At 37.3% G+C, this 144179-nt stretch overlaps 1 long non-coding RNA gene across 3 annotated transcripts; it reads left to right on the forward strand.

Annotated features, from left to right (window-relative positions):
* The first annotated feature begins 4548 nt into the window (after positions 1-4548).
* LOC112133718 (uncharacterized) lies at positions 4549-118881 on the forward strand. Of its 3 annotated transcripts, XR_010140348.1 has the most exons (7): positions 4549-5567; positions 84861-84978; positions 85196-85300; positions 95021-95137; positions 101151-101431; positions 108002-110002; positions 115793-118881. It is a non-coding gene; the product is annotated as an uncharacterized LOC112133718 (long non-coding RNA). The 3 variants fall into 3 exon arrangements; XR_010140347.1 differs by lacking the exons at positions 4549-5567; positions 115793-118881 and adding an exon at positions 65521-69179 and having other exon boundaries at positions 108002-113756; XR_010140349.1 differs by lacking the exons at positions 4549-5567; positions 84861-84978; positions 115793-118881 and adding an exon at positions 25602-28612 and having other exon boundaries at positions 108002-113757.
* The last annotated feature ends 25298 nt before the right edge of the window (positions 118882-144179 follow it).

The raw sequence follows: 144179 nt of genomic DNA on the forward strand, positions 1-144179 counted from the left end.
CCATCACCTCCTTAAGAATTAGAAAAATATGCCTGGGCACGGTGGCTCACACCTGTAATCCCAGCACTTTCGGAGGCTGAGACTGGCGGATCACCTGAGGTCAGGATTTGGAGACCAGCCTGGCCAACATGGTGAAACCCCGTCTCTACCAAAAATACAAAAATTAGCTGGGTGTGGTGGTGGGTGCCTGTAATGCCAGCTACTCGGGAGGCTGAGGCAGGAGAATAGCTTGAACCTGGGGAGTGGAGGTTGCAGTGAGCTAGATTGTGCCACTGCACTCTAGCCTAGGTGACAAGAGCAAAACTCCATTTCAAAAAAAAAAAAAAAAAAAGAATTAGAAAAATACTCATATCTTTTTATTCTTACTTATCTATCTATCCCTTGTTTTCTCTAGATGTAACTTCTATGCTGAATTTTCATTGATCATTACCTTTAGAAAATAGTTTTACCACATAGCCATATGAATGTAAATAATACAGTATTTAGTTTTTTTATTCTGATATTGTTTTTAAGATAATACATATAATGTCTGTAATTGTAAGTCATTCATCTTCATTGCTGTATAGTATTAACTTTTGTGAAAATGTCAAATTTTTTTCCATTATTTTATAAATGGATATTTTGTTTTCCAGATTTTTGTTATCTTAAAATCTGCTTCCCTGAAAATTCTAGGACATTTCTCCTGACGCACAAATAAGGAGGTTTTCTAGGTTGCATATATTCTGTGATATAATTGCTGGGTCATAGTGTATGCAAATGATCAACTTCGTAAGATAACATTGTTATTTTTCTATGTACAGTTTTATATTACCACAAGCAGTGCATAAGAATTCCAATTGATTTAAATATTGATTTTGTTTGTTGTCTTAATTTTGTCAAAATGGGTATGAATTATTGTTATAATAATTAAAGTTACTTGGCTATTACCAAGTTGATCATCTTTTTATATATTTATTGGCCATTTCTCTTTTCCCCCATGAAATATTTGTTCATTCTTTTGTGCATTTTTCTATTGGATTTTTTCTTAATATATTTTATTTTCATTTCAGGACCTTATTATTTATAAGTTGTTTTCTAATTACTTTCTAAACAGCAAATATATATAATCAATATGGGTTCTCCCTCTAGTAGTAGAAGAATAACCCCTATCAGCCCAACCATCCCAGTGATAACAATTATACACACACACAAACAATATATACATTATTATACACATAGTGTGTATGTATCTCAGTGTGTGTATGTAATTTTATATATGTATATAAAACAACTCTCTGAAGCTACTGAAAGAAAACAAAAGCAAGCATTAACTGGACAAGCATTGATATTTGGAAGAAGAAAACACTACTAGGTGAGTTTCATCTATTTAGTGCTTCTTACCTGAGGGCAAGCTCTAGCCAGCACTGTACTCAGGGCTACCATAGTGACTGGATAATGAAAGTAAATATCTCAGAAAGGAGAAGAACGCAGAGGAAGAGCCAAAAATTCTGCATGTTAACTCTGTCCAGATAACTGGTTGACCTCTGAAATATGCAATGTGTGGTAGATAGTAGCCACCTAAGGTTAAGGGAATTGAACAGAGATTTCAGCTGCTGGCCACCAAAGAGAAACAGTTTGGAGTTCGCCGTTTCCAAGTTTTCTTCCTGCTAAAACAAGCAAGCAAAACATCAATATTCTTCAGTGAAATAGAACATATTCTCTACAGGATTCAGGGTGCAAAACAAAATTACTAAATATATGAAGAAAACAGGCAAGTGATAGCCATGTTTAAGAGAAAAGTTAATCAATAGAGACTCCAAGAAATTGGAATTAACAGGTAAGATTCTAAAGCAGCTGTTGTAACTATATAAAAATATAAAGAGCAATATGATCACAATAAATTGGTAGAGGGACTCTCAACATAGAAACAGAAGCTCTAACCAAATGGAAATTATAGAATGGAAAAATATAATATCTGAAAGGAAGAAAATCACTGACTGGGCTTAAGAGCAGATTGAGGATGGCAGAGAACAGCTCTCGTGAACTTGAAGGCAGATAATAGCAATTCCTTATTCTAAATAATAAAGAGAAAAGGGAATTAAAACAAAAATGAACAGAAACTCTATTACTTGTTGGACAATATCAGAAGATCTAACATGGATATAAATGGAGTGTGAAGAGGAAATGAGAAAGAAAATGAGGCAGAAAAAGGTAATAATGACCTAAAAGTCCCCAAATTTGGTGACAGACATATTTGGTCTGTTACCAAATAAGGTTACCAGATTCTGTCAGTTCCATTGCAGAAATATCTCTGAATCCAGCCTCTCTTTTCCACCCTCCTACCGACATTCATTTGGACTATTGTAACAATGTCCTATCTGGCAAAGTGGAGGCCTACTTCTTCCTGTTTTAGTCTCTCTTCCACATCATCACCAGAAGAGTTATCTTTCTAAAATCAATCTTTTTGAAAACCAAAGCTGATCATGACTTTATAAATAAAGTTATAAATAAAATCTTAAACTCCTTGGCATGGCTTCCAGAATATCACCCAATCTATACCTGCTGCCTCAGTTCCTAATCTACTTCCTATTGTACTAGGGATATAGAAGCAAATCAAACAGAGACCCAGTCTTCCTGGAGTTTAGAAATTAGTAAGACAAACAATCTTGAAGTAAATAATTTTTATAACTTACTAAACAAATAATTCATTGTAATTTATTTACCAAAGGATAAACAAAAAAGTTACAATTTTGATAAATTCCATCGGCTTTCACTAGTTCTTATCCTGGGTCGATGTGAACATAAACATGTCCTGAGAATAGAGTTCAACTTGGTACCTGTAATACTCTCACTCATATATCTAACATGTTGAGATTCTAAGTGATTCTGAGCTGACAACCCAGTAAGTCAAAGTAACACCTGCTTCTCACCCTGCACCTCTCACCATTCCCTGGCAGAAAGAGTCCTTTCTTTTTTTATTTTTTTGAGACGGAGTCTCACTCTGACTCCCAGGCTGAAGTGCAGTGACACACTCTCAGCTTAATGCAACCTCTGCCTCCCGGGTTTAAGAGATTCTCCTGCCTCAGCCTCCCAAGTAGCTGGGATTATAGGTGTGCGCCACCATGCCTGGCTATGTTGTTTGTATTTTTAGTAGAGATGAGATTTCACCATGTTGGCCAGGGTAGTTTTGAACTCCTGACCTCAAGTGGTCTGCCTACCTGGTCTGCCTACCTTGGCCTTCCAAAGTGCTAGGATTACAGGCATGAGCCACTGTGCCGGGCCGAGTCCTTTCATACCTCCTTGCCATGCATGGGGATGCCTTAGGGCCCCAGGAGCCTTTCCCTTGTTTCCTGGTAGATTCCTATCAAGCTCTCCTTAGTCACTCAGTCCGAATGAATGGTCCATCTTCTGTGTTTTCTTGGCACGTTATAAACATTGCTGTTAGACTGTACACCTTGGGAGAGAGAGATTACATTATATGCTGTCCAGTGCAGAGCCTGTTCCTCTTTATGTCTCTAAAAATGGAGATGGTACCTGGCAAAAAGTGGATGCCAAGTCAGTGTCAAATAAAGATAGTCTGAGTTGTATAACAGAATCTCAACATGTTAGACACATGAGTGAGTGTTACAGATACCAGGTTGAACTCTATTCTCAGGACATGTTTATGTTCGCATTGACCCAGGATAAGAACTAGTGACAGCTAATGGAATTTATGAAAATTGTAATATATTTTTTGTTTATCACCTTAGGTAAATAAATTATAATGAATTCTTTGTTGAGTAAGTTGTAAAAATTATTTACTTCAAGTCTGTTTACCTTACTAATTTCTAAACTCCATGAAGATTGGGCCTCTGTACATGTTAGGTGGGACCATAGGAAACTGCTGATATATAGTTTGTGGCCTACAAAAGTAGCAAATTCTCATGGTTCAACATACACACACACACACGCACAGGTACACACACATATATGTATACATGGGTGAGTGATTTAAGGCATTTAGAGTTTTGTACTCCAGATGTGTCTATTAGTACTAATCAGGAAATGATACGGAGAAATCATCTGTTTCAACCCAGTGCCTTCTGGTGCATGACATTCTTTTGTTACAGAGAAATTATTTGCTCCAAAGTTGTGAAAGTACATACGTATGTATATCTCAATATAGTAATTTTAAGTACTTGCTGTCTATTCAGATAATGGTAATTAATAACCTATGTCCTACTGTTTCTAATTTAAATAGTTTTTCTCAAAATGTTATTATGGAAATTTTTAAACATATAGAAAAAATGTACAGTGAACACCAACATACCTACTAATTTTAAAGAATAAAACTAAGAAAAATTAGTATGTCCATTTTTTCCATAGACCCCTGAATTAGAAGATGCAGTAATCTTTTCCCAGGAGAGGCCCAGGAAGTACTGGAAAGCTACAAAACTGAAAAATAAAATCATACGAATGCTTTGCAACTGTATACAAATGCTGCTGGGCTGTAGTGCAGTGAATTCATTTGTAATTTGTTTAGGTTTTTTTTTTAACAATTAAGGATTTTCTGTAAACCCATATGAGTACAGATTTTACTACTTTTTTAAAAAAAAAAAAACTTTGGATTTGAATTCAAGATATGAGCAATATTTTAGACGCTTATGTTCTAAATTAGTGCTGGACATTGGATTTGGGGACTTAATTTTGTATGGGGTATGGATCAAGTCAATTCCATGCCTGCCAAGCTTCAAAGCTAACAATTTCCCAGCTCAATAATCCTGGAGGCTGATTGTGATTCATATTCATTTCATGACATGATCCATGACTGCGGAATGACTCACTGGATCTTCCTTTCCATTTCCCTGTAAGTGTAGTCCTTAAACCTTGTAAGGCTTTTCTTCTGCAATGCTTTTGGCCTATAATCATTTCCAAAACATTTATTGAACCTCTATTATATAATGGGCATTGTTCTAGGGACGTAGAAGCAAATCAAATAGAGGCCCAATCTTCCTGGAGTTTAGAAATTAGTAAGATAAGCAGACTTGAAGTAAATTATATTTATAAGTCACTAAAGAAAGAATTCATTGTAATTTATTTACCTAAGGTAACAAACAAAAAATACTACAATTCTGACAAATTCCATCAGCTGTCACTAGTTCTTATCCTGGGTCAATGTGAACATAAACATGTCCTGAGAATGAACTCGGTACCTGTAATAGTCTTACTCACATGTCTAACATGTTGAGATTCTAAGTGACTCTGAGCTGGCAACTCAAAAACTCTAGAAAACCTGACTTTATTTTTCCTTTTTAGTTTAGAGAAAAATTTATAATTTCGGTTGCTGTTTTATAGATTTTGTATTAAATAAAAGAAAAAAGTAGAAATTTGTCAGCATTTCTATTTCTGCCCAGGTCAGTAATGATCCTAACACTCTTTTCTGCTGCATTTCTTTTGGCTACCTCAAGACAAATAGCGTAACCACATCGTCCCTTGCAGGAGAACATCCTCCTCTTATCAGAGCCCTCACCTATGCACACCTACATAAGCTGAGAACTGTTCGGCTGAGTCTGAAAAATGCCTGGGAGAGAACTTCCTGAGGGACTGAGGTAAACAGAGCTTTAAAGCAGGACAGAATTGTCCTAAAGGTCCCGCCGTTTCAAATAGATCATCACTTCTGACTATGGCTTCCTTCCTTCTTGAGACTGAACTCTTGGACAGTTTGTAATGGGGGGAACTCAGGACCATTGGGAGATTGGAGATCCATTTTTTCAGGCACATGTGGATCCTTGTACCCCTATGTCCTGGAATCCTGCTCTCTTGTGGCTCTGTATCCTTAGTATCTCCCAGGCACTATTAGGTAAGGATACACAGAGCCACGAGGGGGCAGGTCCAGAGATATTGAACCAGAGACAGCCTTTGAATGCTGAGAGACACAGCATTTTGTCTTCAGTGATCAACAAGTCAATTATTAGGGTTGAATTGTGTCCTCTAAAAAGATATGTTAAAGTTTTAAGCCCCAGAACCTGTGACTGTGATCTTACTTGCAAATAAGGTCTTAGCAGATATAATTAAGTTAAGATGAGGTCATACTGGATTAATCTAATGATGGATACTTGCATACGAGGGGGAAATTCGGGTACAGACACACGCGGAGAAGCGACGTGAAGAGGGAGGCAGAGATTGGAGTGGTGTAGCTACAAGCCAAGGAATGCCAAGAATTTTCAACAATCACCAGAAGCTAGAAGAGGCAGGAAGGATCCTCACTGCTAGAGCCTTCAGACAGAGCATGGCCCCACCAGCATGTTGATTTTGAACCTTGACCTTTAGGACTGTGAGAGAATAAATTTCTGTTGTTTTAACCCACCCAGTTTATTACAGCAGTCCTAGGAAACTAATAAACCAACAAGTAGAGAAGGAATCATGCAACTCTTAAGGTGCAGAGAAGATGCCTTTCTGCTTCCAAACCACCTCCAGGTCTAACCAGGAGCTGCCTCTCAGCCTCTAGGATGGGTAGCATTTCAGTCTTGTTGTATCACCCTTCCTAGGCAAGTACTTGAGAATAAATTAGTCCTCCCTTTTAGGACATAAGCAAGCAGCTTCCAACATACCTGGAGGGTATGAACAGGTGTCATGAGTCAGTCTTCCTCAGGTCCTTCAGGGTCCAGGTCATAGTCCAGCTGCCCTGCCGCAGGCCTGTGCTCCCACCTACCACAGACTGGGACACAGAACCCAACATCAGTGGAGCCTCGTGTACGCCCCTAGTTTTTCTAGCTTGCCTGCTGCAGCCAGACCATTATCTCCCCAGATGCTCTTCATGACTGCTTAATGACCAGAAAGACTTGAGTTTTATATCCAATGTCAAGAGTAAATTATTAACCACCTAGGAAAACAGAATTTTGAAGTAGTCTTGCACTTTGAGATACATAAATATATACATACCTACCAACATACATACACTCAAAAATGCCTGGAAATATGTATGTATATGTATATTTTATTCCCTTCTTCAAATATCTTTAGTGCTTCCTTAGTCCTTGGTGAATAAAATCTAAAATAAGTTCTTAGCTTAGCATTCAAAACTGGCCACTATCTGGCCTGACAATGAACTCCCTTGATGTATTCTGTTAATACGTAGCTGAACTCTTTGTTGAGCTGTTTCCCATCTTTCAAATCCCAGTTCTGGTATCAACTCCCAAGAAGACAGTCTTTCCTCATTTCGACACTCTATTTTGAGCAACCATAATACTTTGTGTATATCTCCCTAATCACATTACATATTGTGTTGTAGGTTTTTGGATATTTGTCTAATCCTCTTTTCCTGGCCCTGCATTATAAACAGTAAGTAGAAAGCTTGTTATTAAAAACAGAATTAATAGCACAATGTGCTTTTGAAAACGGAAAGCACAGAGTTTTGGGGATGCTTTGCATTTAGAGTCGTCTTCACTGGCATTGACGTCATAGCCGCGGCTAACAGGGCTTATCCTTTGTCAGGCAATGAGCCAAGCATGACATGTGAACTATTTTAAGTCTTTTCACTAATACATGCTGATGTTCTTATTCATCTTAGTGTCCAACGTGGCACATGGCACAGGCCTAGATGCTTACTGAGCTCAATGATCTATTGATCTACCGATTTCAATGATCTACCTGAAATGATGGAATAAGCATCTACATCTGTGCCATGTACTCAGTAAGCATCCACACCTAATCATCTAATTGCTAAAGGTGAATCTAGAAGGTAAACACATGTAGAACAAGCATTTGACTCCCATCTCTTGATCTCGATAGATGTATCATCTTTAAGAAAATTGTGACTGAAGTAATTCATTGGGAAAACTACTCCAAAGTAAGTCTATTGTCTTGGAGTATATTCCAAACTATAGAGGGCATTTATGAAAGAGGAAGTGATAATGAAGAAAAGTCCTGAATTACAATCTTAACTTGTTTTTTATTTTATCATTCTGTGTGGATACAGATGTACACAAATACAAACTTTTAATTTTTTTAAACCATGGTCATTATAGACATGAAGAAAAACATACGGAAAACAGTATTGGAAATACAGAGTATGAACTGTTACATTTTTATTTCACCATTTTCTGTGTGAACTTATGGAGAACTAACATAGAAAACTCTAAAATGCAGCTATGACATTTTTCTATAACAATTGAAATTGTATGTTTAAATAATAGCATAAAGAATGAAGCATGTATGCTTTTTAATAACTTTTTCTTCTGTCACATCCCAATGTCATGTGCTCAATCTCTGGTGGCTGTACAGAGCCCAGTGCAGCTCACAAGAGGCCACTAAAAGCCAGGGCACCACGTGGACTTGGCATTAAATTCAGATGACTTTGAAAAGCAGTTCAGATCTTCTGTTTTTTTTTTTTTTTTTCTTTCTTACTTTGTATTTCTTTCCATAAGAAAGCTGAGTCTGACCTATTTTTAGGATATGGCCCACGGAATTGAACTTGGTGGTTTTAGTTTCACTGTTGTTGTTTTTCTTCTTTTGGGTTTTAAAAAAAAAGCACAGGAGTCCACCATGACTAGAAAAGCATTAAAGCTTTCTTCTTTTAATTATACACTTAAAGATATATTAGGGTAGACACATGCTTTGTATTTCCTGGAAATTGTAGGGTTTTAGTTCCCCTAAGCCCTTCTAACCTTATCCTTTAAATAACTCACTGACTTCTAATGGCCTTTAAAAGAATGATGTCATCAAAACACCCTAAAATTAATATGCCTGTTAGTTTCCATTTTGTTTGTGGCAATTTTTCACCATAAAAATATTATTTTTTCCTAGTGTTATTCCCTGTTCTACTCTTTGTCTTATTTTATAAAGCCCTGTATCTTTCTTTAGCTGAAAAAAGCTGACCTAAACTCCATAACCACTCCCAAGAGCTTGAGGGAAACCAGAGGGAAATCATTTGACTTTGAGATTATCCCATCAAAACATGATGACTTTTATTTCCTTTCCATACTTTCCTGAGTATTCTTACTAGAATAAGTGTTAAAGGATATAAATAAAACAAGTTATTATCAAGTTACTGAATATTATATATGTAGCCGTGAACTTGTTTTCAAGTGTGACAGGGTTTGAATGCTGCTACATGTTCTGTTGCCTTAGACAGATAGAGGATTTTAGTTCTGGATATTAGGATTACAGATATAATATATGGAAAGCATGATGAGCAACTGAAATGCTTAATCATCAAAACTCTAGAAATTAGAGCAGGTTTATCATATTAGTCGTTGATGGAAGAACTGCAAACTAAGTACCAAAAAATAACTTCCATCACTTTTGTTCCAAAGTTGGTTTTAAAGGTTCAGTAGCATCTACTGAACTTTTCCCCTGACTATCTTAACACATCTTTTTTTGTGTTTGAGGATCTGGCCAGGATTGGAAACAGAGGTGTGAAGGAATTACAAGAGTGGGTGTTTTTGCAGTACTTTTGGCTAGCAGTAAAATAAGCAGGAAATTCTAAAATGTCTTGAGAAAGTTTGTCCTGAAGAAAATTCTAGCTTGAATTTTTCTTTTAAATAAGATATTTAGACAATTGGGTTAATATTAAAATGAGAATGGAAACTTATATGAACGCAACAGTAATTGCAACTATTCTAACATCTTTATGCCTATGTGGTACTCTTCAGGGTTTTCAATATTCTTTCACGCTTATTCTTCTCTGGAGGCTACACAGTTTGGTGGTGTTACTTCTGTTTTGCAAATGAGAAAACTGAAGCACAATATTCACAGCAAAGTTTATTTTGTCGCTTTGCCTAGGGCAGCACCTTTTACCTGTGAGGCACTCATGCATACTTCTAAACTTCTTGATATGGTTTTAGATCAAGCTTATTTAAAAACACAGTAGTGTTAAGGTCTATTCCCAGTATCATTTATGAGTACAAATGAAACTCTTCACTTTATGAATAGTCTACAAAAATGTGATGCTTAATTCTGCATATGGCTGTGCTCAGTCTGTGCACATTCCTAGAACCAAGATATTCAGTAAGTTGGTCTGCTGTTTCAGATTTTTTAAGAGACTATAAGTTAATGTTGATTTGAAAGTATAGAAGCAATCAGATAAATCCCCATGCTTAGAAAAGTGATTAGTTTATGATTACAATGAAGAAGTATTTGGGTTCCAACATTTGTAGAGTATCTTGGATGCCTATAGCTATGGCAAATAAAAGCAAACAAAAATGAATATGTTATTATTCAAAGAGTTTAACTAAATCTAACTTGTTAGCTTAAAACCTTTGAGAGCTCTCCCACACATTTTTAATGTGATAAAATTTCAAAGATATTATTAAGCCCTACTAGCAATGCTGTCAGAGGCGTTTGAACCACAGCAACTCCATCTTGAGTGAGGGCAGGGAAAATGAGGCTGGAACATGCTGGGCTGCATTCCCAGAAAGTTAGGTGTTCCTAATCTGTATATGCCTACAATTAAGGGAACAGATTGATAACATTTACTAAACAGATCCAGACTTAGGAGTGTCCTGATATCTCGATATCTTGAGAACAGAAGCATTCCTAATTTCGCTTTAAAGATAATAATATTGATTCTTGCAAAATATAGCAATTAAGAAAATTAATCCTTTATCACAAACCCTTGTAGCAGTAGCACATCTCCCATGATCTTTTTTTAATCTTATAAATAAACGAGTATTCTACCTAGGGTGGAAGCATTTCTCCTCTTACTTTTGGGAACACCCTACTCTGTCGATGGAGTAGCTGTTGTTTCACCACTTTATTTTCTTGATAAACTTGCTTTTGTTTTGCGCTGTGGATTCACTCTGAATTTTTTCTTGCATGAGATCCAAGAACCCTCTTTTGGGGTCTGGATCGGGATCTCTGTCCGGTAACAATGCTGTGTCTGAATAAATCTGATGATCTAAGTATTAGAATATCACCTTTTACAAATATATGCATATATCAGATAACTTTAATTATTCTTAAAGCATGTCTACAAAAACCACATGAAAATGCACACATTTGCATGGAGGTAATAAATATGAGTATGTTTCAGAACATCTGGACAGTTGTTCTCATGCTTGTTGGAATGAAGCTCAGTGTAGAAAGTAGAATGTAGATGTGTACAGGATGTAGTTCAGACTGCAACATTTCAAGAAATGAAGTTCTTGCCCTTCAGCTATACCGATATAAAAAATTTAAATTACATTATACACTTTATTTTAATCCTTGATAAGGAGATTGTTATATTCAATATTGTAGTCCTGATATAGAGAGGTGTAATTACATTTGTCAACCGAAAGTATGCGAGACAGGTCTCAATCAATTTAGAAAGTTTATTCGATCAAGGTTAAGGATACACCTCTGACACAGCTTCAGGAGGTCCTGACCACATGTGTCCAAGGTGGTCGGGGTACAGCTTGGTTTTATACATTTTAGGAAGACAGGAGACATCAATCAATACATATAAGAGGTATATTTATTCAGTCCAGAAAGGTGGGGCAACTTGAAGCAGGGGCTTCCAGGCCATAGGTGATTTAAAGATTTTCTGATTAGCAATTGATTGAAAGAGTTATTATCTAAAGAAAGGAATGTCTGAGTTAGAATACGGGGTTGTAAAGACAAAGAGTTTATCATGCAGATGAGGCCTCCAGGTAGCAGGCTTCAGAAAGTCCAGACGTAAATGTTTCTTATCAGACTTAAAGAGTCTGTTCTACCAGTAATTCCAAAAGGGAAGAGTATATAATGAGGCATGTCTGGCTCCCTCTTCCCATCATGGCCTAAACTAGTTTTTTCAGGTTAACTTTGGAATGCCCTTGCTGAGAGGAGGGTCCATTCAGATGGCTGAGGGGCTTTTAGTTTTATTTTTGGTTTACACATAGAATATTCAGTTTTCACAATCTATATGCAAAAATTTCAGACATAGTTAAATTTTTTGTATCAGATTGACTATGCCACATGGTGCCCAGATTAAACATTATTTCTGGGTGTGTCTATGAGGCTCTTTCTATATAAAATTGGCATCTGAATGGGTAGACTCAGTAAAGTAGTTGGGGAGGGGATCATGCAATCTGTTGAGGGCCTGAGTATAATAAGAAGGAATAAAAAGGTAGAAAAGGGGGAAATTTGTCTCTTTTTCTTCTTGACCATTTGCTCCAGCTGGGACATCACATCTTATCTTTTCCTGCCCTGGGACTAGGATTTACACCATTGGCTCCACTGGTTTTCTAGTTCTTTGGACTCATGTCAGAGGCTTGTGAACCAGAGCAACTCCATCTTGAATAGGAGCTGGGTAAAATGAGTCTGAGACCTACTGGGCTGCATTCCTAGACAGTTAAGCCATTCTAAGTCACAGGATGAGATAGGAGGTTGGTGATAGAGATGATAAATTCCTCTTCAAAAGGTTTTAATTCCCTGTTCTTCTTGTTCTTTGTTTCTCTAGTTTCTATAGTTACCAGTGCTGTAAACAACCCTTCCCACCCTTGCTGTGCCCTGATATGCCCTGACAAGCCTAGACATGCCTTGTGCTCCGTTACAGATAGCCTTTCCCTTCCTGCCTAGATAGCTGTGTTCAATTTCAAACATTAGCCAGTCGGGTCAGTTTAGATTGTGCGGTCCAACCCTAGCCAATAGGGGAAAGACACAGCAGTAGGGACTAGCTGCATTAGGAATAAGAACCCCTTCCCTTCCCTTGTCCGGTGTGCTCTCGCCATTGCCCCACCAGTGAGCCACACCCTTCTATAGAAGTAAATTGCCTTGCTGAGAAAACTTTTGCCTGAGTGCTATTTTCATTTTGCGGCACCAAGCATTTACTTCCAACTTCGGCACAAGATACAGGTCATAAAGACCTTGTTGATAAAAACAGGTTGCAGTAAAGAAGCCAGCCAAAACCCACTAAAACCAAGATGGCCACAGGAGTGATCTCTGGTTGTTCTTACTGCTACACTCCCACCAGTGCCATGACAGTTTACAAATGCCATGACAACAAAAGGAAGTTACCTTATCTGGTCTAAAAAGGGGAAGCATGAATAATCCATTCCTTGTTTAGCATATCATCAAGAAATAACCATAAAAATGGACAACCAGCAGCTGTCAGGGCTGCTCTGTCTATGGAGTAGCCATTCTTTTATTCCTTTACTTTCCTAATAAACTTGCTTTCACTTTACACTTGCTTTACTGAATTCTTTCTTGTGCGAGATCCAACAACCCTCTCTTGAGGTCTGGATCGGGACCCGTTTCCTGTAACACTCAGACTAGAATTACACCATTGGCTTTCCTGAGTTTTCAGTTTGCAGACTGCAGACTGAGATTTCTGAGCCTCCATAATCACATGAGCCGGTTTTTCATAGTATATATATTATTGATTTTATTTCTCTGGAGAACCCTGCCTCATACAGGTGGATTTTAGCTTAGTCTAAGGAAGAACCTACTATTGAAAATAGCTGCTGGAAGTTTGATTGGACTATCTTAGGAGGTAGTAAATTTCTTGTCAATGGAGATGGTCAATCAGATGTTGTAGTGGGGCTTCCAGCATTGGATAAGGTTTGGCTAGACTATCTTGGAAGTCTCTACGAGCCACTGCTAATGGGAGATATCAGTTTCAAGAGAGAATGTCAGAATATTGCATATGGAAAGAACTTCAGAAACTGCTTAGTTGCACTTCCTTACTGTTCAGAGGAGGAAAATGAGACCAGAGAATGCAAATATCTCATCCAAGGTCAAATAGCCAATGTGTTTTAGGGGATTTGTGTGACAGAAGGCTATCGTTTTGGTTTCATTTAGAATCCAGTGAAATGCAACTGTATTTTGAATGATCTCAATCTGCCTTTGTGGTGTAGGAGAAACTGGGTGCCTACTGAATGTAGAAAGTCTTTTATTTTATTTCTGATATTTATTTTATCTATCTGATGTGTTTAACTCAGAAAGACCCTATTTTGTACATGAATAACTGAGAACTAACTGTACTTTAAGCTTCTATTTATTTATTTTTTTAAGTCATGTACATTTATAGCAATGAGAATGTGCCTCATAGGCTTTATAATGTAAGTATTCTCTAGTAAAAGCAAAAGGGAAGGTCAGCATTAGGTTGCAAATGAGAAGTAAGTACTAAGAGTTCTAAGTTCACTTCCTTTTGTTATCAGCCATTCCTTTTTGGATGTGTGGCAAGATAAGCAGGGCTGATATTCAGAGTCAGTGTGTTAGTTTGTTCTTGCATTGCTCTAAAGGAATACCTGAAACTGGATAATTTATAAAGAAAAGTGATTTATTTTGGCTCATGGTTCTGCAGGCTATAGAGGAAGCGTGGTACTGGTATCTGCTTCTGGAAAGGGCCTCAAGAAGGTGGAGGAGCAGGAAGGTCACATGATGAGAACAGGAGCAGGAAAGAGATGGGGAAGGTGCCACACTTAAAAATAAACAAACAAACAAACAAAAAACAGCTCTCACGTGAACTACCAGAGAAAGAACTCACTCTTCACCAAGATGGCGCTAAGCCATTCATGAGGGATCTGCCCCCATAATACAGCATCTCTTACTGGGCTTCACCTCCAACACAGGGGATCATATTTCAACATAAGATTTGGAAGGGACAAACATTCAAACCATATCAGTCAGGTTATTTTGTAGTGACCATAAAGAGGTAGGAAAACAATTTTTTCTTGAGTCTGCCATACAGTTTGGGGAAATCTTCATGAAGATCTTTTGTTAAATCTTTAAAGCCTGTATTATTGTATTCAAAAATATTTTCAGGCTGGGTGGGCTCATGCCTATAATCCCAGCACTTTGGGAGGCCGAGGCAGGTGGATCACTTGAGGTCAGGAGTTCAAGGCCAGCCTGGCCAACATGGTGAAACCCTGTCACTACCAAAAATACTAAAATTAGCCGGGTGTGGTGGTGCTCACCTGTAGCCCCAGCTACTTGGGAGGCCAAGGTGAGAGAATCACTTGAACCCAGGAAGCGGAGGTTGCAGTGAGCCGAGATCGTGCCACTGCACTCCAGCCTGGGCGACAGAGTGACACTCTGTCTCAAAAAAAATTATATATATATTTTCAGAGCACTCTTCATATGTGTCCGTTCTTACTGGTTGGTTGAAAGGATGGATGAAATTAAAAGATCTTCTCTTAGAACCTTGGATATTGTGCATATGAGGCATTTAAATAATAACCATTTGGGGAGTGCTTACTATGGGCCAAACACTATGCTGAGTCCTTTACATATGTCATCTCAATTCCTGTAATAACCCTATGAAATATGTCCTGTGAGCATTCCCATCTTACAGGTGAGGAAACTGGAGGTTCAGAGAAGCAAAGTGATGTACAAATAACATCACCAGCTCACAAGCGGCAGAACAAGAATGCAAACCTCTATCTGTTTAGTGCCATTGGCAATCACAAAAGATTCAGAAGCTGGGCTCCATGCCTGTCTTCTAAGAACACTTGGGCCTGAATTACTTTACAGGCCATTTTCTAACCCAGGCCACCTCTAGGCCCTGGTCCAGGGCTGCTCTTGTCCCTTAGACCTGTTCCTAGAATCCTCATCCTCGTAAACTCAGCCTTAGTCTAAGAAGCGCCTAGGTTGCAGTATAGTTCAACAGCCACAACCATAGGTAATATCTGTCTAGAAACGTCAAGACTGGAGTGTTCAGGAGCCATGGCACTAGGCAACACCTGTATAATTGTGGGAAAACCTCTACCTCTCAAAACCAGAAAACAAAATCTGGTTAATAGCTGGTCCTACCTCCCTGTCCTCATTAGTCCACTCCGTCTGTTCTCACTTCTCCATTGTTGATTTCTGTTTCATCTATAGTGTCCTACTTCCAAGTATAATCCCAACTATTCTTTCTTGATCATCATAGACACATATGTTCATATTTTATAAAGCACTGTTTGAATTATGGAGGGATTGAAATAGGAAAGTTAAGCTTAGGAATAGGAGTAAGCATCATATATTGTACTTTTCTTTCTCCACAGGATTATCTCAGTGCTTTGGGTCTAGTAGACATTCAAAAAATATATATGAATAGATTTATTTTATAGTTTTAAGGGGAAATAGGTCACGGTATGTTAGGGATGTTTAGAGAACTCTTTGGAAGATTTTTCTGACTGGGGAAAATAGGTTCAAAAATTCTTATTAAATTCATGACTATTGAGAGCAAAGGGCGGGGGGCAGAAATTAAGCTTAACTTTGATTTAAAGAGTAAAGAAAGGTTCTTATTCACTGAACTGCATTCCAATCATATCAACTTATATTTAAGAACATTTCTTGGTTCTGGGAAGCCTTAATTTACTTCTGCCATGCTGTGGTAGTCATTGCATAAAACAGATGAAAGGCAGCTTTGCTTGATGCTATGTGGTATGTTTATTTTACATGTGCTCCTGCCAGACATCTGGAGGATATACCTATGATAGGACTATGAACCAGTTACCTCTGGGGTCCCAATTTCTAGTAGTATTTTACTTAAAATAAGTAACAATGATTGCCACAATAAACTCCCAAATCCTAACGGCTTAACACAATAAAAGTATATTTATTGCTGATGTACCAGATCCAAAGTAAATGTTCCTGATCAGTGATCAGTCTATCTTGTGGTCCTTCAAGGACTCAAGCTTCCTTCACATTCAGCTAAAAAATGAGTGAACAGAGAGAATCACATAAGAGGTTTCTTAATGCTTCATCCTGAATCATAGGACAAAATCACACATGATGATCCAGTCATACGGCCACACCCAAGTGCAAAGGGAATGCCAGTGTCATCTATCGTTGACATAGACATAGAAGAAGTAGAAGAAAATAGCTTGATGAACACATTGCTGAGTCAGCCACAAGGTGGTCTGGAAGTCACCAGCCAAATCCTGTTGTTTCAACAACAGATAGTTTTAACAGTGCTTTATTTAAAGAGTTGAGACTAGAATGAGAAAAACTAAAAAGTAGCTTGTTAAATAATTCTTTGCTGTTGGTTCTCTTAAATTTCTTCTGCTTTCGTTATAAATGATTTTTTCTTCAAATTTTGAAACTTAATCAGACAAGTCTAGTGCATGTAATGAATTCTCTCTAAAAAACATGACGTCATTTTTGCCAAGAAGCTCACAGAATACAGGAATCCTGGTGCCAAAAATCAGAAAACAATCCAAGTTATACACAGTGAAAAATTAATAAAGTGGCATTATTATTGAGTTTGCTTATAGAGTACCTCTTTGACTTAATGTTATTTTATTTTATTTTTTTGAGATGGAATCTCACTCTGTCACCCAGGCTGGAGTGCAGTGGCAGGATCTCGGCTCACTGCAAGCTCTGCCTCCCAGGTTCACGCCATTCTCCTGCCTCAGCCTCCGGAGTAGCTAGGAATACAAGCGCCTGCCACCACGCCTGGCTAATTTTTTTGTATTTTTAGTAGAGACCGGGTTTCACCATGTTAGCCAGGATGGTCTCGATCTCCTGACCTCGTGATCTGCCTGCCTCGGCCTCCCAAAGTGCTGGGATTACAGGCGTGAGCCACTGCGTCTGGCATGACTTAATTTTAAAGTAGGCAGAGAACTTGTTTTCTTCTATTGAGTTTTATTAGGAAATACACTTTTAAGAAAAGATGCTCAGGTTTATACTGTCAGGCAGATTTATGAAGATATCAGCAAAAGGAGTTAACCTGGCATGTTTCTGGGACATAAATGTGGTAATAATAAATGTTTTACTTGGTATGTTTTCTGAAATAAATTTTTTTTTTCAGAGATATCTGAGTGGGAATTTTTGACTTCAGAGAAATGATGATGTGTGCAATGGTTTGAATGTCCCCTTCAAAAGTCATATTGAAATGGAATTGCCAATGTAACAGTATTGGGCAGTGGGGCCTTTAAAAGGGGTTAATCTCATGCAGGATCTGCCCTCATGAATGGATTAATGCCATTATCTCAGGAGAGAGTTATCACAGCAGTGGATTTCTGATAAAAGGGTGAGGTTCTGCCCCATCTCCTCTCTCTCCTGTACTCCTGCCTTTCACCCATGCTCTATGGGATGACCTTTGCCAGATGCTATTGCCATGCTCTTGGACTTTCCTGCATCCAGAACAGTGAGACATAAACTTCTTTCTTTGTAAATTACCCAGTCTGTGGTTTTCTGTTATAGCAGCAGAAAAAGGACTAAGAAAATGTGGTTACAGGAGTAAAACAGTACTGTATCTAGCAACTAGCACATTTCCTGGCCACAAGGTGACTGTATTTACTGTGTCTCAGGCACTATTTCAAGTGCTGGGAATGCAGCAGTGAAGAAAATGAACAAATATTCCTGTCTTCATGGAACTTAACATTGTACATAAACTATAAAACATATGTGATGATAAATGTTGTAAAGAAAACCTGAGAAGGGCAGGTAGGAGAGTTTGGAGGGCTGAGTTACTTCAGTAACAAGTGGTCTCACTGAGTGAAGATTTGATTTGTGTGTGTGTGTGTGTGTGTGTGTGTGTGTGTGTGTGGAGATAGAGTCTTGCTCTGTTACCCAGGCTGGAGTGCAGGGGTGCAATCTTGACTCACTGCAACCTCCATCTCCCAGGTTCAAGCGAGTATCCTGCCTCAGCCTCCTGAGTAGCTGGGACTACAGGTGTGTGCCACCATGCCTGGCCACGTTTTGTATTTTTAGTAGAGACGAGGTTTCACCATGTTAGCCGTCCTGGTCTCAAACTCCTGACCTCAGGCAATCTGCCCGCCTCAGCCTCACAAAGTGCTGGGATTACAGACATAAGCCACTGCGCCTGGCCATGGGCCATGTTTCTATCTTAGATAAAGAGTAGTGCTCAATAACCACCCAAGAACAGTGGCTACTGTATGGGGTGGCAGACAGCATTTCCACCAAGGCAGAAGCCTCCATTGAAACAAGCCAATAGAGAAGAATGGACACCAAATGGGCTTATGGGGGCTTCTCATTTTCTTCTCTTTATGTTTATTTTCCCCTTTTTCTATAATAAACATAAATGTTTAGAATAAAAAAAAAAAAAAAAAAAGAGTACTCCTGGCAGAGGTAATAGCCTGAAGTGGGAATAAGCCTGGCTTATTCCAGAAACAGCAAGTAGCCCAATGTGGCTGGAGCAGAGTCAGGGAAGGGTGAAATAGTAGAAGAGGAGGTAAGAGAGGAAACTTGGATGTTGAAAGGGGCAGGACAAAGAAGAAGCTCTTCTGATCATTGTAAGGACTTTGCCATTTATTTTGAGTGACAAAAGTAGCCAATTTGAGCAGAGGAGTAACATGACATGGTATGTTTTAAAAGAATCAGTCTGTCAGCTGTGTTGAGAGTAAAATGAGTGAAGAAACAATAGTGGAAATAGGAAGACCAAGTAAGTGTTTGTTGCAATCCAAATGAAAGTGATAGTGGTGTGGACCCAGGGTAGTAGCAGTGGAGGTGGTAAACACTGGTCAGATTCTGCATGTGTATTTTGAAACTACAGTCAGTAAGGCTTTCTGATGAATTCAAAATAGGGTGGAGGGAAGGTGATGGAAGGAGGAGCAAAGGGAGTCTCTAGGATTTATTGGCCTGAGCCAGTGGACAGATGGAGTTGTCATGTATTGTAGTGAAAAAGATGACGGGAAGAGCAGTTCTTGGCAAGGTGGGGAGGAGCTTAGTTTATACCAGTTAAATTTGTGATGCCTATTAGATATCCCACTGGAGGTGTTGAATGCATGGCTGGATATTTAAGTCCAGAGATCAAAGAAGAGGTCAGTTGAAAATATAAATCTGGGAGAACTCAGCAAATAGATGATATTTAAAGCCATGAGTCTGGGTGACATTAACCAGAGGGTGAGTAAACTCAGAGAAGAACACCAAGGACTATGTTGTGGGGAACTACTAGTTAGGAGAGGTGATAGAACCTGAAAAGGACACTGAGAAGTGGAAAATCAGGTAGGAGGAAAATCAGAAAAGTAGCTCTGTCTTATGGCTACTGAAATTGAGAAAAAATGTTTCCAGGAGGAGGCAGGGATTGTGTCAAACATTGACAACTGACCAACTAAATGAGGATTGAGGAATGACCATTGGATTTGGCAATGTGGAGGTTCTTAGGGCTCTTTACCAAGGCAACTTCTGTGAAGAGGTGAGGTGAAGTCTCTTTGAAGTGAGATGGAGAGAATGAGATATTTGCTTTTAAATAATAGCAGGTAGAATGAGAAAAAATGAACAATATAGAAGAGAGAAGACAGACTTGAGCAAGAGAGGATGGAAGCTGGGGCAAAAGTAAAAGAGCTGACATCAGACAGGCTCATAGAGTCACCCATTTCAATGGGACTGACAGCAGAGATTATAGGATGAATAGAAGTTTAAGAGGAAAAATGGAGAATGTATGGAACAATCCTTTAGGAGAAAAAATAGGAGAATCTATATATGAAGGAAATGTGGGATTGAATCCAGCGTGGTCAAAGAATTCTTGGTGTCAGACATCTTGAAAGAGTAAGCTGAAAATAAAGGGTAGTGAATAACTTATAAATGAATAACAATCTGTTTCCAACAGAGTTGTGAAGAAAAAGGGTATTAAACCCTTTTTAAAGGTTTTACTTTTTCCTGAGATTTAAAAGTATCATGAGACATTTTTGGAAACTGTAGGTTTGTGCATTTGCTAAGGGCATGTATCCTTATCCGGGAAGGCCAGATTAACATTGACATAGACTTCCTCACAGTATGTGGCAAGACTAAATGAATGGTCTTGGCCAGCAGACTTTGTACTTAAAATATGAGCCAGTGAAGGGGGTGGGACTAATTGGATAAAATGCAGTCCCTAGGGAGAGCTGGAGCAAGAGATCTGTGCATTATGCCTTCCAGACCTGAAAGGGAAGTTGGATTTTAATAGCTTTGACTTACAAAATTAATACCCTCCAAAGAAAATTCACCTGTTGCCAAATCTAATGCCAAGCTTTGAACGCTCACAGTTCCTTCAGGTCCCTTGTTTATTTTTGTTTCTTTCTTTCTTTTTTTTTTTTTCCTCCTTCTTGCCAGTGTCTTCTCAACTTTTAGGCATGAATACTAGAAGGCTTGCAATTTATCTTCTTAAAGAATTGTTTAATCAGAAGTCCATAATGAAAGAGAAAGAGAAAAAGAGATTTTAAACACTTTGGTTTAAAATGCATTTCTCCTGGCTATGAATTTTCCTAAGTTGTTTGTGTGCATATAAATACACTGTTTATGCCTTGCAATTTGGCTGACATATTTTAAACTCCAACTCTTGAAAACATTCTTTTTTAGTTAGGTAAGGCTGAAAAACAGTTCTATTACAAGTTATTCTATTGACCTGGGTGCCAAGGGCTTCTTATTTTTCTTCCATATACCTTCATTTTTCTAATTAGATAGCCCAAGCAGCTAAACTTGATCTATCACGCAGTCAGATGTCAGTATTTAGCAAATGTTGTTGCCACTAATGGTTTTTACACTTGTGTCATTTTACAAAGTTTACTTTCAAATCTTGTGAATTAAAGTTTCCATTCAGTATCACCAAAACAAAGAGGCAGGAAATATAGACATAGTTTTCTCATAAAGAGAATACAGAGATACTCATTACCATACCTTTTTTTGATGTTGGCTGGTGTTAAGATAAAATGGATTTAAAGATCACTCTTAAGAGTTGGACAAAAAAAAAAAAAAAAATGCAAAGGGATTTAGATGCAGCCATTTTGAGATATATTCCATTTAATCTCATTTTAATATATAAAATGTTTCTGGATATATTTTAAAATAAGCTAGTTTCTTGAATTTATTCCATATTTTTGGTGTTTTAGCTGAAGAATGGACAAATTAAGGTGCATCATTATTATCATTACTTTTTTTAAAAAATGGGAAATAGCTTTACATTTTATTCCTAATTATGAATATAATGCATTGCTTACAGTAAAACATTCCATCAATAGAGAAATGTATAAACTACAAAGAATACATCCTCCTCACAATCCCACCTCCCAGGGATAACCAGATTTAGCAGTTTAGCTTGTAGCTTTGCAGGTTTATTTCTGTGTGTATGTTCATCTTTAGTTTTTAAAATAAAACGAGCCCTAAAATGATCATTTTAGCCCTGAATTTTAAATTTTATTAATAAATTATCAACCTATTTTAATATATGTTTACTTTATTCATTTTACTGTATGAATGAGATAATTAATTTATTTCATTATTGAGGATTATTAAGATTTCGGGTTCTTATTATTGCAAGTAATACTGCTATTTACATCTCTGTACACATCATCACCTGTCTCATAGGTTTATTGGAATTAATAAGTACACTAGTACATATAAAATTCTGAAAAAATATATGACAACAAGTGCTTCAAAATGTTATAAATGTATTATTCTCTTTATTTTCTTTGTTGCTAGTGAATATGTCCATATGACAAACTTCTAGAAATGAAATTACTCGGTTGTTAAATATCAAATTGCCCTCCAAAGAGGTCCTCTCAAGTTATACTCCCATCATCAAGGAATAAAGAATATTTGTTTTCCGACACCATTTAAATTAAACTTTTCAATAGAAGCATCACAGACATATAGAAAAGTACATGCACATTATAGGTACTGGCTCAACAAAGTGAAACCAGTTGTGTAACCAACACTCAGATCAAGGCAGAGTACATATCATATCCATCACTCTGGGGGCCTCCTTTGGGTTCCTACGTTGTCCTAATTTGCTTCTTCCTCTCCAAAGTTAAGTGCTATCCTACTTATGGTACCATAGTTCAGTCTTGTATTCATTTATAATCTGGCTTCTTTCACTCAACATTTTCCATGTATTGGATGATTATAACCATCCCTGTTGTTGCAGGTATCAATAGTTCATTCATCTTCCTGTATTCTACTGCAGGAATATATTGTAAATTATTCATTGTGAATGGGCATTTTGTATGTTTGTTTTATATGTTACAAATAACACTATTATGATTCTTCCATACGTCTTTCGGTATATACATGTACACATTTCTGTTGGACATTTAACTCAGAGTAGAATTGCTGGTTCATAGAATAGGTGTCCATTCAACTGTAAAAGATACTGCCAGTTTTCCAAAGGAATTGTGCCAGTTTATCACTATGTCAGCAATGGGGGGTAGTACCAGTTGTATATTCTTGCCAATTCTTGGTATTATTTATTTTAAAAAATTTGGTCATTCTGATGGTTGTGTAGAGGTATATCATTGTAGTCTGCAATGTATTTTCCTGATTATTAGGGAAGTTTAGCACCTTTTCATATGATTATTAATAATTTGGATGTTCTCTTTTGTGAAAACCTTTTCAAGTCTTTTGCCTGTTTTAAAAATTGGGTTGTCTTTTCCTTATTTATTTGTACGAGTTCTTTCTTTTTCTGGGTATGTGCTCCTTCATATATGTGATGTCTCATATTTACAGTTAGAAATATTTTTTCTCTTAATCATGTCTTTCAATAAATAAGTTCATCTGTTTTTTTCAAACTTTTCCTTTATAATTATTACCTTTTGTGACTTACTTAAGAAATGTTGGACTACCTAAGGTTGTGTTTTTTACTAGAAGCTTTATTGTTTCACTTTTTTTTGTTAGATTGACAATCCATCTTAATTTTATGTGGTCTGCTCGGATTTCCTCTATGCAGATATCCAATTGACTCTGCACCCTTTATTGAAACATGCTATAGTGGCACCTTTGTTGTAAACCAGGTGACCACGTAGTATAAAACTCAGAGGCTATTTGACATCTGTACTTTCTATTAAATGGGAAAATGCAGTGTCTAGTAAAAGTAAATAAAACAAGTTTAAAGAGAAATGCAATGGAAAGAAACCTGGTTGTGTGGGCCATCTTGATTCCAGTTATTTAGTAATCCCAGAAGAACCGTTTCATCCTCCCAAACCAAAACTTCATTCCCATTGAACAATAATTTCATATTTCTCTCCTCCTGTAGTCTCTGGAAGCCGCCATTCTACTTTCTGTCTCTATTAATTTGACTACTAGGTACCTCATATCACTGGATTCATACAATATTTGTCCTTTTGTGACTGACTTGTTTTGCTTGGCACAATGTCTTCAAAGTTTATCCACGTTGTAGCATGTGTCAGAAGTTCTCTCCTTTCTGAAGTTGAATAACATTTCATTGTACATATACATCACTTTTTGTTTATCCATTCATCTGTCAGGGGACAATTGGGTTGCTTTCAGCTTTTGGTTATTATGAATAATGTCACGATGAACATGGGTGTATATGGATTGTTTTTTATGTTTTTTATTTGTTTCTTTGATGTACCTTTTTGTCTTGCTTAGGCAAATTAGACTTAGTAACCAGAGGTTCTCAACTAATATGCATGTACCTGTTTACAGACTTCCTATTGTATTCCTTTGCTCTACCAGCCTTTTTCTATACTAATACCATACTGTGTTAATTATTTTTCCCTCATTACTCTATTACAAAAAGGCATTGGCTACATTTCAGCTTTTTTTCCTTAGATAATCAATTGTTAGGTTCTAAAAAGAAATGGAATTTTGTTTGGTATTGCATTGGACTTTTAGTTAATTTGCAGACAATCAATATTAAACCTTTCTTAACACTATATACATAGGATATATCCTTTTGTAAAAGAGCCAAATAATACTAAGATTGGCCCCTTTTTTAAAAAAGTTCTAGTTCTTTTATCAGATCTGAGATGTATATACACACATAACATATACATAGATATGTATATATATACTCATACACATCTTTCTTTACACTTTACTACTGATCTGATATATTCTTATTTTTAACTTCCTTTTGTAAAAACTTGAATGATGAATGGTATGTATTTTCCTTTAATGTCCCTATTTTGAGATCTATCCATGTTCATAGAAGTAGACCCTCTTCATTCTTTTTGTTACAAGGGATTTCATTGCATAGATATATTTTATTTATCTAATGATTTCCCTTTTGATGGATCCTTAGAGAATTACTATTTTGCAGCATTACAACATCATCATGAAACTCTTGATACATACTTGTTTTGGTTCACATTTCTCTAAAACCTACCGAAAGCAAATTGCTTGGTTTAAAGATATACACATTTAAAATTTAAAGCTATTGTCAAATTATCCTCCAGAAAATCAGTATCAATTTATATTCCTAAGAGGCAATCACAGACATTTTCCTATCTCCCTACAAACTCATAAAGTTTATCATTAAAATTTATTCCCATTTGGAGCAAAAAAAAAAAAAATCTCCTGATTGTTTTATTTGTATTTTAATAGTTCCAGGATGGTTGAACAGCTTTACTTATTCATTTGACCATTTGTATTTCCATGTCTGTGAAAAGCCAGTTTATAAGCTTTGCTCATTTTTCTATTTTTGTCATTGTTTTAGTTTTTTCTTACTGATTTGATCCAGATGATCTGTTCACAATGCAGTTTAAATGTTAATATTTTGTCTGTAATACATACAATTAAAATATTTTTCTGCATGCTGTCAATTGTCTTTTAACTTGGTATGTGCCCTTGTTTGTATGGCTATATTTTGAAGTTTTAGGGTTGATACAGTTAAATTGACCACTCTTTTCTTTTTTAATATTTATCTTATTTTTATTGCTTTTTAATATATCTTAGGCAAGAAGGCTTCCCTACATTATAGTTATAAATATATTTACTTCATTCTCTTTTAGTAGTTTTATATTCTTTAATTTTACATAAAGTTCTATGACATTTAAAATTTTTTTGTGTACACGTTAAGGCTACTATATAACTTTATTTTTCAACATTTGTCTTACAGCGTGTGTGAATTATTTGATCATATTTTTCACTCATTTTTCTTTTCGCAAATGAAGGCTATATTCCCCCCAAATGTTGTTGGAATAGCTAGTTCCATCCTTTTTCTCATTGAACTAAAATATCCTCTTTATCATATATCAAACTATCTTTTTGTCATGGCTACATTTGTATATATCCTGTTCTGAATTTATTTGGCTACTTCTGTGTTGATATCATACTACTTTCATTACCATGGATTTAAAAAAATTTTTTTTAAATCTCTACTTTTCTTACATATTTCATTTTTACATGAAGTTGAGAATCAACCTGTCAAGTATCATCTATAATCTTATTGGGGATGCATTCAATTTATACATTAATTTTGAGGTAATTTACATCATTATAATAGTGAGGAGTTTTACCATGATATACACATGCAGAACATGATTATCTCCATTTATTCATGTCTTTTTGTGTATAAGTCATTAATGTCTTATAGTTCTTGTTTTTTCATATTAGTTTTACCCCATTCACGCTACACTTATTTCTAGACCATTTAAATTGTTTTTAATAACGTGAATGGGAATTTTCCAGATAGTGGCTCAAATAACCAATTATTGCTGATATAAAAAGACAAATGATGATAGTTACACATATTTATTTTAAACATTAATAACTTTCTAAAATAAACTTTTTATTTGATTCTTATGAATTTCCTTGATGTATAATCATGTCTAGATATGAATGTACAACTTTTCTTTCCAGTATGTATGTACATGTGTTCTTCTTTTATTACTTTTTGTTTTATCCACAATCTCCTGAATAATGTTGAATAGCAGTTTTGATAATATACGTCCCTGTCTTTTTCCTGTTAATGAGATTGACTTTAATATTTCATTTTTAATGTGGTGTTTTTCTGTTGATGGCCAATTAAGAATTCTTATTATACTATACAAAGGTACAAATTATGTATGTTTTAGTACAAACATGACATGTGGATATATCAAAGTCTGGAATAAAGAACTGAACACAATGTATTGGAAAGACATCAGATCTTGGAATAACCAGGTTGGAATCCTGGCTCTATCACCTAACTAGCAGTTTGACATTGAGAATGATACATAACTTCTTTGAATCTCTTTCTGCATCTGAAATAGGAAGATAATAACACATGCAAGAGATGATATGTGTCATGGGCTCTAAAATGTCTGCTGCGGTATAGACTCAATAAATCTAGATTGCCCTCTGAGATCCCAGAGGACTTAAGCAACAGAAAGTCAAGTAAAAATAGCAAGAAACCGTTGTACTCTTCCTATCTTCTTGCTCTTAGTTGAGAGCACAGGATCTGTTAGCAAAATGTAGTTCAGATGGTGCATTTAATTTTGCTAAAATGACACTTAGGGAATTTTTAAAGCTGGATCCACAATATAACTAAATCAATGATATAGCAAATGAGTGATTCCATTAAGCTTGAAATTTTCTCAACTTACAGGTAAATCAAAAAGAAAAAAAAAATCTTTCTTCCATAGTTTTATAAAGTTAATTAGCTCCATATATCCATGAATAGGGAAACAATCTCATTACACTAAGTGTTTTTATTTTAAGGGCCAAATAGCTTCATCTAGATTTGAGAAGTCATTCAGAAGTGTTCAAAACCAATATAAAGGTCACTTTATTTTGAAGTGTGGCTTCTTAGTGATGTAAGAGTCAAGTTTCTACTAAATTAATAAAAAGAATTAAAATAGAAACATGAACCCATTATGAAGTGTTTTATACATCTTTGGATTTTGATAACTTAGAAAAGCAGAAGTCAATCACCACCACTTGGACACATTTCTTCAACTTAGCTCCAGTCAGAGCTTATGACTAAAATGATTTTGAATTGTTCTGCATAGTTTTTCAAATTTGGAGAGATCTCACTCTATCATTAAGAATTTGGCTGGCAAATATCTATATGCCTACCCTGTCAATTGTTATTAGGTATAACAGTCTATGATATTGTGAGTCTGTGGCTTTTAGAGAGATGTTCATTTCATATATGTCTTAGTTTTAATGTATAAAGCATGAAACAAGTGAAATATGCTTTAATCAAGTAGATTGTGAGTCCTTTTGTAGCAGGGAGCATGCTTTCTGTGACTTGTACCTCCATAAAATTAAGGGAAGAGTTCAGAATGCAGTATGTGCTTCCATAAATATTTTAGTGGTGATTAGTGAATATAATATTCAAGTGATTTAGGGGTTTTGTATGGCAAACTTTATAATGTATAATTTCAAAGACTGTTTTTCCAATTAGGGGCTGTGTTTATTGATGATAGGGATGTAAATTACTTATATCTGTAAGAGCAACGTAGTGCATTTAGTGGGCACTCAATAAATGCTAGTTGAGTAAATGAATTAAAAATAATTTGAAAGTTATTTTAAAAAGTTTATTAAGTGAACTTCAACTAAATACAAAATAGGGTAAAAGTATAAAGAAATATAAGCTTAAAAATAAATATTCTCTTTATAAGAAGCTATATTAGTCAACAAACTCTCTTGGGGAAGGGAATGTACTTCCTTCTTGTTAGAAAACGGTTTGTATGAAAATGAATAGCACCTGTAATGGTTAATTGTCTTGCTTTAAAATCTCAGACGGCGGAGGGAATGCCCCCGGGTAAGTCCAGTCAATTTATATCCTATAAGCTTGATGGCCTGCTCCCTCAGTGGTGGGGACATTCTCTTTTGTTCTCTAAATGTACAATGAGACACATTGATCTAGAAGCACTGAGATTTAGTGCCAGTGTCAGCATTGAAAGCTGAGGCCAGCAATAAATATCAATATATGGAAAGCCAAGCATGCTTAAAACAGTGTGGTAGGCCCGGAGGAAAGGGCAAACACTGAGAATATGAGAAGAAAAGGAGCAAAGTCCCCAAAGGAGAAAGAAGTGTCTTTATTTTCTACATTTCCTATGAAAGGCTAATTTTGCTGCTTTCAAGCAATTCAAAATGATTATAGGTGAGTTACTGCTGCAAAGATGCTTCTCTGTGTGTGTGTGTGTGTGTCTGTGTATACACACTAGCAAGATCTCTTGCTTTTCAAGAGGAAAGATATTTTTATATTCATTTAATCATTTAATCTGAGACTTCTGATTCTCTTAATTTGTCATCCAAAGGGGGTGTGTCCAATTTTTCTCCGTGTGTCCCCAGACACAGAAGGCTGAGGGAGAGTAATGCAGGCAAGGGCTGCTGACTGATTTCCCCCACCCGCCTTCCTCTGAGCCTGGCCTGGTGTGTGTCTGCTGTTTATACCTGCTGAAGTGCTTTCTGTGTTTGAGTTGGCGCTGCCAGCTTACACGTTAAAGCCCCAAGCTGTTCATGAGGTCTGTCCCAGAGCTTTGAAACCTATGAGCTGGCGGCTGGGGCGAGAAATGTCTCTCTCAGTTTTTGGGTGAACTCCATGTTTTTTCCAGGAGGTTAGATCACTGTCCACAATCCAGGCTTGCTAGACAGAATGTAACAGTTACTGTTTGAGACATCCTGAACTTTTAAAGGCAAAAGGCAGAGAGGGGGAGGGAGAGGAAAAAGCCCAGGGTCAATTTAACAGCTGGAAAGGAACATTTTTATATCTGGTCAACAAAGATTTTTACTGAAATGGAAAGCTTTATCATCAAGCAAGGAAAAAATACCACTTCTTATTATGACAAGGGGGTATATTGTTACAAACTTCCCAATTCCATTCTAAGTCATGTTTGAGACCAGACCAGATTCATCAGTGGTTGTGGCAGAAGTATTAGGTGTGATATAATTTTTGTAAAAATTTACCTGGCCATCTCCCTGCTCCTTTCATCAGTCCGTAAAGATTTGTAGAAGACTCGTCTTTTTCACAAATGGCAAAATTCTGAAAACTGACACCTACTTGTTCCCTGCCCACAGCTCTTGGATCTTTCATGTTGCCCTTTTTGTTGTATTAGGAATATTAGTATCTGTTTTTTTGGTTGTTGTTGTTGTGGTTGTTGTTTTTGAGACGGATTCTCACTTTGTCGCCAGGCTAGAGTGCAGTGACGCAATCTCAGCTCACTGCAACCTCCGCCTCCCAGGTTCAAGTGATTCTCCTGCCTCAGCCTCCCAAGTAGCTGGGACTACAGGTGTGCACCACCACACCCAGCTAATTTTTGTGTTTTTAGTAGAGATGGGGTTTCATCATATTGGCCAGCATGGTCTTGATCTCTTGACCTAGTGATCTGCCCGCGTCTGCCTTCCGAAGTGCTGGGTTTACAGGCATGAGCCACCGTGCCTGGCTTATTATCTGTTTTTGTTGTTGTTGTTTGTTTGTTTGTTTGCCTAAGATTTCTCTCCTTCATCTCTTTCAATGAAAAGTCTTAGTTCATGGGGAGAATTCTGTTGTTATATGAGCTGAGTATGGCAGGAATTCTATATTTTGCTTCTGTCCCTGTGTGTGTATGAATGAACTAGAGACATGTAAAATATCTCATACCTGAAAAAAATTGACAGAGATGTCAACTACTTATATCTGTAAGAGTAGAAAAATTACTAAAAAAATTTTAGTAAATTATTTAAAAGTTTTATGCCAAAGGGCAGTAATACGTCCAAGCAAAACAGTAGACACATTGAAGAATGAAGTTTAAAGCTGGATATGATCGAATTCCAAGTTCATGGCAACTTTGTTTACAGGAAAACATAATAGAGCCCTTGTCACATTCTCCCCTCTGCCACCTCCAAACAAGTACAAAGTCTATATTCTTATAAATATGTTAAGAATTTCATCTGTAATGTTTGTTTATGAAGACCATAAAAATGCTTTTGAATGAAGTAAGTCCCAGTCTTATTTTGCCAAGCCAAGGGAAAGTATCCTTTCTTTTGGTCTTCCACCTAGAGAATTGCTAGTGAGGCATGAACAGTCTCTTCTTGACTCTTTAAGGTAGTATATTTATACTGGGGCAAAACTCAGCGGTCTTCCATATCATAGTGACAGCCTCTTTCTACCTCCCTCTCCATGCGTCTTTCTAATTCACATTGCTTGCCTGACAAAGCTGAAGAATGTCTAAATTGAACATTTAATTTAACCTTGTCTAGAAGCAATGGCATTAGAGACAGACCTATGTTCTATCAACTCTGATGTGATTATAGCTGTCCCAATGTATGAGATGGCTTTGTTTGCCATTCAGGAGGCTTACTGATGCAATGTGTATTCCCTGGACCTCTTCATGAAAAAAAAAATGTTTATACCTGTGGGCATGTCCAGATGGCAGTGAAAGACTCCCATTCATGAGAACAGCTCTCAGCAATTCATGGTTGCCAAAGTATGCAGCGAAGGCATGCCCTCTGCCACTCCATGGCCTTATAAGGAAACAGTTTCTAAGGTGACAGACTAGCACCCTTGAGGCCAGAGACCCTAGTGTTTTAGATTGGGGGGATGTGGGGAGGGCAGGGGGACAACATGAAATAATACCGAGAAAAGCAGTTTTTGTCATTTTTCTGGCAATTTAAAAAGGGGAAAGAGTGGGAGTGGGGAAAGGAGAAGGGGTTCAGAGTTTTCCGCTTTAGGTCTCAAAGAAATTTAATTCAGATCTGCTCTGTGCATTGTGAGCATAATGCCCTTTTCATGGGTTAATTTCAAGGACATAGGAGATTAAATTAGGTCCAAGGCATGACCAAAGGGACAGGCTCTGGGCTCCCAGGCTGTGATTGTCAGGTGGTAAATAGGCAGGCACTCCGATTCTCTTGGAATCTGTGGCATTCTTGGGATTGCTTTTTCTGTATTATATCCCCTTAACGCTATCGCTGGAATGGTAAAATGTCACTTGAACAAGTGTTCTCTAGGAGGTATTGCCGACCCTAACAATCTTGATGGGAAGGATTTTCTCATTGGACCACCTCCAAATGTAGAAAAATCTCAGGTGACAGCTTCTAGCGTCCAGCTGTAGTGTAGATTATAAACTCAGTAGGCAATGCTGAAAGATACTATGTCTTTCACAGAATTTGGCACATTGTTACTGCTTCATACCCAATACGTTAAGGGTAGGGAGAAAGCTTTTTGTGTGGATGCAGAAAATAGCTTTAAAAATTAGAGAGGTCCTCAAGTTAAAAAGGGAGAATTGTTTCTGATAACCAAGTTTGCATTTGCTTAATCTTGGTGTTATTGGAGAAAAAGAAGGGTTTCTACACGTCACACTAGGATTCTGAAAGATGAAAGCATAATAGCTTGCTTTTGCTAGCTTTCATCATGTTAATGTTGTTTGGGTATTATTGAAATGGCAAGGGGCCTGGCATACATGTTATTTTCCAAACCTAAATAGACTTTCATGAAGCTATCTGGTTGTATTGGCATAACGTGAAACCGATTCTTAACACCAAATGGTAAGCAAAGTAGGGTAGACTAACAAAGAGTCAGTTTGGGTTAGAAGAACTTCCCCTTGTTCAAGTTTATTCTCTTTAGTTCAGCACTTTTTTGGATATTTAACAGACAAGGATAGAAGTGAATAGACTGGCTCTTTGATGCTCCCTGATATGGCACAGCAGAGGGCCAGTGGTGGGGGGTAGTCAATCCAGCCACCACAGAAACTCACTAAGTCACAGGGGCCATGAAACTGCATGGAGTTAATGCAGTCTCCTACCATTTGTAACTAACAGGCTGGGACAAAGGCCCCTTAGCACACACAGAAACTACGCTGTGTAAGGGATTATTTGCTGTATCCCAATTAACATACTACAGTGGTCTCCTCGCTGCCATCTAGCTGCAGTAGGCCTGGCCCTGTCCCGCTGTAGCGACATTATAGTAACCACAAGAGGCCCTGGAAACTATCAGTCATTTCTTTTGTTGAAATGCTATTAATTCCCTGGAAACTTATATTAGGTAGAGGGAGGGGTGAGCCAAATGGAAGCCTTCATGAGGCCTCAAACAAAAAGGGCCATAGAGATATCTTCTAAGAGCCTGATCACGAATACCTGTATCAAAATGGAGGAAGAGGACTCAAGGGAACCTCATAAGATTCACTTAATAGTTTACCTTTAAGCTGGTGAATTTTAAGGCACCCAGAAAAAAGAATTAACTGTTCCTTTCTTAATATTTCCAGAAGAAAATACTACATGTAATCTCCCAAGTGCCAATTCCATGTTTCAGCCCCTAAAGATGTCTTGTGTCAAATTTACATCCTAGCTTTTTCAATCAGACTACTTCCTTTTACTATTTATTAGTTGTGCATAAAGAGAACAGTCTATCATTCCACTCAACACAAATTTGAACAACATCCTAAAATTTCCTCTCAAAGGAATTAACAAGAGTCCCTAAATTCTGCACAGATTGTAGTTCATAAGGATATTTGGAAATTTGCAACCTAGTTAGAAATAATATGTTACTTTTGGTGGGAATGTAAATTAGTTCAACCATTGTGCAAGACAGTGTGGAGATTCCTCAAAGATCCGGAACCAGAACCACCATTTGACCCAGCAATCTTTTCAATGGATATATAACAAGGGAATATAAATCATTCTATTACAAAGATACATGCAAGCGTATGTTCATTGCAGCATTATTTACAATAGCAAAGACATGGAATCAACCTAAATGCCCATCAATGATAGACCGGTTAAAGAAAATGAGGTACATATACACCATGGAATACTATGCAGCCATAAAAAAGAAAGAGATCATGTCCATTGCAGGGACATGGATGGAGCTGGAAGCCATTATTATCAGCAAACTAACACAGGAACAGAAAACCAAACACTGCGTGTTCTCACTTATAAGCGAGAACTGAACAATGAGAACACATGGATACAGGGAGGGGAAAAACACACACTGGGGCCTGTCATGGGGTGGGGTGAAAGGAGGGAGAGCATTGGGAAAAATAGCTAATGCATGTTGGGCTTAATACCTAGGTGATGGGTTGATAAGGGGAGCAAACCACCATGGCACATGTTTACCTATGTAACAAACCTGCACATCCTGCACATCTACCCCAGAACTTAAAATTAAAATTAAAAATAGGAAATAATGTTATATAATAATAATAGTAATAACATTTGCTGCATGCCTACTGTGCCAAGTATTGTTCTAAGTGCTTAATGTGTATTAATTTACTTGTTCCTCTTTAATAACCATATTAGGTAGGTATCATCATTCTCAGATTATTAAACACTGAGTCATAAGAAGATTAAATAAATTTTCCAAGGTCACACTGATAGCAAATAGGAGAGTCAAGAATTAAGCTGAACCTGGCTTCAGAGTGTATCCAGGTGTTCCGCCAAGTGAAAAATGAAGTTTTAAAATAAGATCCTCAATCTCATGCAGAAGGGCCTTTCAAGTACATCATTCTCCTGAAATGGAATATTCTACTAATAGAATCACAAAACTTATCATGATGTTTAGGACAATTTGTGTGTGTGTGAAAATGTTCTCATAAGATTTCCTCAGTCTTATTCTGAGTTTTTTGTTCATTTTGCTTTTGTTTTCATTTTTGCTTTAGAACTGTGTGAGACAAAACAGACATAAAAAAGTTTCTTCGATAGTCCCCCTCATCTCTGTTTTGGTTGTTTTTGCTTTTGTTATGTAGGTCCTTAAGGGGAGACAGGGTTGCATCTTGCTGAGGTAGTGGGTGCATGCGGAACTGGGATGGAGAAGTAGACTGATGTGTAGATGTTGCTTTTCATGAGCAAGGCAGGCGGGGAGAGAAAGGACTGGCCTGAGCACAGCAGGGAAGGTCCGATGGCAACGCTGGAGAAGAGGCAGCATGGGGAGCAGGGAAGGGTCAAGAAATAATTCACTGAGCTCACACTTCTTCCCTCTTTGCATGTCTTCATTTTATGCCACCATTAGACATGTCACATGGACTCAACCCAGAGAGAGAGAGAGAGATGAGGGTATGACGGAAGCTACAGGTGCAGGGCACTCCCTGTAGGCCTGGAGAGAATTGTGGAAGGAACGGGTTGGGATGCAGAGAAAAGCATTGAGGACTATTTTAGTGGGGGAAGGGGACTGACTGTATCCAGCTGAATGGGTGGTTTTACTTCAGCTTTTAGGGAGATGGCATTTGGCAATGAGAATCCAAACCCCGCTTACCAAGAAACAGCTTTGGTAGAACCCACAAACTTTAATGTTTCACAAATACTATTTTACATAGAGTGCCCCCCCAAAGAGGTAGAGAACTTAAGATTAATCCAGGGTATTATTAACAAGGGCTTGACAACGGGGTCTGTGTAGAAAGGTTAAAGCAAGTATAGCTAGAGAAATACGGCTGGATGGCCTCAGAGTCCTGTTTACATTCAGGGAAATACCTTACTAAACAGGTAAGACTTATGGCATCATTCTATTCCAGAGAAAAGACAGTTTGCATAACTGTGATGGTGATTGCTTGAGAATTCTCTTCTGCCTGAGGAAAATGAGTGTTTTCTGCTTTCTCAGCCTTGGGGAATTTATGGAGTTCCTTTCTGGCTTCAACATTGAACATTGCCAGGAATAAAAAATCATAATTACTCTTGCACCAACCTAATATTTCATAGTTTCTGAGTATGTCTAGGGGCCAGGCTAGCTTTGAACTCCAAAAGGGGATGAAGCCAGAGTGTGCTGAGGAGAGAAATCAGTAGCCTCTCTCCACTAGGACTCTGAGGGACATTTTCCCTAACTCTGTAAATCAACATTAGAATTATAACAGAAAAAAGAAAAGAAACTTGTGGTGAAAAACATGGGAGACATATATTCTGCATTGACCACCTCAGCTTTCTTCAATGACTGGAAAGAACAATGCCAAAGAGGGTATTGATTAATAAAAAGAAAAATGAGAGATTTAAACTCTGTGCCAACAGTTATAGGATAAAACAAGAATCTCAATTACATAGACTTTCCTAGGATCTCAGATAGGAGGCTTCATTCATTTTATAGTTAGATTCAAAATGAAATGGCTTAGCAGATTATTGTGTTTACATTGGCTGTAAGATCTATCATTGATTTAAATATATTTTTGAGTGTGACAGTGAACACATTGATTTTAAGATAAATTCTGATTTCAAGACATTAAAATATAACAGTATTAAGGATGTGTGATTTTATGTAAAAGCCCATGTAATATTCTTCACCATTTCGGCTCAGTACTTTTCACCACTGAAGTTTTGGTTGGATCTGTCAAGAAAATAATTTAAAATGTTACTTAATTTTTATATTTCTCACATAATATTTTAAATAAAATTAGGATGCCAATGTAAAAGAATCGTGGAAAAGTCTCAATCTTTGTCTTCTAGGAAATATTTTCACCCACTGAATTCTAACAAAAATTATGAGTTTGTAATTTATGTAATTTGGTTTGGTCACGAGGGAATATTTTTATGGGATGCATGTTATGGAATAGAAAAAGAGCTGAGCTGGAAAGTAAATAGCCTGGATTTTAGCATGCTCTCTGCTATGCCTGTGATATTGGGAAAGTCAGATTGAAGTGCCCTGGGTATTTTCAAAGCTACAGGAGCCTCAAAATTTATCATGAGCCATACTACATTTATTCTACTTGTTTTCACATAATAAGTAAAAACTGAACAGAGAGTGCCTTTTCAGATTACTTACAGTTATTATGGGATTATTCAATATAAAAAGAATTATCCAACATAAACTCATTTGCTTTATCTAAACAAAAGCTCCCTTTTAGGTAGTGGTTAAAGGCAAGGACATGTAGATAGGAACATGCAAAAGTCCATTAGTTGCCTTGCTGTGTAGATGTGGGTGTTCTTGGTCTCTCTCCTGCCTACACCATCATGGGGGCTGAATCCTGTGAAAAGGCTTCCTTCAAAGTGAGATGCAGAACCTTGTGCCAGGAACTTGATCTTCCAGCTACAGGAGGATGGCGGCACATTATGTTCCTTGCAGCGGGGAGCAGCGTAGTCACTAACGATGAAAGCTCAGAGTTTTCATACCCTGTAGCAAGCTTGTCCAAACCACTTTATTTTGTTGTTATTGCTGTTCTGTTTTGTATTATTTTAGACTTTTAGCAGCCCGAAGCCATGGATTTTAGTTTCTGTCTTCAGTGATAAGCGGAAGAGAGAGATGAGGAAGGGGCTTTACTGGCCCAACCAGAGACAGAAACTAAGAACCCATGACTGTATTCTCTCTCTTGGACAACCCTGCTAGGAAAACTCCTTTTTTGTGATTGCTTCCCTTAGGGGTTTTCGGTTCACATCCTTGCTGTGATTGACTACAGGCAAATTATCATACTATGTTGATTCCAGAGATGATTCATGTGAATTCTGCTTCAACCACTCTCATTCATATAGTGAAAAACTTAACAGATAAAACAAGTTAGTTGGTCCTAATATGTTGATGCTAAGAGGTCATTGGACTTAGGCAGCCCTTTTATATTCGTGCTGTGTTTAGAACTGGGACTTAAGTCATGATTCATACATTCAAAAGGAAAATGAAGGTCTGTACTGGGGTTGCTCTATGATCTAAATAAATAAATTAGTATCTCTGATTTTTCTCTCTGGTCCAAATACATATCATGAAAAATATTCCTAATATCTGCAATCCAGAAATCTGAATAGATAACAATATGTTCCTTAGCTGACTGAAGGGTACCGGAAGATTCCCTTTCATTCAGAATATAATTGCCTGGAAGTTAAGTTTTAGAAATTCATTTTGACTAAGTCAGAAAACAACAGATGCTGGCGAGGCTGTGGAGAAAAGGGAACGCTGATACACTGTTGATGGGAATGTAAATTAGTTCAGCCACTGTGGAAAGCAAGAGATTTCTCAAAGAACTTAGAACTACCAATCAACCCAGCAATCCCATTACTGGGTATATATCCAAAAGAAAATAAATAATTCTACCAAAAAGACACATGCACTTGTATGTTCATTTCAGCATTATCACAATAGCAAAGACAGGGAATCAACCTAGGTGCCCATCAATGGTGGATTAGATAAAGAAAATGTGGTATATATACACAATGGAATACTGTGCATCCATAAAGAGGATGAAATCATGTCCTTTGCAGCAACATGACTGCAGCTGGAGGTTGTTATCCTAAGTGAATTAATGCAGGAACAGAAGACCAAATACCACCTGTTCTCATTTATAAGTGGGAGCTAAACATTGGGCATTCGTGGACATAAAGATGGCAACAATAGACATTGGAGACTAATAGCAGGGGAGAGAGGGAGGCAAAGGTTGACTAACTATTGGGTTATTGGGTATTATGCTCACTACCTAGGTGATGGAACCATTTGCATTGCAAACCTCAGCTTCACACAATACATCTATGTAACAAACCTGTACCTGTACCCTTGAATCTAAAATAAAAGTAGGAATTATTTTTAAAAAGAAATTAATTTCGACTAAGGCTTAAGGGAAAGGGGACTACAGGGACATAATTACGAGGCATTAAAATCAAACTATGTCCTCCCCATTTCTGTCTATAACTGTGCTATGTGCTAATCATGAGTATCAGCATAAAATACAGTCTTTTAAAAAAACATATCTTTTGAATGTGAGTTTATTTAGAAAAAATCTCATAGGATTTTCCCCAAAGTTGTATCAAAATCTAAGACTGCATAAACGCATGGGGAATGCTTGAAATCAAAGCTCATTTTTATCTTAATTACTGAAAATGGGTCATTTCCAATCTGAGACGGCTGGCGACCTGGGTATAGAGTAGCGATGTAGTCCTGTTTCAATACCATTGATAATAAAAACTGTTAGTACATTTCTGTAATTTTGCTCAGTTAGTTTATATTGTATTCATTGGCCCAAATAAAAAAGAACATAAAAATCTGGGAAAATAAGTCCTAGGTCCCATTCTATACATAGGAAAAATTTCTCTTTGGCTTTAGAGAAGTTATCATTAATGAAGTCATATCATATTGTGTGGAATGTGATAAAACAAATTTTAATACTTTTCCTTTGATCTCTGCATTACTAAGGATCAGGCACTAGAATAAGTACACTGACATTAAGCAATGTAGGTATTTGTAAGAAATGGATTGTGTTTGAGATTTCACATGCTAATAATATATTTTCCCATTGAATTCTCAGGTGTCCCATTCTCAGTGTGGACTGCCAAATGAAGATGTATATATTTTTTTGACAATGATTCTATGGACTTCTCTCTCTACTTTGACAGTCACATAGACAGACATTCCTTTTTTTTCCTCATTTTCATTCTGAAGGCATTGGTGTATAATGCTTTTTGGCTTCAGTGCTTTTCTGTTACACTTAAAAGTAAGGTGCAAGAGCTATCAAATTTTGACCAAGAGATTCTTTATTTATTCCCACAGGTTTAAGACCTCCTTGAGAGGTCTATGTGACTTGAAAAACATAAAAGTGAAATGCAGCCAGGCGCGGTGGCTCAGGCCTGTAATCCCAGCACTTTGGGAGGCTGGGGTGAGCAGATCACTTGAGGTCAGGAGTTCAAGACCAGCCTGGCCAGCATGGTGAAAACTCCATCTCTACTAAAAATACAATAATTAGTAGGGCTCACGTTTGTAATTCCAGCTAGTCAGGAGACTGAGGCAAGAGAATCACTTGAACTCGGGAGATGGAGGTTGCAGTGAGCTGAGAGCGCAACACTGCACTCCAGCCTGGGTAGCAGAGTGCGACTCTGTCTCAAAAAAAAAAACGTGAAATGCTTTATACAGTCCTACTCCACTTATGGTCTTCTCTAAAAGTAGAGACAGTATTCCTTTTCCATTATTATTTTTTAGGTTTTTAAATGAGACTCACGCCCACTGTATTATGAATAACAATCAATTACTAGTACCAAGGTGGCATTTTTTTGCCATTATTTTGAATTATTACTTTAAATAGATATAAGTAGACACTTTCATAATAAAAATAGGTTAATTTGTGTTGATTAGCAAAACTGTTTTGCAAATTCCTTAAGAAATTGACCTCTTTCTTTAGTTTTTGGGAAATCCAAAACTATTTCCCTTCCATCCGATTTGAGAGCTTATCCAAATGGAAAATATTTTCTCCTCAGTAAGGTCATATCTACTATGAAGCCAGTACTTTAACATGTAGGAAAAAAACACATTGTATTTAATGTTGAGTCGATTTCACAAGTCTACAGTTTTGCTGGTATTTCATCCCAGGAGGAAGAACTTAAGATAAACAGATACAGTTTATTGCATACAAGATGAATTTATGAAAAAGACTACAGTAAAATCTGGCTGTCCAAAAGGAGTGAGACTTCCAAATGCAAAAAAAGATTTGAGCAATTAAGTTTCTGAAGTCCTACTTCTGTTCTGTAAAGTAGGTTCTAATGTCCAAGGACCCATGTAATCTTTGGTTAAACATAAAAAACTCTCCAATTTCTTGACAATTAAAATAATGTATTGTAGAAAAGCCTTTACAAAAACTTATTAGGGAGTCTGTTATGCTCATCAATAACATACACGCAGAGGCTGTGTCTAATGCCTGATAATGAACAATGGAATGAAAATAGGTTGCTTCCAAATAGCTAACATATTTGTTTTTGTCCCCTTGTTCTTCATCAATTTTGCTATCATTTAAAATTTTTAATTGTAGTAAATATACATAACGTCATAAAATATACCATTTTAACCATTTTAAGTGTACAGTTCAGTGGCATTAAGTACACTCACATTGATGTACAAGGCCCCAGTTTCTCCACATCCATACTAACACTTGTTTTCTGTTTTTAGCCATCCTAATGGATGTAAAATCATATTTAATTGTGGTTTTGATTTGCATTTCCAAAATTTCATTAGCATTAAGTACATTCACATTGATATGTAACCGTCACCACTACCTATGTCTAGAACTTTTTCATCATCTCAAACTGAAATTCTGTACCCACTGAACAATGACTCCCCAGTTCCCCCTCCCCTCAGTTCCTAATAACCACTGTTCTACTTTCTGTCTCTGTGTATTTGACTATTCTGGGTATCTCAAAAAGCTGAAAACATAACAATATTTATCCTTTTGTGTCTGGCTTATTTCACTTATTTAAATAAGACACAAGTCTCATTTAAAAATCCAAAAAAAAATACAATAATAAAGGAATACTCTCTCTACTATTACAGAAGCCCGTACGTGAAGTAGGGTTATATAAAACATTTCACTTTCATGTATTTCAGGGCACATGTCTTTAAGGTTCATCCATATTGTAACATGTATTAGAATTTCATTCTCCTCAAGGGCCGAATAATATTTCATTGTAGGTATAGATCACATTTTGTTTATTCACTTATCCACTGATGGGCATTTGGGTTGTTTCCACCTTTTAGCTACTGTGAATAATGCTGCTATGAACATTGGTGCACAAATATCTGCTTGAGTTGCTGCTTACTGTTCTTTTGTGTATATACCCAGAAATTGAATTGCTGTATCAAATGGTAATTCTATTTTTTTTGAAAAGGAGCCTTTCTTGCTCTGTCACTAGGCTGGAGTGCAGTGGCACAATCTCAGCTCACTGCAACCTCCACCTCTGGGGTTCAAGCGATCCTCCTGCCTCAGCCTCCCGGGTAGCTGGGACTACAGGTGTGTGCCACCATGCCCAGCTAATTTTTTGTATTTTTAGTAGAGGTAGGGTTTCACCATGTTGGCCAGGATGGTCTCAATCTCTCAACCTCGTGATCCACCTGCCTCAGCCTCCCACAGTGCTGGGATTATAGGCATGAGCCACTGTGTCTGGCCTCAAATGGTAATTCTATGTTGAATTTTTTCAGACCCACCATACTGTTTTCCACAGAGGCTGCACCATTTTACATTCCCACCTGCAATATACCTGGGCTCTAATTTCTCCACATCCACACCAACGCTTGTTTTCTGTTTCTTTTTTATAATAGCCATCCTAATGGCTATAAAGTGGCATCTCATTCTGGTTTTGATTTGCATTTTCCTAATATTTATTAATGTTGAGCATCCTTTCATATGCTTAATGGCTATATGTGTATCTTCAGAGAAATGCCTTTTTGAGTCCTTTGCTCATTTTTGAGTTGTGTCATTTCTTTTGTTGTTGACTGCTATCATTTTTTCATATTAGATCATGAGTCAATTATCAAAATAGATAATTAATTTTTTATGTAATAATAAGGCTTATTTCCCAAAGCCAACTTCAGAGTAAAGACAAATGTGTCAAGTCTAGTCCCTTTGGTCAGAAAGTGAATCATGCATCTAATTTGAAAAAAGTTCAGTGCAATTATAGGCTTTATTCTAAGTATTGTGGAATCGTCATTAATACTAGTTTTCATAAAACCTTACTTTTTGGCATTGAAAGGCCATAATAAAGTTCTCTAAACTCTGAAAGTCAAGGGTCTTAATACTAAGAAAAGTCCTTGGAATAGGTGAACATTTGATTTGATAATGGATATGGTTTGAAAGTATGTTTCAGGAATGATGTCATAGTATTCCTCTTCATTGCAGTCAAAAAAATAAGAAAATTCACAACTGAAGTTTTTTGAATAGTGAAACATAATGAAATCTGTGCTTGAGGTAAAAAGTCAAGCAGGAGAGAGAAGGATAGATTGATAATAATTATTATTAACATAGCATCCCAACATCAAAACCTACACGTTATGTCCATATCTTTAGGTAGTAATGTAAATACCTGCTACAAAAAAAGAGATTATATATATATATATATGGATGTGTATGCAGTTTTATGAGATGGATCATGAAAATGGATGACCACATCTAATAGTGGTATATGTATTAAAGTTATATATGCTGTTTATTTTGTGACATTTATCTGGTGATTAATAGGATAAACAAAAGAGTGGTGGATTAATATTAATACACATATCATTTCTATTCTATTATAATTAAGTGCTGTTATACTCCACTAAAATAGCTGATATTTTCCTTGTTGACACCTATTATAGTTTGAATATGAATATTCATGTGGGCTCAAACTCTCCCTATAATATGTAAACTCTGTGAGGTCAGGGACCCTGTCTGTCCTGTTCACTTCTGAATCCGTAATTCCTGGCATGCAGCTGGTTTTCCAATATATACTTGTTGAATTAATGAGAGAAAATAAGTTAAGGAAAGGTTGCAAAGGCAAATTCACGTCACGAGGAGAACCAGGCAATTGAATCTAAATTCATATTCTTAAAAATAAAAATCTAACTTTTTGACACATAGTAAATAACACAGCAGTCAAACAAAAGGGGTTGCTAGGTAAGATTGTGGTTTGGTTATTTGTTCTCAGTGTACTCCTTTAATTGGTTCATGCAACATTTCCTGTAGGAAAAAATATTTTTTGATGTTTCTAGATAATAACCTGTGATGTTCAAGTTTATTGGTGAAAATAGCCACATTTGAAATGGGTCAAGTTCAGCACACTTGTATTATCAAGATTTCCCTTCCCTACTTCCTAGAGTTCCATTTCATCACTCTTTAGGGTCAGACTGAGAAGAACCAACTCATATTAGTGGGCTCTTCTCATGGGGATTCTGGCCAGCCCAGAAGAAAATACTTCTGGACCCTTCCAGACCAATTTAGACAACTCGGGAGGCCCAGATAAACATCTTCATTTGAATTTTTGTCTCCACTGCTTCTCAAGTATGGCTTGCCTGATCTTTACTCATCTAATCCAAAATAATAATTTTGCCCTTTTAAGGACATTGCAGGGCATAATATAATATTATCTCTGTAGTAATTTTTAGTTATTATTTAACTATAGTTCATATAACTATGTAGTTATATTGAAATATTATTATTGTTTGTGACAAGGTCATTAGGCCATTATCATGAAGTCTGAATTATAATATTTTTAAATGAGATGGCATTGAAATAAACTCATATGATAACTGCAACAAATAGCAGAACTACTTGAATGATGTGAAATGGAAATCTTGTAATTAACATGTCAATTATTTATGAGAAAATGAACATTTAAAAATGATTTATAATAATTCAAGGTAATTTGCCCTTAGACAAAACACTTTTAATAAACATTCGTTCATCACCTATTCAGTTCAGAACTAGGTACCATATGGTTCAGTACCATACTAGGTTCAGAACTAAATACCATATGGGGACACAAAAAAGAATAATGATGGTTCTGTTTTCTGTATTAGTAAGAGAAGCAAGAACATACACATTCCTTTGATTGAAGGATCATGATGTGTAATAATCTGTGAAGCACCTATTTGAATGGCAGATTGATGTGTGTGGGAGCCACTTTGTTGAAGAGTTGTATACACTATACATCTTATTAAAAACTTTGGGTGAAAAATGTTTCTTTAGGTTACTTTAGGGAAAGACAATCTATGACTGTCAATGAAAATGACATTTTGGAGGAAAATATTTGTGAAACTTGGGATTTGTGAGCTTTTGTTTACATGAGTTATGCATATCTACATTTACCATATTAAAGACTGAACCTGAACAAAAGTTTAATGTTTATGTTAATCTATATAAGAATAAACTTGGCCAGGCGTGGAGGCTCAGGCCTGTAATCCCAACACTTTGGGAGGCCGAAGTGGGCGGATCACCTGAGGTTGGGAGTTCGAGACCAGCCTGACCAACATGGAGAAACACTGTCTCTACTAAATACACAAAATTAGCTGGGCACGGTGGCACATGCCTATAATCCCTGCTACTTGGGAGGCTGAGGCAGGAGAATCGCTTGAACCCGGGAGGTGAAGGTTGCGGTGAGCTGAGATCACACCATTGCACTCCAGCCTGGGCAACAAGAGCGAAACTCCATCTAAAAAAAAAAAAATTAAACTCATTACAATGTAAATATAATATATAACCCTTTATAGAAATAACTATATTTTCAAAAACAAAAAATAAGTGAGAAAGTGGGATTGTTTTATATTCTGAAAATATTTTAATGCCTAGTTTAAGGGGAGGCAGTAGTATTCTATCTGCTTCTGCAATAAGTTTTTTGTAGTATTGCACATCGTAGAGGCAAATAAACCCTTAGTAGAATTATGAAAATAGTTTTGACCTCACAGAGCCCCTGAAAGAGACTTAGGGACCCCAAAGATCCCTGGATGTCAGTTTAAGAGACATCCCTCTCTACACCCAAGTGTCTACTGAGCAAGTAACTATCATACAAAGCAGGTTGTGATGATAGCCCGAAACAACTACAAACAATAAGTAAAAGAAGAAAATAACAATTTAATGAGTATAATCTAAAATGAAACAAAACAAAAAACAACCAAAGCTGTAGTAGACTGGAGGATGAAGAAATGTAAAATTTTCTACTTCTGTGTACTTTTTATTTGTAATAGGAATGATAATAAGAGGAACAATACAGGATTGTTGTGAGACTCGGATGAGGTAACAGATGTTAAGTATTTAGTACGCTGCCTGGCATACAGTAGGAGCCAAATTAATGTTCAGAATTACTGTTGTTATGTTCCTCCAAAAGAAGTGGAGGGGGTGCACCTAGGGTAGGGAGATCAATTTGGGAAAGAAGTGAAAGGCAAGTGTGGAGGGTCTTTCAGGACAGATCAGGTGGTTTGAACTTTATTGCTCATGGAATAGAAAAACCATTGAAATTTGTGGGGAGAAAGTGGCTGAATTAGATTTGAGTTCACAGTAAGACTGGAATCATCTACCTGTGCCATTGCTTCCTCATTCATGCGCCCAGCTAGTTCTTTCTTTCCAGGTGGGAAGGAGAGAAACTTGAAGCCACTTTCCCTATTCCCAATCAGATGAAGTTAAAATTAGCACTGTTATTTCTGTTTGGCTTCTGGGCAGACTGCAGGCCATCACTGGATAACTTTGTTATTGACACTTGTAGCCTCACTTGGTGGTACCGTCATGTCTGGGTCCCCACAGACCAACTCCTGTGATTAGCTGGTTGACAGATTTAAAAACTCTTGTCCAGTGATCCAGGGGCTGGAGGGTAATTTTTAAGTGAAGTGGGGTTTGACAAGGACAAGGACAAAAAGAGCTTCTGAAAAAAATAAATAATTTGCATTCAGGATGTATAAAAAAATCCCCCCCCCGGTAGGATGAGAAGTTTGTTATAGCAAAGCTTTATTGCAGATCTTTTAGCCAGACCCCAAATAGCAATCTGCCTTGACTGTAATTCCTGAATTTGTTTACTTGTGCATTGCTTTTTATTCCTTGTGGTCAGCTTTTAGCCTTTGAAACTCAGTGGTATGTGAATAGCTTTAATACTTAGGGGCTTTTGATATATATATATATATATGATATATATGATACATATATATGATATATATATGATACATATCATATATAATGATATATATGATATAATCATATATATAACATATGATATGTATCATATATATCATAATTTAACTTTATTTTGAAAGCCTCCCAATTGCCTAAGGATTTGCATCCTTAGTACCTCAAAGGGCTATTGTGAAGATAAAGTTAGATAATATATGTAGAAGTGTGTTCAATTTTTATATAGGAAGAGGTAGTTTATATGTATATTTGTGTGTGTATTTCATCTGTGTCTAACAGTTGTGGACCTCAAAGAAAAGCTAATTCTACACAACAAGATTTTCAATTGGTTTAGAGGCTCAAGCTGAATCTGAATTCTGTGGAAAAAACTGAGAAGCCAACTTGGCTCTTTTCACATGGTGACAGGTTATAGTTGAAAGAAGTGTAGCAATGGCTATGGACAGGAATGTTTTAATGTCTTTGCCAAGAAGGGAGGAAAGAAAAAGAAAGAAAGAAAGAGAAAAGAAGAAAGAAAGAGAAAGAAAAGAAAGAAAGAAAGAAAGAGAAAGAAAGAAAAGAAAGAAAGGAAGGAAGGAAGGAAGGAAGAAAGGAAGAAAAAAAGAAAGAAAAAGGAGAGGGAGAGAGAGAGAGAAGGGGAGGGAGTGAGGGAGGGAGGAAGGAAGGAAGGAAATTTTCTTCATAAATAATTTTTCTTTCTCTCAATAAATGAAGGTTCTGAAACTCTGGAGGTTTTTGTTTCAGCAATGGCAGTACAGTGCTCTTGAAAGAAGTCTTCAGCAGTACTGCGAAGAATGTGCTAAAAGCCATGTTTCAGATACATAAATGGGGAAGGAATTCTATAACTGAGGCAGCTTTTAAGACATAGCTGCAGCTCTCATATTGCTGTATGTATAGTTAAGGCTTATTAGTACTAGCTTGAGAATGCAATGAGAAAGGCAATTAAGGCAAGAGGATATAAATTATTCTAGTTACATGTAGAATTTTGTACCCAGTTATATTAGTTTGATGCAAATGTAATTGCAGTTTTTGCCATTACTTTCAACTTACTTTAACCTACTTAGTTACATCTACTTACAAAAAATATTACTTTCATCTTTCTACTTTTCATCTACTTTCATCTTACTTTTAACCTACTTAGCTACATCCACTTACAAAAAATATTCTATCGATACTTTTTGATTCTCTTTTTAAATTGACTCCTATTATTCTTCACTGGTTATAATAGTGACATGTCTTCATTATAACTTTGTAAAGTACATAAAATATAAAGAAAAAAATGAAAATTAAAAATTTCTTACCAAGCAGGGAAAATCACTTTGACCTCTATATGTATTTCCTTCTAATTTTTTTCTACTTGTATGTATTTTGCTTCTTAGCAAAATCGGGATAATGCCATACATATATTTTTATATCATGATTCCTCTCCCTCCCCAACTATAATGTAAGCATATTCTCACATTATTAGTGTTTGGAAGCAGTTTAATGACTATATCATGTGCCATGATATGGACAGATGCATGAGGTGGTATGTGTAGGGGTTAAGACTGGAATATGGAGTGACACAGCCTGGGTTTGCATACCAGCTCTGCTGCTCGCCAGCTGGGTGCCTTTGGGCAAGTTACTTAACCTTTCCTTACTGTCGTTTCCTCAGCTCTAAAATGAGATTGAAAATAAGGTTTATAAGGTTGTAAGGATTAAGTGGGTTAATATGTGTGGTCATTTTTAAAAACATTTAGCACAGTGCCTGGCACAAAGTAAGCAACGGCCGTTATTACCATGATTAATATGATGTTAAATAGACTATTTCTGATTTTTCTTATTAAAAAATAAACCATGATGAAAATTTTTATATTTGTCTTTTTTCCATCTGAATATTTCCTTAGGATAGTTTTCTTAGAAGCAGAATTAGAGAAAGATTGCAAGATTTGACCTTCCTGCTCCCAACTTATAAGTTTGTCTATTTCACCACACTGTTGACAGTACTAAGAATTTTTATTTAAAACATTTTATACTAGGCTATATGTTTGAATTTAAATTTGTATTTCTTTGACTATGATTTTAGAATTTTTTAAAAAATATATTTTGTTATACATTTTTCCCCTGTAAGTTGTCCATTCACTTTCTTTCTCTTGTTTGTAGAAATTATTGATATATTAATATTTCAACTTGAAATCTGTCATATTTTTGGCAACTGTTTTCCCCAAATTTTTGATTTTAAATTTTGGAGGAGGAGGATGCTTTTTGTGATCCATGTATTGTTTTTTAAGGACAAATTTACCATCTTTTTATCTTTGTATTTTTTCTATAGCTTTTATGCTTAGTAAGTCTGAAACCACGGTATCTCCTTATCCACATTTTCCTCTAGGCTTTTTTGAACATTAAACTTTTTAGCCAATCTGGAATGTATATCGTATATTGACTATAATTTGAAGTAAGGACTAATGTTGTGTATCCTTCAAATAGCTAACCATTTTCACAGAACTATCTATTTAGTAACCCTTCCTTTCCGTATAAATGTAGTCTTCTCTGTGATATATTAAATATATTAAAATGTTCTAGTTGTTATTTCTGAACTATGTATTATGTTCTGTTTCTGGCATGTTTATTTTTCTTTGGTACCATACTGTTTTAATATTGTAATTTCTGTAGTGCACTTTAATATCTGTGAGTACAAGTCAAGGTACTTCCCTTTATGTCAGAAACCACAGCTGTGAAGTCCCCAGACCTGTTCTCAACCTTCTTTCCCTATACCTTCCTCAACTGTATTTGCTGGGAAATAGAATTCCCTGTGTATGGTCATGTGCCCAAGTTCAGACTAATGAGCTCTGAGCAGAAGTCTGAGGAATTTCTGGAAAAGCTTTCTGGTACATCCTAGCTTGTTTTGTCGTGGATTGTAGTCTTCCGTAGGTGGAAGACTAAGAATCCTATTGTTATTGTTTTTTTCCTGATAGAGGGACAAGTATGAGGCTTTTAGGCACCATTTTAGGCATGTATTTCCCATATAATGTTTCTCAAGTGTTAGTAGGTATTTTGTGAAGAAATGAGTCCATGGCCATCTGGAAGTGGCATCCATTACCCTTGGAGGTACAGTTTGCACATGAGCTATGAAAGCATCTTATTACCAACATTTTAACATTATTTCATATGGTGTTTCCAAAACCCGTATGAGCATACGAAACCACTCTTTCCTTTTCTTTATTTGAGGAACACCTTATAAGGAAGTCTGCTGTAAGGATTGTAAACTATTTTATCTCACTGAATAAATGACTAGAAAGGTAGAATGTTTCCAATTGATTCAAGTTATCCTCTCAATAATTAGTCTTTAAGAATGAAATAACTAGTTAAGATTCAAACACATGAATGGAATGGCTTATATTGAGTTCTGTAAATATTTATCACACCATATTAGTTATTTCACATATATAGCAATTACAAACAATATATGAATAAAGCTACAGTTGGTTTCACATTTTGGCAACACTACTTAGACACTGCGCAAGCATCCATGCTCTCATTTTGTCTGGACCTCTTCTCTCTTTTACTCTGGTTTCCATCATGTTTCTCTATTCCTTGCCAGTCCGTACTGGATTAGTCATTATTGCCAAAGTGTCAGTCACGATTGTCACTATTTGGCAGTCACTGTGGTTAAATTCTTGGTCTGTATGTCTGCAACAGTCAAACTTCAGTTGAATAATTAATATTTATTTATGAACTGATATTATTAGTTGTTAAAATTTCTTTTCTCAGGTCGGGTATGGTGGCTCACGCCTGTAATCCCAGCACTTTGGGAGGCCGAGGCGGGTGGATCATGAGATCAGGGGATTGAGACCATCATGGACAACATGGTGAAACCACGTCTTTATTAAAAATACAAAAATTAGCTGGGCATGGTGGCATATGCCTGTAATCCCAGCTACTCAGGAGGCTGAGGCAGGAGAATAGCTTGAACCACGGAGTCAGAGGTTGCAGTGAGCTGAGATGGCGCCACTGTGCTCCAGCCTGGTGACAGAACGAGACGCCATCTCCAAAAAAAAAAAAAAAAAAAAATTATTTTCCCCGCTAATGGCAGTTGACTCTTGAAAAATGTGGGAGTTAGGGTCATTGACCCCCACACAGTCAAAAATCCATGTATAACTTTTGATGCCTCAAAACCATAAGTACATTAGTTGTTGACCAGAAGTCTTATTGGTAAATAGTTGATTAACATACGTTTTGTATATTATATGTATTTTATACTGTATTCTAACAATAAAGTAGGGTAGAGAATAGAAAATGTTATTAAGAAAATCATGAGGAGGAAATACATATACAGCTAATATAGTTTGGATATTTGTCCCTGCCCAAACCTCTTGTTGAATTATAATCCCCAATGCGGGAGGTGAGGCCTGGTGGGAGGTGTTTGGATCATGGGAATGGATCCCTCATGAATGGCTTGGGCCATCCCCTTGGTGATAAGAGAGCTCTTGCTCTGAGTTCACATGATCTCCAGCCCCTGTGCTCTCTCCTACTCCTGTTCTCACCATGTGAGATGTTTGCTCCCCCTTTGCCTTGCACCATGAGTAAAAGCTCCCTGAGGCCTCCCAAGAAGCTGAGCAGATGCCATGCCATGATTCCTGAACAGCCTGGAGAACTGTGAGCCAATTAAACCTCGTTTCTTTATAAATAACACAGCCTTAGATGTTTCTTTATAGCAATGCAAGAATTGCACTGTACTGTGTTTATTGATTCCTTAAGGTTACATTATCTGTTTACAAGATGAATCCTCTGTCTGAAATGGCAGCAACCGCAGCTGCAGACCTCAATCTCAATTCATATCAAGCAATTTAACCTTTTCTTGTGATGTCATGACTTTTCTCTGCTTCTGGGCAGCACTTCCAGCATCACTTCATGTGGGTCCCGTGTTGTTAGTCAAGGATTATGGTATTGAACTAAGCATGATGACCAATATGTAAAGACTGTGAGCGATCTGTCTGTACTGCAATTCACCATTTACTAGAGAGACAAATTGCTTGCATGGAGATGATTAACGTCACATGGTGCTTTAAGAGTATAATGTGACATTTGAGCTCATTGCAGTAGCGATGCAAGGTGGCTATGAAATTATTACAGTAGTACAGTATAGACCACAGTTAATTTTATGCAGTAATGATTTAATATTGCATTTGTTTACATTTCCCACAATTGCAAATGGCACCTTATACGGTCTGTTTTTGTGCATACGTTTTGATAAGCTTTAACGTTTTATAAAGATTTTTGTGTATTTTATGATAGCAAATGATAAAATAGTAGCTACATATTTTTTATGTGTTCACGGTATATTTAACTTTTTCTTAATTTTTCTGATATTTCTAGGCTACGTAGTTCATCTGTAAGCTTTTACAAATTGTCACAAATCTCCCAAAATTTTTCTAATGTATTTATTGAAGAAAATCCATGTATAAGTGGGCCCATGCAGTTCAAATCTGTGTTGTTCAAGGGTCAACTGTATACGGACATAATGCTGGAGAGGAACTTGCTTCCTTTGTGAAAGTAGTTTCAGCAAAAATACTTGCCATAAAATGACTAGGCTTTTTATATGGTTTGCCCAAGAACTTCCATGACTTCAGCCTCCATGCTACTAGGTTGAGTGTCCCTTAGAAGACTCTCCACGGTGACTTAGAAGGCTTTGTTTATATAAAGCAGCTTTCAGTCTCCATTGTAACCTGTTCCTTTTACTGCAGTAACTGGAAATGAATCCATCTATTTTTTTGTGATACAAGTACTTAAAATGCTAAAATTCCAGGTTTCAGAGAACCAGGTTTAATAGTGTATAACTTCTCTTTTATATATCGAGGCACTTATCCGGTGATTCCTGGTTATTTCAAGATTGGGGTCTAGGTAAAGGTAGATCAAACGGCTGTTCACTATGGGAAATAGTAATTCATCAGACTTGCCATAGGAACTAACCGGCAAATCGTGGAACATAGATATTATTATCATTGCCTTCAGTTTCAAATAGTTGAGTAAGGATTGTGATTTGTTAGATTTCAGAAAATGTATCATTTAATATAGTGGGTCAAGGATGATGCAAGCTCAAGAATTTATTGCAAAGAATCTGCCACAATAAATGCATATCATTTTTTTTTTGTGGCTGAATAAAGTAGATGTTTTACAAATCCAGTGCTACAAGAATACAATGGTAAATAAGATAGGATCTCTGCTTATGTTTTGGTTGGGAAGGTATTCGATAAATAAATAAATAAGCAAATAGCAGATAAGGATAAAATCACTGTGCAGAGGATTAAAATAAAGTAATAGAAAGCAAGTGGATGGCTGTTTAAATCGTGTGGTCAGGGAAGGCCTCTCTGAAGTGATATCATTTCAACCGATATTTGATGACTAAAGAGGAGACTTCCATGAGCAGATCTGGGGGGAGAGGATGCCAGGTGGAAGAGACTAAGGGCATTGGTCCTATGGAAGTTGGATGCTTGATCTGAGGATCAGAAAGAAAGCTAGAAAAGTAAGGGCCAGACTTTGCAGACCTTTGTAAGCTTAGGCAAAGTGCTGGTATTTTATTATTATTTAAAGGAAAACATTGGAAGGCTTAAACAAACTTGTGTTTTATGATTTGATCCAATTCGGGTTTTAGAGTGATTACTCCTGCTGCTGCGTGGGTTATGGAGTGATAAGAGTAGAGACAAGATCATTTAGTGGTCTGGATATGAGGTCCTATGTTTGGAATAAGAACAACGTCAGCAATAATAACCAGAAGTGACATATTCTGTACTCTTATGCACCGGTACCATGCTAGGCAACAGATGCATTGTTTAATTTAGTTATAAATGGACTACTTTTCAAATGTACGAGGGGGCTGTTATGAACCAAAAATATAAATTAGTTATAAAATTCTTCTAATCATGGTAATTTTTGTTACCCAATAAAAATCATATTAAAATTATCATTACACATGGAAGAGTTTGAGTAATTTCTTGACCTTAAAGAGACCTTTATATTTGAAAATATCAGGAGTGAATATATTAGGCAGAAAAAAATATTCAGTCCTACTCAGTGCTGATTAGGACTGGCTTCCAGAAGGTTACACTGCCATGAGGCAATAGCGGAGAGCCCTAAGGGACTGGGCTTAGCAGAAGGAAAGAATGGAGACAGGACAAGCTGTAGATCCTTCTGTCTCAACTATGAGATTGCAACCTATAAAAAACCAAATTCAGGAAGCATAGCAAAAATGCCAATCTAACACAAGCAAGCACCAATCTCTGGGTTTAGAGGAGCTTGTCTGAGGGGAATAGCAGGGGAAAGGGTTTGGGGGCTTTTTGCAGTAGCCAAAGCCTGAGTCAACTGCAATTGGAGTCATTAACTGGAGAAGGTGGTTTAAGAATAAGGGAAATTGAGTTAGATTTTAACACCAGTGGGCAAGAGTATAATGGAAGTGAAGAAAGAAAGCAGGACCCTTGTCACCCATCTCTGGGGTCCACCAGAGCATCACTGGATGACAGAGCCAATGACAGAAGGAGATCCAGGGTGGGAGAAATAGGAGCAGAACAGGTCAGAAAGGTTGACCAAACTCTCCAAGGTAGAGTGGAGAACCTGCCCACCCAGAGTTGATCCCAGTGCCTCAGGCTTCAAGATTCTTTGGCTTGTTGGTCACCAGACATAGAAAGAACATGAGGTGTCTAGAATGCAGGTGTACCTGAAAGGGAGGGTATCCCCTTCTGATACATGCTGTTGGGTCTCAGATGGGTTGGTTTCAGTGGTATGCTAGATCCAGTTTGTACCTGTGTTCAGTGGTATCATCAAATTGGTACCTTGAAATTGACCATAATGGGAGCACTTATACCATAGAAATCAGCAAAGACTACAATCAGTCTCACCCAGAGACCTGGTTTAGCAGCATACCACTGGTTGGCACAATTCACAGGTGATTGGATACAATACTGCAATGGGCCATAATTCCAAGAGATATAATTTTATGGTAAAAATTGTTCCAGGGGGTTTCATAGCAGCAGTCTTATTATTATAATAGATGGCTGGCACAGAGCTGAGACTGTGCAGCAAGACTGATAATCCATGTTAGTTCACCTTGAAAATATATCAGAAATTTACATTTGTGTCACCTTCCTTAAAAGAAGCCATGGTGAAAATATATTACAAGGATAAGAATCAGTAATGTAGTCTCAAATGGAACTGCACAGCATCAGCTACAGTGTGCACCTGTGGCCATACAGTATTTGTAGGCTAATAGAAAGTCTGACTTTTTTCCAAATGCAAAAGTACAAATTGATGCTATCACATTTATTGATTATAAGCCTTGAAAGCTGGCTTAATAAAGATATAAGGTGCTGTGTTACTATAAAGTTGAATATTTCCTTGACAATATAAAAGTGATTTATACATATACATATACATATATATATATGTGATACACACACACACGGTGGAATACTACTCAGCCACAAAAAAGAATGAAATAATGTCTTCCACAGTAACATGGATGGAACTGGAGGCCTTTATCCCAAGTGAAATAACGCAGAAACAGAAATTCAAACACCGCACGTTCTCACTTGTAAATGGGAGCTAAACATGGACATATACAGTAGAATAATAGACATTGGAGATTCTAAAAGGTGGGAAGGTGGGAGCAGGATGAGGGTTGAAAAATTATTTACTGGGTACAGTGTTCACTATTCAGTGACGGCTACACTGAGAGCCCAGACATTACCAGTATGCAATATATCCATGTAACAAAACTGCACGTGTGCCTCCTAAATGTAAAAAAAAATTTTTTTAAAGAAAACAACCCACAGCTTCAAGAGGCAGTGTGGAAATACTTACTTGGGTTCAAGTGTTTACAGGTTTCCCCCCATCTCTTGAAGTATTGGAAAGAAACCGCTCAATTAGAAAACCCTTCCTATGATGGATTTCCATAGAGTATGGTCAGCTTTCTGGGAAAATTAGATTGGGTTCAAGAATTTTGAAATCTGAACTTAAGACTTGCTGGATTTCCATTTGGTTTCAGATTTTCTTTCAAGTGTTTTATTGAACATTGACTCAGCATTCTCAAGGAATCAAGATATAATACTAAGGAATCAAAATATAGTACTATGTAACAGGTATTCTATGTAAAGTACATGCTTCTGGAAATCATTTTAATCTAAAAGAACATACTTTCAATGTTAAACCAAGTGTAAAGCACTCCAATATAGTTAAATGAAGTTTTGGGAAATCTTTTGCTTGAATTATAATTCTTAATTACTTGTATCTTTTTTCTCCTCCCAAATATGTTAAAATTCCTTTTGATAACCAAGACTCTGAAATTTAATAGGATTCAGGTGTTTCCAGTCACTCATCTGATACTCAGAAAATTGTTTCTTTTCTCCCTCTGCTTTATAGGCTTCCTTTTACCCTTTTTGAACACATACTACTGAATGCACACATTTTGAAAGCTAAGGCGAGCTCCTTTTCCACAGCCCCTGCCCTTGATATCGACACCATGGCAAGCTTTCCCCCACCCAGGATTCCTTTTTAGCCACAGTAACCAGAAGAGTTTAACATCCGCCTTTACCTTTCTCTTTCTTTGGTCTTCAAGCCAGGTAGGACCTATAAATTGAGGCAGGCTTTACAGCTGGGTCAATAAAGGGCGGGGAGAAAAATGAAATGGGTTTCCTATCATTTTTCACAAAGTTTGAAAAACAGAGTTGGCAAGGAAGAAAAAAATAAAACAGGAAGCTGGATTGCACATATAAATTAAATATTTTCACCCTAACCCTTTTTAGATAGCCCAGGGGTATTAAAAACGTGTGTGTTTTGGATGGCCTCAGCAAGCATTCCAACAGTAAATGGCTTCCTGTTCAGCATGTTCGAAGTCAGGCTGTCTTTTGGGGTTGGTTTAAAAATATGTGTGAAATATGTACTTTTATTTTAAGCCAAGTCAAATGTTTTCAATCATCCCCCCTTACTTGCTGCTTCTCTCTTCCCATCCTATTATTTCTTGCCCCTCAGAGAGTAAAATATACCCCCAAACATGTTTTTGTTTTCCAAAAGGAAGTTTAGTGATTAATTATGAGTTACATGTAAACATATATTATTGCCCTCAAAGGTATTCACCAAGAACCTGGCCAGTGTCATTCCTGGCTGGCCTTCTAGAGTGTTAGATCTTGGCGAGTAGAAGTTAGAGAAGCATGCAAAGAAACCAAGTATTTGGCTTAGGCACAACAGGGAACCAATGGATAATTGAGGGTGAGAAATGGTCTATAACTTTTTACCCCAGCGGTGATGAACCTATAATTCCCAAATTGTTTGTGTAATTTTCTATTTCTACCACATCAGTGACAAATATTATTTAGTACTGCATGTTCCCTGTGAATTTTTTTGTTTTTCATCACCAAGGTCCAGTTAGGATGCCTGAAAGGAAAATAGCATACCTGAGGCCATCATACCTAGCAAGGGAGACCACAGATGCACCTAGGAGGAAAAATGTAGACTTCTAGTGGAAGCCACAGAGTCCCTCTGCAAAATGCTACTCAACTGTTGATAGACTTTAAAAATATATGTCATGTGATCTAATTAGAGGAAACCGTTAGATATTAAAATTTGACATTGAGCTGTCAAGGAAACTTTTATATTTGGCATAGTCTACGGAGGCTGCAAATGCTCCTTTCTATAGAAGGCCTGAGATAGGCTTCCCCTCATATGACTGAGCCTGTTTAAATTGAGGGTGTTCTTAATTATATTTGCTAATGGTACTAGGTGTTAGAGTTAACGCTTCTCATATTTTAAAATTTATTTAGTGTAAGAGGTCATCTCTATTTTTTTTTTTTTTTACTCTTATGGGAATTCTATGGCTTGTGTTGGATGGAAAAAAAAGCCAACCTTTCCAAATAAATCTCTAAGGATAATTTATTCAAAGAATGTCTCTTAACATGTGATTCCAGGTTTTTGGTGTTTGCTGTTTTCAATCAGTCTAACTCAGCAAACACTTATTAAATTATTGACTGTGCAAAGCTCAATGCTGGGTGCTGTTTGCAGAATATTAATGACCTGGAAGTAATTCACATTGTCAAAGTGCAACACCCTTTTATTATTAAAAAAAAACAACAAAAAAAAACCTCTCAGAAAACTAGAAATATAAAGGAACTTCCTCAACATGGTAAAGGGTATTTATTTTTTAAAACCCCACAGCTAATATCATACTCAATAGCAAAAATCTTAAAACTTTCCCCATAAAATCAGGAACAGAACAGGACCCTAGTGCTGTCACTGCTATCCAATGTAGTTCTGGAAGTTCTAGCCAGAGCAATTAGATGAGAAAAAGAAACGAAAGGATTCAAATGGGAAAGGAAGAAGTAAAACTATCTGTGTTCATAGATGACTTGATCCTATATGTAGAACTACTACAGAATCCATGACAAGGCCACTAGAGCTAATAAACTCAGCAAAGCTGCAGTTGCTCCATTCTTTCTTCATATTTCAGCACTTCAGTGTCCTCACTAAATACGTGGAATGGCTTGCCCTCAGGGAAATACTGGATGTTTAAAAATGTAAGGATGGGGCCAGGCGCAGTGGCTTCCGCCTGTAATCCCAGCACTTTGGGAGGCCGAGGTGGGCAGATCACGAGGTCAGGAGTTCTAGAACGGCCTGACCAACGTGGTGAAACCCTGTCTCTACTAAAAATACAAAAATTAGCTAGGTGTGGTGACACGTACCTGTAATCCCAGCTACTCAGGAGGCTGAGGCAGGAGAATCGCTTGAACCCGGGAGGCGGAGTTTGTAGTGAGCTGAGATCACACCATTGCACTCCAGCCTGGGTGACAGAGCAAGACTCTGTCCCCCCCCAAAAAAAAAAAAAAAAAAAAGGAAGGATGGAAGGTCTTCTATTGGATCATCAAAAATAATTTTCTGTCCCCATATTCAGTTGCATGCATGAAATTTTCATGAGACTATTTTGGCAGTAGGTCAAATTTTGCTTAAATTCCAAGTACTCCAAGTACTTACAAAGCTAGTAGCACATTAAGTTTCATTATGGTTTGAATTAGATTCATTTATTAGGTTGGTTATCTGTGATGCTTAGTAAAAAAAATAGAGAATAGTGAGCATCACTGGCAATGTGGGGTCTATAGGGAACCACAGAGAAAGATGAGGCTTTAAAGGAAGGTGAAGAGAAAAGGGCAGAGGAATCAACAAACAAAAGACACCACAGACCCTCACTGTTTATTATGGTAGTCATGAGACACATCTGACTATTTAAATTTAAATTAATAAATATGAAATAAAGTGTTTTTTTTGGGTGGGGGGGCTTTTTTGTTGTTGTTTTTGTTTTTTGAGATGGAGTCTCGCTCTGTCACTGAGGCTGGAGTGCAATGGCACGATCTTGGATCCCTGCAACCTCCGCCTCCCAGGTTCAAATGATTCTCCTGCCTCAGCCTCCCGAGTAGCTGGGACTACAGGCATGCACCACCATGCCTGGCTAATTTTTGTACTTTTAGTAGAGACGGGGTTTTACTATGTTGGCCAGGATGGTCTTGATCTCCTGACCTTGTGATCTACCCACCTCGGCCTCCCAAAGTGCTGGGATTACAGGCATGAGGCACCACGCCTGGATGAAATAAAGTTTAAAACAAAGTTCTTTAGTGCACCAGCCAAGTGTTTGTTTACCACATGTCTAGTGATTACTATTTTAGGTATCATGGATATAAAACATTGTCATCATTGTAGAAATTCTGTTGAGCATTGCCGCTTTAGGCAGTGTTTTGTCCTTATTTTATTTAACAATATGTAGTGAATATAGTTTCTTGTTAAAGATGATTTCAAATAAAAATTTAAAATGGAATAGTATTCAATCACATTAAGCTATCATGATTTTCAAAAGTCAATTATTACAAAAATAGCTTTTTAATAACTTTTTATTATTATAATCATGACTATTATTTAAAAAAACCCCAAGTAACAGAATTTTGTCCTCGAATTATCTATTTAGCATAAATTCATAGAAATAAAATGACTGGATCCAATGCTGTAAACATTTTTTTTTATAGGTTTTGATATGTGTGGCCAAATTCCTCTTCAGAAAGTTTATCTGTTTACATGCCCTAAGCATAAGAGACAGAAGAGTCATTTAATTTCAAAAGAAAAATAACTATGCAATAAAGACCAAAAACAAGACAAAACAGAATGGTAGCATAGCTGCCTCTGTGAGGAATAGAACTTCAAATTTGGGTAGGAATAGTTGTGAGTAGCTATGCTGCAATACACAAGAAAGATAACAATAATAATAATTAGCAACCACTTTTATAATATTCCTATGCGGTAGGCACTGTTTAGTTTAGCATTTTATATATTTACTTCATCCTCACCATAACCTTGTAAGTTAGTTTCTACTGTGACCTCCATTGTGTAGTTAGAAAAAATGGAGGCACCTGGATTAAAGGAAGTTGCTTGAAGTCACACAGCTAAGCAGCGAACCTAGGACTGGAATTCACCTGTGTTCATCCAAGCTGATAAGCATTCGAGAGTCCATGTTTAAACCACTATACAATATTGTTTCTCAACCATTTTGTTCAAATCCCAGTGGGATTGTGGGATTGTAGGTGGGATCCTGTCCCCTCTCATATATATATGTTCTAATCCTCAGTACCTCAAAGTGTAGCCTTATTTGGAGATAGGGGCATTGCAGATATAATTGCAGACATACTTTGTTTTATTGACCTTTGCCTTATTGAACTTCACAGATATTGCATTTTTTACAAATTGAAAGTCTGTGGCAACCCTGCGATAAAGCAAGTATATCGGCACCATTTTTCCAACTGCATCTGCTCATTTCATGTCTCTGTGTCACATTTCGGTAATTCTTGCAATATTTCAAATTTTTTTCATTGTTATTATATCTGTTATGGTGATCTGTCATCAGTGACCTTTGATGTTACCGCTGTAATTGTTTTGGAGTGCCACAAACCATGCCCATATAACATGGCAAACTTAATCAATAAATCTTGTGTATTCTCACTGCTCCAATGACCAGCTCCCCATCTTGCTCCCTCTCCTTGGGCCTCCTGATTCCCTTAGACACAACAATATTAAAACTAGAGCAATTAGTGATACTACAGTGGCTTCTAAGTGTTCAAGTGAAAGGAAGAGTCTCATGTCTCTCACTTTTGATCAAAAGCTAGAAATGATTAAGCTAAGTGAGGAAGGCATGTACAAAGCCAAGAGAGGCCAAGAGCTAGGTCTCTTGTGCCAAACAGTGAACCAAGTTGTGAATGCAAAAGAAAAATTATTGAAGGAAATTGAAGGCGCTACTCCAGCTACTCCAGTGAACACATGAAAGATAAGACAGTTCTTGGCCCCTTTCAGCAAGGACATCACTCCAATCTCTGGTTCTGTCATTGCATCTCCTTCTCTGACTCTGACCCTCCTGCATTTTTCGTAAGGACCCTTGTGATTACATTGAGCACACCTGGATGATCTTTTCAACAAGTGATGGAACTGGACATCTATATGCAAAAAAGAAACAAACAAACCTTGGCCAGGCATGCTCATGCCTGTAATCCCGGCACTTTGGGAGGCCAAGGCGGGAACATCACTTGAGGCTGGGATTTCGAGACCAGCTTGGGCTACATAGCAAGATAACATCTGTCCAGAAAGTTTTTTAAATAAAAAATTAGCTGGGTGTGGATGGCGCATGCCTGTAGTCCTAGTTACTCAAGAGGCTGAGGCAGGAGTATCACTTGAACACAGGAGTTCAAAGCTGCAGTGAGCTATGATCATGCCACGGCACTCCAGCCCAGGCAATAGAGCAAGACCCTGTCTCTAAAAACTAAACAAATACTGAAAATATTTACCTACAAAAGATATGGGTAAGGAAATGAAAGGTGAGCCAAAGACTGGGGAAAATGTTTGACAAAGGACTTGTTTCCCACATATTCAAAGAACTCTCAAAATGCAGAAGTAAGAAAACCTTATTTTCTTTTATTTATTTATTTATTTATTTTTTTGAGGTGGAATTCACTCTTGTTGCCCAGGCTGGAGTGCAATGGCACGATCTCGGCTTACCACAACCTCCACCTCCCGGGTTCGAGGGCTCCTGCCTCAGCCTCCCAGTGGCTGGGATTACAGGCATGCGCCGCCATGCCCGGCTAATTTTGTATTTTTATTAGAGACAGAGTTTCTCCATGTTGGTCAGGCTGGTTTCAAACTCCCGACCTCGGGTGATCCACCCGCCTCGGCCTCCCAAAGTGCTGGGATTACAGGCGTAAGCCACCACTCCCGGCCAAGAAAACCTTTTTTTAATCACAAAAATATGTGAGGATTCACTTCACCCAATAAGATATACAGATGTCCGAAAAAGCACATCAAGAGATGTTCAACATTACTAGTCATTAGGGAAATATAAGTAAAACTACAATGAGATACTAATACATACCTATTAACATGACTACATACACATACACACACACACACACACACACACACACCCCAAAACTGAGGATACCAAGTGCTAGTGAGGATGTGGAGTAACTGGAACTCTTACACATTGCTGGTGAGAGTGCAGAATAATACAGTCACTTTGGAAAACAGTTTAACAGTTTCTTTTAAAGTTAAATATACACTTACAATATGATCTAGTTATTCCACTTCTAGATACTTATACAAATATAATGAAAACCTATGTTTGTACAAAAAAACTTCTATGTGAATGTTTATTGATGCCTTATTCATAATCATCAAAACCTGGAAATAACCCAAAGATCCCTCAACTGGGGAATGAATTAAAAATGTAAACAAACTATGGTACATGTATACAATAAATGACTACTCAGCAATAAAAAAAAAAAAAAAAAAGACAGTGAAAAAGCCTTATTGATGATATGGAGAAAGTTTTAGGGGTCTGGATAGATGATCAAACCAGCCACAACCTTCCTTTAAGCCAAAGCCTAATTCAGACCAAGGTCCTAACTCTCTTCAATTCTATGAAGGCTGAGAAAGGTGAAGAAGCTGCAGAAAAAAATTTGGAAACTAGCAGAGGTTGGTTCATAAGGTTTAAAGAAAGAAGCTGTCTCTGTAACATAAAAGTGCAAAGTGAAGCAGCAAGTGCTAATGTAGAAGCTGCAGCAAGTTATCCAGAAGATCTAGCTAAGATCATTGATGAAGGTGGCTATACTAGACAACAGATTTTCAATGTAAAGGAAACAGCTTTCCATTGCAAGAAGATACCATCTTGTACGTTCATAGCTAGAGAAGAAAAGTCAGTGCCTGGCTTCAAAACATCAAGGGGCAATCTAACTCTCTCATTAGGGAATAATGCATCTGGTGACTTGAAGTTGAGGCCAGTACTCATTTACCATTCTGAAAACCCTGGGGTCCTCACGAATTATGCTAAGTGTACTCTACTTGTGTTCTATAACTTGAATGATAAAACTTAGATCATAGTGCAATGTTCACACAACATAGTTTACTGAATATTTTAACTACTGCCCAGAAAAAAGATTGCTTTCAAAATATTACTGCTTATTGAGAATGCACCTGTCACCCAAGAGCTCTGATGGAGATGTACAAGGAGATTAATGTTGTTTTCATGCCTACTAACAACATCTCTTTTGCAGCTGATGGATCAAGGAAAAATATTGACTTTTGTAAGACATTCATTTTGTAAGGCAATAGCTGCCATAGTGATTCCTCTGATGGATCTGGAAAAAGTAAATTGCAAACCTCTGGAATGAATTCATTTTAGATGCCATTTAGAACATTCATGATTCATGAGAGAAGGTCAAAATACCAACATTAACAGGAGTTTGGAAGAAGTTGGTTCCAACCCTCATAGATGACTTTGAAAGATTCAAGACTTCAGTAGATGAAGTAACTAACTGCAGATGTAATGGAAATAGCAAAATAACTCGAATTGGAAGTGGAGCCTGAAGATGTGACTGAATTGCTGCAATCTCATGGTAAAACTTTAATGGATGAGGAGTTACTTCTTATGGATGAGCAAAGAAAGTGGTTTCTTGAGATGGAATCTACTCCTGGTGAAGATGGTGTGAACATTGTTGAAATGACAACAAGGGATTTAGAATATTACATAAACTTAGTTGATAAAGCAGTGGTAGGGTTTGAGAGGACTGACTGCAATTTTGAAAGTTCTACTCTGGGTAAATGCTATCAAACAGCATCCCATGCTGCAGAGAAGTCTTTCATGAACAGTGGCAAACTTGGTGTGCAGGTTATTGATGAAGCAAGCTTCATTGTTGTCTTATTTTAAGAAATTACCACAGTCGCTCCAACTTTCAGCAACCACTACCCTAATCAGTCAGCATCCATCAACATAGAGGTAAGACCCTCCACCAGCAAAGAGATTACCGCTCGCTGAAGTCTCAGATGATCATAAGCACATTTTAGCAATTAAGTATTTTTAAATTAAAGTATGTACGTTGGTTTTCTTAGACATAGTGCTATTGCATACTTAATAGACTGCAGCATAGTGCAAACATAACTTTTATACACACCAGGAAACCCAAAAAATTGTGTGACTTGTTTTATTGCAATATTCACTTTATTGTGGTGGTCTGGAACCAAACCCTCAGTATCTTTGAGGTATGCCTGTAGTTTAGAAGAGGCCATACTTGAGTAGGATTGGTTCCTAATTCAGTATGACTGGAGTCCTTATAAGAAGATGGCTGTGTGAAAATATACACAGGGAGAATGCCGTGTGATGACAAAGACAGAGATTGGACTTACGCAGCTGCAAGCCACCAGAAGCTAGGAAGAGGCGAGGAAGGATTTTCTTATAGGTTTCAGAGGGTGCATATACCCAAGCTGATACCCTGGTTTTGTACCTTCTAGCATCCAAAGCTGTAAGACAATAAATTCCTGTTGTTTTTAAGCCACCAAGTTTGTGGTACTTTGTTATAGCATCCTGAGGAGACTAATACACCTGGTGACTTAAAGGATGTTCCAGTGTCCAACCAACCACCCAGTTAGCTCATGAACACATCTCTCCTACTCCTCATCTGTGTCCTCTCTCATTTGTCAGATACCTGCATGGTGCCCAGTCACATGGGGTGAAGGCCAAAGATAATATGTTTGCTGCTGCTTCTGTACGCCTTGGAAATATCAGAGAACACCCTGACTGACTCACAAAGTGAATATTTCATTGAATTTGCCAACATTTTCTTAAGTTTCTGGGAAGCTAATAATTGTATATTTTTCTTCATTTTGGAGGTGCAGTGATTCACTAAGACAGTATGAACTATGCTGGTATCATGTAACTGTATTAAGATTTGTCTAGCTTGTGGGAAAAACTGTAAGGGCTCCAAACAACTGTAAATCATCAATGAATTTGTCCTTTGTCCCGATTTTCATTTCCATATTTAAGCATATTACAGTTTGTCCAGTTTTGGAAAGTCAGTTGCTTCTTGGCTTGAAAGAAAAATGAAAACCAAATTTATTGTTTACTCCATATTCATACTCTGATTTTTAAAATGTTATCATAATAGAATAACTGGAAATGATTTTATCTTGAATGAAGTCTTGAAATATGATTTTTTTTTTTTGGAGACAGGATCTCTCACTCTGTCACCAGGCTGGAGTACAGTGGCACGATCACAGCTCACAGCAGCCTTGACCTTCCCAGGTTCAGGTGATTCTCCCACCTCAGCCTCCCAAGTAGGTGGGACCACAAGCAAATACCATCATGCCTGATTAATTTCTTTATTTTTTGTAGAAACAGGGCTTTGCCATATTGCCCAGGCTGGTCTCAAACTCCTGGGCTCAAGCAATCTGCCTGCTTTGACCTCCCAAATTGCTGAGATTACAGGTGCAAGCCACCATGCCCAGCAAAATATGATTTCTTAATTTTCCTTTTATACTATCAGGAGAGAAGAATTTAGGAGTGTCAGGAATCTCACAGGATATCTTGCTGTCTAGCACACCTTTCCTCCATCATCTGTTTAAATCCCTGATTCATTATCCTCTCCTGAATGAATACCCACTAGAGCTTGTGACTGGTTCCTGAAACTCCAAAAGCAATCTAGTTTTTAATACTGGGCATTGTTTTCATCTGGCAGACATGATTTAAAAAGCAAAACTAGTAGTAGCTTCTTTACAGTGCCTTTATTGTGCCAAGCACTGTGCTAAATGCCTTTCTGTCTGTCAGTGCACTTGGACTTTAAAAAAACTCTGTGATGAGTAGTGAGATAGGTATTGATGAGCAATCTGAAGCTCAGATTACATTATGTTACAAAGTCTAGTGAATGGTATTTTGGATTTCACATCCAGGGCTGTCTGAATCAGAATGCACTTCCACACCATGTGCTCTTCTGCTTTCCTGGAACCAGGGTATGGACAGCAAAACACTGGGGGGCCCGAAACGGGAAGCAGGAAGGTGTCTGAATCAAGAAAAGAGAGAAGAGCATTAAGAGCAACTTATAATTTTGCCTGCAACTTTCCTTGACTCTTTTACACTCTGTCTGGCAACTAGCCACATGGGACTATTGAGCACTTGAAATGAGTCTGATGTAAGTTGAGATGTGCTGTAAGCATACAACGCATACTGGATTTTGAAGACTGAACATGAAAAAAACAATGTCAAACATCTCATCAATATTTTCATGCTGATTGCATGTTAAATGACAATATTTATTTAGATATTCTGGGTTAAATAAAAATATGCTATTAAAATTTATTTCACCTGTTTTTTTTTACTTTTTTAAAATAAATTTTTCCTTTTTATTTTAAAAAAATTTTCATGGATACATAATAGTTGTACATGTTAATGGGGTACATGTGATATTTTGATACAAGCAAATAAAGTGTGGTGATCTAATCAGGGTAATTGGGATAGCTATCACCTCAAATATATATCATTTGTTTGTGTTAGGAAATTCAAATTCCACTCCTCCTATATTTATTTTGAAATATGCAATAAATTATTTTTAACTGTAGCTGCCTTATTGTTCCACTGAACACTAGATCTATTCTTTCTATCTAATTATGTTTTTGTAGCCATTAACCAACCCCAAAGAACTCAAGCAACTCAATAGCAAAACTAAATAATCTGATTAAAAAATAGGCAAAAGATCCAAACACATATTTCTCAAAAGAAGACGTGCAAATGGCCAAGAGACATATGAAAGAATGCTCAACAGCATTAATCATCAGGGAAATGTAAATCAAAATCACGGTGAAATATCATCTCACCGTAGTGAAAGCAGCTTTTATCAAAAAGTCGAAAAATAACAGATGCCAGTGAGTATGTTGAGAAATTGGAATGCTTCTACACTGTTGGTAGGAGTGTAAATTAGTACTGGCCACTATGGAAAACAGTATGGAGGTTCCTCAAAATACTAAAAATGGAACTACCATATGATCTAGCAATCGCATTGCTGGGTATATACACAAATGAAAGGAACTCAGTATATCAAAGAGATATCTGAACACCTATGTTTATTGCAGCACTATTCACAATAGCCAAAATGTGAAATCAACCTAAATGTCTGTTGATGAATGAAGGGATAAAGAAAATGTGTGGTACATATACACAATGAAATATTACTCAGCCATTAAGAAAAAGAATGAAATCTTGTCATTTGCAAAAACATGGATGGAACTGGAGGACATTAAGTGAAATAAGCCAGGCACAGAAAGGCAAATATTGCATGTTCTTACTCAGATTCAAGAGCTAAAAAAATAAACCCATGGAGTTAGAGAGTAGAATAATGTTTCTTTTTACTTCCTAAAATGTGGCTACCAAAATTTTAAAATTATGTATGTGATTCCCATTCTATTGCTGTTGGACAACACTGCTTTAGATAACTGGATAAACTGAACAACCTGAATAGTGTAAATTTAAATGGAAAAAAAATACTATTAAACTTTTAAAGGAAGGTTACTGCAATTCAAAACTGATACATTGTTTTCAAAGTATAGAGTATACTATTCTTATCTTCAAGATAATCCTGTTGTTCAAATTTTAAACCCAATTCCTAAAAACTAATAAAAGTGAGATGTGAACTGCATGTGAACATTTTAGTCTTTGTGGTAGATTTCTTGCAAAACTCTACTCAATCCTTCCCTCTTTTATTTGAGCTACTTAGTAGTTCCTTTCAGTAAGGGGTGGGGTTTATTTCCCCTCTCCTTAAATCTTGATGAGCCTCGTGAATTTCTGCCAATAGAACATGGCATAAATGATGGTGTGCCAATTCTGGACTTAGATAACAACAAGTCTTCCATTCTGTCTATTCATTCTTTTGGAACCTGCTCACTTTTCATGCAAACAGGCCCCCTGCTGCCCTGGAAGTTGAGAGACCATGTGGAGCAGAGACTAATTGTCCCAGATGAGATCATCAGTGTTAGTTTTCTGTGGCTGCTATAACAAACTACTACAAATTTAGTGGCTAAAATCACCACCAATTTATCATCTTACAGTTTATCATCTTACAGTTCTGTAAGGCAGAAGTCCAACACAGGTCTCACTGGGCTAAAATCATGTGTCACCTGGGTTGTGTTCTTTTTCAGAGGGAGGTTCTAGGGGAGAATCCCTTTTTTATTTTTTAATCTTTTCTAGCTTCTACAGGCTGCCCACATTCCTTGATTTTATAACCTCTTCCTTTCTCTTCAAAGCCAGCAGAAGCAGGTGGAGTCTTTCTCACATCATATCACTCTGTCCTCTTCTGACTCTCTCTGGCACTTCTAAGGACCTTATTATTACACTGAGCCCACCCAAATAATCCAGAGTAATGTTATTTTCAGATCAACTGATTAGCAATCTTAATCTCATCTGCAAATTTAACCCCCCTTTGCCATGTAAGGTAGTATATCCACAGATTCCAGGGATTAGAATGTGGACCGTGTGTGTGTGTGCATCTATGTGTGTGTGTGTGTGTGTGTGTGTGTAGAGGGGAAGAATGGTCACTACTCTGCCCACCATGCCATCCTTGACCAGCCAGCACTTGACCACCAGAAACTGATTGCAGATGCATAAGTAAGTCTAACTCTGACCAGAACTCCTCAGCTGAGCCCAGCCCCAATTGCTGGTCTCTAAAGTGATGAATGAGATAAAGGTTGGTTAAGTACCTTAAATAAAGATAGAGTGGCATGACATGAAATAAAGGGAAAACAAATTCAGTCTTTGAAAAGGCCCCCAAAATGCAAACTGACTCTTTATGTAAAATATTACACGATCAAGTTTCTCAAACAGTCCTGATAATTTGAGGCACTCCATTTTTATTTAACTATTTTATTACTATTTTTTGCTCTTCTTAAAAAAATATAATGGTGATCTTGTTGGGACAAACTGTTTCTCTACTGAGTTATGTGCAGTATAGGAAATTACTGTGTAGATTTCCCTACCAACATTCTTGATTCTGCTGTGAGAAGACCTCTGTCAACAAAAGGGGGGCTTAATCTTCAAGTCTTTGATCTTCGGAGTAATAATGACTTGTAGCCTGGGCTAAATTTTCATTAGGAAATAGACAACATTTTTAAACAACCTCTCAAGCTGTTTAATTATACTTTTAGTTCTCTCTTAAGTGGATTCAACATGTAATGTATTACTTATAGTTTGCCTCCAGTGGCATAGATCACATAGTCAACTTTTGGAGGATTCAACGTTTTGTTTGTCTTTAGGGCAAGGCCTGGATATGCCTCACAATGTAAATTCTGTTTCAACTATGAAACAGAAAGGGAGAAGAGTTAAAGCAGCTTTCTGTTAGACATAACATTTTAGCCTCCTGAGCAAAACCTCAGAGAAACCAGGACTCCTTAAAAAAAAGTTTCAAATGGAAAATATCAACCAAGCAGAATAATTTCTAATTGAGACACATGAAGTTTTTAACCTTGCAATGTTTTTACCTTGTGATGTTTCATCTATGATCCCAAGATTTCCATTTCAAGTATTTACAAGCATAATATGAAAGAGCAGTGGGTCAACATCATCAATTGGGTGGCAGAGTCTCATAAAACAGAGGCTATCTGCCTATTAATAGCCTCATGCTGTAAAAGGTCCCCCAGGGGTGTGTGTGTGTGTGTGTGTGTGTGTGTGTGTGTGTGTGTGTGTGTGTGTGTGTGTGTGTGTGTGTGTGTGTGTGTGTGCGTGCATGTGTGTAGTAAGTGGTTCTTCATTACCAGCAAAATTTATTGCTAAAGATCCTGAAACTGGTAATTAGTAAACAAAGGTAATTATTTGGCAACCTAACAAGATTCACACATTCAAAACTCTTGGAAATTTAAGGCACCTGCTAATGGTTTCCAGTGTAACAGTAGATCAGGGAAATAGATTTAAGAATAAATAAGTTGCATCACTGAAATTTCTTGTTTTGCTTTTTCCTTACAATTTTTTTTAACTTTGTCATCATGAAATTTCCTGTCTGAGAAAGATATAAAAGAATTTACTTTGTTTTTGTTTTTTCCCACAGAAAGCAGAATGGGTCTGGAGTGGCCTATGAAATCTGGCGATTCTTGTATATTGTACGTTGCTTTCTTAATCATTCTTAATCATAAGGATTTTATGTTTCTGTTGGGAATCATGTAACCAGATACTGACCTCAGGAGGATATCACAATGTCTTTTGAATTGTAAGTTAGATAAGGGCTTCTTATTTTCTGACATGGCTGATTATATGTCCACTGGAAAACTGCAGTTCCCACTGCAACACTCGAAATGGCTTTGCTGTCCAGCAACAACTAAACCATAAAGTATTTCACTCAGCTATCTGGGGCACTGGGGAGCACTAAACAAAAGTGTGTTTGTAGTGCTGCTGCCAGGCTCTTCTTTTTGTTATTAACTGGAACAAGATTAAGCAATTTGCATGTCAGCATGTGTCTGTGATGTGTGTCCACAGATGGATGTGTGCATATCTGCACTCATAGACCAGTTGGAAAATGAAGTGAGAAGAGGCGTATTTTCTTACTTATAATAAAAGGTTATTGTGCTTAGCTGGATTTTGTAAAGTGTTTTTATCTCATATATTGATACAATATTGATTCAATCAAATTAACCTAATAAGTGCAAATAATAGGTATATCAAGACAAATAGAGAGATTAGAGGAAAAAACACACTTATTGAGCACCTACTATGTGTACACCTTCATCAGCATCATTGTCCTTAATACTGGCAACTATAGCTATCATATTTACAGCATATGGATAAGGAAACAGTTCAGGAAGATCAAACCACTTTATATGTCAGAGCTAGAATTCAGACTCAAGTGTGATTTCCATTCATGTGTCATGACCACGATACCATGACGCCTCTTCACCCAGAAGTTCATAGTCGAGGCCGCTGTGATGTTCATGAACATTTGCTGGCACTCTCATGACAACGATGTAAAAGATTTTACACGCAATAGTCAGAAATGATGTAAGAAAAAAATGAAGTTTTAAAAAGTATCTTCATGGAATTCATAGTCACAGAAACATTTGCATAAAAGGAGGCTCTTAATTATATTTTTAAAACTCTATACCCTACCCACTTATTCCTTGTGATGTTTATCAGGACTGGACTAGATGAATATGGCAGAGATAAAGCTATCACTTAAGGTTCCTGCTTAAAAGGATTTTATTATTGTACTGGACACTAATATATTTGACATTGTTTAATTTTAAAAATCTATTTCTTAAAAGAAAATAGTTTTAAAACAGTCTTTAAGGACAGGACTATAAGTATTGTCATTTATAAAGTGTCATTTATTTTAAACATGTAAAATTATTGGCCCTCAGATATCTTATATTTAATCCTTTTAACAACTCTTCATAGTAAGCATTAATTTTCAAGTTTTACAAATAAGAATCTCATGGACTGTAGAGGTTAAGCATAGGCACCAGTGTTTAAACCAGTCTTACTCTACAATACAGACTGCTCCCCCTATACCACACATTGCTCCTCTGATTCCACACATTGTTTTCTCAAATCCTTGAATAAGGGTTATTATTGAGGCTATTAAGAATGATTGCCAACATTGACTTGAACTAGAAATGTCAGAGAATGGACAATAGAATGAAAAACGTGACAGTTTTGTTTTTTACTTTTTTTTTTTTTTTTTTTTTTTTTTTTTACCACTGTGTTAGAATAGCAGAAGGTAGAATTAAGAGAACAAAAAGTAATTTTCAGTGGTAATATGCTAACTGTATCAAGAGTAGCAGGAATGATACTATCAAGGAAGAAAAGAATAAATATTTCAGCAGACAATCTATCTCAGGGCTAACAAATCTAAAACAAATATACCATCAATAATACTCTATTTCCATTTCCTGGCTGGAAAGAGCTACACGAGCATATGACTTTGAATTGTTTTGTAAGGCCAGGTGACTTGCAGCTGGCTCATGGTCAACTGCTAGAGCCTCGCTGAAGTTGTAAATACCGTTCTGCAGCTTTGTGATACATAGCTAAAGACCACAAATGTGTATGTAATGAGTCAGAGAGCAGCAGTTCATTACTTGGGGCCTTTGTCACATATGCATCATATGAATACTGAAAGACAATGATTTGCATGGAAAATCAGTTTAATGACAGAGAAACAAATACATAGTGGTTGTGAGCTCTCAATTTTGTGTCTAAAAAATGGATTCTAATCTCTTTTGTGCCATTTATTGGCTGTGTCTCTTTTCCTATCAGTGGGATGTACATAAGGCTCTTGGGATGGGTTTATTGTATAAGCTAAAGAAAAAGAGGTATGTAAAACATTTGGCATGGTGCCTAGAACAGAGTAAGGCATCAACTCGTATCTGCTATTAGTACTGATGTTAAAAGATGTGGCATGCTGTTGTCTGGCTCCTCTTAAAAGGAAATTAAAACCTAAATTTGTCTCATGTGAGTATTCATCTCATATGATTGACCCCATAAGGCCACTAGGAAAACCAAATGGGAAAAAAAACCCAGCATCTGACTTGTAGCTCCAGAGGAATAGGATTTGGGTTTGGGCTGTTCTCTTTGGTCCCTTTTAATCTGACCAACCTGATGCTTCACCAGCATAAAACTACTTTCTCCCAAGGTTTTCATTTGCAGAAACAAGAAGACCCTTGAGACCAATAACTGGTTATTTATTTTTAAATGTTCTAAAATAAAAATAATAGTGTGAGGCTTTTGCTTGAGCTTTCTTTCTGAAATGACCCTTGACAGGAACTGGAAATAGTTCTTGTCAATGCAGCCATTATCTCTCGTGTGACCAAACGGGATGTGGGAGGTAGGGTGGAATTTCTGAGTTCTTTGTACATAGGAATAAAATGTCTGTCATTTAGTTAAAATAAATTATTGATTTTTAAATCAAATCAAAATATTGAGTCAAACAAGCAGGTACTGTACTTGAATTTTCCCTTAGTTGTAAGAACTGTTTTTCACTGCTTTATGAATAGTGGGGAAAAATAAGGGGATATAAATAACAAAAACATGTTTTGGGCTTCATGAAACCCAGAAGGCAATTACAGGACACTCTGAAGCAAAAGTTTAAATTACCATCATTTCCCAGGAAAATAAATGATCCACTTTCTTGCCTTATCAGGTAAGCAAGCTGACAAAATGCTTTAAAAACAACTTTGGGATACTTAGTTTCCCTTTCCACTGGAGGACTGTGCACAAAGCTCAAATTATGCCTTCCATACCCCACTGCTTTCTCCTCTTCCTGGGAACAGGGGTGTTAAGTGTCCCCAGCATCACTCAGGGATTGGGCTTGAGAAAGTCTTAGGAGCAAGACAAATGACTGATTTTGCTGGAAGGGTAACAGAGAAAGCCGGGCATGAATTTAAGTGGAATAATGACAGATCGCTTTAGCGGATCAAATGATTGATTTTCTTCAGGGATTAAGAGATGATTCAATTTGGAATTTCTGTATTATTGCTTCTAGATCTGCAAAATATACGTGTCCATGGCCTGAGAGTAAAGAAGTAAAATAATGGGTCATATCACATACGTTTCTTGTTTAAATTTCCTCCAAAGCTTCAATTTTTTTCAGGAATAAATACCTCCTCCTCAGTGTGAGAATCTGGGGTTTTCTTGCTCTGGCCCCTACATACTTATCCCGTCTCTTTGGTGGTCTTTCTCTCCTTGCATGCTATATGACATCAGAAGCAGTGACATCACGGTACTACCCCAGAAATGGGCCTCTCTGCCTTTGAATCTCATACCTCTTTTGTCCAGAACGCTTCCATCTCCCTTACTTCCCTTTATTTCCTAGGCTAACTGATAAATCATTATTTAAAACATTCTACTTAGCCCTGAATCTGAGTTGTATGTACTTTCTATGTGCTCTCAAAATATCTCTTTATTTTTCTCAGTCATTACGTTTATCATAGTATATTGTAATCATGTCTTGACTTTGATTTAATTGGTGTTAGGTCAGGCATGGTCAGTGGTCTATTTAATAAAGCTCCCTGGTGATTCTGATTCACAGCCAGGATTATGACCCACTGAACTGGACTGATAGCTCCATGAAGATAGGACAGTTGACTGTCTGCTTCACAGTTATAAGCCCATTTTCTAGCTCAGTGCCAGAAACACAGCAAATGCTCAAGAAACATTTGATCTATAGATCAAATGTCTTTGTATCTCCAGTGTTTGTACAATGTTAAGCACAATTGTTTGTTGAGGGAGTAAATGCATAAATATGTTAAATTCTACAAAGATCCCATACATTAGTAAATTATAGTCTTTGCTTTCACAAAGTTATAGTTGGATAGGAGTAAGGGAAATTGGAGAAACACCAAAAATTCGGATATTATCATTTGTACATATTAACAATGAAAACATTTTCAGTGGTTGTAATGATTTCTTACTGAGAATATGTCTCATGGTGAGGATTTTTCTTTCTTCTGAATGCAGACATTTCTTTCTTGTGAATGCAGACATTTTTGAAATAGTATGGCAAATGTTCAGTTGATTGAAGCTTTGAGCAAATTCTGTTTAAGTTCTTTGGCAAACTGCTTAAATCTTGTGAGGTCATTCCAGACCATTCGCCTTTCCCTGTTATGCACTGAGGCAGGAAATGTTTTCTCCTTTTTGAAATGAGCAATTCAAGGGGCTGGTAAAGAATGCACACGGTGCGACATGCTATCAGCTCCCGCCAGCTGTTTACCATGGTCTTTTTCATTCTTAACAGGGACATCAAGTTCTTTTGGATACTAGTTATGGTTTTATACATAAGACAAAATAAACACTTCCTGTAGGGCTTCAGAGGGTAACTTCACTCAAGTCTTATCTTCCATTTTCTTCAACAAAAAGAGGAAAAAGTAAGATTTGAGAGAGGATTGCCGTTTATCAGGTTATGCTGTAGTCTGTTGGCACATTTTAAAAATTTCTTTTTGGATCCTGAAAGCAGTAAAACTCCTCACCTTAACTTTCCCCGTCTTATATCACTTAATTTTTCATACTGTGAGTGATCATGGCCCCCACCCAAGGTCATCTGAGAACAATTGTACCTTAGTCATTGACATTCTTAAGATCTTGTTTAGAAGGGATTGTTTGGAGCCTTTGTAGTCTGACCTGAGTCATCCCAGACTGTGCCAGGGTGGCTAAAGAACTGAACTTTCCCCAAAGGAACTCTTGTTATTGCAGAGAATCTCCAGGATGAAACACACAGTTAGTGCTCAGTGCACATGCACTTTGTCTGGAATTTACTGTCTGAACAGGGACAGACCACGACCTTTTAATCAGGATAGGCTTAGACTGAATTTTTTGTGCAAAGTAAATTTCCTTCTCTTAGAGTTTACCAGAGAGGCCACCCTGTAGAAAGGTATGATGGCTTAGTGGGAGGACTACAAGCTCTGGAGTCAGACAGACTTAAGTTTAAATCCCATTTCCGCCACGTATTTCATGTATTGGGTAAGACACTTAACTTCTTTGAAACTCCGGTTTCTCATGTATAAAATATAATAACCCACTCATGGTGTTGCCATGAAGATCAAAAGAGTTAAGACAGACTATATCCTTGCCTCTGGATAGCACTGAATAGGTCCACTTCCTTTTTTGCTTCCTTTGCTTGAAAACTTGTTAACGGATTTCACTGGCTAATCTATAGACATATTTCTTATCTAAAAGAAACATCATGTCACTGATTTTGGCAAATACACATTTTATTTAGAAATATTAGTTAAAACTATGCTATGTGCTGTAAAAAAAGAAACAGAGTGCCTTCCTCCTATTCAGATGTTATAATTAAAACTTATGTAGCAAAATATGTACAGAGCAACAAACATTTGAATAAGGGAGAGCGGAAGAACATAATGGAAAAGGCACTGAATCCGAAGGCCCGACCCTAACCTCAACTCTAGCTGCGGGATGGAAGGCTCACTTATAAAATAAGAATAATATCTAACTTAATAGTGTTGTTCAGAAAAATGAAAGGGTGGAATGTTTGTAGATCTGCCTGGAAAATGTAATAGCACAATACTCACATTTAATTATTAAGAACAGGTTGTATTTCTTCTCCTACTTACCAAAAACAAAATATTTTAAGAGTGAGGAATAGTATACAGTTGGAGAAAGGGCATTTTTTTCATAAGCCAGGGAGGAAGATGGTGGGTTTAGTTGCAGCATGCTAACTGAGAGCAATTTTGCATTTTCTCAGCTGCCCCTTGGAAGCCCGTCTAGACTTCACGTAGTCAGTCCAGGTATTTGCTGAGTGGTGTGATTAGGTGGGGCTGGGATATAGACCTGTCTGGAAATAAGTAATCTTCCCTAAACCTGTGTGCCTGTGGCATGCTTGTGAAAAGGACTGTGGTGTATAAAAAACTACGGATGGTAAGACTGAAAACTTAAACAAAATAGAAGTTTGTAGGAACAGCAATAAAAATGGTGTGTATGTTTGTTCATTTAAATATCACAATTCGTATAAGGTCGTGAAGGCATCTGCTGCTAAGGCAAACTAAATTTATTGGTATTAAAAAGTTGCTCCAATAGGTAATCTTTTCCTGGCCGTCCTTCTTAATTGTTCTAGAAGTCTTCTGAAATAGATTCTTCCATGTGTTGCACAAAAGTTTTGCAAACTCATTTTGAAGATTTTAGATCTTACTGAGTTGGAATTTAACAATTTTTGCCCTTGCCATTTTCTCATTTCCTGAAGTATTGGCAAAATCTTTGTGTAGCCATTCTGTATGGTTCTGGTCTTTATCCCACATCTGAGTAGGTAGAGCCTAAACAGGTCTCCCTTTTACACTAAATGCTCCTGCTCCTTGGAGAGCAGCAGAAGGAGCAGTAATGGCCTTTGGGCTCTTGTTTAAAAGGACTGAATTATAGAAACTATAGATCATACTACAGTAAGACTTTAAATTGCTAAAAATATATGTTCTTATCATGTAATTCGAAGCCCACATACAATGGGTCACTCATCTAGATTACACCTTGGGAGTGGATATGGTATGTTACTATGAATGGACAAAACATGAGCTCATCTTTAGCAAGCTTTCACCTGAAGTTCTTTTTATCAAATTAACAAACAAGTCGCCCATGAGGGAGGGGTTTAGAGTTCAGTGAGTGTAGAGAGGATGCAGGGAAGGTTTGGGGAAGTGGACTTCTGGCTGGATATGATGATCTTCAAGGGGTATCCAGTGAGAGACCCTTGTGGTGGTGTGATTATGGTGAAAGGTTGACTGGAGAAAGGAGACACGACAAAAAAATGGCAGAAGGCCATGATTTTGACCACTGTTTTTTTTTTTTTTTTTTTTTTTTTTTTTGCCTAGAACTGATCATATTTAGAAATAAGGCTTCAATCTTGCTGCTTTTGCTGAGGTGAAGTGTTTAATAGAAAATAGTAGACAGAGTCTACTTAATTATTGTGGCAACAGCTGGCCATCTTCCTTATGCCATCCATCCTTCCTTATGGTGACCCATATGTCAGTACGGGTCTTCCACATATCTGAGCAAAAGACTAATAGACAGTGTAGCCCAGATCTTTTTATGTAGACTCTTCAGTTAGTGTATTCTCACTCACCCCTGTAGAGTTTCTGTGTTTCTTGGTCAAATTCATTCTTTGCTTAAAAACAAAGCACAACACACTAGATGAGAGATGAGAACAAAGGCACATGGAGTTTTGAGATGGGAAAATGACTACCATTTGGTTTTGGTGAGTGGGAGGCAGAGATGAAATAAGAGCTTATTGAGATGTCAAACCTGAGGTGGACCTTGATGGAAAGGTGAGATTTATGACTGATCTAGTTGTAGGGAACAGAATGTGTAAGGGTATTGAAGGGGAGTCACATGCGCAAGTTACAAAATTGCTGTAGTGTGGGGTGCTAGGATTGCAAAGATGGAAGACGACTGATTGGTGGTAGCTGCTGTCATGTGGAATATTTCTTTCTAAATTTAGAGGGGAAATTGGGCTAGATCATCATATTTAATTAGAATCTTTTGTTATTTATACATGCTATTTATAGATGATCTAGAAAAGAATGATGAAAAAATTAATTTAAGAAACACTTAATATTCCTGTTCAAATCATTGTTCTTTTATCTTAAACCTCTTTTGCTTTGTGAAGAATATTCTTTTCTACATTAGCTAATCCTACTGTAGAAGTATTTTACTGGATATTTTTCTATATCCTTATAATATTCAATTTCATATTAATATTATAATCTAAATTTACAAATACATTACATATTTTTAAAGAGCAGAATCATAGAATAAAAAAACACCATATTTGAACGAAGATTTGCAAATTTTTTTTTTTTTGATGGAGTCTTGCTCTGTCTCCAGGCTGGAGTGCGATGGCACGATCTCGGCTCACTGCAACCTCACTTGAACCAGGTTCAAGTGATTGTCCTGCCTCAGCCTCCCGACTAGCTGAGATTACAGGCACACACCACCACGCCCAGCTAACTATTGAATTTTTAGTAGTGACAGAGTTTCACCATGTTGGCCAGGATGGTCTCGATCTCTCAACCTCATGATCCGCCCACCTCGGCCTCCCAAAGTGCTGGGATTACAGGTGTGAGCCACCATGCCTGGCTTGAGCTTTTGTCAAATTCTATATTCATAATTGGAAAAGAAACATTTGTCAGACCAAATTAAAACCCATTAAATTAAAAAAAAAACAACCCAATTACATTTTCAAATTTCAGCAACTCATCTCTGAGCTGCTCTCTCTAGGTCTCTTCTGTGAGGCATCAGGGCCCCAGAGAGATGTTTTTTCACTCCCAGGGCTACCGTGGTGGCTGCTCAGTAACGATGTAGCTGTTTCTACATTAGATGATTTAGAACACATGTAGAATTACCTGTTTCAGACTCATAATGGATTTCCTTCTTTCTTTTATGTGCAGCCTTGGTTACAAACTGGGATAAAAACAGTTTACTTAAACACAGAAGCAAGTAAGACTGGAAGGTGGTATTTTTACAATGCTTTTCCAAGAAAACTATATTGAGTGGAACATGAGGTTTAAAACGTTATTTCAGCATCAATGAAATCTCATTACAGACTTCAGAAGAGATCCAAAGACCAATCATGTTTAGCTCGCACTTGATGATCCCTCATGGTGGCCCTTCCTAACACAGTTTGAAATCACACATCTTTAGTCCTGTAGGTTATTTGCTCCAAAGTATATATGCATTGTATTCTTTGTGAGTAATGTGTGTAAATATAAATGGACCCTAGAATGATTTGTGTCTGCCACCAGGCATGATTCTGGGTGCTTAAGGAAATGCATCTATAGAATGCCTGTCACCAAGACGAAGGCCCTCAACATTTTGTTGTCATTTAATTAATGCAGACTGATTTTAATTCAGTCCAGGGATATTTCAGTCACAACATAAGTAGAAGGTAAAATTGAGATCTAAATACTCATGTATTAATTTCAGTGTTGAATAGAGAAAGAGCCGTATCTTTGCCTCTTAAGTGTTTACAGTTCTCAAAGCATTCAGAACTTTGAATGCTCCATATGATTACTTCTCTCCATTACATGGATATCCAAAAGTTCATTAACGGGTAAAGGATGAAAGGACTTGGAAATGAGATTGTCAAGAGAAGATATTTGAGACCTAGGGTCTGTGGCCTATGTTTTCAATTTTCTCCCTTCAGAGTATTTTAAAAATTAAAATGGAATAATTTTATTTTTATATTACACTTTATGTAAGGATGACCTGAGCCATAGACAGATAACATTTGGGGTAAATTTACAGAAGGCTTCTTGTAAAAATAAAAATCTGGTTGTTAGTAATATTTAATAATACACTATTATGATGGCAGATATTTAATGACCTATTTATAAAATAAACTATTTCATTTCTTAATATTATTTAAAGTTACTTGTGGGAGCCAACTTATCAGATATTGCCCATAGATCCAAGTGAAATCAGGGGGAAGGCTAGGAGGAAAAAAAAATATCTAAAATGCACTGTGTAGCTGTTTTGTTTTTTAAGAATTTTAGAGATACTTCAGAGAAAATTGGAGATATTGTAAAAGAAAAATTTAACACTGCTGCTTTTATCTATTGATATGGACAATGATTTGAAAGTTGACTAAAATTGATGCTTATTCTATTTCATACATCCTTTGGACAACGTGGTGATTGTTTAATTTTATTTTTTATTCTAATTTTAATTTTATAGAGATGAGGTCTTGCTATGTTGCCCAGGCTGGTCTTGAATTCCTGGCTTCAAGCAATCCTCTGGCCTTGGCCTCCCAAAGTGCTGAGATTATATGCATAAACCACCACTCCCAGTGCCCAGTGATTTTTTAAAGACTATATTGTATGTAGATTTTGCAACATGAACCAAATGCTTTGCATTTTTCCAAAGATTAATCATATTGAAATGTACTTTTCTAGATCCTTAAAAACATAAACGTAATTTGGGGGCTTATGTACTAGGCACTTGTTAGGCATTAAAAATACAAAAATAAATAGGTGTTGTCACTGCTATCATTCAAGGCATAGTATATGCAATTGGTGTCAATATGACTTTTCACGTAAACAATCAGATACAGCCAAAGAAATGACTCTGAACTGCTAAGAATTACATGTAGTCTTGCAATACAGAAAAACTAACCTAAAGTATAAAGAATGAAGGAAACAATAAAGGTAAGAACAGAAAATAATAAGAGTAGAACACTCAGTATAGAAGAGCAACACCATGAAAAGGTAAGTTCATTGAAAAGGCTACTCTTTCCTTAGTAGCAAAAGGCTACTCTTTTGCCTCCTGCCAGGGAAGGCTTTTTGAACCCTTTTCAAGGGTGGAAGGTCCAAATAGAGTCCCAGTCTTGATGAACTTTTGAGGCAGAGATTAGTGATTCAGGCTGCCTGAAGTAGCTGGAATTTGTAAAGCAGGGTGCCAGAGAAGACGAAGCTGTATGGAGGGCGTACACCAAAACTCTTTGTGAGGATTCACTATGCATCTTTGGTTTGGGATTAGCTTGGCTTGTGTAGGACAAGATTTCATGAGACCTACCTGGGATCTCCTTCTATAGGGCTGGATAGTGATGGCAGAGGGTTGTTAGAGTTCTGGCCCAATAAGAGAGCAAATAAAAGATATATATCTATATGTCAATTGTATATTATGTCCATATACCTAGATAATAGTGCACTCTCTCTAAAAAAGTAGTATAAAATAATTTGTCTACATGAATGTGTGGATGTTCCCCAGGTCTTGCTGGAGTAATTCCCAGATATAGAATTCTTCATGACTTATCCAGTCTTACAATTATGAAATTAACATTAATCTGTAAAGCAATGGGTAAGAACTTGGCAGAGGCCACCTGATCTTAAAATGTAATAATCTTAATCTAGTACTACGTCAAAGTAGAGAAGGTTTGAATTGGGTTGACAGTTCCTCAAAACAGATTTTTTAATGAACTTTCAGTTTTAGTTTTTAAGAATTAGAATTTCAAGAGAAATTCCTTCATCCTAATTTTGCATTAAATATCATATTCTGTGCTATGTATAAAATCTTTTGATATAGACTTAAAAGCATTGAAAAGACTTAAAAATTGGAAACAAAAGGAAATTAGAGTTTTCAGGAATAATTTTGAGTTTAGATAGAAACCAATAATATTCCTGAGTTGAAAGTTTTTGCCTCAAATATCTTCAAATTTTGGAAAATAAAAAAATTGTCATTTGTTTTATTTAGAATGATGTTACTTTTGGTTACGTTTTATGTGTTACTAATACAATAAAAAGTATGGGTATAAGACAAGTCCAGTCTTGAATTATTAGTGGAACAAAACATGAAGACCTCCCAGTATAAAATAGGCTCTGACCCGTGGCTAAGTGTACTTCACAGCTGTTTGGCCTTTTCAAAAGTCCTGCTATCTTTATAATGCACAGTTTTAGCTTTCTGTGTTGCATTGTGTGTATCTATGGTTATTCATGCTGAACAGAGAACAGTTTATATATGTTTATTTCTAGCATCTAAGCAACTTGACTGGTACTTTTTTTTTTTTTTTTACTTTCTGTTAGTTCAGATGTTTGCAAGCCTATTTGCATAAAACAGGGAAAAGGCTTATGCAGAGTGGCTTTCCATATTGAGTACTGATATTGCACAGACATTCACAATTATTTATTATGTTTATGAGTCCTTTATTAGTCTTTATAATAGTCTATAGAGTTAAGATGTGTATGGGAACCAAGAATACATGGTTTTACCTTTTATGGGTTGGTCACTTTCCTAATGAACTTGCCTTTTCATTTGGCCAGGTATTGGTCTTGTCAGCTATAGCATATCAAGGTCTTCCAAACTTCACACAACTAATAAATAGGATCCATATATCACAATTTCTCAGTTATGACTGTGTCAATTTCCTTTATATTTTATTCATCTTTTTCATGTCTAGCTATGAAAAGAAATTCGTTTCCCATAAATCACTTAAAAGCATACCATGTAATAATTACCACCTACATCACTAAAGATTTGTATATCAATAGTTGGAATTTACTTTATTTTTTATTTTATTTTATTTTTTTTTGAGATGGAGTCTTGCTCTGTCACCCAGGCTGAAGAGCAGTGGTGCGATCTTGGCTCACTGCAAGCTCTGCCTCCCGGGTTCACGCCATTCTCCTGCCTCAGCCTCCAGAGTAGCTGGGACTACAGGCGCCCGCCACCACACCCAGCTAATTTTTTGTATTTTTAGTAGAGACGAGGTTTCACCATGTTAGCCAGGATGGTCTTGATCTCCTGACCTCCTGATCCTCCCGCCTCAACCTCCCAAAGTGCTAGGATTGCAGGCGTGAGCCACAGACAAATTTTCTTCACTTAAAGTTTATTCTAAGTAGAAATATGACATTGAGAGTCTATGGTAGCTTGTTTCTTTGTGATTTTTTGCAATTTTGTATTTTGAGCTCGTCTTCAGAACTTAATCTGTGATAATTTTGTGACACCTGGACTGGGAGTGTGTATTCCTCCAGGTAGGATATTGTTTGCTTCAGGCAAGCATCCTGAGACATTATTTATCTACTAATGATTTAATTCCTTATCTTGGGCTTTCTCAGACCCCACAGGTCATCTAAAGTTTGATCTTAAAACCTGTAGCCTTGAATACCTTTTCCCCAAATCCAGATAAATAAAGAATAAAAAGTTTTCTTGATACTTCTCTTTTCTAAGACCTACATATTTTCTAGATGCTCTCTCCTGCCTCCTGCCCTGGAGGATTCAGCTTTATCCACAAGATCTCCATTTTAACTCACCACTTTGAAAGTATCTAAGTTAAAACTCAGTTGTCTAGGTTTCAGGGATCAGAAAATGCCCTCAGGGCAGATTTAATTTCAATCCTCATTTATCCCTCTGTTAACTGCTTCCTTCTTGGACTCTGGAGACTTATTTTCCTTTTTACTTTCTTTTTCCACAATGCTCTTTCATTTGGAAATGGTTTACTTAAATATAATTCAAATAGAGAAAAAATATACAAAATACAAACTTTTTTTCTGCATGGCATCACATTTATTTATGAAATTTAGCCGTGGTTTTGTACTCAGTTTTTTTCTTTGTATTTTATGAACATACTGTAATTTATTTATCCATTCTATTTGTTGATGGACAACTGGGTTATTTCTAATTTGGGGCTTTCACAAATAATGTGAACATTTCCATCATGTCTCTTAGTGAATCTATGTATTCATTTCCGTTTGGTATATAGCTATTACTGGAAATGCTAGGGTATAAATATAATCTTTGGCAGTTTTTCAAAGTAGTTGTCCTAATTTAAATTCCCATCAACAATGTGGGAAAGTTGGAGTTGTTCCACATCCTTATCGACATTTTTTATTATCCATTGTGTTTGCTTATTTGTTTTACTATTAGCCATTCTGATGAGTGAGCAGCGGCAACTTACTGTTTAATTGGCATCTCCCTATTGGTTATTTTGTACCTTTATGTTTATTGCCTATTTGACAATCCTCTTTAGTGGAGGATAACTAGTTTAGTGAGAAAACTTATTTGAGTTATCTTTTTATTTTTTAGGAGTTCTTTTTCTATTCTGGCCATGAGGTCTTCATTAAATATTGCCAATATCTTCTCTCATGCTGTGACTTTTCACTGTTTGAATGGTACATTGATAAATGAAGTTTAATTTTAAAGAAGTTTTATTTTTTTAATTGTTTTTCTTCATCGTGACTGCTTTTTTTGTCCTGTTTAAGAAATCTGTCCCTTCCCAATGTATGAAGCTATTCTTTCATGTTATCTTCTTGAATATTATTGCTTTGCCTTTTGTATTTACACATCACAGTTCACATGGAATTGATTTTCCTGTACTGTTGTAAATCAGATCATACATTTGGCCCACTTGTTTCAACATTCTCTCTCTGTTCCATTGTTTCTACTTGGTCCTGCATCAATACCACACTGTCTTATTTACTGTAACCTCAAGATAAATCTTCAAATCTGGCATTTTGAGTTTTCCTATTTTGTTATTCTTCAAGAATTGTTTAACTATTCTTGGCCCTTTGTGGTTTCATGTAAATTTAGTACCAGATTTTCATTTTGGGCGTGTGAATCCTGAATATCTGGGACAGGGCTCAGTTAATTTAGAAAGTTTATTTTGCCGATGTTGAGGACAGGCGCTCATGACACAGCCTCAGGAGGTCCTGATGACTTGTGGCTAAGATGATCAGGGCACAGCTTGGTTTTATACATTTTAGGGAGACATGAGACATCAATCAATACATGTAAGATATACATTGGTATCAACCAGAAAGGCGGGACAACTTGAAGCAGGGAGGGGGCTTCCAGGTCACAGGTAGTGACAGACAAATGGTTTCATTATTCTGAGTGTCTGATTAGCCTTTCCAAAGGAGGCAATCAGATATGCATCTATCTCAGTGAGCAGAGGGATGACTGAATAAAATGGGAGGCAGGTTTGCCCTAAGCAGTTCCCAGCTTGACTTTTCACTTTAGCTTAGTGATTTTGGAGCCCCAAGACTTATTTTCCTTTCACAGGTCAAAATTATTTATTAAGAATTTACTGAATTTGTAAATTAATTTAAGGATATTTAAACTTTTGCAGTATCAATTCTTCCAATCCATAAAGATTTACTGAAATCTTTTAAATTTCCCCCAGAAATGTTTTATAGTATTGTATAGAGGTCTTATACATGTTTTTTAGATTTATTCTTGTGTATTTAATTTTATTTCTTATAAGTGTTATCTTTTTAAAATTACATTTTCAACTAGCTTTGCTAGCATATGTAAATACAAATGATTTTTATATCCTGCAACTTTGTTAAATCGACTTATTAATTCTATCATTTTATCTGTAAATATTTGGATTTTTTACATTCACAATCATATTTTCTAGTTATGTGTTTTATTCTGTTTCCTTTCATTAATTAACAAGGTAGTGAGTATAGTTGGTTTTAGAAAACATCTTGGTTTTATTTCCAAAATCTGGGGTAAGCTTTCAACATTTCACCAGTAAGCATTATGTTTGCTGTAGGTTTTTTCTTAGACAACTATTTCCAGTTTAAGGAAGTCCTCATTTATTGCTAGTTTGCTTAGAGCTTTTATAATGGATTGTGGTTACATGTTATCAAAATTTCTGCTCAATTGTATTGTCTTTTGTACCTCTACTGTTCCTTAAATCCAAAAGATACAACTTTAGTCTTGTGCTGGAGTCTTGTCAACATGGGGGTGGTTTTAAATGTCTAACTAGTCTATTTCCTTTAAAGACTTGTATCTAATCTTCCTGTTTATAGTTCCTCACACCCTGTCCCCATGCATTTTTTTTTTTTTTTTTTTTGAGACAGGGTCTGGCTCTGCTGCCCAGGCTGAGATGCAGTGACATTACCATGGCTCACCACAACCTTGAACCCCTGGGCTCAAGCCACCCTCCCACTTCAGCCTCCAGAGTAGCTGGGACTACAGGTGTGTGCTAACATGCCCAACTAGTTTCTGTATTTTTTGTAAAGATGGGTTTTCTCCATGTTGCCTAGGCTGGTCTGGAACTCCTGAGCTCCAGTGATCTGCCTGCCTTGGCCTCCCAAGGTGCTGGGATTATAGGAGCCACTGCACCAGGTCCTTGCCCCCATGCATTTTTGTACTGCCGCTTCTGAGTATTTGATGCCTTTTTTTTTTTCCCCAGACAGAGCCTTGCTCTGCTGCCAGATTGGAGTGAAGTGGCGTGATCTCGGCTCACTGCACCCTCCGACTCCCTGATTCAAGCGATGCTCCTGCCTCAGACTCCCAAGTAAGCTGGGATTACAAGCATGCACCACCAAGCCCAGCTAATTTTTTGTATTTTTAGTAGAGATGGGGTTTCATCATGTTGGCTGGGATGGTCTCAATCTCCTGACCTCGTGATCCACGCGCCTTGGCCTCCCAAAGTGCTGGGATTACAGGCGTGAGCCACTGAGCCCGGCCGATGCTTTTAACTCTTTATAGTTTTGAGGGTCCATGTCATGAATCAGCTTTTTCCTTTTTGGCCTCCTCATTCCTCTCCTCCTTTACCCCAGCTCTGTTGACAATTAGTATTTAATTTCTATAACTTGCCATATTATTTACCTTATTCCTTCTGCTTTCCACCCTCCAAAATTTTTATTCATTCATTTGACAAATGTTTTTGAGTTAGGATTGACAGATTTAGCAAGTAAAATTTCATGACACCAGTTAAATTTGAATTCCAGGTAAACAAGAAATAGATTTTTTTTTTTTTAGTACAAGTGTGGTCCAAATATTGCATGGGACATATTGTGGGATATATTTATACTAAAAATTTATCCACTCTTTATCTGAAATTCAAAGCTAATTAGCCTTCCTGTATTTTATCTGACAACCTTATTATGAGTATCTATTGGATTAGCTGTTGTTGCAGGTATAGATACTACAGTGGAGATAAAAATTGTTAAAAAAATCCCTGCTGTCAGGAGCTTACATTTGACTGGGTAAGATATTACACATAATAGGTAAATCATATAGTATGTTGGAGAGTGATAAATGCTGTCAAAAAGAAATGAAATAGGCAAATGAGTATCAGATATATATGGACTGGAATTTTTCTTTAGATGTGTTAGAAAGAATGTCAAAGTGAGAGTGAAATTACAGCAGGTACTTTAGTTGAATAAGTTTGTGGGGGAAGCGTTTTCTAGGAAGAAGGAGCAGCATGTGTAACCAGAGGCAGGAGTGCAGCTAGTGTGCTCATGGCAGGAGTGCAGTTAGTGGTCCCAGTGGATTAGCAAGGGCAAGAGCGGTAAGATGAGGTCAGGATGGCAACAGGAATCCAGACAAGGTAGGGAGCATTGGGGACTGTTGTGAAAATTAGGCTCCTTTGAATGAGGCATAAGGGTAGTATTTAAATATGACAGATATTGTTAAAAGACAAACCTGCACATGTACCCCTGTACTTAAAATAATAGTTTAAAAAAGTAGTAAACCCTATAATTTATATTTGTATAACCTCAGCTTCAACAACATGGAGCAATGAAAATTTATTCTTATACCTCCTTTAAGTAAAACATTTTTCATTTTATTTTTATATGTCTCCATTTGGTTATCCATATTACATAAATATACATTGCTGAACAGTGTATTTTAGAATTCTAATAAGCATTAAGAATTTTTTTTTTTTGACAGAGTCTTGCTCTGTCACCCAGGCTGGAGTGCAGTGGTACGATCTCAGCTCACTGCAACCTCTCCCTCCTGGGTTCAAGTGATTCTCCTTCCTCGTCCTCTCAAGTAGCTGGGATTACAGGCGTGCACCACCACACTTGGCTATTTTGTATTTTTAGTAGAGGTGGGGTTTCAGCACGTTGGCCAGGCTGGTCTTGAACTCCTGACCTCAAGATATCCACCCGCCTCAGCCTCCCAAATTGCTGGGATTACAGGCCTGAGCCACTGCGCCCGGAAAGAATTTTTTTTAAAGAGACATGACATTGTTATAAGAAGTGATCTGGTAGCTATGCTGAGAATGGACGATAGTGGATCAGTGGAAGCCAAGGAAGAGATTGCTGCAATAATCTAGGCAAGAGATGATGGTGGTCATGACTGCTGATATAGCGGAAGTGATAGTAGTGGAAGTGGTGTGAAATGGCTCAATTCTGAATCATTTTAGGGGTGGGTCTAATAGGACTTCCTAATGGAATGGACATAAGTGTTACAGAGGGAGAACAGTCATGGATAATGTCAAGGCTTTTGGTCTCAAGAAATCAGAACCATGGTTCCGTTCTACAATATCGCTCATCTATTTGAATCCCCTCTTATCTTCTTTTTATCCTCATTGCTTTATGCTTTTTCATATTCCCTCAAGGATAGCATAGTGTGGGACTTTCAGCAGGGGCAATAATAAACCTGTGTCTCAACCTGACATGTTTATCTAGAAGTCCAGAGTAGTTTCTATAGATAAATGAATTTTACTTAATTTTGATTCACAGAGAAGAAACGCCTTTGGAATTTCACTGTAATGTGATACTTTATTTTTACAAAGGTGATGGAAAATAAATGTCCCTGATCAAACCAATGTGGCTCATGTCCATGTAACACATGTGATTCAATTAGAATTTCCTTGTTGTATTTGGTTTCTATGGAGAGAGATTATTTTTTATTCCTGTCACTGCAACATGATATCTATAAATTAACTTCTACATGATTAAACTAGTCCATTTTGGTATTTTAGAATGACTGGTAGTAATCATCCAAGAACTTTTATGTGCCCCAAAAGAGATACTGCACACCCTACCTAAGTCTACAAGGAATTGGAAAACATCTAACGAATTGAAACAGATATTTAAAGTTTTTCATTGAGAAGTGTGATGAAGGTTCATTAAAAGAACTGGATGAATGCATACATTATTAAAATCAGTATTTTGTTAACTAGCATTTTTTCTGTTTGAGTATGACAAGCCAGAGTTTTATGCTATTATTGGCTACCCACTGGGCTTTTTTTTTTTGTTTTATAGAAGAATGACAAACCTTAACTGGATTTGTTTATTTCTTTTAGGTATTTCCCATATCTTCCTGTCTTTTCCATGGCCAAAAATGATCAACTAGAGAACATTAAAGAAGAAATAAATTACTATATATTAAAAAATACATACTGTAAAATGTTCTTTACACAAAAATGTGACAACTTCAATAAGAGTAACTTGGACAACCTGAGGCATTAACTGAGGATCAATATGATGACTTTACATTGAGAATCACATATACCCTCTGAATAAATTTAAAAATGAAATATACTCAATCACATTATTTTCAAATTGTTGATGTGCATGGAAATTATCAGAGAACCAGAATATTCAAGGTTTATCTTTCCTGTTTTTGTCTTAAATCACAACTATGTGTTAAATAATTTGTATGACCTATTTCAGTGGCAGTATGTTAAATAAAATTCTGTTTGTATCTCCTGTTTTTGTGCTTCTCAAATTGAAGTCACTGAATCCTCAAGAATTCATGCTAGGTTGCCCTAATAGTTGATACTCCCAGATGAACAACGTGGAACTTCCTGGAGAATTCATCTTATTAGAATTAGAATTTTTTGTGAACACTCTATATATTTAAGCCAATATGTTTTGATATGGAAAACAAAACATGCACAAAGGAGACATAAAAGAAATTTCCACCTGCCACAGATCCCCTTGGGCTATACCTCAACCCAAGACCCTATGTGTGCCATTTTCTATTTGGTCACCTTGTTATAAATATTTAAGAAGCTCCTTCTGGTAGTTCACAAAAAAAGTTTCTTTGGTGCCAGCCCATTCTGCACATTCCCCGGGTTAGATGCTGATGATATCATATTCCATGGCTCTTGTAAAAGTGCCAAATATTTTAGAATAGCCTGCAGAGCACAATGTAAATGTGCAATTATCCTAAGTTTCTCAGTCTTCCTTTTTGCCAGAATATGCCTACTGTTGTCTCAATTAAATGACTTTGGATGTTTTCAGTCCCATGCAAAAACAATATTAACTAATACGAATTTAGAGCTTTCTTCTATGCATAAAGACCCCCCCTCTGTATTGTTGCTTTTAAGCATCGCAGCAACCCTCTGAGTTAGGTATCATTCTCATCCTCTTTGTAGACGAGAACCTGAGTACAAATTGCTCAAGTTATGTCCTCAAGATCACACAGCTCAAAAGAGGAATATCCAGGATTTGAAACCAAATGGTTCTCCTTAGAGGTCCCACCTTTACATATTACTCTATTCTTCTTCTGGAAAGAATCATGAGGGGATAACATTCTTCGTTAAAAGGGCAAATAAAATATTTATAATCATGTCAAGCAGGGTTCATTTCTGCCATGTGACATGATTCTTTCTTAACTGGTGAGACTCCAGCAGCATACTGCAATCAGCTTACAAACAGCATTGACTTACACACACTCAGAGGTACACAGTCATCCCAAACCGAACCATAAAGTTGATGAAATTTGTATTCCTTTTCATGGCCCTCACCTTCCACATTCTTGACCTTTCTTGCTACATTATTCCCAATTGCTTTCTAACTTTCTCCTTGTATAACCAGAAGAGAATTTGATGCCAGGCTTTATAGTGTGGCAGATGGATTCCACATTAGGTTGATGCAAATGATTTTCAGTTATCTGCGTTATCTCAACTGAGCATCTTCATTCAAGCCTTTGGTTTTATCTCTAAAGGAATAAATTTGAGTTCACTGGAATAATCCAAGGCTTTGATTTTATCTCTAATTGAATGATTTGAGTCCATTCAGTAACCACATGGCATAATTTGAGGGTGGGAGGCCCTTGAAATACTCCATCTCTTCACAAGTTACTCTATTTAATGAGACTATGTGAGGGTATAGATGGCCTAAAGGAATGACATTGCATAGTTTCTTTCCTTGTTTAGAGCTACTCTCCTTTGGTAGAACTAAAGCTAACAGTGGTCCAACAGTTGCTGCAGCAGGTATTTTCCAAGAGTTTCTGGGCGCAGAAAGGTACAAACCCCGTTGTTATCATTGTTTTCCAAGATTGGGCCAGGTATCTAGGGCACTTGCATTCCTTCTAGACACTCAGCCCACCATCACCACCTGTATAGAGCCTTCCAGGTCAAACAAGCCATCTGTGCATTCTGACATTGTGACATTATGATAAGCAGCATTGAGTAGGAGCTTTTACAGAAATGCGACTCTTGTGACATCCTGAAATACCTATGTGTTTTGTATTACTTTGATCTCTGATAAGAAGCTACTGAAAACAAAACTCTCTTCCTTATTAAAATAGGTGCTGCAGGCCGTGCGCAGTGGCTCACGCCTGTAATCCCAGCACTTTGGGAGGCCAAGGTGGGCAGATCACGAGGTCAGGAGATCGAGACCACGGTGAAACCCCGTCTCTACTAAAAATACAAAAACAAAAAAATTAGCCGGGCATGGTGGCGGGGTGCCTGTAGTCCCAGCTACTCAGGACGCTGAGGCAGGAGAATGGCGTGAATCTGGAAGGCAGAGTTTGCAGTGAGCCGAGATTGCACCACTGTACTCCATCCTGGGTGATAGAGCGAGACTCCGTCTCAAAAAAAAAAAAAAAAAAAAAAATAGGTGCTGCAGTGAACTTTTACTTAGATTATACTCAGTTTTTTATCTGTTTATAATCTCCCACCAGACTCATAGAAGTCAAGACCTATTTTTTTCTTTACGTCCTCTGTACTAAGTAGAATACTTGACAGAGAGAGAGGGAGACAGAGTGCTAAGTAAATGTGGAATGAATTAATTAATGAATGACAGACTGAATAAGTATATTTATGTTGAATCTATATATAACTAAATTCTTCCAAGATCAGACGATATTGGGTGCGTTCAGGGTGGTATGGCCTTAGATGAACTTTAACCTCTATAGAAGTATGCGTAGAATAATTCTCCAATAGGTTTTATGGAATACCATAAAGTATCCTACAGAATTAGGCAGCAAAATTTGTGCTACTAGAATAAGATGCAGGCCTAGGTAAAAATAATCCCATTTATCTACAAAAATTTAGGATTTAGGTTATAAATACTTAGAACATTTTCCTGAACAAGTCCCAGTTGTTGAAACATTTTAAGAGTCCTGCAAAAATTTCAAAAAATGCTTTTCTTATTCATGGCCTATGTTGTAGTAAAGAAAGCACAGTGGCCCTTCATCACTTATCACATAGGGTTTTAGTCTTGTTTGGATTATATGTAACTCCACTCTACCCTTCCAAGCTAATATCCTTTCATTTCCCAACATGTGGCCTTTCTCCATGCACACCAGTACCCTCAGTAATCTCTTCTTATTCACCATGTTGGGTTCTGTATGGGCTTTGGAAATCCCAGTCTTACCCTTTGTATAACCCTTCCCCAACCCTTTCTCTATCTTCTGCAATCAGCTTCTGCCTACGTTCCGGGTCCAGCTCAAGTCTTTCCTTCGTCATGGCTAATTCCCTGACAACTCTTGACTTCCTATTTGTTCTTTTGCTAAGTCCTAGTACACATATTGTTAGTGTCACAGTCACAACCTTATTTCATCTCTCCTTGCCCTGTTTTATTAATTTTATGTACACATGTAAACTCTTTGAGGGAAGTGATTGTGTCAAAACCTCTGAGTCCCCTGCAAAACCAAATAAAATGCTAAGCACATAAAAGGATACTCAGCAATATTGCTTATGAGAAAATAATAGAGGTTTATTTTTTATTGTTTTATAGACCTCTTCATTGATACTGTTTATACTGATTTTTTCTTATGTTGTCTTCCCAAAAGTTAAAAATATTTGTCAAACTTCTTCTTATGACCTTTCATATCTTCATGCTATGTCTTTACCAAATGATATCCTAAGTTGTCTGAAAGGACATTTTGTCTTCCTGTTTGGAAACTTCCTCCACATTCTTCCCCTAGACATCAACACTTCTTTTGGAAACACTCTTTGTATGGTTTCCCTTCTCGGCATGCAAAAAGCACAGTCTGTATGTTAAAGGGTTTTCACAACTTTTACATTGTGGTATGTCTGAAACCCAGGAAACTATGTGGCCACGATGAAATAGATAAACAAGGAGTATACTGAAGATACTCTTAGTAGAGAGACTATTTTCCCAACTTTTCATTTAGAGCTAAAAAGTGAAATGAGTAAAGGACTGAAAGATAACCCGTAAGTTTCAACCAGCACTTTTCCAGGTATAAGAGAGAATGTGAAATTGCTGACATTGGTTTTTAAAAGTTTAAAAAGATAAAAGGAAATAGTACCTGTAATGGTGGCTTTTAACTGAAATTAGGATCAAAGCTCATCCTTCCCAAGTATAAAGTGCAAGCTTTCAAGATTGTTCTAATTTTAATATAAGACAACTTACTATTTATTGTCTGCTTTTTACTGGCTCATACCTCTCTGTGCAGTTACATCCATTTGAAATGTCTGTATATGTGGGGGAAAAGCATATTTTTATAGCTTTTGCTTGTAACTTGGTAGTATGACTATTTTCAGTTATTTCCATTTGTTTAGCAGCTGAACTGCTTTAATATTAATTAGAAAGATCAGTCTATTATTCAGATCCCCACATGGCTTCATACAGCGCACCTTCTAACATGACTTATTGTACTTGTCATCTATCATAAGGTACCATGTTGTAGGTATTTGGTTTCTTGATTTAAAACCTAAAGAGTTCCAGATTTTAAATGATCTCTGTCTACTTTGACAAGGGAAAATGGACTAAAGGTATCTCTTTCTATTTTTCTTTTTCTTTTGAGACAGAATCTCATTCTGTCACCCAAGTTCAAGCAATTCTCCTGCCTCAGCCTCCCAAGTAGCTGGGACTACAGGCGGGTGCCACCACGCCCAGCTAATTTTTTTTTGTATTTTTAGTAGAGATGGGGTTTCACCATGTTAGCCAGGAAGGTCTCGATCTCCTGACCTCATAATCCACCTGCCTCAGCCTCCCAAAGTGCTAGGATTATAGGCATGAGCCACCGCGCCTGGCCACCTTCTCTTTCTATTTTTTGTATGAGGAAACTGTAAAGGTAGACTGACCTCAAGTATGGAACTGGGTCACTTTGAAACTCTGCCTTTACATTTTCTGCTTTCTAATTATTCTGCTCTTCGAATTTCCGTTGTATTTTTTAAAGACAAGTGGGTCAAGATGGCTTTTTAAAAAGAATTTCTGTTCTTTAGATTTAGACTTTATAGGTGCATGAGTCAATATCGTGAGTACAATGATTAACCACATTGTATGTAATTCTCAAAATGTTTATTTTATTTGGGTATTTTGGTTGCAGATGGCACAGCCTTACTGAGTAATTAATTGGCCAGGAGAAAGATGACCTCTTAGGGCTGGATTGATGAGGGTCATGCGAAACATCCCGAATGCCATGAAACAGGAATGAGTTCACGTCAATAGAAATTATTTGAAGAATATATTGAGATTAGGGGAAAATAGTCATGTGTATATACTTGTTATAGGAGCAGAGTCAACTTTATAAGCATTTTAATAGCCACTTTGTATATCTGCTAGACCTGGGTGAGGATGATAATTATGAATAACATGGATGCTGTCATTGAAAGGAGAGAGGAAAGTAAAAGCAGTTTAGAAGATTCAATTTAAAAACAACTTTGTTTAGATACTCTATTAACTTTATGTAAAAATTTCAAGTGCCTGAAATAAAACCTTTGTGTATGCAAGTCATTAGGGTTTGATTGACACAGTCAGATTCAACTAGCAAAACAAACTTAGTATGTTGCTTTTTTGGAGTGTTTCTTGACTCCAATACTACTACTGCATTTATGTTTCCCTGATTTTGGATAGGTTTATGTTTCTTAGACCAAGAGCCAACTGAAAAACTCTTAGGATAAGTGTTCAAATAATTTCCTATTTATGATTTCAAGAAAAATGTCATTTGTTACAGATTACAGACATAGCTATTTGGGGGGTATCATTAGAAATCTGATTTTTACTATAAATATGGGCCAGCCTAGAATTCAAAACTCTTTATCATACTGTTCAAAATCAAACATCATTTAACATCATTTTTGTGTGTTTAGATATTTCTATATATCATCAGCTCTGAACACCTTCTTTATTCTAATACTCTTCAAAAGATCCAGAATTACTAAAATGGTATACATTCAGAAATGCACACAGCTTACAACCTCCTAATGGCAGAACTAGGGACTCAGGTCAAGAAAAGAATTGTAGTCATGCAAAAACTGGAGATTACTGTCATGCGCAGCTGAGTTTGAGATATGGCAATCTTGGGGAAAGGTAAGTTTTATCTGACTTTAAAAGACATAGAAACCCTTTAGAATCATATTTTGTTACCACAATCAAGAGACATAAAATTTTATCAGGTGCCTTCTCCTCATCTTGTAGCAGGAATGAGAAATATTTCTACACTCAGAAATCAAAACCTCATCATCCCCTCTACAAATATCTGATAACTTACGATAATTAAACCAGGAAATTTTATAATTGTAGCTGTCTTCATGTATTTGTTTCTTACATGCTACATAGGTTGGTATCCATTCAACAAAAAAATCTGTTTAGGTAATAATACAGATCATTTCTCACATCTACATTTCCTTGTATGGGAGAAAAAGAACAAGTCTAGCTTCTGAAACTATGTTCCTGAGATGATTTTTTTTTTTTTTTTTTTTTGAGACTGAGTCTCACTCTGTTGCCTAGGCTGGAGTGCAGTGGCACAATCTCAGCTCACTGCAACCTCTGCCTCCCAGGTTCAAGCGATTCTCCTGCCTCAGACACCCGAGTAGCTGGGACTATAGGCGTGAGCCACCACGCCCAGCTAATTTTTGTATTTTTAGTAGAGACAGGGTTTCGCCATGTTGGCCAGGCTGGTCTCGAACTCCTGACCTCAGGTGATCCACCCACCTTGGCCTCCCAAAGTTTCAGGATTACAGGCATGAACCACTCGGCCCAACCCTGTTCCTGAGATTTTTTAGCAATGCTATGGATTCAAATTCATGCCTTTTATAATGTGCTTTCACTTGCTTCATGTTGTTGGCCCTTTCTAGGTGTCCTTCTGAACAGACCTTCACATGGATGATACTTGTTCCGGGAGAATGCAGCATGAACACACAGATTTGGTCACAATAACGAATGCTCCTTTAAAGACCAGCTGAGGAGGCCGGGTACGGTGGCTCACGCCTATAATCCCAACACTTTGGGTTGCTGAGAAGGGCAAATCAAGAGGTCAGGAGTTCGAGACTAGCCTGGCCAACATAGTGAAACCCTGTCTCTACTAAAAATACAAAAATTAGCTGGGTATGGTGGCAGGCACCTGTAATACCAGCTACTCAGGAGGCTGAGGCAGGAGAATCGCTTGAACCCGGGAGGCAGAGGTTGCAGTGAGCCGAGATCGTCCCACTGGACTCTAGCCTGGGTGACAGAGCAAGACTCCATCTTGAAAAAAAAAAAAAACCTGAGGAAAGAAAGATATTATTTTAGCACATTATTATTACTGATGTCACTTCCTCCTTCTTTCTTTGTTTCTTTTGTCTTTTTCTCATATGAAACATCATGTCATTCCTAAAGAGGAGAAACTCACAAGCCAAAAATGTAAGGCTTTCTCTGTGTCTGAGAGGAAAATGTTGTCATTTAAAATAAAATAGCTCTTACCAAGCAGAACAGCCTTCCTGAGTATTTCATTCCTGGGACTGTTTGCATTCTTTCTCAGTGAGCTACAGTGATAGGCATCAGAACCTATTTATAACAGGAAAGAAGAGATATTAAACTATTCAGTGCTATGTTAAGAATAAAACCCTCAAGTAATTGGATGGAATTTCTATGTGCCTCTTCCCGGCAAGCATCCCTTACCCTTTTGGGGGAGATGTGGCTATATGTCAGCCCTGTGAGAACCCAATGCAGGAACAGCATGTGATGTGAAAATGGAAACTGTCGGATTGAAACCATACATGGCGAAGTCAAAAAGAGACTCTTTCTTGCACTGTTTCAGAGGTATGCTGGGGTTATTTCAGTGCTGTAAGAATAAATAGAACTTGAGGCACTTTGAAGGATAATGTAAAAGTATGTGAGAGGACTCTGCGAATTTTCCAAGGCAACATCTTCCAGCCAATTGTCTTCTAGCTTTCACTCTGACCTTAGAAAACATGATTGCTATGCAATAGGCTCTGTGCCCTTTGTAAGCGCACACAGACTGGCCTGCTTGTTTAAAGACATGAGGGAAGCTTCTGCCTAATACTGTGTTCCTTAGGTTTGTGAGGACAGAAGTACCAAAGCAAAACAAAAAGAAACCAACAAGACAACCATGAAACTCCAAACACAAGACAACATTGTAAGTTACTGGATAACTAACGATAAACTACACAAAATCATAGAATGCATGACCAGGGTAGGAAACTAAAAAATCCTCAGTCTAAGCTCCTCTTTAGCAAAGGAAGAGAACAAGACAGAAGCTAAAATACTTTGCCCCATAACCTGGCCAATTATAACAGAATTGAAATCACTTCTTACAGCTTCCTGTCTCTGAGTGCAAGGGTGCCTTTCATTGGGAAACGCAAATCAGTACCAGAATTACAAATGGAAAGCATGTCATGTGGTGGTGCTGCAATGCGTCCAATCCTTTGGCAGTCCCTAGACCTCCCAATTCTGCAGCCCCTGTAGCTATGCAGTAGCCACAGATAAGCCACGGTGTCTTGGTGGTGCAAGTACTCAGGCTTGGGACAGCCCCAGGAAGAATAAAGTAACTGGGCATTTTTAGAGATAAAAATAGCCATTCAAATTAAAGAGAGGGTGGTGCTGGTGCCGTGTAAAATAGACAAAGATACAAGTTTAGATAGTAAAAAAAGATGATTGATGGGAGGTGACAGTCTTTCCCTTGTATTATTTATTTGTCTAGCATTGAGATGTCCTCTTTCAATTACATTGGCTTTTAATACTATGAGAATTGGCCTGTTTAATAGCAAATTTTTTAAAGTCTGGAATATGCCTTTCTAGCTGAAATTGTATATGAGAAATACACTTCTTTTCTATAAAAGTATTTATTTAAGTTGATATTCTGGCTTTCCTGTAGAAACAAAGTCATGTCCACGTGGCCCTCAACATCCCAGAACTTCAGTATGGAGGATGGTGCTTTCTAGTGCTTGCGTCTCTTCTTCTTGCCTGGGCACGACAGAAAGAAACTTTTCTTCTAATTCACACTGCTAAGCCATCAGACCTACATTAGAAAATAATTATTAAATCTATATCAGTCTGTGTTATGAATTTGGGTCTTCAGTCTATTTTCCTAAACTCTCCTTTTTGGTAACTTGATACGGCAAACATGTTCAGAATGAAGGAGAAAGGAAAAGCTAGATCAACCCTTTGGTTATCCTGGGTTTTATCTTAGCAGATTTTTGAGTGGATCAAATGAAATAATACATGTAAATGTGCTTTGGTAAACTTTAAAATGCTGCAACAATTAAAGATCCTATAGTGACTTTAAACATTAACTCGAGGAAGTTTGTTTTAATTGATAGTGTTAAAATATATAAAGAGATATATACATATCAGAAAATAATAAGCCCAGGCATGATGGCTCATGCCTGTAATCCCAGTGCTTTGGGAGGCAGAGGTGGAAGAATCACTTGAACCCAGGAGTTAGAGACCAGCCTGGGCAGCATAGTGAGACCTCATCTCTGACAAAATTTAAAAACCTAGCCAGACATGATGGTGTATGCCTGTAGTTCCAGGTGCTTGAGAGGCTGAGGCAGGAGGATCCCTTGAGACTACATGTTCAAGGCTGCAGTGAGTCATGATCACCTCACTGCACTTCAGCCTGAGTGACAGAGCGAGGCCCCATTTCTAAAAAAAAAAAAAAAAAAAGAAAGAAAGTATACTAATGGCACATGTGTTACACTAGTAGCCAGGCACTGACCTCAGTATGCATACTGATTATCTCACTTGATCTTACTAACCTTGTAAGGGGAGTACTATGATTATTATTATTATTTCCACTTTAAATGTGAAAGTTAAGGCTCAAAAAGATCATACAACTAATAAGTGGCAGAGCCACAGACATTTATAACTCCAGAATATATGCTTCTGACCACTAGGCTCTAATACATGAAATAGAAGTGATATATTTCATTGTACTGTAAAAACACTTAGTATATAACTTTATCATTCTGCTGATCATATGCTAAGCATATCAAGTTTTGTTTGGTTAGGCTTTCTTTCATTTTAATGACAAATCTTGGAAGACAAACTATGCTATGTTCTTTATGAAGGGAGTTCAGAACAAAATAGGTTGTCATTAACTGGCAAACATCAGTGATTCATGTGAAAGACTATTATCTTTGGTGATAGAAGGAGTGCTAGGCTAAGGACCCGGAGCCAGGAATCTGCCATTTCCTGGCTGTGAAATTTATGTAAGTGATATTACTGGAATACATAGTCTACACATCCTTTCTAGCTCTGAAATTCTATGGTTCTCTTATAGAGCCCTTCAATTGAAGATCAGGCATTGTCTATTTAAAAGGCGCATGTAATTCAAATCACAGAGAAAAATGTTTTATACTTGGTTGTGATGATGGCTGTACAACTCTATGAATATACTAAAAGCCATCGAATTGTACACTTTAAATGAGTGAGTTTTATGCTATGTGAATTAAATCTTAATTAAACATATATGATAGCATATATATATAAAATAAAACACACACACACAAGTACCATCCTCCCATTTAAACATTATTTGTCATAAAAGCAGCAGCAGCCAATTGATATTAAAATGAATAAAGTGAAATATTAAAGTAAAAATGTAATAATATGTAATACAAATTACTCTGATAATTGTCAGTGTGATATAAGAAAAGATTTATCTCATGAAGAAAATAAATATGGTATGTTTTCTGGAATAGAGCTTTGAACATCTCTTCTCCAGAATTGCTCCTAATATCAGCTTTAGTGCAGGGCTGATGCCACAGAAATTGTTCTTTATGTTCAGTTGCACTTACACAGAAGGTATTCTACCTCAAGAGTGAGGTTGTTTTGAATGTCAGCTCAATTGTCCCGACTCCACATTCTGCAATTTCTTTTGATGTTTCTGTCATTCTCCTTCTCATTTTACAGCTAAAGAAACGGAGCAGAGAGGGATAAATTATTTATCCTTGGTCACTCAGAACTTAAGTCAGAGTCTAGATGCACACATTGCTACTAAATGGCACAATGATAAAAAGACACTCTACCTTGCAATATTTTAATTTAACACAATAATGACTTATATAGACATACACTCAAAACTTATCCTACATTTTTGGATACTGCCTGGGCCAATTGCTAGTGCATATTTTTGTTTGTGGGCATTGAGTTTACCCAGCCCTCTTTTTTGCCCTTATTTACAACAGAATTTGTAATTCTATTGGTGATAGAAATAAGAGTGAGTAGGTTCAATTTATAAATGAAGAATACTGTATATTCCTCTTTTCTATACACACAGAAACCCAAAGTAAAGAAACACACAGAAGTACACACAAAGTCAATTTTCTCCAAACATCTAGGTTTTTCTTACATCTTAGAGCTAACTCTGATAAGAGTGTTTTAAGATTTCTCCTGCTAAAGTAAAAATTGAGTCAGAAAATTCCTGATTCTTTTGTGAAACGAGTGTCTTATTACTGAACTAAGAAGATAGTTTTTCTAGTATTAACGTCATGTACAGTTTTGGTGTCAGGTGTCACATGGCCTCTCTGGAGATTCTTCCCCTTCACCCAGCGGCAATATCACAAATAAGGAAGCATGTTTCTGAAAAAAAAAAAAAAAAAAAAAAAAACCAAAAACCAAAAAACAAACAAACAAAAACTCAGAGTAGTTTTGCAAATAGTGATGATATAATGTGGATGCAGTATTGAATATCGCTCCCCAAGAATTCTGCACACATTTCGTTTTTAGGACGGGAAATTTCTATTTAGTCTATGGCTTTGTGTGTGAGTGTGAGCCAGTTTCTTATTCAGAAGCTGATGATGGCATATTTTTTTTCCATCTTGATTATTTTCTTGGGATTTCTGGCCATCCTGTTTAGGCTCCTGCTGTTAGCAGGTGGGTCTCATCAGCATCTAAATGCAGGGATTGAGATGCTCTATAAATGCCTGACTAAGGAGGTTAGAGAAACTTTCCTCTTTTACAAATATCCTCAGGATACAAGACCTCAAAAATGTATGCCTAGTCTTTGTAGACATTTCTGTAGAATATTTTTTTCTTTTGGGATTCTTGCCACATTTCCCTCAAGCCTTTTAAAAATATGATTTTTTTTTCATGTTTGAGACTAATTTTTCCCATTGTAGGTGAATATTATTTAAGGAGCAGTTATTTTTAGACATGAAACTAATGAAACTGGAAAAAGTACAAACATACCTTTATCACAGGAGAGATCTTCATATAAACCCTTTTCCCTCTTATGTTATATATCACAGAAGAAAACTTTCTTGATGTGCCAGTGTGAAGACTTGATATGGGGTGAACTGTGTACTTCCCAAATCCATATGTTGAAGCCCTACCCGCTCAGTGTGGTGGCATTTGGAGGTGGGGCTTTTGAGAAATAATTAGGTTTAGATAAACTCATGATGATGGGGCCCTCACAATGGGATTCGTGCCCTTGTAAGAAGAGACACTGGGAGCTTATGCTTGTGTGCTTGCATTCTGTCTCTCTTTCTTTCTCTGTCTTGTATGTGGGGACACAGGGAGAAGTCCACCGTTTACAAGATAGAAACAGCTCTCACCTGAAATAGGTGAGAAACAGCTCTCATTCTGCCAGACCTTGATCTTGGACTATCTAGTCTCTACAACTGTGAGAAAATTAATTTCTCTTATTTAAGCCACCCAGTCTATGATATTTTGTATGGCAGCCTAAAGTGACTAAGGGGCTTTCCATATAACATATATCTATGTAAATATGACTTGGTTACTTTGGGTACTTTGAGTACTTGGTTACTTGGTTACTTGGGTACTTTGATTACAAAGTAGCCAACCTTAATTATCCATTAAAAAAATCCACTGCACAAAATATCAAGAGGTTACAGCTGTAGGAAAAAATGTAGCATATTTTGTCCCAGAAAATGTTCATGTTTCTCTAACAGGTTAAGAGATTCAGTCATAAAATACTAGGACTCAGAGAGTTTATTGTATTTTACTTTCTTTTACCTCCTCCAGAGAGTGCTAAAATCAGAAAGGCAAAACAAGGTTAGAATGGAGCCCATGCAAAGAAAATATGGACCTGAAGAAAAACAAGCTATGGACTATCTTCTGTCTCATGCTAGCAGTGGAGTAGGAAAAGGACTCAAAAGACTTCTACTGGCCATAATGAAGTACCTGTTACTATATTTGCTTTCCTACCATAAGCAAATATAAAACTGGACAATGTATAGGCAACTGATCTCATGCATTTCAAGCAGCACAGGATTCTGATAATTAACAGAAGGAAAGCACATGAGGTGAGCTCTGACATTCACCCTACCTTTTGGCCTGGGGATACTTTTCTTATGATGGCACAAGAGACAGAGCCCAAGTAGAATGGCAGTCTCATTAAATTGAGGAGGCAGAGATCAGAGTTCTGGGCTCTTGACACAGCTAAATTTGCAGAGCAGGAAACCAGAAGAGAACTGAGCCTTGTGTGTGTGAGATGGGAGGTGGAGAGGATAGAAATATGCATAGAGGTTCACTCTGGATCCTTAACCAAGGGCTGGGCTGTGTGTGTAAGGCCTAGTAGAGTAGCTGCTAAGGGGCTGAGAGAGGAATGGAGATACCAGAGGTTGCTTTGTGCTGGGAAACACTGAAGCTCCAATTCAGCCAGAATAGAGAGTCCTTATTGCCTTGAGAATTTAATTGAGATCTTAGAAAAGCCACACCTTTTGAGTAAGGACCACATGTTGTGGTAAGGGTCTCATTCTAAGACTAAGGATCAAACCAAAATAGACCTATGATTATAAAGAATAAGACCAAACTTAAGAAGAGCAAAAAGTCCTTCTAGTAATTTAATTGCCTGTCAGTATAAAAGGCATTCCCCTTTAAAGAAATACAACAGAATCCAGCCTCCCGCAAGTTATAATTATATGTCCACCATATTATAAACAGTTACTTGACTTACAAAGAAACAAGAAAATGCAACAAATAAACAAGAAAAAATAAATTTGATTAAAACAAAGATGAGTTAGATATCATTCTAAACACATATAAGAATATTAAAAAACTATTATAGATAATGTTTAAAAACTATTATAGATAATGTTTAAAGACTTAAATGTAAAGATAATCTTAATGAGTGAACAGATAGGGTATCTAAGCACAAAATTGAGACCTATAAAAAAGAAACAGATGAAAATTCTAGAATTAAAAAAGCACAAGTAAAAGTTCCCTGGGTGGACTTAACAGCAGATTGGAGATGGTAGAAAATTGTCATTAAACTTGAAAACGTATCTGTAGAATTATTTAATCTGAAGAACTTTGAGAAAAAACATTTAATAAATTCCCCAAGCCTCCATGACCTGTAGAACTCTATTAGGCATCTGTCATTGGAGGGAGATGACAGAGTGGGGCAGAAAACAAATTTGAAGAATTAATAGTTGAAAAGTTCATAAATTTGATGAAAACTATCAAATCACATATCGAGGAACCTTAGCAAAACCCATACAAGATAAATAGAATGAAAACCTAGCAACATTAGAGTCAAACCACTGAAACCAAAGATATCAAGAAAATACATATTTTTTAAGTCTTAAGTACCAACTTTTGGGAAAGACAGTAGATTTTGCACCAGATTCACAATAAAGAAAGTGATTTTGTTATAAATCTCAGGGGGAAAGCAAAATTAGCTCTCAAAACTCACATATATTTCAGTCTATTTCATCATGATAAAGATTAATCAGATAAGGATTTGGAGCAGAGGTCATTACTGATAATAGTTGCATTTTGCTGTGCTGTTCTTTTTACCTATATCTTTTGGGAAGCAGGTTCAGCAGCAGGAGTAAGTGGCTATAGAAGGCGTGGGGATTCACTCTTTTGTTATTACCGTCACTGATGGCATTTTTTTCAAAAGGCTAATCTAGAATTGTTTTATTTCATTTCTTACTTCTAGGGTTTATTTAAAACAATAATTGCATCTGATTGAGTCACCAAATAATTAAACATTTACTATGTGTCAGGTGCTTTTAATTACATCATGCCATTTGATCCCCATAACATTATTAGAAATAAGCATTATAGTCACTATTTTTACAGTAGAGGACATTGAAACTTAAGAAAGGTTAGGAAAACTTGCCCTAATCATGCAGCTACTTAACTAGGGGTTCAAATTCAGTATTATCTAACTCTAAAATGTTTTTTCAGTGTTATACAAATAATTTTATAATTACCTGGATTTATAAGGGATTCTTGTTTGTTTTATTTTCTCTTGTATTTTTGGAAAGAAGCTTCAAAATTAAATATCTCTTATAGAATTGCTAAGGTAAGAACAACTCTTATATAGCCAAATGCTTTGATGTGCTCCATCAGCAAGGAATAGGTAAAAGACTAAGGCAAAATGCTGATTAGTCAACACTATGAGCTTAATTATTAGGACAGCATTGCTTATGTATGGCTGCAAACATAGAATTATAAGTAATAAAGCTAAAATATAAAATTCTGAGTGTCATAACTAAGGACATTTGATTTTTAATATTATATAAAATGACATAGAGATGTGCCAAAAATAATATAACAATCACTCATGTGTTGGTCATATTTCAACAAATGCTAACTTTTAAGAATTTTTGCTTCAATTTTTAAAGGAAAAAAATAATTACATGTATAACTCCCCTATATAAGCATTTCCCTCTGTGATACACATTAGTGCTACTCACCAATAGTTATTATTGTTTTTCTTCTACTATAGATGGGATTGGATTTCTTTGCTCCTTGGGGTTGGGTCTGGCTTGATAAATGGCTTTATCCAATAAAATATGAGTACATGCCACATACGTAACTTTCATGTAGAATTGCCAATACTAAAATCGAAGAGTCTCCAAAGCTTTCCTTCTTTGTTAATATGGTCTTGAAGGACATGTTAATGTGGAGGTGAAATGTCAAGCCATTGCATTGAGAACAGTTGGCTTTGGTAATAGACTTCATTGTTTTAAGCCACTAATATTTTGGGGTTGTTTGTTTATCAGCACAGTCTAGACTATCCTGACTACAACACCTTCTCAGCACCTCATCAACACCCTCTTGCCCTTCCAAATCAGCAAAGGAAATAAAGGCCACCACTGTCAAAATTCGCCTTTATTTTCTTTGCTGATTTGGAAGTATAGATTATATTTCTTTTCATTTGGTGAACACCTACTACATTTTATTTTACTTACTTAAATATACATTTTTTTCTAACAAAGTAAAGTTATTCAAAATATGTATCTATACTTAAAAATGCATAATATGCTTTGACTATTCACACAATCCCAATTCCATATCATTTCTTATTAACTATTATATAGAATTGTATCTATAATTGTTAAAGTAGAAAATACTCTTAAGCTTTTATCATCTAAACTTTTAAAGATTTGTTCATATTCTGAAATGATAATTCAATTAAGCATAGAATTCTAATGGAAAGTTATTTAACCCCAGTAACTGGAAGATATCACTCCACTTGGTTCTACAATCTATTGTTACAGATAAGATTTGTTTTGTCTTATGAATGTTTTTCATTTATAATTCGTCTTTGTTTTTCAAAAAAAAAAATTTGTATTTATCCTTGATGCACTGTATTTAGTTTCCTTGCAATGTACCTAAATGTGAATTTATTTCAATTGACCACACATTTCATTTTACTTTTTGTATACTTTCAATCTCAGAACTCATGTCTTTTTTTAATTCTAGAAAGCTCTCTATTAATAACCCTTTAATCAGTAATACTAGTTATCATATTGACAATCCATTGATTATGCTCTCCCCAGGTGTGTAAGTATGCTAAATTTAGAACACAGGTTATTATTCTTTAAGGGTATCTCCAAATGTAAGAATAAAATATGCTCTTGGCCTTGCATGGTGGCTCATGCCTGTAATCCTAGCACTTTGTGAGGCTGAAGCAGGAAGATCACTGGAAGCCAGGTGTTCAATACCAGCCTCTGCAAAATAGCAAGATCCTATCTCTATTAAAAGTTTTTAAAAAAATTAGCCAGTAGTTAATTTTGGTGGCAAATGGTAGCACATGCCTGTAGCCCCAGCTACTCTTGAGGCAGAGGCAGGAGGATTGCTTGAGCCCAGGAGTTTGAGGCTGTAGTGAGCCTCTGGCCATTCTACTGTACTTCAGCCTGGGTGACAGAGCAGGATCCTGTCTTTAAACAAGACAAAACAAAAAAACTAAGCTAAAAAATGCTCTCTTGCTGTCTTATTTGTGTAGGTTGTTACAATAACGATCCTGATACACAATACCTCTCAGTATCCAAGCTCTTATGTAGTCCTTTCCACACTGACTCTAGGCTTGGTCATGTGATTTGCTTCGTCCAATAGGCTATCAGCAAATGTGACATAAGCAGAGACTGAATATAAGCTTGTGCATTGGGGATGGCCCTGTTGAAACCCTGAGATCACCATCTTACAAGGACTCATGGTCTAGCCTTCCTGACATAATCCCAGCCAACCCTCTAGTAGAATGCAGCCACAGGAAATATCAGCAGAACCAAAGCAACACTCAGAATTATGAAAAAGTATAATTTCTTGTTGTGTTAAGTCACTGAGTTTTGGAGTTATTTTTATATAACAATAGTTAAGTAATACAATGTCTGATTTTTAAATCTCTCCCTCCCAATAATATGTTTCAAATTACATACAAATTTTTATACCTAATTAAGATGATGGCATACAAAACAAGCTTTTCAGATTTTGCAGCTTATGTTTTGTTATTCCTAGAATGAAGTCATAGTATTCTGGGGTACAATTAATCATATTATGAACTTATGTCAGCCTCAAGATCTGAACTCAGGAAAAAAAAAAGGAGCAGATTAAATATATAAATAAAACAATGTTGAGGGCATGGAGAGAAATCAAGATTACATTGTTATAGGTAGAAAACTGTTCATTTGAAAATGCCCTGCCTCTGAAGAAAACAACAGGGTGATGTTGGGAGGTGTGGTGGAAGATGTGAGTAGTAATTACTGTTGTGATTTTCATTCCCTGAGAAATGAAGTCCAATTTTACATGGAAAAGGCACATGGTTGCCTCTCATGTTTACATGGAGACTTCCCGTCATAGTTCCTTGGAAGCCATGTGTCTAACTTAACGATCAGACTTCCAGTTAGTCATTTGCTGGTGTTAAATCTGGCAGAGTGAATTGTACAGTCGAGAAGTGACCACTCTCATGATGGAATTTAGGTAGAACAACTGCAAAGTGTTTTCCAAGTGCTTCCCAAGGGGCATGGATAACTCCCTCCTTAGAAGCAGATTGCCTCTTCATTTTTTACTAACAGTGTGTCTATGTCTCTTGAATTCAGGATTATTCTGACTTGAGACTAATGAATATATATACATATATGCATATATATATATATATATTTATCTTTGATGCAGTGCATTTAGTTTCCTTGCAATGTAACCAAATGTGAATTTATTTCTCTTGACCAAACATTTTACTTTTTGAACACTTCCAATCTCAGAACTCATGTTTTTTTTTAATTCTAGAAAGTTCTCAAGAACCCTTTAATCAGTAACACCAGTTCTCATATTGACAACCCATTGATTAGTTTATGCTCTCCCCAGGTGTGTAAGTGTGCTAAATTTAGAACACAAGTTATTATTCTTTAGGGGTAGCTCTAAATGTGAGTATATATATATATGTACACACACATACATTTATATATTTTTGAGACAGAGTCTCACTCTGTCACTCAGGCTGGAGTGCAGTGGGACAATCTTGGCACACTACAACCTCTGCCTTTCACGTTCAAGTGATTCTCATGCCTCTGCCTCCCAAGTAGCTGGGATTATAGGTGTATGCCACCATAGCCGGCTAATTTTTGTTTGTTGGTGTTTTGTTTTGTTTTGTTTTGTTTTATAGATACAGGGTTTCACTATGTTGACCAGGCTAGTCTCAAACTCCTGAACTCAAGTGATCTGCCCACCTTGATCTCCCAAAGTGCTGGGATTACAGGTGTGAGCCACCTTGCCCGACCGACTAATGAATATAAAAAAAAAAAAGAAAAAGAAATTGAATAAACTCAATTAGGACTGATAAAGGGGGAATCATCTTTACTGAGTAACCTGGAACTTTCCTAAGTACCTGGTTAGGGGGTATAGAAGCTAAGCTAATAGTTAGGTCCACAGCAGCCAAAAGGCTCTTTATTTTTAAGGAAGACCTTTATGTGGAAACTTAAATTAGGAAAACGAAGATTATCTTCCTAACAAATTCACAAAAACAATGAAAGCAAAATAAAAGATTTAAGAGGAGCTGTTTGCACATTTTAGATCCTTATAATCAGTCTGACCATACTTTTATTTATCCCCAGCCAACTTTTAATTTCAACAGATAGAGATGCCTCTTGTAGTCATGATATTTACTCTCCAGTAACAAAGGCTTGAGAAATCGTAAGAACACTAATAATTAATGCACTGTAGTAAGTAACATGTAAGCAGTTTTTACCTTCTGGATGGACTGGGGAAGGCTTTCTAAGGCAGATGATAATTCAGTAGGTCTGTAGAGAGTGAATAGAGTTTGCAAGATGAAACATGAGAAGAAAGCATTTCCAGACCAATGAAAGAGACAAGTAATAGCATGAAGATATTGAAACCCCTGCTAAGTTGGGGGAGTCATTTTAGTTGTCTTGCTTAATTAGGACTTAGGAGGCATGGACAAATTGGGATAGTTATCAAATGCAATTGAAAAGTTTGTTTGGAATAAGATTTTAAGGAATCTTGTCTACCAAAGCAATCCATTTGCTGATCATTTGAGGGAGCCACCAGAGATTAGTAGGCAGGGAAAAGAATAATGAGAACTAGGCATTTTCTAATTTTTCTTTTTTCCCATATCCATATTTTAGGATAATACTGGAGGCTGCCATGGGAGAAGTCTGCACAAAAAGAGCAAGTTTAAGAGCTTCAGCAGTCATAAATGGCTTGAGAAGATTATGCTAGAGATTGAAGCAGATGGAAGATTCTAGAAACAGAAAGCTTTCTTTTCATTGGTGTGAGTCTTGAATATAAATGGAAATCAGAGGTCTGTAATAGCAGGCCAGTGTGGATAAGGCAGTAAGGTTTTGAGTCTGAGGAGATGGCTGGGGGCAGTTTGTAGACTTATTGTTAGTCCACTGTAGAATTTGAGACTATAGCCAGGGCTTAAGGTTCCAGTTTCAAATTAAAGACAAAAGAAATCAGCAATACCAAAATGAAGACAGAAGCCTGGGAATTGTGCCTCAAGATCTGGACTGAGAGGGCATTTCTACACAACAGCTCTCCTAAGGGCAGGGCTATGACCGTTGTTGCTAAGCTGTCACCATCTCTCCTTCCCTATTAGACTGGCTTCTGTGGGGTAATTAACCAGTACAAGGATGTATGGGAAGCTCTTCTGAGAAGACCTCACATTAAAACAAAGTGTCCTTATTCAAGCTGGGTCATATTTGGGCACCTTGCTATTACAGCTTTGAGGAAGGATATCAAACTGTCATATTCACCTATGAGTTTAGGATCAATGGAGGGAAGAGAACAGAAGGGCCACACAGAAGGGGAAGCTCAGGCACAGACGGCCAGAAGCCAGGTTCACTGTAGAGGTGAGATTATCAAAGATGACCATACAAAGGCTGCAGAGGCAAGATGCTTCCAATAGCCAGGAAGAATGTGGGCAGGGGAGAATTTGGTCCATTCGAAGTTAGAATGGTATATGAAGACACTTGTAATCAAATAAATGGAGAACATATTTGTAAAGGGAAATAAAGTAGGAGTTAATTTTTTTAACAAATTATGATTGAAATCTAAAATGCCAAGATTAACATTCTACAAGGGTATTAATACAACAATGCCATTTTAACTCAAAGAATGTCTAAATATTTGTGCAAAATAGCTGCTTACTGATGCTTGTGAAAAGGAAGAGATTGCTTTCCAGCACACTGTATCAGAGAGCCATGATAATAGCCATAGCTTAAGCAGACAAAGTAAAACATAAAAATCCAAAAAACTATCCATCACTACTACCATAACTCTTTAAAAATGCAAAGCTATTATTTATGGCACATTCCAATTCAGTTAACTTCCTTGTTGCCTTTAAATAGATGCCCCGACTTAATTGAAGTGTTTTAGTTAATAACATAAAAATAACAAATTGGAACTAGAAAATGATTACAAAATAGAAAAAAAGCCTGGGAATGTCAAGTGGTTCTTAAGAATATCAGATAAGGGAGCTCATTCAATGATAGAACAAGAAATACTAGAGCGATAAGCTGAAAGCTACATAGGACTGAAGTTTTTTAGACTCTACATTTATCAAAGTATTGGGTCAATTTTGTTGTGGACATCAAAACTATCTCAAGAAAAAGCTCAAATTATTACACTGCACTGGAATTTTAGTTTATCCATTAAGATTTGCAGGGAGCAAAACAGCAGCTTCCTTGTTATAATGCTGTTTGTCCTAATGAGGGGAACTTAAGGGAGGCAGAGAGAGAAGCACATACTGTCTTATTTCAATATGAAACCCAAACAGCAAGCAACTGTCTCTTCTACAGAAGTGCAACCTCAAAGAGTTCTGAGAGTTTGTGCTGTATCACAGCTGGGACCTTGTTGTAGTCCAAATTAGTGTGTGTTCCTCAATATCCTAGGGGAGGTTCAGATATCCTTTCAATCATTCTCCTGGAATTCTGGCTTCTGAGAATTTGATATGAAATGGAAATTGACTAACACGAAGAAAAGACAGAAACTTGGCCTAAGGCCAACCATTTTCTTTCCTTAGTACAGGGTAACCATATAACTTATTTTCCAACTTGGACAGACTCCGAAGGGGACTCTTTTAAGAATTGTGCCAGGACAATGGGAGTCGGTAGCAACTGTCCCAGGTAAATGGAACATACACTCGGTTTAGTCATAGAGAATCTATGTCTAATATATTGTTTCTTTAGTTTTTGTATACCTTAGTAGCTAAATATGACTAAATGTAGCTAGTCTTTATAAAGTGTAAGCTTTTTATTCTTTAATACTCTGTGGCTTTGTGAGACAATTTGGTGTCACTTAGGCCCTGTACCTCTGAGTTTACTGAGAATAAAAACTCATGATTCAAAAAGTTAAACAATCGTTAATGAAGTAACTCCAAAGAGCCCTAAGAGATCACACACATATGGATTTCTACTCTATAAGTTTAATTATTCATAGTACAGAGTGACTTATGAGAAGCCTCATGCCTCATGAATGATGAACATTGAATCTGTTCATAAATAATAGATTAAACTTTAAATCAACAACCATTAGAGAAAACAGAAATGTATTATGGTGAGTTTCATTCATATATATATCTGCCCTTTTCTATATATTTTAATTAAACCAATTTAAGTCATAAATTCTTCAATTATAATTCAGGCATAGGTTCTTTAATCAAAAACAAAAGATAGTCATCTGGCATTAAAAGAGGAAGAAGGAAGTGATCACTAACAGCTGGAATCAATGGTCATATGTAAATATAAACCATGGTTCTTGGGGCCACTGTTTGTTTTTGTTTCGTGTTTTTTTTTGCCAATATTGAAATTGTCCTGCAATGTCAAAGTCATCTTTCTAAATCTAGTTGCTAATACTATGGCATCCTTTTTTTTGCTATTCTTAGTATTGTAAGAATGCGAACTCAGAACCTATTAATAGAAAGTCTTCCCTTTGGAAAACGGAGCTTAGACCCAGAAAGGAGGGTGCTGCATTACCAGCTCTCTGCTCTCCTCCTCTGAACAGTCTCTCCCCTAGGTTTCCCCTCCTCCTCCTCCTCCTCCTCCTCTCCCTGCAGATTGGTCCCTCCATCTCTTCGCCATTCTGACCCCTTTAAATTTCTTTGTATAGAATTTTTTTAATAAAATTTCTTTTTATAGCTAGAGTCCTATTTTTTTCCTCTTTATTTTGGGCCTAATCTATCAATTATTAACATATGCAGTTTTTCTAATGTGGGAGGAACAAGATTGCTCATTCATTCAACACATTTTGATTGAGAGCCCACCGTGTTCCAGATGCAAGGATCAGCAGTGAATAAAAAGAGATAAAAGTCCCTGCCTTCATGAATCTTAAAGGACAAAAGAAAGCCGCTCTCAGGTTCATCAAAAGAGTGTAATATATATATAACAACTCTTCCTAGTACTAAGGTTAACTACCTTTATCTTCTGATATTCATTTCATAATATATGCTGTATTTATGTTACATATATATGTAAATGCATAGAAAAGTTTGGGAATAACAATAAGAAAATAGGTTCATTTTGCATGTGTGTGTTGTATATGTGTGTAATCATACAATACATATTCAGTAATTGCTTTTGGCATTTAATAGTTTTTTTTTCTTGGTTTTTCATCAAACAAAATATATTTCCCTATCAGCACATATAAATTTATCTCATCATTTTCATGACTGCTTAGTGAAGATGTGCCTTGTACCTATTGTAGGACATTCAAGGTTGCTTCCAAATTTCAGTGTTTTGGATAATGCCACACTGTCTTGCACATATCTTTTGCAAAGATGTCAGGATTCCTGTGGGATTGATTCCCAGTTGCTAAGTCAAAACAGATGACTATGTTACCTATAGACAAACACTGCCTGTTACAGGATGTACCTCAGCATCTGGAGAAAAATGCAACTCAGAGGAAAAGTATTGGGTATGAAAGAAAAAACTTTGTACTAATTTATATAGGGTATGGCTGTATTCCTCCTTTATCAGAAGCAGAAGTCTGTGTTGTCACTTTAACAATGGAAAATAAAGGTACAGAACATAAGAAATAATTGTGTACATTTAAGGGGTAGGATTAAAAAGGATGGAGAAACTGGGGGCAGGGAAACTTTTCACTTTTCCCTTCTATGCCATTTGACTTGTTTATAACAGGTAGGTATTCATTTTATTTAAAACTAAGTAAATTTTCATAAACTATATGTAAAAAAAATATTTTCCCTGTATTCTCCCAGTGAAAACCATAAGGCTTCATTCATCCAAGAGAAATGACAGGTTTGGGGTTTTTTTGAATAAAGTTTAATTAAAGAACTGCTTCTGAAAACTTTAGGGTGATAGGAGAAAGCTTGTCCAAGTAATCAACTTTTCAAAGTCAAGAATGAAAAATAAATTTAAAATGCTTGTCAACTTCAATCCTGATTTCTTTTCAAATCAACAGAACAGTTTCAAGTTGAGGACAGTTATGTAAAGAGTCAAACACAAGGAGTTATTGGTAAATCAAAATTAATTTTGTTAAGTTAATTAAGCAACTTTCTTCCCTGTATCCCATACCTCTGCTTTGTATACATGGCTCTTTTAGTTCCTACTTTACCTCCTAGGTTAATTTTTTTTTCTGTCTTGGTTAAGAGGTTCAGAAGCAACTTCATGAACAATGAATAAAAACCTAAAAATGATTTGTTTCATGGTAGTCTGTATGATTTAGCATTGCAAGGCTCTAGCTTGCTTTACAGCTCCTGATCCAGCAAGTTACATAACTTTTGGCTTAATTTCTAAAGATTAACTGTTTATGTGAAGTGGCTGATATGGTTTGCTGTGTCCCCACCCAAATCTCACCCTGAATTGTAGCTCCCACAATTCCCATGTGTCATGGAAGGGACCCAGTGGGAAGTAATTGAATCATGGGGGCAGGTCTTTCCCATGCTGTTCTCATGATAGTGAATAAGTCTCATGAAATCTGATGGTTTTATAAAGGGGAGTTTCCCTGCACAAGCTCTCTCTTGCCTGCTGCCATGTAAGACATCCCTTGCTCTTCCACCATGATTGTGAGGCCTCCCCAGCCTCGTGGTACTGTGAGTCCCTTAAACCTCTGGTTCTTTAAAATTACCCAGTCTCAGTTATGTCTTTATCAGCAGTGGAAAAATGCACTAATACAGTGGTGGAGAGAGAAGAGCAACGGAGAGAAGAAAGTCCTTTAAGGAAAGCATTTTGGCCTTTCTCCATCATGTCCCTTGAATATAGATTATGTTGGTAGGGTATCAGCTGATGTATCACAATATTTGTTGGGTGATAAGTGGATAATAAAAAGTGGATCATTTTCCTTTAGTCAGGAAGATCAGGTGAAGATACCTAAATCCGGGGTTAGTCCCAAACTAAACTCGTCCATATAATATATTCATATCCTAGTCATTCCTAATTATTACATCCCTGTCAGTCCTGGCTTGCTCTGAACCAGGTCTTTCTTCACATTTAAATTTCACACCCACTCCCCACCACTCAACCCACCCTCAGGATATCACCTCTCAGGGAATAGTAGCTAATTGACTTTCTAACTGGATTCACAATGAAATGTTAATGGCATATTTACCTACTTTAGAGAAAACATGCTTTTAAAAGCAAAAAAATAAAAAAAGAAGAAAGAGATATCTATACAACAGTGCCTTCATCTGGATGAATGGAGGTGAAGATTTCAGCCAGTATTCATTGTTCTGAGGGGAAGAGAGTGGCAGTATTTTCTCCCAGGCCTGCCTGCTGCTTTGGTACTTAACACTGACATTTCCAATTCTCCTACTTTTTATTATTTAACCTCCAGTGTCTCTAGGAAAACCCAGATTTCCATTTTGATCATATTGATGTTATTCAGGGCTGTTTTGAGCCCTTGTGCTCTTACTTTTGGCTACCCCACATGCATAACATATCAAACAAATTAAAATCCACCCATATCCTACATTAAATATAATTTATATTGCAATTATAAGAGTAGAGTTGTAGCTGACTAGTTGATGTAATGTTATTTTTATAGATAGCTAATTAAACATTTATTAATTTCCATTTTGCAGCTTGCGTTTGTGGTTTGGAGCCAATACTTTAAAAATCTTACAATCTATTGGCACTGGTCTCCAGTGACTAACAGATAAAATGGCCTTGCTGATGCTAATTTAATATAGGAGTATATTTTTAAACTCTTACAAAAAATAGAGCCATTTAAAATGTTTTGCCTTTCTAATGAATGCATCCTTTTTTCTTTTTTCTTTCTTTCTTTTTTTTTTTTCTTGAGATGGAGCCTTGCTATGTCACCCAGGCTGGAGTGCTATGGTGTGATCTTGGCTCACTGCAACCTCTGCCTCCAAGGTTCAAGCGATTCTCCTGCCTCAGCCTCCCAAGTAGCTGGGATTACAGGTGCCCGCCACCACACCCAGCTAATTTTTTGTGTCTTTACTAGAGATGGGGTTTCACCATGTTGGCCAGGCTGGTCTCAAACTCCTGACTTTGTGATCCACCTGCCTCAGCCCCCCAAAGTGCTGGGATTCTAGAGATGGGGTTTCACCATGTTGGCCAGGCTGGTCTCAAACTCCTGACTTTGTGATCCACCTGCCTCAGCCTCCCAAAGTGCTGGGATTACAGGCATGGGCCACCGTGCCCAGCTGAATGCATCCTTTTTTCATAGCAAACTACCTTCCTGAAATCTCTGTATCTATCCTAATTCTCTAATTTTTGAAAAATTATAAAGTACCTTTTTTCATCACAGACAATTCTCTTCTTTATTTTCACATTTTGATATTTAAGATCTAAAGTTACAGTCTTCCTGTTTTAAGGCAATTTCTTTAATTTGCTATTTATTATCCACTTTCCATTGGATCATCTCTTTTAAAAAATCAGTGCTCAACCTTTGATTTCTAAAAAGATACTTTGTGGTCTGATGAAGCCTCCAACCCCTCGACTATAATAGTTCCTACAGAAATTGTTTGTGTCCTTCCATTTCATGTTTTTCCCGACTGTATTTTTTTTTTTTTTTGAGACAAAGTCTTTCCCCGTCACCCGGGCTGGAGTGCAGTGGTGTGATCTTGGCTCACTGCAACTTCCACCTCCCATGTTCAAGCGATTCTCATGCCTCGGCCTCCTGAGTAGCTGGGATTACAAGCGTGTGCCACCATGCCTGGCGAATTTTTGTATTTTTATTAGAGACAGGGTTTCACCATGTTGGCCAGGCTGGTCTTGAACTCCTGGGCTCAAGTGATCCACCCCCCCTTGGCTTTCCAAAATGCTGGGATTACAGGAGTGGGCCACTGTGTCCAGCTCTGACTTTAATTCTTACTAACATGCAAATTGCAGTGTACCATATCACCCCATTTTGGAGTATGACACACGAATGCATGTGTGAGATGCTCTGAAAACCCCCAAACTGAGTACAAAGTAGTCCTTCTCAAAACATGGGCACCCTGGGTTCACAGAGGTCAGAATTTCTCATATCCTTCAAAGTTGGGGAGCATTTTGGTAGAGTCTGAAAACTGTTCTTTGGTTAGTTGAAAAATGTCTTCCCTGCATATTTTTAATAAACCTCCATCTCTTAACTTACAGAGATAAAAATAAAATGGTTTTCCTTCTCTCCTCCTATGTCTTATAGTCTACTTGTCATCCAAATGAAATAAATGCACTTCCTTATTTTCTTAGTAGGCAAAGAGTAAAAATTTCATACTAGGCTAGTTATTCTGCAAAAAGAGAACATTTAAACAGAGGTTAGTACACAGTGGTAAAATCAGTAAAAGTTTCAGTGCTTACATTAGAAAAACAAATATTTATATCATTGAACCTAAAATTTGCTTTCTAATACAATGTTTTGTGGTCTGCCTAAATGACGGCAATTGATTTCAGGATGAATCAAAATGACATGAAGAAGATATTAAAGAAAATATTTTTTTGTTTGTTTCTGTCCCACAGTCCTGAAGGCAAAAATGAATTGTACTCTTCTTATACATATTGCTGCTTTCAAGATTTCCATTTTACACCTTTGATGGGCCTTAGTTTTTGGGTTGTCTACAAAGTCAAGATTCTCTTATTTGGAAAACCTGAATATAGCCTTGCAGTACAAAGCACTGGTCATGCTGTCCACTTTCAGAAGATGGCATGGAATTCACAGCAACAAGAAATGTTTTGGAATGCTGGCAAAGGAGCAGAAAACAGTGTCCTCCCCACACATTTAGAAAAATAAAGGTACGGAGGACATGGCGTACTACTTATTAAAGACTTTGAAAAACACCACACCTCAGTAAACATTCCTCAAGAACTGAGGAAACACTCTGGGCAATGGCTTACCTCAGTTCCCTCAATTCTGGTTTGAGTGAATGGGACAATAGTACAGACACAATGCCAGCTGTGGAAGCAAGAGAGCCAAGGACACACAGGCTCACTCTGTAAACAAGGCTAGTGTCCTGCTTCAGGCACTTTGTGTTGTTTTGTCATCCCAAGAGGCGTTTGGGATTTGCTGAAGACTCTGCTAGCTCAACAAGTCTTGGTGCTTTCTTCTGTTTCTGAATTAAACACTTAGTTACTTCCTCTTTTTTGACCATCGGAGCTCCTGATTGGGCTTTCTGTTTATCTCCCCATAAGCTGATATAAGCTCAGCTGCCCCTGACACTAGTTTCTTTTCCTCTCTCTTTTTAGTTGAAGATGCTAATATTATCATCTTCAGTGACAGTAACCAAATAAAATCAAATATTCAGCTTATGATGGGCCAGCATACTGCCATTCCCTTTTGCTGTCTAAATGTATCTGATATTACCATGGAGAGGAAATGATCTACTAAAAAGGTTCCCAAGTCGGACATCATTCTGGATTAATTCCTATAACAGGAGATTTGCACTAAACTGGCTTCTCTTCTTCAGTGTGAGAAGCAAATATTCTTCCTGGAAGCCATTTTCCTGAATAACTAACAACCTGTTCAACTACCTCCAGCCCCTTTAAACACCATTATCTCCTACTGAACTTATGCTGGAGTTTTGCAAAAAGCTAGTGAGAGATCCATTCTGTCCTCAGGTTTTTCCAGAGCAGTGGTTCCCAAATGTTGCTCCACTGACCAGCTGCACCAGAAATATCTGGGAAGCTACAAAGAAGATTGATTCTAGGCCCTCATTCTGAAGAATCTCATTTAGTATGTCTGGGTGGAGACCAGACATCAATGTTTTCTTAGGTCATGCTAACTCATTGTAGGCTATTTAGGTTGGTGAAAAAAAAAAAAAAAAAAAAAAAAAGCAAAACCAGCAATTACTTTTGCAGCAACCTATTATCAACTAAAGACCACTTCTGATTGTCTACCTCCCCGCCCCTCATTTCTGATTTCCCTTTTTATGAGTCATCTACGTGTCTCAGCATCCTTTCTCTGTTTCATCACTTGGATTGAGAACATCTTTCAGATTTGCCACCCCAGCTTCAACTTCTAACATCCTTCCAGGACATGACTTGTGATCATGGCTACTTTGGTTTTATCCTTTCAACTCTTCCAGTCCTTGGTTGACCCCCTCCTGCCAGAGAAGAAACATCAGACACAAGTAACTAACAGGCAAGGTATTTGAAGCATGCACCAGTGCAATTGCTTGATTTGCTGTGCTTACAAGAAGCCTTTATGCAAAGGCCTTATGAAAATTACTTATAAGTGATACACAAAAAGTAATTTACTTTTTATTTATTTATTTTTTGAGACAGAGTCTTGCTTTGTCGCCCAGGCTGGAGTGCAGTGGCACCATCTGAGCTCACTGAAACCTCCGCCTCTCGGGTTCAAGGGATTCTTGTGCCTTAGCCTCCCAAGTAGCTAGGATTACAGGCACCCGCCACCATGCCAAGTGAGTTTTTGTATTTTTAGTAGAGATGGGGTTTCATCATGTTGGTCAGGCTGGTTTCAAACTCCTGACCTCAGGCGATCCTCCCACCTCAGCCTCCCAAAGTGCTGGGATTATAGGCTTGAGCCACTGAACCCGGCCACTAAAAGTAATTTAAAAAGAAGACCTCAACTATCAACTTTGGGCTTCAAAAAGTGCATCGTCCCTGTATCTTGCCCTAGCTTAGTTGCACTGTCTTCTAGGGTGGATATATGAGAAGGATATAGGCTGGTGGCAACTAGGCAGCTGTCACACTCTGAAGGACAAGCACAAGGAGGCAAAGCAAGGAAATTATCTGTGGTTATGTGAAGCATAGTTCCAAAAGATTCTGCCATGCTGTAGACTGCTGAAAAGCAAGACCAGCACATAGACTAACCTTATGAGTAACAATTCATGCTGGGCACGCTTAGTTAGAGGCAAGTTACAAGTCTCCCTCAAAGGATGAAAGCAAGCAAACAAGAAGAAAAGCATTCATTTAGAAAAAGAATAAAAATCAACCAAACCAGGCTGCAATATACATTTCTTTGGAATTTCAGGCTGTAGTCTTATAGCAAAATGTTTAGAGTATATTGGCAACTTTGCCCATATTATACAGCTGATTCTGAAGATGAAAGTTCAGCTAGAAAACAAAATTGTTTGGGTACACACTAATATGTTTTCAGTGTTTTGAAACAGATTACAAATAATTAGAAAAAAATCCTAATGGTAAAAGTTTGAGTTTATTCTACATATAGATATTTTTCAAAGGTTCTTTACAACTCAGAATTTCCTTCAGAAAAATGGTCTGGGCTGATACTCTGCCATTGTGAGTGGGAGTGCATTTTATTAAAGTCCACTTGGTCAAGTGTCAGTGGATGACCTTGAACAGGCATGATAGATATAACATGGTATCAGGGGAACCAGCCCCCAATATTTCAAGATAGGTTCTTTTCTATTTTCCCTAAGTGTCAGCCAGTCTGACAAATAAAGAGAAAGAGTACAAAAGAGATAAATTTTACAGCTGGGCCTCCGGGGTGACATCACATGTCGTCAGGTTCCATGATGCCCCTTGAGCCACAAAACCAGCAATTTTTATTACAGATTTCAAAAGGGGAGGGAGTGTACGCATAGGGAATGGGTCACAGAGATCACATGCTTCAAAGGCAATAAAATATCATAAGGGCAGAAGGGCAGAGCAAGATCACAAGGCCAGGGCAAAATTAGAATTACTGTTGAGGTTCCATGTCCCGTTGGGCATGCGTTGTCATTGATAAACATCTTAACAGGAAACAGAGTTCGAGAGCAGACAACCGGTCTGACTAGAATTTGCCAGGCTGGAATTTCCTAATCCTAGCAAGCCTAAGGGCACTGCAGGCGATCAGGGTGTATTTCATCCCTTATCTTCAACTGCATAAGACAGACACTTTCAGAGTGGCCATTTTAGAGACCGCCCCCTGGAAATACATTCTTTTCCCAAGGCTATTCCTTGCTGAAAAAAGAATTCAGAGATATTTCTCCTATTCACTTTCTGTAAGAAAAGAATATGACTCTGTTCTGCCCAACCCCGCAGGCAGTCAGACCTTATGGTTATCTCCCTTGTTCCCTGAAAATTGCTGTTATCTTGTTCTTTTCAAGGTGCCCAGATTTCATATTATTCAAACACCCATGTTTTACAAACAATTTGTGCAGATAACTCAATCATCACCGGCTCCTGAAGCGACATACATCCTCAGCTTATGAAGATGACGGGATTAAGAGATTAAAGTAAAGACAGGCATAGGAAATTATAAGAGTATTGATTGGGGAAATGATAAATGTCCATGAAATCCTCACAATTTATGTTCAGAGATTGCAGTAAAGACAGGCGTAAGAAATTATGAAAGTATTAATTTTGGGAACTAATAAATGTCCATGAAATCTTCACAATTTATGTTCTTCTGCCACGGCTTCAGCTGATCCCTCCGTTCAGGGTCCCTGACTTCCCGCAACGATGTGGGCCTGGAAGGATTCTTTCTTTTTTTTTTTTTTCTGAGGCAGGGTCTAGCTCTGTTGCCCAAGCTGGAGTGCAGTGGCTCTATCTCAGCTTTCTACAGCCTCTGCCCCCTGGGTTCAAGCTATCTTTGTGCCTTAGCCTCCTGAGTGCTCGGATGACAAGCATGCACCATCACACCTGGCTAATTTTTGTAATTGTAGTAGACATGAGGTTTTACCATGTTGGCCAGGCTGGTCTCACATCTCTGGCCTCAAGAGATCCTCCTGCCTTGACCTTCCAAAGTGCTGGGATTACAGGTGTGAGCCACTGCACCCAGCCATAGAAGCATTCTTTTAAGCAGGTCAGTTGCTCTGCCTTTATTTTCTGCCAACTTTTTTCTCAGTTCTATATGATGAGAAAAAAGTGATGTTATATCCTTTACCAACTCTCTTACAAGGTATATTCCATAATTGTGTTTTAATGTGGTTTTTATTGGCATACAGAAGGGTACATAAACCATAAATATGTAGCCTAATAAAGGCCTAATATTTATGAACTCTTACTCTTATAGTAGAGACAAAGTCTTATTGTATTGCCAAGGCTGATCTCGAACTCCTGGGCTCAAGCAATTCTCCCATTCCAACCTTCCAAAATGCTGGGATTACAGGTATGAGCCACCGCACATAACCCAACAAGGTAAAAAAAAACCTCTTGTAATCACCACCCAATCAAGAGAACATTACCAGCATCCTAAAATTCCCTATTGTGTCCCATTACAAACACTACTCAAGCTGCCTTTTAATGCCACAGATAGTATTGCCTGACTTTGAACTGCGTATACAAGGAATTATATGGTAATTCCACATCTGACTTCTTCCACTTAGTATTCTGTTTGATTCAGCAATGCTGTTGGTGCTAACAGTTAGTACATATTTTAAAGTAAAAAGTAGTCTTGGATGTGTAATATGCAAGTATGTCTGTCAAAAAAGACTAAGATTCTGTTAAGAGCAAACAATAGTAAGAAATATTGTCAGTAATTTACTTATACCCAATATGATTCACTTATGTACTTTACTTGCCTGGCTGTTTTAGGTGTTTTTTAACCTTTATGTTGAAGTAAAATATACAGAAAAGTATGTATATGTATACAGCTTCATTAATTTTCTCAACTGAATATACCTGCATAACCACTACTCAGATAAAAAGCTGAATATTATCAGCACCCATAAAACTTCCTTTTTGGCCATCTTCCAGTACCTACTTACCCCCAAGGATAATACTATCTTGAATACAACATAAAGTAGTTTTGCCTGCTTTTAATTTTGTGAAATGACATCTTGTGGAATATACTCTTTTTTTTTTTTGTAAAACTATTCCTGTTTTTTTTGCATGTAGTTACAGAATATTTATTATTATTACTGTGTGGTATTTCATTATATGAATATACTATCATTTATTTAGTCATTCTATTGTTAAAATAGGTGGTAGAATGGGAATTGGGAAATTTCCAGTCTGGGGCCATTACAAATAATGATGCTCTAAAGGTTTATTTTGGTGCAGATATATATGCATTTCTGCTGAGAAAACTAGAAACTAGGAATCTACCTAGTAGTGAAATTGTTAGGTCACAGAGTACTTTTACGTCCAGTTTGGTGATTACCAGAGTCTCCAAGCTGGTTGTATCAATTTATGCTTCTACCATCAGTGTTTGAGAGCATTCTAGTGGCTCTATAACCTTGTCTACATCTGGTATTATAACCTTGTCTACATTTGGTATTGTAACCTTGTCTACATTTGGTATTATAACCTTGTCTACATTTGGTATGTAAGTTTGCATAATATGGGGGCAGTCTAGTGCTATCTCACTATAGTTTTACTTTGCATTTCCCTGGTTACCAATGAGATAATCAAATATTCATATGTTTCTTAGATATTGATTTTTGTAATGTGCCTATTCAACTAAAAATTTGAACACACTACCTGTTCTCTGACTTGTAAGAGTTCTTTATATATTCCAGATATAAGATCTTGTGGGATAGATAGATATTGATATAGATGCAGATATGCAGATATGTATACCTTTGTGCTCTCTTAATAATCTGTGTTTAGAATTTTCATGTAACTCCGTTTATCAATGATTTCCTTTAAGGCTAGTGCTTTATGGATCCTATTTAAGAAATCTTTGCCTGTCCCCAAATCAAGAAGATATTTTCCTATGTTTTCTTCTATAAGCTTTAATGTTTTACCTTTCACATTGATCTCTGCAATATACCTAGAACTGATTTTTGTGTGCAATATAAGGTAGGAGTCAAGTTTCTTTTTTTCCCCTATATGCATATCCAGATGCCCCAGTACCATTTACTGAGAGACAGTACATTCCCCTCTACTGTACAGTGCCACCTTTATCAAATCTATAGTATCCATATGAATGTGAGTTTATTTCTGCAGCCTCTAGTGTGTTCATTGGTCTATTTGTCTATCATTACACTTTGCTTTTACTACTATTGCTTTAAAATATGTCTTAATATCTGGTAAAGTAAGTCCTCCAACTGTATTCCTCTTATTCAAGAATATTCTGGCTATTCTTGGCTCTTTACATTTCTATATAAGTGCAAGTATCAATATTTGGATCCTCTGTGGGTCTATTTCTATTTTCTGAGTTTTTTTAATTGGTTTTCTGTCAAAATTATTCAATGGCTTACCATGGCCCAGAGGATAAAGTCTAGGTTTCTTATCATAGCATGAAAGTTTCTTTGCATTTCCATGATTACTAATGAGGCAATCAAATAGTCATATGTTTCTTGGATATTTAGATAATCACTTTTGTAATGAGCCCATTTGAATCCTTTTATCATTTTTTAAAAATGAACTTTTTTTTTACCTTTTCTGATTTGCAAGACTCTTTTTTTTTTTTGGTTTTGAGATGGAGTTTTGCTCTTGTTGCCCAGGCTAGAATGCAACCGTGCAATCTCGGCTCACTGCAACTTCCGCCTTCCGGGTTCAAGCAATTCTGCCTCAGCCTCCTGATTAGCTGGGATTACAGGCATGCACCACCACACCTGGCTGATTTTGTATATTTAGTAGAGAAAGGGTTTCTCCCTGTTGGTCAGGCTGGTCTCGAACTCCTGACCTCAGGTGATCCGACTGTCTCAGCTTCCCAGAGTGCTGGGATTTCAGGGGTGAGCCACCACGCCCGGCCTGCAAGACTTACTTTTTGCAGAATCCTCTCTTCCTATTACCCACCAGTTGTCATTTCCCCATATGCAGTATAATTTTATGAAACTTATGGTAAAACTATACACATGTTATTTTGGTTATTCTGCTCTCTCTATTGGAATATCCATTGCATTCCTTCTTATGCTGGTTAACTCCTACTCATTGTGAATAATTTAGTTTAGTCCTCACTCTTTTCCAGAATTTCTTCACCGAGCCCCTGCCCTTAGGAGGCTTCTATGCCACTCTGTGTTTGTCTCTACCTTAGAATTTACTTTACTAAATCGAAGTTATCCTTTTACATGTCAGCCTGATTTTGTCTTTTTCATATCTGTGCACCATCACTTGGCACAATTTCTGACTCATGTTAAATATTGAAGACACTTCACATTGATGGCAATATCCAATCTAGACAATTCTTGCCCAAGACCAGCTTCTGAACAACTTGAGGTTTTATTTGTATATTTGTTGCAGCCGTTTTTATATTTGATAGTAATTATTTATTTAACTTTTTATTTATTTTAAGACTGAGTCTCGCTCTATCACCCAGGCTGGAGTCCAGTGGCATGCTCTCAGCTCACTGCAACCTCCTCCTCCTAGGCTCAAGCAATTCTCCTCGTGCCTCAGCCTCCTAAGTAGCTGGGATTACAGGCGCTTGCCACCACGCGTGGCTAATTTTTAGTTTTATTTATTTATTTTTAGTAGAGACAGGGTTTCACCATGCTGGCCAGACTGGTCTTGAACTCCTGACCTCAAGTGATCCGCCCGCCTCGGCCTCCCAAAGTGCTACTAATTTTTGCATCCAAAATGATTGAATGATTGTCCCTAATAATTAATAACATGTGAGACTTTGTGATGCTAAAAGCTCCTGGCTTTCTAAAGAAGCTTGGGCTGAGTCCAAGTAGAGACTTCTCACTTGGAGACACTTAGCAACTTCCCTTTCTGGCCTTCAGGATTTCTTGTCAGCCTCCCTTCTTAGATCCCCATAGGACAGTCTAAGTCCAGCTGCCCCTCACAAGAAGCTTGGGCTGTAAGTCCAAATTCAGGCTCCTCATTTGGAGAGAGTTAGAGCTCCACTGCCTCAAACAGTGTATTTCTTTAGGAGATTGTCAAGCAGGAGAAATGCTTCAAGCAACATCTAATTATAATGGAAATGAAATGAATGACTTAGCTTCCCACTCTTTACTGCATTCAAATGATACCCAACACATTTAAGTGCTGCTCCAAAAGCTCTTTTATGCAAATTATTTATATAATCTTTCATCAGCCTTAGTGGACTGGAATGAAATCCTGCATAGGTAATAACAAACTGTTGCTGATCACTTTGACATCAATGAGATATAATGTCATCTTTTCTCTGCGGTTACATTTGCATAAGTGTTATTTCACTTACATGTATACGTTGTGGGGGGTGGGGAAATCAAGTAGGAATACATTGTGCCAGCAGCTAGAAGTGGATGTTTCTTGTAGCTGAACTGGATTCTCCCAAAGAAGTGTTTCACTGAAGTGTTTGCTTCAGAATGGCTCTGTTCTGCTGCAGTGAGAAGAGACTTCCAGTGAAAACATTTAATTAGCTCCCAATTTAGACGGCCAGAATGATCAGTCAGCCTGTGTTTTGGAACCTGCATTTGTACATTCCTTGGGATCGGTAAGTGAGTTTTACCCAGCGGATGTGGTCAAATGTGAATAGTTTGTATGTAATTCACATCAGATAATAGGTTTTTCTCCAGCTCCTTGTAGGACAGCGAGAAAGGGATTAGGAAAAAGTGAGCAATATAGCGGTAATACTTCTCTGTCTTTTCCGCAACCAATAATAAAGGTATCTAGTCTCAGAAGTCACAGAGACTAGGAAGAATATATGGAAAGTGAGTGAGCAAGAGTCAAATTCAAGGTAGTTTAACTGTTTTTACTCCCTTTCAGGGTAATCGTGACTTGGGTAGTGGCTTTAGACACACTGAATATTAAGTAATTTTTTTTTAGCTAATACAAATAAATTGCTATGCTAGAGTTTGTGTGTGTGAATGTGTGTGTTGTATGTCTGTGAAAAATTCCACTCCTCAGTCAAGCTAACCTCCCTGTTTATTTCTGTCACATAAATTTAGCCTCCTTTATCTGTTTGGTTCATGATGGGAATCTTTTAATCAAATTCTAGACAGTAGTTATAAATTAGCCTAATGAGTTTATAATACTTCGCTAAGAGAATATCTTCAGCTGTTCTATTAGGTTAGTGTAAAAGTAACCGCAGTTTTTACCATTACTTTTAATGGCATAACCTGCAATTACTTTTACACCAATCTAATATATTCCTTCTGGTGAAAGGGACTTTAGGAAGCCAAGTGCCTTTGGATTCTTCCCAGCCTAGTTCTTTCTCCTTCACACAACTTCAAATTTATCTGTCATTTTTCTAATCCTAGCATTTTATGTTCTAAAAATAGCAAATAGTTTATGGATCCCTGCATTGTCTATGACATTTCACATTATTGTGCTTTTGACCATGAACTTTTCTTGCCCGGCTCTATTGGGGCAAAGGGCCTCTCCTCTGAGTTCGCTTCTATGGTCATGATTAACACAATGCCTGGCAAAGGAGGTTCTCAACACATTTGTGTGAATGAATACATAATATCAGCAACATATATTGAATTATCTTCCTTGTGTCTCTGTTTACTAGAATTTGCCCATCTTGAGATCAAGGACTCCGTTCTATTCATGGTATTCATATTTGTATTCCCAGAGTTCAGCTGGAAGCCTGGATAGAATATGGAGGGTGCTTAAAAATGATATGATTACAGAACAGATGGGAAACATTTTAATACCTTGGAAACAACTAGAACTAGGCTTCATTCTGGGGGCAATACCGCTTCTTTGAAATATTTCCTCATGTCAGAATTTCCCAAGACACTGAAGCCAAGAGCTGACGGATGAAGATGTGTCACTGTGGAATGTGACTAGTACACAATTTTCTCATGTCCTCCCGCCTCAGGTGATGCAGCTGGTGAGAGGGAAAGAGTAGGCGATTTACAAAGGATATTTGCCAGTAAATACAACAGCCTCTCAGAGCTTCAGGAGATGAATTGACATAATCTGATAAAGCATAAGAGTGTGAAGGTTTTCATTAAGAATAATTTGTAGAAGAAAGTTTTGCTAATGTCAAAGATTTGTGGGGAAGAATCGGAACAGAAACAAAGTAAACAAAGGCTTCTGTTGGTGAACGATTTGTATCGTAATAGTCCATCAATTGAAACCCTGTGTTTCCTTTTCAAATTTCATTCTTTTTGATGCGTACAAGTGAGTTAAAGCAAGGACGGAAAGAAACACACATGTGGGCAACATGGCTAATTAATACATAATTGCTTTGATTCATATGTCCATTCATGCAGAGCTTATTTTTGTAAAATAAACTTTATGAGCTTTGGAATTGGCAATGAACTCTTAAGTTGAGTGTAAAAGATAACATTCTTGGAAAACTTTTTGAGACATTCTAGTCTGTGTTTCAAAAATGAATATGAATAACAATGAGAAGGCTTTATTTAGGGGAACCTCATATCTCTGAAAGTCTATATTTTTTAAATGGCCTGGAAATTTGTTTCTTTGTTCTTTATCATTTAGCAAAACAGAAAGAATTTTATTTCTTTGGATTCTAAAATGTAATACCCTACTTATTGTCAGATGCTCAAATGAGCACTGGAACCTGGGTCTCCACAGAAAATAAGGGGGGAGGACTATTAAAGCCAAAAACAAAGTAGTCTGCAGCGAAACAAAAGACAAGTACTTCTGAAGAATAAGCCCTCTGAGAAAACCAAGAGCTAAGTGAGGACATTGCTATGGTGGTGTGGGTGCATAATAAGAGATGACGGAATAAATGATCTCATTGGGTTTCTGATATCTTGGTTTTCTGGGTTATTGTAATAGGTTATCATTATTCTGAAGCAAGCAATCTTCATTTTTTCTTACTTGCATGGGAAACACAATTACTCATAAGCTGAGAATATCTGCAGAAGCTTGAAAGTAGATGTATCAACTACTTAGGACTACTTGATATGCTTAGCAGAAAGTTATTGCAAGTTTTGGCGAGTCTATTAATGCACACAATTACAACACAAATCCCAGGTTTTGATTTGTGCTTCAGTAAATTCACACTCATATCATACCTTTAATATGCATGAGTTTAAAAACAAGACAGCCAGATAGAATATAAATTGACCTGATCATCAGTAAACTTTAATTATTTTCTTAGGTTTATTGCAGATTCCCTGAAAACATTCTAATTAGTGTCTAAATACAGAAAATTGAACTGGTGATAGCATATTGGCCATCAGTGTGAAAGAAGGTATCATTTCTGAAATTTTCTCTAAGAAAATTTGTGTATGCAATATAAATAGAGTAAAAATAAAAAGACCACCTTTACTCATTTAGGTAACTTACAAATGGCACATTTAAAAGTTTACTCCAGGCAGGCCTAATCTAATGACGTAGAAGTCTACATAGTATCACTGGCTTTACAGAGTATACTTTGTCTTGGTGCTCTGAAATCTTACCCTCTTGCAAAGTTGCCTCCATTTCTCTTTTCTCTTTTCCTCACTCCATTCTTGGTCCTGTAACGTTGGAAAGAAAACTGTCTCGTATTAATTCATACATAGCTTTTACTCTCTCACCTTCCAGGGGCACTGGCAAAATCAAAATTGTTTTCCCTGCATGGGAGATGAAGTCTTCTCCCCATGTAAACAGAAGTGGGAGCTCTGGCACATCCTTTGACTTCCCTGAAAGGATGGAAGCTTGTTTATATAACTGTGGTCTCTGTGCCTGGAAATGGTGGCATTATTCATGCCTTTCTTTACAGAAGGCAGTGGTACCAACATTATGGGAGAATTAGGCATTTTCTCCTGACTTTGCCTAATTGCAATGCCCATAAAGTCACCAAAGTGTCTTTCATGCTGTAGGCATTCCAGGAGTATTTGCTGAACTTAACAGTGGATTTATTTGTTTCTTCATCAGTCTCTATTCCATTCATTTCTATCCAGCTGCAGACACCATTAGACAAAGTCCATCTTTTCTCCAGTCGGCCTGTATTCAGTGTGTCTGAAGAGAGTTATTTGCTCAGGATTCACCCTCAGCTTTGCACGGGTATTTTGATTATAGCTCTGTTCTCAATGTGCCCACCTATACTCTAGGTGTGGTCCTACCCTGAATGCCAGCCTGCTTTGCTATGACCCTGATGCCTCCACCTATCTTTTCAATACACACTGGTATTACATGTAGTCCTTCTCCAAATTGATCGGACACCCAGGACAAGAATGTTGTCCCCATTTGCTCCTGTGTACTGCTCTGCTGTTCTAGTCACCTAGGAGATCAGGAGTCCTGCAGTATTGACATCTATCTGAATGCTGCCTAGGTTTGGACACACATTTGTTCTGGCTTCTGTACCCCTGCTGGGGCCAGCCCTAAAGATAGACTGGTTTCCTTTAGCTTAAACCCACAGCTTTCAATTTATTCACTTCCACACTGGTCTGCTTGCATGAGTTAAGAACATATAAGTCATCTTTTTGTTTCATCTTCATATCATCTTCATCATCATCATCATCACCATCTTTGTCAACTTTACAGTTATAAGAAAAGCCCTCAGCAAATGTCAGCTGTTTTTTTTCCCCGGACCTCTAAATGACCAAATGTATTTTTAAAACTCTAATAAACTCCTTAGTATCACTGCTCAATAGGTGGCATTAATCCCATATTTTTCTACTCCACTTTCTGTTATTATATATCACAGATTTTTGTTTGGAAAGATCATCCTGATTTGAGTGTAGAGATAGAAGAAAGACAAGATTAGGGGCAGTGAGGCCAGTTATGAGGCTCTTTAAGGATTCTAGGTAAGAGATGGTAGTGACCCAAAACAGGAAAAAAGACAGTGGTATTATAGAGAAGTAGAAAGGCTTAAGCAGTAAAATTAAAAAAAAACTGTATTGATTGGATGTGTGAGGAGAAACAGAAGTGACATTTTTCTCTGTGGTTTGGACTACTGTTTGGTTAATTAAATGATTCCATTACAAATAGGAGAAATGGAGAGGATTAGGCTCTTGGGTTCAGGGACAAGATGTCTGTGGGATATTCAAGAGCAGTTAGATAATTGGAGATATGTACTTTGTGCTCTCAATACAGAACTGGACTGGAAATATATTGGAAGCCATCAGCATATAGATCATATGGAAACATGTGGAAAGATAAGATCATCTAGAGAGACTATATAATGGAAGAGCTAAGAGAGCCTAGAACTGAGCATGGTAGAACACCAAATTTAACAGATGTTCAGAAAGATTAGAGCCTCAGGGAGACTGAGATTAGCATGGTCAACATTCATTCAATAAATGTGACTGGTAAAACCCTAAGCATTACTGAACCTTTATCAAACCTTGTGAAAGACCCTCAAGGAAAAATTAAAACTGGACATTAAAATAAGGTAGAGTAGTAATAACATGATCCCTGCAACCCTAACTGAGGCATATCCTAAAGCCATTTTAGAATTTCCAGGCTATTATCAGCAAAAGAATATCTAGCTTAGAACTGCAATTAAACAGGGAAAGGATAAGGAGAGAGCTTTAGAGTTAATTGTACAAAAGGTCTGAAAGAAGGAATAATAATTAGTCTGAAGGGATGGTAAGTTATTTAATACTCTTTGGAAAGAGAGAGCTAGATTGGATTGGTTAATGAGCAGACAAGTAGAGCTAGCTTCCTCTGGCTCTTTCTGGGATTCCCATTACCTCCAGAGAGGGAAGGGGTGGCCAAGATGGCATGGCGGAGGTGAGGCTGGGAAGGTGGGAGCACCTTCACAATCATGACTGTAACATCTTAAAAGAGAGTTACGTCAGTTCTTAGCCTCAACATTTCCTGACTCATTCTTAATACTGGGACTTTTGAGGGAGGGGGGTTTTGTTTGATAAACTTTATCTACCACTTCCTAAACTTAAATAGACCACTGATATGATTTGTTTTTATAGACAAATAATTACACTGTACCAGTCTTGGGTGAAAACAAATAAAATTTTACAGTGTTTCTAATAATGCTACAATGATGCAGTGGGACTGGCCTAGCTGGAATGATGATGTCACAACAGTGATGCTTCTCATTTATTCAGTATTAGCAGGTGCCAGGCCCTGGAGCAAATATTTTATGTACATTCTCTCAAATCCTTGTAACTTTACACATAATCTTCACTGCTAAAGAAAAATAGTGCCTACATTTACATATCCAAGTATATTTGCTTCTAATGTTACTTATCTTTTCATTGTATTTTAAGGTAATTAATAAATATCAAATTACTCTAGCCTTTAACATGATTGGTTGAGTCTATATATAGTTGCTAACATATGTCAAAGCTTATTTTAATACGTTAGTTTGTGCTTGACTGTCAAAGGAGATCGTTCCACCCAATTTAGTTTAGGAAAATAATCTTTCTCTAAACCTATTTGAACACAAACTGAAACTTTATTTCTTTAAAAATTTTGTAATGTGACATAAAGGTGTTCTGTGTCTGGCTGTTTTGAAGACATTCATGATTCTATGAAGAAAGATCATTAAGGAATCACCAAATCAATGTTCTTATGATTGCAATTTTGGATTATGCTTCTTTAATATTAGAAAGTTTTATAATCTACTAACTAGGGGGTAAATTCCTAGGAGAACAAGCTGTTGCAGTTTTGATTTATTGTATAAACTTGTCAAACTCTCTTTAAGAACTATGAGTTATATTGATAAACTACATAGGTTTCTGTTTATACAATTTTTCTTGATTATAAAGCACTATAATCTTTGTGGCTTTGTTTTGGACTCTTTTATATATTTCCTTAAAAACAAGAAGTAGACAACGCTGTTGCATACGTGACCAGGCTGCATTGAATTTTAGGGACCATCTCTGTTTCCACGGGGTCCAGCGTGGCTTTTCCATTGTCATCAGTGTGTGCTCCTGACATTTTTACTAGACCAGGTCTCCAGATTCATCACAGATCCTATCCCAGCCTTTTGCAGGTGTCTGAAAGGAAATAGCAAGATAAAATTAGGTTACCCTCTACAATGAGATGAATACATTCTCCTTGAGACCACATTTGATGAATATCTTCATCCTTTCTTATTCTGCTGAGTAATAGTCTCTATAACCATAGCTTCAAAAACCATACACTGATGATCCCAAAATCTACAGAACATTTTCATCTTCTGGTTATATACATATCCAGGTTGCCTATTGACATCCCACTGGACGATTGTATTTGTCTGTTTTCACACTGATATAAAGATACTATCTGAGAATGGCTAATTTATAAATAAAAGAGGTTTAACTGACTCACAGTTCTGCATGGCTGGGGAAGCCTCAGGAAACTTACAGTCATGGAAGAAGGTAAAGGAGAAGCAAGCACCTTCTTCACAAGGTGGCAGGAGAGAGAGAGAGAGAGACGCAGGGGAAAAAGCTACTTTTAAACCACCAGATCTCATGAGAACACCCTCACTATCATGAGAACAGCATGGGGAAAGTCACCTGCATGATTCAATCACCTCCCACCAGTGGCCTCCCTCGACATCTGGGGATGACAATTCAAAATGAGATTTGTGGGGGAACATAGAGCCAAACCATATCAATGATCTGTAAGTAACTCAAACTCAACATGTCCAAAGTGAACTGCTCACTTTGTCTCCAAATCCTCAAAATTGTCCTTTCCTTCTCATTTCAGTTAAGGGCTTTCAAAGTCACCTACTAACTTACTCATAAGAAGGAAATTATCTGTTACAATGCTTTTGGTTGTAAGTAACGGACATTCCTGACTCCACTAGCTCTAATTGTAAGGAATTTATTATCTCATATAATAAGAAGTCTGAAGTTAGGATATTTCATAACTGGTTAATTCACTGGCTTTATGTAATCATCAAGAACATAGGTACTTTATATGTTTCCATGTGGCCATCCTTGGCATATGTACCTCTTCTGTAGATTAGTTGCAAGCTGACTTCAGCAATTCCAGATTTCACATCTTTAAGACAATATCCAAGAACAAAGAAGTGTTTCTCTTGATTATGACTCATTATAAGATTAAGACAATTTTTACCCCAGAACTAAGCTCTAACTTTTTGTATCTAGCATGGAAAGTGAAGTCTAGGAAAACAGAAAATGTATTTGGTAAACATGTAGATCGTCTTTATCTTGGTTTTAATATCATTAAATCATAACTTATGACTGGAGATTCCTACTTCCATCCATAAAAAAGTGCCTGGTAGCACATTTACCATTTTACCGTAAATAACTAGAAAGCAGAGTAAACCCTGTATCATTGGAAACAGGCACTGGACAATGGGCAGCCAGAACTGTGACGTCTGAGAGAAGGGAGACAAAGGAGGTGAGCTCAGTGAATGTACTTGTTTCCTGCCTGAAGGCATTTGCTACGTGGTGCATGTAGCAAGACCTCAGAAAGAACTTCAGCCTTGCAGAGTAGAGGAGTAGAGACTGGACTTCAGGGAGGCAGAGACAGCAGAAATTTGCAGAGCAAACCACCAGAGAGGAGAATGCTATGAGAGAAAGACACCCACATTTCTGCATTGGGGTCCTGTGAGCCTGTTGCTGAATACTGAATTGCATGCGTAGGATAAAACTCCACAAAACTGGGCAGAAAACAACCAGATGACAGGGAAGCTGTAAGACGAACAATTCCTAGAGCTCACATATAATTCATGATTGGGGTAAAAGTTTGTCCATCTTTATTTATCTGAAGCAAGTGTAGCAAATTGATCTAATCAGGCCATCAGGAGTCATGTGCTAAATATTCAGAGTGTCCATTCTAAGGGCTGAATGCTATGTTGTAAGCTCTTCAAAATGACAAGTCTCTGAGAAGGATCAGATATGATCCTTCTCCCATTTGAGTGTACATGAAGAAAAACAAAGATAGGAAGCTGAGTTGGGTTTCATGGTTAACCCTGAACTTCCTTGCATGATCTAAGCAAAGCGCAAATTCATGCAGTTTTGTTTGTACTTAAATTACGTGACGCACCTCTCCAAAGTTCTCTAATCCTCACCCATGCTGAGAGCCACGTGCAGGGTCGTCCAGCTAGCAAGAATAAATAACCATTCAGGGCCTTTGGCTTTCTGTGTGTGTGAGTCACGGAGGGGTTCTTGCTGGAGTGTAAAGAAAGAGAAACACATGGCAGCTCTCTAAAGCTTATTTCTGGAAACCTGACAGGAGGGAACAGATACCCATTGTTCAAAGCCTGTACAGTGTTTGGAGTCTGGAGTGGGAAATGCATGCTTAGTGAAGACCAAACCTTTGATGGATCAGAAATTGAAAAGACTTGTAATCAAACTGAAATTAAACCGGTGGTGACAGAGTGTTTTTTAGGTGAAAAGACATAGAGACATGAGAGCAAGTAAAACAGGGGTCAAGATCAAGGAGTTGCCAAATTCAATTGGATCAGGAATTCTCATAAGAAAACAAAAACAAAACACTGGAGGAGACCTGATTTTGCCTGCCATAGACTTGATCATGTCCGTGAGGAAAAAAAAAAAAAAAACATCAGTGCAAATCTTTTGCTATAAGTGATCTACAGCTCTATTCCCATATGGCAATGGCCACCTTGGCAGTACAACATAGTACATAGAATTATCAAATCTTAGCCTGCCAAAGAACTCCATAATACTGACATCTTTCTTTGAAAGCTGTTCATGCCTTAAGGCTTTTTGGATTCTGAACATCTAGAAAGCACTTGACAAAAAACCTAGACCTAGTACTGCCTTTACCTGCACATAAGAGAGGCCCCTGCTATTGACTGCATATCACAAACACATGACAAATACTTTTAGTAAAAAACACATGAGTGCCCTTACTGTGGATCCAGTCCTCAGCACTGGCACAGCATGACTTATAACCCTAACCACTGCTCTTGTGACTAAAATGGTTCAGGCTCCAGGGAAATGCTTCTGCCTATCTCATGCCCTGTATCCTAGAAAAAGTGATTGTGTCTGTGCTGTTGCTGATGTAGAAGAGAGAAACTGTTTTGGAGTAGAGGCAAGATTTGAACAGCAGAAGCCCTTAGGTAAGAGAACAAGAAAATATTAAGTAACTTGTCAAATTCCTCCTCTCTAATAATATGAATGCAATTCATTCTTTCATAACAAAGTCTTGTTTCCAAGTAGTGCTGAGCCATTTTCTTACTCAAAAAGGAAGTTTTCTTACTTCTCTTCACGTTCCAATTGGTGGCTCCAGAAATACGCACAAACTAGTGTAGTATCCACAACCATCATATAACGTGGCTGTAGAGCATTCCACAATATTAAAAATTCATATTACTCTTAAATTTGTTTACCTTTTTTATTAGTCATGCCAATACCATGGGACTTCAACAAAACAGCTAGAAATGCACAATAAAAATTAATGCACCTGTCTTCGATAGTTTTCTGGCCTTCAGTCATATAAAAACCATAGATTTATACATGCTTCCAATTCTGTCATTGTGAAAGTATATATGTCAAGGAAGAGAATCAAACATGTTTTTATAGTGTGTTAGCTTGATTAGTAACTTAAATATTAAGACATATGGTATGTTAACCTCTAATTTCACTCTTACCTTGAGCCCTGCCACCCTGAGTCCCAGGCCTGACCTGACCCAGCACTATCCAAGTTACCGGAGCTGGATGACTTGGCTTACTAGTACTGACATTTCAACAAAGAAAAAAAGTGGTGTCCTCCCAACCTGACAATATCTTACTTATTCACCCAGAAAATATTGTTAGATGCCTTAGGAGCTGGTAATGTCATTTCCTGTCTAAAGAAGATTTTCTTTTCTTGGAAAAATTTGTCATTTTTATGTTCTGCCTCCTACAAATTGTTGTCACTGCAATTTCTGTGTTGTAAGTTGCAACATAGAACATGTAAAGAATAAATTCTGGTCCTATATAGAGAAAGGCTTAGGGGAAACACCTTTTGCAGGTCGCTTCTTATGTTACAATATTATGTTATACAATATTATATTACAGACTATTATAATACTTTGTAATAACTCTACCTCTCATTGAACAGGACTCTAGAAATATTGTTTTATGAATTGTGTGTGGGGATAAAACAGGATGTCAAATGAGTGTGTTTACATGTATACACATACTATACACAAGTATCTATATTAGATATATATGTTTATAATGAGTTTTCTTCTGTAAACAAACTAATGCAATGAGAGAGGAGAGAAATAACAAAAAAATGTAAATCTGCATTGGGAAGTGATGTAGTGCCCTGGAAATTTTTCTGTAATATTAAGTAAAAACCATCTATTCAAGCAAGTTGCCCAGAATAGAGAGAAGATGGTGCTTGTCCTTAAGGGCAAATGACAAAGAGGGGACCCCACCCTGAGGGAGAGTCCAGCAGCTGGGATTGTGAATCCATGTCTCCTGCTACTTCTCCTTTTACTACTGAGATGATCAAATAGTTGAATGAGCGACCCGACACTATGTTTCTCATTACAAGACACTTGCTTCAGGTTCCAGGAGGCATCCCCTTCTCTCCCTTTTTCTTACTGTAAGTCCAGAACGATTTGCACCTGGGATGCCACTTGTTTTTATTCTCAGTTATTTCTCAACTAGTCTTGGGATAAAGACCTATGCCTTATCTTCTGAAGAAAAGAAAAGTTAAGGAATCTTGACTAGCACTTTGAGATCAAGCTCAATAAGTGTTGCCTATAAAACCATAACTTTGAGAAGATCACTACTAAAGATTCTATTTATTCCTAATATATGGCAGAGACTTAGGAGAAACCACTAGGAGAATGAAATCCAACCTGTAAGAGAGAGTATGACATACGGCTTTAAAAATATGGCTGGTTTTTTTTCATTAAAATGCTATGTGAAACTTAGTATGTCGACAAAATAATGGAGTCGGGTTTTTGATGGACATAGTAGCACTGGACTTATAACATCCAAGATTTCTTAAAATTGCTTTAAAATTAATTATATTTTGAGAAAAATTAGGTGAAGGTTCACATCATTGGGAGATAATTATAGACACCCTCCCTTAAGTGTTGCAAAACCAGACTCCTGATATCTATGATGCCATCATTCATGTAATAGAGAATATCATCACTTGGCTTTATTACTGTTTTCCTATTTCTTTTACTTGTGTATTTCATAAAGCCCTTTGAAATGAAAATCCCATTGTAGAGTTGTAAAAGTGAAAATAATCTTTAAATAAGATATTCATTGTTGTTATGATTTTTCTTTCCATCAAATTAGAATTATGCATAGTAATTATCTTAGCCCATTTAGGCTGCTGTAACAGAATACCATGGACCGGGTGGCTTATAAACAAAGGAAATTTATTTTGCACAGCTATGAAGGCTGGGAAGTCCAAAGTCAAGGCACTGGTACATTTGGCATCTGGCAAGGGCCCCCTACTGGTCATAGATGGCCATGTTCTCATTGTATCCTACATGGCAGGAGGGGAGAAGGGGGAGCTCTTTGATGTCTCTGTTACAAGAGCCCCAATCTCATACATTACTTGACTCTCATGATCTAATCACCTACCAAAGGCTCCATCTCCTAATATCGTCACATTGGGGGTTAGGGGTTCAACTTATAAGTTTTTGGGGGTATACAAACATTTAGTCTATAACAATAATGAAAATCAGTATTTTCTCCTCTTCCAGGTTTTAATATCAAAGCTCCTATTTTCCCTCCATCTTGTCTCCCTTTCTCTTAAGTCGTTTTATGCAGTCCTTTGTTTCTGATTCTCAATAGACATGTCTTTAACATTAATTTATGTGTCCCGAACTATTTTATAGGTCTTTTTATTAATATAATTTTTTTCCTACATAGTTTGGTTCTCACTTTCAGAGGTTTTCTATCAGAATTTCCAGTTGGCTAATTTCTTTATGTTGATGAAAATCCATGTGGTTGCTTTTATGTATTCAATTACAGGGCCTTTCTGCCAAATCCAATCCCTTCATTCCTTACCTCCCCATGCCTACTGCCAAATGGTGGTCAATTAGTATATTTTACCCATAACTTGAATATGGCTATCAAAGCTAATTAATCTGCTTGACCATTTGGCTACCCAAGTTTCTATCTCAGCTCTCTTCCTCATTATCCACCCCAAACGATCTCAGCTCTTTTCCCCATTATCTTTCCAAAACTATGCCAGGTTTGACAAACTTATTAACCAAAAAGAAAATACTTAATTTTAAAAAATAACTGCATGTCTAGATTGGCCTCACTAGTCTTGGCTGGAGCCTTGGAGAAATTTTATCTTCTCCTTTCTCCACAGAGTTACTTTCATTTAAAAAAACTAAGCTCTTCTCCAGACCATTTCCTCCAGTAACTCCATTTTGACTTTGGAAGTCAAGCAGGTTGAACTCTCATTCTCTTCTAATCCTCTCACACACTGTTCCAGCCAATAAATCTTGATTTTACTTTGGGTTCTCCTGATTCACCATGGGAATGGAATTGGGTGAAAAAAAAACCATTTCTGATGCTTTTTTCTTGGATTTTTTTTTTCTCTAAAGTGGGTCCTCATCCCAATTCAGTACTCTCTCTTTCTCTCTTCTTTAGACAGGTTTCCATGTGCAAGGCTCCCGCCCAGACCAATGATACTGCTTATCTATGATTGTCAAAATGCCAGCTATCACCAGTAAAGAACTCCAGGTGGCACAAATACTATGACCTGTCTCCTAACAGATCTCAGGAGGTATTCCATAGACATCAGACATCTGTGTCTTATGTCTACAGTTTAATTGTAAATCCCCAAAGGACAGAACTGAGCCTGCTTCTTTGGTTTTCAAACAAAATGTCACATCCAGTGATATTTTGAAAATAAAACTTTGGCTCATAAATTTTAGAGCCAAGCATAGGATGCTGACAGGGCCCTACCCAGCCAATGGGCAGCAGCTTGGTGACTTCTGATCTCATTTTTACTTAGAAAAATTTCTCTAAAATCAATTTAGAGAGTTATGATCAGCACTAAAAAATAAATAAAATATAAGCAAAGGGAAAATATCCCAGTGAATTACTCTTCATAAGGATGAGGATTGTTTTGGGAAATGTTTTAGTATATGTGCACTGTGTCATAACCAGCATTTTGAAAACCATTGTGCTACAGTGTAAGGACTCCATAGATGCTTGGTTTGGGGTCATTTAAATTGTCAAAGGAAGAGTGGAGGTAAAGATTTGTAAAGGAGCCTCTCTGTAAAATGATGAGGGTCTTTTTGTGGCTCCTGATCTTTGACCCATCAGTCTCAGAATGAGGTGTAAGCAAGCCATTAGGTTGCTGCATGAGTCTGGTTGGGCACCTCCTTCCCTCATTTTGAACAGTGAGATTAAGCCACAAACTCTCTGAGGAGGTTCAAATGCTGATGTAAGTCTCAGAGTGAACACAACCTATAAACCCTACTATGAGTGTCAATCATGTAAATGGGAAGTTAATTATGATTGACATAAACTGCTAGGTTCAACAACCTTCAATTTATTTTTTTAATGTTAATGGAGTGCTTCCCCTGTGCCAGGATTGTGTAGCCCGAAAATACAGAGTTGAATGAGGCACAGGTTACAACTTAGAAGAGCTTATGATCTAATACAGGGGTTGGCAAACTACAGCCTGTGGGCCAAATCTGGCCTACAATCTGTTTGCATAAATAAAGTTTTATTGGAATTCAGCCAGGCCCATTGGTGTATGGATTGTCTGTGGCTGATTTTGCACAGTCACGCACAGTTGCAACAGAGACCATATGGCCCACAAAGCATAAATATTTACTGCTTGAACCCTTACAAAAAAAGTTTGCCAATCTTATCTAATGTTGTTTAAAATACATTTTTGTCTGTAAGATTTTCATATGCAAAAGTGACAACTATATCAAGAGCAATGGAATATTTTCCTTACTTTCATGACTGAACAACATAGATCACCGGTCTGATGGAGCAGCTTTAAGAAGATTCAAGAAGTGGCTCCAAAGAAAAACACTGTGATATTAATGAAATATTTCATGTTTTTCTGCCTTACACATACATAATTACCCTGACCGGAGCATGGAGGTCTGACTGCAAAGTTCCAATATTATCACACAAAAAAATTATAGGGCTAGCTAAATCAGCTGAATACTAGATCAGAGATCACCAAGGAGCTACTCATTGGCTGAGTGTGGCCCGTTGCCATCATACACTTGTCCTCAAATCTTGACTCTAAAATTTTTGAGACAAAATATTTGAAATTAACTCAATTTCACATTAAAATAGAGTTTCCCATTTCTCTTGAAAAATCACAATTGAACAGCACTAGGCCTCCATTTCTGCTTGAAGGTGACCCACTGGAGAAGCAGTTTCCACATTAGGACCAATGGGGTGTCCATGCTGCAGATTACTCCAATTTCTACCATTCCCCAAAGTGTTCTTGACTCAACATTAAGCATTGCTGGCCATTTAAAACATGCATAGGTTGTTATTTTCCTCAGTAAAGAACTTTCTCAGTAAGCGTTCTCTTTTAAAAGTAGGATAACTAAAGATCAAACAAGAAGATTATGTTTAAAAAATGAATTTTCTGGCCAGGTGCAGTGGCTCATGCCTGTAATCTCAGCTCTTTGGGAAGCTGAGGCGGGTGGATCATGAGGTCAGGAGTTCAAGACCAGCCTGGCCAAGATGGTGAAACCCGGTCTCTACTAAAAAGACAAAAATTAACCGGGCGTGGTGGTGGACACCTGTAATCCCAGATACTTGGGAGGCTGAGGCAGAGAATTTCTTGAACCCAGGAGGCGGAGGTTGCAGTGAGCTGAGATCACACCACTGCACTCCAGCCTGGGTGACAGAGTGAGACCGTTTGAAAAAAAAAAAAGAATTTTCTTACATTCAGCAGGCCCTTGGTATCAGCAGGGTGGGGATAAGGGTGAGGTTTGGGGAAGGGATTGGTTCTAAGACTCTCCCCGTAACACCACAATACACAGATTGTTCAAGTTCGTTGTATAAATGTAGTATTTGCATGTAAGGTACACGCATCCTCCCTATATTTTAAATCACCTCTAGATTACTTATAATACCTAATACAATGTAAATGGCATGTAAACTGTTATCTTACTTTTTTAATTGTATTTTTTTATTGTTGTATTATTGTTTTCAAAAATATTTTCAATGCAAGGTTAATTGAATCTGCTAGTGTGGAACTGTGGATATGAGAACTGACTGTATTTAATATGCAAGCAAAGGGTATGCAATCTGCAGCTATTCTGCTCACTTATGTTCTTTCCTAGACCATGTAGATATGATAGTTTGAGACTAGTGTCTTAGACCCATAAAGAAAAGCATCTGGACAAATATTTGGATTTATTTTAGTGGTTGAAACACAGGATTGAAGAAGCTTGGAAACGAGTGTTGGAGGGGATCTGGGAGCTCATCACATCCAAACCTTCATTTTAGCAATAAAGCATCTGAAGCTTCCCCCACATCCTAGGAGAAATGATCTGGTGAAAAGCACAGTGTGTCAGCAATCAAGGCCAACTCTCTAATTCCCACTCCAGGGGTGCTGAGAAAATGAGACCAATAGAGTGATAAAGAATTCCCCTGAAATAGCTGGGCAACTTGTAGGAACCTGTCAAACTTCTTCCTCCAGGGTAGCACAAATTTTAATTGGTGGTACCTAGAACAGTTTCCATTCTTGTGAAAAATGGCATCTGATCAATTTCCTCACTTCCAGTAGAGGCCGCCTGCTGTGGCTGCATTTCTACTGGCCAGTTCTTATTGGCCAGCATCTGCCTTCTTTTCCTGTGGAAATAAAACTTACGGGCAGGAGAAAGGACATATTTGGTAATGTTACGCTCCTCAGCTTCCTGCTCCGGCTGTCTCAGCTGCAAAATGTCAAGGGAAAAAATATCCCTCCAACTTGGAATGAATTCCAGACAGACCCTGATGCCTGCAAATTTGTCAGAGGGAGCCAAGTCCAGAAAAGCAGAACATGAAGAAGGTTCATTATTTGACTTCAAGAGACATTCAAATAATCAGACACTCTGGTATTTATGATTTTCCCCATTTCAGATGGTCTGTAGTTCACAACATTCCCCTCCCTTTACCGCTGATTCTGAGCTTCCTTTTACGTTAAACCTCAACAGTTATAAAAAGACTCTCACATTACTTGTAAGCCGCAGGCACTACTAGGAGACACTCTGTTCACACAAGGCTGTTTAGGGCTGGGGAAGGGCAGCTCTTTTTGATTATTAGTCTGGGGAGGCCAGGCCAGGAAGTCAGGCTCACTTCACCTTGACCGCGCCACTGGAGTCCTCATGTAGCTCCCAAGTCTGTGCCAAGGCCTCCTGCCACTCACAGCACCAAATGCGATGATCTTTACTAAAAAGCACTTATTTCCGTTGCCTTTCTTATTCATTTAGGCTTTTCTTTTCATGGGGGGCAGTGGCGGGTGGAATAGCCAGTTTATCCTGACATCCACATTCTGAATATTCCACCAGGACTGTTTATAAAGTTGAGTTTGGGGGGATCTTCATCTTTCTCCTGGCATTCAACCCATTTTCTGTCTCCTTTAGAACTGTTGCCACATGCTGGCAAAAAGATAAGGAAACTGAATTTGTAATCCAAACCTTGTTAAATTGCTGCATACACATTTTCCCTTCTACTTCTTGCTCTCTGTTTCTAAATGCCATGCTATCTGTTTGTACTTAGTCACCTTAAATCCTTATTTGGGTTCTCCAACGGGCACGAAGGCATCCAAATATCAATTTTAGTAACGGGTGGAAGTGCCCACATGAGGAATGGGATGTTCAGTCTTAAGATGTGGTCTCTATGAATAAGGGTCTTCATTTTTTCTTTTCCTAAACGGTCCAGCTCCTCTACGCTGGTTTTGATCCTCAACAGTCCAAGGTTTGTGCTGTTTCCATGGTGATCATCTGTTAGGTCATAAACATTAGATTGTGGCATCACTGAATGAGTCAGTTGGGAGGAAGCTGGGCTGGAAATACAGCTGAGCGCCTCTATTGACAGATGGATGCCTTCTTAATCACAGCCTGTGTGGGTAAAGGGAAAGCCTTGCCTGGCCAACCCCTCCCACTCCCATTCCCACCCCCTGCATTGATTCACAAACCTGGACTCCTCTGGAGGAGGCTGGGAAAGTCCATCCCCAGGGAATACCGCTTTTTTCCTCTTCTGTGCCTCTCACAGGATACCCACACGACTAGGAGGAGGCAGAAAGTGAACAGGGAGCTCTTATTACTTTTTGTGTGTCAGCAAGGTAACCCTGCTTTCATTTTCTTTTCCAAATCCTAAACGTTTCCCTCTTAAACAGTTGATATTGTTAGCATTGTTTGTTTCTCAGTGTGTGTCCATCTGCCTTGTCTGTAAAATGGGCATAATAAGAGCTCACCTTTCAGAAAGCAGTGGGTACGGCTAGATGGTATAATTATGCTCCCTTTCATCTGTTTTCCCTATCTCTACTAAGCACCAGGTGCTATTGGAAAAATTACCTTTTTATCAGATTTTTACATATTTAATTTTAGAAGAAATAGTTTAATAGTTCTAAATGTGGGGTTTCAGAGAGCCCTATGTCAAGAGCCGCTGTACACTAGGTTGCTAGGAGACTGGACAGCCAAAGAAACAATGCCCTTTCCTGTGACCACTATCAAGAACTGCTCAGGATTCCTGCCAGCCTGTTAGCCTTTATCGTTCAGTCATTTTAGACCTCAAAGAGAACATTCCATCAAGGGATCAGGTTCTATCATCTCACTGGAATGCAATGTAAGACCCCAGAAACTCTAGTACAAACAAATTTACTATGGCTCAGATTAATAATAGATAGTACTTGAATGTGTGCCCCAGTTGCGTTCCCTCTCTGCTAAGGATAGGATAAATGAAAATAAATTGCAAATTCAGTAGGGAGATTCAGACCAAACATAAGGAAGAACTTCTGCCATTAAGGACATAGAAGATGTGAAGTTTGCCCCTTGGGAAGTGTTGTTAAGATTAGCCTGAAAGAGCATATTTGAAGGATGAAGATGCAGCCCTCACTGGCAATGGAGGGCAAGGCGATATGATTTCCTAGGTTTTCTTCAAGACACAAGATTCTCCTAGTTGTGGAAAGTGACTCTGTGCATTACTCACCACTATTAAGATTGTTATTCATGATCAGGCCTGAGTGAAAGCCAGGCTACTCTTACATAACAAAGGCAGATTCTCAGTGTTGGAAGATAACTGAGGAGCCATTCATTTCATCCCTCTTCTTTCACCAGTGAAAAATCAGAGACACAGAGCATTCATTGCCACATGGCCAGCAGAAGAGCTGGGCCTAGGACCAGGACCCCTCAGGCTTTCTCTGCTGTGTGCTGTACTACACCACATTTTCACTAATAATATAGATCTATTTAAAACAGCTTCATCTCTGGACCACTGCAGATTTTACATTCTAAAAATGCTTTTATAAGAATTCTGTTTATGACATGAGCAGCACCGAAGCAGAAATCTGAGGAACTCTGGGGATTGGTGTGGCTAAAGATCACAATTTAGAAGAATAGTTTAGGCAAAGCACAAAAGAGGAAATGTTATTTATATGAGCTCATTTCTACTCACCAAAAAATTTAAAAATTAAACTCAAGACCCAACAACTTTTTCCTTTTCTTAGCCCAACAGGAGAGGCTTACACATGTATCCCTTTTTCCCAAATTTGTGAACTTGCCTGATATGTAGTCTCAAGTTTATAAGCTTCCCTTAGAAAAAATTCTATTTCATTTCTACAAATCATACTTCTCTCGTTTTATAATCCTTGAAATGGATAGTGCTGCCTCATCTTAGATGTGGCATTCAACAGTTTTAATTTCTAAGTTATAAATTATTTTTTCTTCTTCTTTTTTAAAAATCTAAGAGGCAAATCTGTCTATTTCACATAAGAAGCCAGTTGAGTTGCTCCTCATGCTTTCCCCAGGAAGCTGCATCTGAAGGGCTTCCTCATCCCCCCGCTGTGATCACAAGTTACGCCTCACAGATTCATTTCCATATGAATGACTTCAGGAGCCAGCATTTTTAATAAATAGGAAGTAAATTATATTTAATGACTAAATTCTCACCTAAAGTTGGTACTGATATTATGATAACTCTATTGTGCCCTATTTTGGTCTTTTAAACTTCTGTGCTGTACATCTAAGACAATCAGAATTTCAGTAGACTCTTCGTGCAGTCTGAGAAGGCGATATCCTAGCTGGTTTGATTTAAGGGGCTCCAGAAGACATTCTTATCCCACATATTTCTTCTGCTGATCAGTCAGCAACTGAAATTCCAACTAATGGATTCCATTCTTCCAGTTA

This window comes from Pongo abelii, chromosome 5, assembly GCF_028885655.2.
Source record: "Pongo abelii isolate AG06213 chromosome 5, NHGRI_mPonAbe1-v2.0_pri, whole genome shotgun sequence".
NCBI classification, from domain to species: Eukaryota; Metazoa; Chordata; class Mammalia; order Primates; family Hominidae; genus Pongo; species Pongo abelii.